Genomic DNA, 123,287 nt, shown 5'->3' with positions numbered 1-123,287 from the left:
CCCGGGAAGTTTTCCTCCCCAGAGGACGCTCTCGCATCTTAGTGCCCCACTTAACAGACCACCTCGCGCCCGCCACGCGTTCCCCTCCGCTCCTCAGGAAAAGAGGACCACAGCTTTGGAGACCTAACTGGACAGGTTGCGAGGAAGGGCGGGGTGCACTTGGCGATCTTGCTGTTTAGGGTTGGGAATCGCAGAAAGTCTCTAGTGGTTGGTTTTGGACGCCCCAGGAACGGGATCAACATTGGACAAGATGAATGAAGGGTCCCGAGGAGCTGCTTAAGGAAATTTCGCTGTTGACAGTTGTTGGGGAAGCCAGGTTTAGCCACCTTCACAGCCCGGAGGCCCGGAGGAGTCTCCGCGCAGAATCCCCTATTAAGGGATAGTTTTTCCACTTTCATAGGCAACAAAGTTCATTTGATTCGCTCGCTGCTCATTTGCTCTTCGGGGTGCAGGGGGGAGGGGTAGATGCTACCTGATAAGGGCATCTTTATGTGTGAGGAAACGTATGTGAAATGACAAGTTCAGATCCTTTGCTACGGAACAACTTTTGGGTTATAGTGGATAGATACACTTTGTTAGGGGCCAGCTTCCATCCAAGAATACTACCCTTTGATAAACATCGTGAAGACTTGTTGTTCTGAAATTGTCATCCCCTGGGCAGCATGAAAATATCCTACGTGAATTTCAACATGTATGACTCAGAATTTTCTCCCGACTTCTAAGCTGGTATTTCACAGCATTCTGACTGAGGTGCCTTGCTTGACATTTTAGCTTCAGTTCTGACCCTGACTTTGGCTAGAAATAAAAATGACAGCAATTCAAATTTCCAAGCCCCTCCATAGCGTTTTCATCCCCAATTCATCGCTTCCTCTCCGTATAAATACTATGCAACTCTGACAGAATAAAGCTTGATGAGGTTCACAGCACGGGCTTCCCCACGTGGGAATTTTCTGTTGCTGCATCATCTCAGATATGAAACTTGATAGCTAAGGATTTGATCCCACGCACAGGCCTCACTAATCAACTGGCTTAGTCTCCCATGATCGGAGGTAGACACTGCCTATTTTAATGTCTATCGCAGCTAAGGTTTTTTAAAAAAGCTGTTTTTGTAAAGTATCATGCCCCTGCACACAATATAGAAGTGGGCATGAGGCATCTTGCTTTGTAATAGCAATAGGGCACACTTTAAAAGTCAACCCGACACTATTTTTTGCCAAAGAGCAGCATTTCTAGAAAGCCCACACAATTAGATATCAAATGAAAGTCAGAAGAAGAGTCCTGATCCAACTTGCCATAACGGGCCCATCACAAACATCTTGCTAAACCACAGAAGATTTCCATCTTGTGGGTGGCTGTCCTCAGATTGCGTAAGAATTAAGGGTTCTTCAGACCGATTTTGAAATTTTGAAATTTTCTTAAAGCAATGGGTACATACTACTATGAGATGAATTAAAAATACACACTGTATATGTAGTGAACAAGAAATAGCATTTTTCTACTCTCTGTTGGTTCAGAAATGTGTTCTTTGTTTTCATATATAGGGGCTACTCAGTTTCTTTTTTGGATGGTATCCTTTATCACTCCATTTCCTTAGAGATTCTACTGATTTTAGGACACATTTTCTTTTCTTAGTCAGTTAACTGGCAAGAGAGCTATCAAAACCTTTCTAATAAGGTAAAAAATATTAATAAAAAGAAATATTTTGATTATAGCCAGTAATGTGGGGTGGGAGATTTCATTTTCTAATACTTGAAAGGGACTCTTCTCCCTAGATAATATTTGAGATTTCTCATACACTGGTATGATAAGGGTATCTTAAGTAACTATATTGAAAGCAAAACGCGCTTCTTCAATGAAGCACATATGATTTTATTAGTAGACTTTGGATTTTATGCCATTCTGTTTCCAGTGAGAAGAGACTTTGCATGAACAATGACATAAAAAGCATTGGTTCCTGGGGGCGTTAGTGTATAGAGCAGGCACCACTAGCTGGACAAAGGCATCAGGCTGTGTGAGTTAACATAAGTTGACATCCCAGTCATTTCACTGTATGGCTTTCCCCTTACCTTTCAGCCTTTTCAAGTCATTTTCAACTTACACTTTCAACTTCTTGATGTTTTGATTTTTATTTTTAAACAAATTATCTGTAAACACGTCTTTGCAGATGAGTGTTGACTCTGGTATGACTAAGAGTAATTCCTAAGCAACCAGGCAGAGAATTTTTGGCTTAGTGGATGCCACAAACCCAAATGTCTGGAGAAATCAAGAGGGCGGCAGTCTAAGCATGGGGCGTGCTTGGGGAGAACAGGCAGAACGCAGCAACAATTGGGGTATACCAGAAAGCCAGAGTTACCTTCTCAGGGGACTACAAATCTAGTATTACCAGACCGTTTGTTTGTTTTGTTTTAGAGAGAAGACAGAAATTCAGTGTGTGTGTGTGTGTGTGTGTGTGTGTGTGTGTGTGTGTGTGTGTATGTGTGTGTGTGTGTGTGTGTGTGTATGTGTGTGTGTGTGTGTGAGTGTGTGTGTGTGTGTGTGTGTGTGTGTGTGTGTGTGTGTACTTTTGACTCATCCATACTGCCTCCCACTCAAGTCTGTACACAGCACTGTGTACAAAGTGTGCATACATGCACAGTTTCAACTGGGGTCTATCTTACAGAGGGTGTAATCTTGGACCAAGAAGGAAAAAAAAAAAAACTAAGTTGAAGAAATTATCGATACAAATTATGAAAATCCATGGAGACAAAAAGGCAAGCCCAATTTCTGTTCAGAGTGCTTATTATGGGCCAGGAGATGATTTCAGCATCTGGGGGCCTTGGCCATTATTTGGACTATTTATTCTTATGTTAAAAAAAAAAAAAAAACCCACTCCCAAACAGTACTTTGACACAATCACCAGAATTTTGCTCAAAAGTATGTAATTTGAGCAGGGCTTAGTGGGAACAGCTGCTTTTCTCCACTCTCTGTCAATTCTAAGGTATGTGGTTAGAAGTATCTGAAGGCTTACTCACCTTTATGTCTGTCTGGGACGATGGCTGGGGCCTCCCTCAGTCAGTTCTGTGGTGTGGCTGTGGCCTCTCCACATGGCTGCTTAGCTTTCTCACAGCGTAGTGGCTGGTCCTAGATTGGACATCCTCAGAGGCCCACATGATAACTGTATGTGGATAGCCTTTTATGACTTTGCCTTTGAGTCATTGGTGCACTTTTGCTGTTACCACAGGCTCATGAAGTCAGGAAAGAGCATAGACCTCACTTTATCTTGATAATGGAATATATTAGTGTGGCCATTGTTGTAAAATCGATTCTACCATGTCTATCCCCACTCACCACGCCTCCCATCAAACACCATCACTCTAAACCCTAAAGTGTGCATACCTACTCAATTTTGACATTACTTCCATCAGGAGACAATGTTCACTTACTGACCATTCCCTCTCCTTCTCATTGTGTCCACCCCACCCCCACCTCCGATCACCAGGAATTGGTGAACTATTGGTAATTTTCTCACTGCCCTGTTTAACCACTCGATTTCCTCTCTGTGTACCTACTCCCCAGTACAAGATTTCTGAACCTTAGCAATCCTGTGTTTGTTTGTTTCTATAGTTACCAATCATTTACGCAGCATAGCCCCAAAGGGACTACCTGTGGATGACAGGGTAACATTTGCTGGCTGGCTTACAGAGGTTTAAAGATAAATAAATAAAGATCAAACTTTGGATTCCCGTGCATCAGCAAAAAAAACAAAAAACAAAACAAAAAACAAAAAAAAACAGGTTTCGTAACTCTTAAAACTATATTGGAGGCTCAGCGTGGTGGCACACGTCTGTCATTCCAGCACCAGAGAGGCTGAAGCAGGAGGATCCCAAGGCTGAAACCAGCTCGGGATACATGATAAAACACTGTATCAAAACAAACCAAAGAATGAACAGCACCTACACCAAGAGACCTGTTAGTTATGGAAACTGACTTTGCCCGTTTTGTGACTTTTCGACCCTCTGGAGAGGGGTCCTCATTTATGTTTGACCAGCTACAATCAAAATGGGGAGGAGAGGAGGGAAGGATTGCTGGGAAGGGTAGCCCGCCTCTGGGAAATCTTCAGGATAAACTGTAGGAGGAATGAACTGGGTAGTTTACACTCATGGAAATGTCCCCTGTGGGGTGCCGGGCAGGTCATTTTTCTAGTCTGTCTTTCACAGCAGGACCCAGGCTGGGTGGGAAACACTCTTTCCTTTTGAACGGGTGTCTCAGAGCCACAGGATTTTGTCTCATTGAATCAGCCCAACTCTCATTTCTCTGATGGATCCCTGTCCTTCCCTGGTGCTTTGCCTCTTTGACACTACGATGACGACCCCACCCCCATCGGAACCATTTAGCAAATGTGAGTGCCCATTGGGAGCCAGGAACCCCGCGGATGAATGCCCAGTTTGTGTGAGTGAGAGAAGAGAGCATCATTGTCGGATGTGCTCTTGATTAGCACAAAAATGGATTCACCCTTCCTAAGGGGATAGACATCACCAGTGAATGGAGCCCGACACAGACACATATGTCATCCTTGGTGGTAGCCTTGCTGGTTGGCCCCTTCAGAAACTGGAGGCTTTCTGTGCAGAGCAGTGTCTTGAGCATCTGGGTAATTGCTGCCAGGGCCCCTCACTGAGGAAGTGCCTGTGAGTGATCTAAAAAATCACAGAAAACAGTAAGCATTCTTTGTGGTTAACGACATGCTTCTTTTTAAGCTCACACCAGCCAACTGCAACAAAGCAACATTGGCAAGGCACACTGGAGGCGCGCAAGCCTGACAAAGCTCAGCTGCAGCATCGTTAAGAGATATTTATAAATCTTGGGAGGATGCCCCCCCCCCCAATCACCAGATGAGGAAGGGACCTTTCCGAGCTTCTTGCTCTGGGCCTGAGGAACAGGGACACATGTCCCACTGTTCAAATCCAAGATGATGGTCCTCAGCTGGAAGCTGTGTACTTCTCCTGGCAAGAACAGAAGGTTTCCTAATTAGCCTGGGGAAACAAGCCGACCTCACAGCCAAGGAAACAACGCACCTAGATTGACAAACAGAGTTCAAGGCTGTGGGCTACCACAGGCAGCTTTGGGGGATCTTGGATGGAGAGGCCAGGGTCCACTTCAAAGAAAAATGAATGGTGGTTGATTGATGCAGAGTTTGTAAAAGGGTGTATTAAAGTTTCTCACAAGAGAGATGAATTCATTACACACTGCTTTGTTTCTGGAAATGTTTGATCCATGAATAATAATAATAATAATAACAACAACAATAATGAAAACTCTGCATACAGATGTCTCACAATGCTTTCCTGTAATATAGAATTAATCACCAGTAAAAAACGTTCAAATAGAAAGAACCTTAAAGTAGGAAAACATAATTTCTTTAGGAAGACTCTTCCAAATTCATATCGAGAGAGAGAGAGAGAGAGAGAGAGAGAGAGAGAGAGAGAGAGTGTGTGTGTGTGTGTGTGTGTGTGTGTGTTTAACTGCCTTGTTCCATGCCTGGGAGAAATAAATCACAGAGCATGTAACATGACTAAAGAAAGTAACACATAAAGCATAATTTCTTTGGAATCCAGAATTTTCTGTTTTGTTTTTTGACACAGGGTCTCTCTATGTAGCCCCGGCCATCATGTAGACCCACTCTGTAGACCAGGCTGGGCTTGCACTCAGAGATCCGCTTGCCTCTGCCTCTCAAGTCCTGGGATTAAAGACGTGTGCCACACACTCGACTTCAAATTTGTATCCTTTTTTAGCTTGTTAAATTCTATAATAAAATAATCTGTTTGGAGGACAGCATACAGCAAGCATACAGCAAAGACTGTTGCAGAAATAATTGCAGGGAGCCTGGCTCAATGAACATGCTGCTGTCAAGCCTGATGACCTGAAGTCAATGTCTGGAACCCACATGGTGGCAAGAAATAACTCCCAAAAGTTGTGCTCTGGCCTCCACATGTCACATGTGCACACACACCTCTTCTCTTCCCAATAACAATGTAGCAAATGTATGACTTTATTGACTGTGGTCCTGGGATCATCAACTGGAGTGCAATATAAATAAATAATTTATTAAGAAGGTATTGTTTGCTTGTGTGTTCACCCAGTATGCCCAAAAGCTACTGCTTCTCACTGCGTTTGCAGGTTTAAATGTTAGTGGCTTGTGTGTTTAATCATTGTCTTTTATGAGTTCAGAGTTTGATAACTTCCTTTCAAACTTCCTGCCGCACATCCTTCTCTCCCCATTTTGTAGGGGAGGAAAGTAGGGCCTTAAGTAATTGTCAAGTGACTTTTTGGAGGTCATATAGATCTAGAGCCTATAGTTATTTCCTCTGAATCCTGGTTTGCTGTCATTTATTCTTTCATAAAAAAGTCTCTATAAAAACACATTCCAGTTTCTTTTTCTAAATAGTAAAAATATATGTGCTGTGAAGTATGTCTCTTACTATACTTATTCCATTTTAAATGTCACAGACGTGCATTTCTGTGATAGGATTTTGTATGCCCTTCGTTGTGATAAGTCTTTTGATTGCTATCCATATAACTTTCAAATGGCCCATGTGAGGCCAATATCTTATATATGAACCCTGGGTTCCTGGTTACACATCTTAGAAATCATCTGTGGTTTCCATACAGCAGAGGATATTGGACTGCTCACTCTTCCATTCAGGCAATATTGATTGACAGTTCTAGATGCTGGAGGGGGGTGGTGCACATCATAGAACCATATGGCATCAGGGGTCTTATGAGCCAGTGGTTTTCAGAAACAAATAATTATAAAAAAATATCAGAAAGTGAGAAATATTGGGCAGAGAATTCAAATGGAGGGGTGTGTAAAGGTGTGGCTGTGCGTCTGACTTGTACCATGATGCCAACAAACCCAAACAGGAGGAAAACAAGCACCCTGAGTTTTAAGCAGTGTTCTTAATTCAAAATATCACATAGTGGGAAGAAGGTGGTCTTGCATGTGAATAAAGAACTCAGAGGACCTTGAATGTAGGAAACTATTTACCTGGAGAAAATGTAAAGAATTTGCTCTTCGTGCAGATGGGAGGTGGGAGGAAGAGACTGGGAGGAGAGGAGGGAGGGGAAATTGCAGCCAGGATATTAACTAAATAAACAAACAAAGAAATAAATAAATTTGTTAAAATATATTGAAATTAAAAACAAAACAAACAAAGACAATCATGCTATAGAAGCTATTTGCAACACACACACACACACACACACACACACACACACACACACACAAAGGTATCTGAACCACTTGGGCTCTCTCTCCATCTCTGCTCTGAGGTGTGTGTTAAATACTGAGGCCACTAAATGCACACACACACACACACACACACACACACACACACACATACACACACACAGAGAGACAGAGAGAGAGAGAGAGAGACAGAGAGACAGAGAGAGAGAGAGAGAGAGAGAGAGAGAGAGAGAGAGAGAGAGAGAAAGAGAGAATGATGAGGAAGCTTGTCAGGGATCTTCCAAGCTCTAGAGATGGTATTTCTGTAAGAGCTTCTCTCTTAACCCTGGGTGTGAAGGTTTATGTTTAATATTTGTTCCAGCTGATCACATGAAATTAGAGAGTTAACAACCCTTGAGAAGTTACATCAATGTGTTTGAGGAAGATTTTCACCTTTTTATACGACATTTTTATAAGAAAACAGGAATCTCAGTATCTTAGAAGAGTTCTGAATCTCTGCTTTTATAAGTCTTTTTCTGAGCAAGGAGGAATGTATGGGAGGGTATGGATGGAGGAAAGGGGAGGGGAAAGTGCTGTAGAATATTATTTTAAGATGTGTTATATTTGTTTATGCTGTGGAACATTTGTTTAATGATGCAAAGATGTGTTGCATTCTTTTATGTTGCATTTGTTTAACTCTGTGAAGCTGTGTTACTTTGCCTGTCTAAAACACTTGATGGTCTAATAATGAGCTGAATGGCCAATAGCAAGGCAGGAGAAAAGATAGGCAGGGCTGGCAGGCAAAGAGAATAAATAGAAGGAGAAATCTGGGAGGAAAGGAAGAAAGAGCAAGATATCAAGAAGCACCAAAAAAGGGGCCAGCCACCTAGCCACACAGCCAGCCATGTAGTAAGAGTGAAAGTAAGATAGACAGAAGTAAGAAAAGGAAAAATTCCAGAGTCAAAAGGTAGGCAGGCTAATTTAAGAAAAGCTAATAAGAAACAAGCCAAGCTAAAGCCAGACATTTATAATTAAGAATAAGCCTTCTTATGTGATTTATTTGGGAGCTGGGTGGTGGGCTCCCAAAAAGACCAAATAGTGAAAACAACTAACAACAGAGAAGTGATATCATTACATTATAATAACAGAAATAACTAAAAATCTCTGCAAATGTCATACACTGAAACTCAATTAACACAAGTGTCTTAGAGTTTCTACTGCTGTGAAGAGATACCATGACCACAGCAACCCTTATAAAGGAAAACATTTAACTGGATTGGCTCTCTTACAGTTTCAGAGGTTCAGTCCATTATCATCATGACAGGGTGGCAGCATGCCAGCAGATGTGGTGCTGGAGTAGAGGCTGGGAGTGCTACATCTTGCAGGCAACAGGAAGTCAGCTGAAACACTGGGTGGTATCCTGAGCATAGGAAACCTAAAACCTGCTCCCACAGTGACACACTTCCTCCAACAAAGACATACCTCATAATAGTGCCACTCCCTATGGGATTATAGGGGTCAATTACTTTCAAACAATCACAATAAGGGAACTGGTGGCCAATGCCATCATACAGGCGCTGGGTGCAATGGTGGTCCAGAACAGAAAAAGATTCATTTATGGCAGATTAAAGAACTGTGATAAAGCTGGCAGATAATTGAGAACCAGAAAGGATATTGTCTAGTTCCACATCAAAAATGAAGTGCTTTGATTTTCTTTTGAAATATCCCCCAGTGACTGGGGACGTCGTCAATTGGTCAAGTACCTGCTGACTCAAAACGAGGACTTGAGTTTATTCCTTGGAATCCATATAAAAAAGTCAGGCATGGTGTCTAGCTTGCAACCCCTGCTCTGGGGAAGTGGAAACAGGGAGATTCCCAAGGCTTGCTGGCCAGTCAACCTCACCTAGTCTATGAGCATAGGCCCCAATGTGAGATCTTGTTTCAGAAAGTGAGGTGGGCACTCCTGAAGATTGACACTTGAGGCTTTCCTCTGGCCTCCACACACACATGCACACACTTACAAAGGCACTCCCATCACAAAATTCAAGGCCTAGGTACCCACAACAGATAAAGATAACATATGGATACAGTGAAGCCATGTTTCAGATTCCTGAGGTAATTCTAGTATGAAGGCAAGTCTGCTAACTGTTGATTTTCTGTGGTCAGGCTCTATGATAGAAATTATGGAAATCAACTTGCAGTCATTTGGAAGATTCCAGGCAGAAAAGTTCATATAAAGCCATTTCACAGTGACCATTGGATGGGCTAATACCGGCTTGGCCGTTTAACACTATGTTTTAAAATGGTAACACAAGGCTGTTGTTCTTAGCATGGGAACACTGATGAGATGTATTTAATGGCTCTGTCTATAGTTCTAAGCATTTCGTCAAATTCACATGCTGCTGCAAGAGCAATGATTTTTATCCTTTGAATAGAAGCATGTTTGAAAACATGCTCAGCGAGGAGTCTTTCTTTCCTTCCCACAGACGTTTTTCTAACTACACACTTTTTGCTGGCCTGTACCAGTTGCTGTATTTCTAAGCAACAGCAATATCTACCCACACACAGTGTGAAATGTATGGTATGTGTTGCCACAGGCTACCTCATTTCTTTCATTATTAATTGGCGGTCTCAGGTCTATAATTTCACCAAGAGAAGGGTTCTGGCTAGAAACTTTGGATTAATGCTTTCTTTTGTATTTGGAAATATCCTCTAGTGTTTCTCATTACATAAATAGATACCATTCCCCTCCCTCCTCCATTCTGCAAGATTGCTAATAAGCCGTGAAAATGCCCTCAAGTTATAGTTGCGCAGGGAGAAGAAGAAGAGGTACAGGAGTGGTGGATAATTAGTATCTTATTAGGGCATGGATGGAACATTGTAGATTGACGACTGTGTCCTCACTGCCAAACCTCCCTGAGGTACCAAGGAACAATTCCATGCTCTTGGCAGGACCTCAAGAAAGATGGCTGAGTGCAGCTAAGAGCAGGGGGTCTTTTAGACTGACTGTGAGCCTCAGCAATGCTAGCTGCTTATTTCTTGTGTGGCCTTGGCAAACTCTTACCCCCCCTCTAAGTGGCAGTTTCCTTCCGTGCAGAAGGTAGATCATGTTCTTTAGCCCCTGGGTTTTGTGAGGATTAAGCAGCATATGCATTAAAGCTCTTAGCAGAGTATGTTACACACAGAGCTCTATAAGTGAGATACATGACTGTAATGAAGTCGTGAACTGTGGAAACCGAAGACCACATGGAGACAAGTATCCCAGGTTTTCAGCTTGGGAAAAGGGTATTCACTAAATACACAGATAGGGGGGCTTGGGTAGTAAATCATGAGGATGTCTTAGGACAAACTTCAAGCAGTTGGGTGGTGATTGTTCAAACTCTTAATGACTAGAGGCCAGCTTATTTCCATAAGCATAATTTATAGCCAGCAACTGTATTTTCCTTTGTATTTGATTTGTTGTTCTTGTAGTTTAGGGTCTTAAACAAATGGTGTATCTGAATGATATAGTACAGCATTTTGCAGGGCTTCTCATTACATCATAGAAGATGGATTAAAATATCAAATTCATTATAGTAATAAATATTTAATATCCATACCAAAACAGGATATCAAAGTGGCCATCTTAGGTTTCAGATGAGGGCTTAAAAACAGTGGTACACTAAAATAATGCAAGGAAACCAAAGGCTAAACATTTGTTGAAAATACAAGTGGAGATCAACAATTTAGTTGAATAAAGCTAACTGTATAATGTACAGTTTTGTAAAATTGTACTAAATTGGGTTCATGTAATAAAGAGTTAATTCAGTAGGTCACATTTCAGTTCACTATAATGTGGCTGGTAAACACAGAGAGGTTGTATTAGTTGGTCATCTGAGCTGTTCATATCAAAGGATGCAATATTGACACTGTACTGTGTCCCAGGCTGACCACACCAAAAGGCCCTTTCTAGGAACAGCATTTTCCAAAGACATGTGGATAAATGAGGGTATTTGAAAGGTAACTGAAACTTCTAGAAATTTGGATGCCCAACGACAGACAAATAGTTGGCAGTGTTTTCATTGGAGAAAGAATGATTCAAGGACATGATCATTATCATGTAGTGGACAGACTTCCTCCAAAAGTGTGGGTGAAACGTCACCTGTTATGCTCCAGAAAAATAAACATACAGTTGGCACACCTTTGAGGTAGAAGAATGCTCTCTAGCTTAGTAGCATCAGTGTATTTCTGTGGATCAGAGGCACTAAATAGGAGTGGGTGGACTCGTGAGACTGTAAGATCATGAACTTGATACTACAAGTGTTCAGTACTGTATGGCCATCACTTAGAGACAACTTATGAAGACCTGCAGAGACAGAAGGATTGATTAGGCAATGGTGTGCTTGCCTCACAAGCGTGAGGACCAGAGTTTGGATCTCCAGAACCAAGTAAAAGAGCTGGGGAGGTGGAAACTTGGAGGGGGGTTGCGGCAAGCCGATTGAGTCTCATTGGAGAGTTTCAGGGGTGGATGGTACCTGAGGAAGAATATCCAAGCACTCCCAGACATGTACACACACGTGGCAGGAATGCATTTGAGAGAAAGCCTGCTAAGTGCCAGCCAGGATTAGGTTTCCCTAAGAAATAGCTTCCAGCGACAGCCTGATGCTGAAGAGAACTTCACTCCACACACACGCTTTCCGATAATCCAAGAGGTGAATAGAGGAAGATTTAACTTTGTATAACCTTTTAAATGACAGATTTCCTTATTTCTGTGGATAGTTATGTATGGGGCTGGTACAGTGCCATGACAGTATGTCATCTCTAGCCATTTCATAAACTTCAGTATATTTAAATATGTATAATGGTGTGTTCATCTTTAAATCTGGAGAACATACAAATAAGAACATTTGTCTTTCAAAGCAGTATTTGGATGGCTTCAAGAGCAAAGTCAAACATGAATTTGTTAAGATTCTGAGGCCTGCTCCCCTCCCCCCCCAAATTTTTTTGACATTTCTTTAAATTTTTTATAAATATTTTATTGTATAATTACTTTAATTTTACATATCAGCCACAGATTCCCCTGTCCTCCCTCCTCCCACCCTCAGCCTTCCCCCCCAATCCACCCCTCATTCCCACTTCCTCCAAGGCAAGGTCTCCCCTGACCTTTCTTGAAGCACTTTCTGGCCCCTGGCCTGCCCACCACAATATTGAGATAGGCTATTCAAACTGAGCATGATTTATTCCCAACCTGTCTCCTTGCCAGCCTTCCCTGTCTTAGTAAATGGCAGCTTTTTGCTAGCTCCAGTTAAAAATTAGGAGCAATCTTTCTTCTCTGTCCTCTACCCATGATCTAAACCCCATCTTCACATCCTACTGTCCTTCCTATGAGAATTTCAAATCTGCTCAGTTCTCCTCAGCTGAATCCAGTGGGATTACTGAGACATTTCTGGATCTCCTGGCCACCATTCTTGTCTTCTCGTCATTCTCCACACAGAAACCACAGTAATCTGCGAATACTTTAAACATAGGCACACACACACACACACACACACACACACGCACACGCACACGCACACACACATTCACACACACACACACAAACACACTTGCATGACAGGAAGCAAGAGGGAAAAGGGAGATTAGGGATGGAGGCAGGAAAGGGGGAAAGGAACCTTGAAAGAAAGAATAAGCCTGTTTCTCTAAAGATTATTTTTTCACTCCTTGGATAAAATGGATATGGGCTCTTAAGTGAAATCATCATATATATATATATATATATATATATATATATATATATATATATATTACAAATCAGAAGATGACTTAGGATGAAGGTAAAATAATTTTCATTGAATGATTAAAACTGAGATTTTATTTCTGCCAAAGCACATCATTGGGAATGAAGAGTGAAACAATTAACATTATTGAATATTTCTCATAATTGTATAGATTATTTCCATGAAAGCTGAAATGAAGTGATTGGCTATTACTGACCGTGTGGTGTGTGTGTGTGTGTGTGTGTGTGTGTGTGTGTGTGTGTCTGTGTGTGTGTCAGAGTGAAGTACCGACAGGAAAGCACACTCCTTGAGAGCCCTTTAACGAAGTGGAAGAGTTGATATTTTGGACTTCAGATAGACATTTAATGACTCTTACGAGACCCAGAGAGAAGTCTGTCTGACATTGTTTCCTAATCACATTGAAATTCCAGTTTGGTTTCTTAGTGAAGAGATTCCTTCAAAAGTTACTGAAATGGAAAGACTTTTGTTTATTATCTGCTGGTACAGCTTTAGACAGCCTCCCGATTGTTTAGGATCAAGGGTACTTCTTTGATACTGTCAATGTTATAGTTAATGTCATGAACAGAAATGTGCGATGGAATGAACGTCTGAGAAGCAGAAACAGGAGAGAAGCTTCAGGCACCTGTTGAAGAAGAAGATGATGACAGATGGAGTCTTTTTTTTTTTTTTCTCAAGATCTCTGTGCAGCTGTGCTTACATCCAGTTTCCCCAAGCTGATGCAAAGTCTATTCATATCTTTTATTACACCCACCAGAGTTTTTGCTTCATCCTGTTTCACACAGCATCCATCAAAGCTCTATTCTATAGCAGAGATTTCATTTCAGAAAGGAGGAAAGAGACGAACAATGAGTGAGAAGCGACTGAACATCTGTGTGATCATGTTTCTGAACAAGAGACCTTAGCGATCCTGTCAGTTGGCAAAGCTAGCTTTTGGGTACATTATCTTACTTTGGAAATGACAGCCAGTCCCTCATGTCAACTCCCTGCCAACTGCTGTTGAGGGTACCTTACTTTATTATTGTCCCACAGCATTTTGAAACCGCAATTATACACTTCATTTTTTTTTTAAGTGTAATGCATTCCAGGGGGAAATACTCTGTGAGAACATGCTTTAGGAGGTGAACTTTCCATGATACAGCCAAACAGTATCATCATCGTTGAGGTTTATTAACTCACTTTTGAGGGTTCCGGGTGATATTTTATTGGAAAAATTTAAACAAGGTCAGTATATAATCTGTGAAATAGTCCACAGTCAGAACAATGACAGTCCGTACAGACGCCAGGCTGGGGGGTCTGTGTTAGAATCAATGAAGACCCACCCAAAGCAAGCAAACAAGTGAGTAGCAGCAATTCATGTTTGTTCTGCAGAACATTAGGACTGACTGAGCACAGCCAAGCTTGGCTTCTGTTGGCATTATTAATGACATCTGCATGTTTTTATTCCTAAATTCTTTTTTTTTTTTTTTTTTGGTTTTTCGAGACAGGGTTTCTCTGTGTAGCTTTGCGCCTTTCCTGGAACTCACTCTGTAGCCCAGGCTGGCCTCGAACTCACAGAGATCCGCCTGGCTCTGCCTCCCGAGTGCTGGGATTAAAGGCGTGCGCCACCACCGCCCGGCTATTCCTAAATTCTTAAAGTTTCCGTGAAGTTATGGTTTCCTCTATCCTCTCTGGCTCCCTTGTGTTATGAGATCCACTTTTAATGAATTAAAAAAAAAGTGTGTGTGTGTGTGTGTGTGTGCGCGCGCACGTGCGCGTAGTATGGATGTGTATGTGTATGAGTTGGTGTATAGGCCAGAAGTTGACATCAGGTGTCTTTTCTTGATTATTTTTTAAGTGTTGTTCAGAGTCTCTCTCTCTCTCTGAATTGATTCAGCTTATTGATTCTGCTAGGCTGGCTGGTCAATGAACTTCAGGGATCTGCTTATCTCTGCCCACCCATCCTGCCGAGATAGTGGAGTTAAAGGGACATGCTTTTTACAGGAATGCTAGGGATCTGAACTCCGTACCTCACGTTTGTGCAGCAGGCACTTACTAATTGAGCCAATTGCTTCTAATTAATCTCAATTGGAACTTTTATGTGTCACTATTTTATGTTATATTTACAATAAATTCACTTATTGCATAGGTGATAAGTTTTATAATGGCTTCAACATGCTACCATGACAAATGCCTGTGCACTGTGAGCCACATTCCTATTCTTATTTGAAATCCCAGACTGTCATGCACTGCAGGAGGAGGACTGAGTCACGACCTTCTTCTTGCCTGTACAATGCACACGTGTATGGTTCCATTTGTTATGTAGAACAGGGAGTGGTCAGGGCATCATTTGGCTTAATCATCTAGGTAGAAATAAGATACAGTGGAAATGAACTGGGAAGTTTAATATCGTAATTATGATACAGTATCATTTTGTTAATTTCAATGTCTAGGTCACTTTATTAATATTTGAATTCTCCATTGGTTAATGTTTTAGTGTTCCAGTTTCATTTTCTTCTCCCTAGAGGATAGTGAAACAATACTACCCCTTTGATTAGCCCACTGAACAACAATTTGTTCTTTTCTCAAACTGTCAGGAAACAAATTCATTAAACCTTTTTTTTTTTTTTTTTAAAGCTTAACCAATCTAACTCTCAGCACTGATCTTTGCTCTCCTTTTCTTTTTCCTTTGTTTTTCCTAGTAAGAAAGTTTGAAGGATGTGAAATTTGAGACAAGTTTTCACCCTCTTTCCTCCCCTTCCCCTCCCTTAACTAATTGCACTTGAAGATTTTCCAATGGGCCGTTTTTTGCTGTGCGACGCTAACACCATCACACCATAAAGGCTGTGCTTGGTGGTTGTCCACACACTTCCTCGTGGCCCACCAAGTTCAGTTTTTCCTCTACAGCGAAGAGACAAACTAGATACACCCTTTCCTTATTTCCTATTTAAAATGTCCTCATTGTGTTAAGTAGTTGCCTTGTAATTTCTCTCTCTTTTTCTCCCTAAATCATAAGCTCAGTCTCCCAAGATACTTTTCATATAAGGGCTGAGGGATCATGACAGTGTTTCAGAATGTCCCAGAAAGCTGGGCTCCACAGTTGATCATGTGAATCCAAATCCATTCCAACATCTTCCACACCAGACCTTAACGATGTAATTGAGAGCATGTATTAATCGATTGGATCTCCTTTGCATGGTTCCATTGACAATATAATTGACTATTTTAAATGTAGAAATATGTAATTGGATTAAGAGGATTAGTTGTCCATTTCTTGGCAGTTGCCTCGGGCTCGAGACAATTTTGCAACTTCTAGAAAGTTATCACTTGTTACAAGAATGTAAGCAGAGGAATGAAGATTCTGAGTGGCAGTGATCACTTCCTGCAGCGATGGTCAATGAAAACTGCATAGAGGAAAAGAAAAACCACATGAAGGAAAGAGAGAGCTTCAGTGGGTGATGTTAATGAAGAGAGTATCTCAGTTCCATTCACAGAGATGGGAAAGAAGAATGTAAACAAGGCAAAAAGATGAGGAAAGGTTAAATATTTAAAGGAAATAATACACAGGGAGCATATAGTAATATTAAACATCTCAACTATGGAAGTTCAGGTTAAGCTGAGTTTCAAGGAACAACGAGCCTAGAATGTAGATTTTAGTGTATTGTAGCACATGCATCAGATAAAATACAATATTATGCAAAATGACATGCTGGGAGAAATACAATGACATTTCAAAGAAAACCTTAACAGAGCTATGGAATCAATGAAGTCTAAAATGAGTTGTTGACATGAAATAAAACAAGGTGGATTATTTTTTCAAATTCTGACTTGATGGGAGCCAAAGTGTTTGTATAGGAAGGAGTCATAGGGGAAAAGTTCAAGAAGATGCGGAGCTTTGAATTCGGTCAGCTAGAGGAGTGAAAAGTCATTGAAGACAATCTGGAAAACATATACAAGGGGTCCAGGGTGGGAGTACAATGTTGGGATTCACTGCATTTGAAATGACAGCAAGACTTGTCAGTGAAATGGGCTTTGGTGATACTGACTAAAGATGACACTCTGAAGTCATTAATTAGGGCACAGGAGGACGCAATAGGGCCAGAGAACAACAGGTGTAGACTAGACCTCTAACAGTGGAGCTGTTAATATCCTTCTGGGGCAGTGTGTGCGTGCGTGCGTGCGTGCGTGTGTGTGTGTGTGTGTGTGTGTGTGTGTGTGCATGTGTGTGTGCATGAGTGTGTGTCTGTGTCTTTGTCTGTGTGTGTGTGTCTGTGTCTGTGTGTCTGTCTGTGTGTGTCTGTGTGTATTTTTTTGCCTTACTTCCAAGACTCATTCCCAACCTTGGGCTGGAGGAGAATTCAGTCCCTCATCACTAACTATGAAGGTATTTGTGAATCTTTCATTGGTTCCCTTTCTATGGTTGAAAGTTGTAAGTACTACCCTTCTACCACATGATCACTGAGAAGTTTGGCTGTGAATAATCTCTTCTAGTGACTTGTAGGCATTTACTAAATCTGGCTTTTCGTGGTTAGACATTTTATAGGAAGATTGGACAGCTGCTTTTCTATTGTTGACTCAAGTCTCTATATGCATGATATATTATTTTTCAACTGCTGCCATTTACTTTCTAATTATTTCTGTCTTTATTTTTAAGAAACTATGTACCTACCTCTATGAGAGATACTAATTTGCAATTCTTTATAATGCCTCACATCAGTATCAGCATGATCTAGAGATTTAAAAGTGTGACTTGGAAAGTGTTCTCTTCTTTTATTTTCTAGATAAGTTCAGGAGGGATTGGTATTAACTTTTCCTTAAAGTATTTGATAAAATTTTAAGTGAAATCATCATGGCCTAGAATTTTCTTTGTAGGAAGGCATTTTACCTATGAGACCACTTTGACTTTCTGTGTTCTTCTAAATGACTTTTGTTGACTTTTGTCTTCTTATTTTTTGTCTAAATGGTTCCATATTTTCCCACTAAGAAGTGCATGATGTCATAAACTTTGAATGTTTGCACAATATGATTTGACCTTTGACCTTTTCCCTAAATTTCATTTACATTCATTTTTTAAATCTCATCTGTTCTATGTGTTTCTTTAGATTTAGTATATTTTATGATTTAGCAGAGTTGGTATTTTCTAGGATAGAAAGAAGGTAAAAAAAGAGCCCTCAATTTCATGGCTGAAATTCTCACTAAATGACAGAAAACATATAGGGTGAGGGTGGAGAAATGTTGACATCTTGTAAAGATACCATTGGTTGGGAGGCCTGAAGACATGTAGATCTTCAGTCATTGATGATCTAAACTAAATACATAAACACTAATACCCTTTGGATAGCTAAGGTACAAAGATGTCTCCAAACAAGCCTAAAAAATGAGAAAACAAGGGGAAAAATCACCATGGTGGTTAGATTATTTTACATATCAATTTAATTTTAATAACATTCAGCCATATTTTAGTTCAGTAATGTTGAGATTATCAACTTCTTTTAGACAATGTTATTTAGATCCTGAACTCCCTAAAGATTCCTGCTGTCTCACCCTGATTTCTGGGCCCACAGATAAAAGCCACCATGCCCACTCCAGACTTTTCTAAACATTAACGGTTGCATAGACCTATAATTCCAACTGCTTGGGAGCTGAAGCAGGAGGATTACAAATTCAAATTCCATCCTGGGCTACAGAACAAATTCAAAGTCAGCCTTGGCATCTTAGTAAAACTCTGTTGCAAAATAAATAAGTAAATAATGTAAAAACAGGCCTGGGGACATAATTCCATAGTAGAGTGCTTGCCTAACATGTGGTACCACAAAATTCATCATACATACATGTACACATAAATAGTCCTTATTGACTTTTTTATGACAGAAGAGTGAAGGGATCCAGAGTAGTAGCTAAGTGAAGCTTCTCTCAATTTCTTTTAGCTAAGTTCTCTGAGAAGCCAGAGAAAAGTAGCTGGTAGGAATTAGTCTCGGTGAGCAGAAATAAGATGAATGGAAACTTGGCAAGCAAGTTGGATATTTTATGCAACTATGGGTTTGGGAAACATTTGCAAGATCAGGATAATTATTCTGTGCTTTGAACTGATTATGTTTTGTACTGTATTCATTTTGTATAAAATGAATTGTATGGCTAATGTAATGAAATATGACCTGAGTGTAAAGGCACAGTTGATCCCAATTCCTTCCTTCCATAGGTGTTGGGATCTCACTGAAGGATTCAAATCTATATGATGGAAACCAGTAGACATATAGGTGTCATCACAGGATATGTTATTTAAATTGCTTTCACTTTTATAACCTAGTTCTCAGAATAAATGGCCAGCCCTCATTTTTAGCACATACTGGTAATGTTTTATGTAAAAGTTAATGCAATGAGTTTCTAGAGGCAGGGAAAAGAAAAAAAACACACATTCCATCAGTGGTCACCACAGTGAAGAAGAATACAGACTGTGGACTCAGGCTACAGCATCTGAATGTTGCTGTTCCCATTTCCAACTGCATTATCCGGTATACATTGCCTCAGTGTTGTTTGCAAATGGAAAAATGGTTTCATCTCATCGATTTGACATATGGTGAATGAGTGAGTACATGTACCACACTGCACCAGTGCCTGGGGCATAAGATACATATAGGTTGTAATTGTTATTACCAGGGTAGAGATAGGTTAGTTAGACTCTGTGTGCTGTCAGTAATCTGAGGCTGTCTTGTATTAAAAATATCTAGACCTTGGATGTCAAAATCCTACACATTTGATAATTGTGTTAAAGTATACTAAGAACAAAATTGCCAAATGTCACTCAAGTGTTGATCTCTTATATAGTTAAAGACTTTTCTTGTGTGTTCTGAGTCCAGAACAGCAACCAATGCTTCAAACATAATTTAATACTGGTTATAGTAATTATAATTATGTTCTGGTATGTAGATTCTAACACAGTATGATTTTTTTCAAAAATAAAATACATTAGATATTGAAAAACAAACTGTGCATAAAACTTAGTATTTTTGTGACAAAAAATGAACACCTTTATTTTGATCCTTTCCAGTGTAGTAAGTCACATACTACTGAAAAATCTACAACAGAAATATATGCTACCCCCATTTTGCTAGTGCGCAAATAGAGGATCTTGAAATGTGACCTCTAATATCCTACAAAACCATTTACCAGGACAGCTGAGGGTCAGATTCTAGGCACCTGGGTTCAAGCCCATGCTTCCCACACTGCTCTTGTCCTCCTCCCAGAAATGATCCACAAAACTAGAACTTTTTCAGTTGGTCAGTATCATATAATTTAGTGATTTAATTTCTTTGCATATTTTCTCATTGCATTTCACATGCTTATTTCATGTGCTGTTAAAGCTTGTACTGGAATTACCTATGACTCCCTTCAGTGTTCTGACTTCATGAGTGAAGGGATGCTGTGAGCAATAGACAGGTAGAAAGTGCTGATCTTGGGGCTGGTTCCAGCTTTGCTGCTGTCTGTCTCTTGTGGGGACAAGCCATGGCATGGTGCTGGTCTCCCCCTTTTCATTTGTACACCAGAAGAAATCCACGCAATGACCTCAAATAGTCATTCATTAATGACGGTCAGTGAACAGTGTGAAGCTTTACTGCTTTTCCCACAAAGGACCAATTGTATAAACGTTGACCAGTTTCCTAGATAACCAACTCTTGACTTGTAATAATCCAGTCCATTGGAAAGTCCCAGGATTTATAAAACGGGTTTGGATAAAAGGGTTTTACTGTGAACAAACCAAGAATGGACATCGGAACGTCCCCTACATTCTCTTACGTTATTTTCATTCTGCTTTTAGAATATCCTGATCTTTGTTTTGCCCTTTTGCAACAGGACTACTTCACAAATGCAAACAGAGAATTGGAAAAAGACGCGCAGCAGGATTACCACCTAGACTACGCCATGGAAAACAGCACACACACAGTAATTGAGTTTACCAGAGACCTGCACACGTGTGATGCCAACGACAAGAGAATCACGGTAAGAAGGGTGAGCGTGAACACTCTCATGGGTAACGTGTATCTACATATATGAAGCAGTTGATAGAGTACAAGGAGGAGACAGTGAAAACGATCAGTATTGGCAAAGTCACACAACCCTTGGGAATTTTTAATACTCTTCTTTGCAAATTCCCACAGTTTTAAAACCATAAATTTCATTGAAGGCATTTGTATGCAAATTTAACATTTTGAAGCTCTCTTTTAAGTCAGTTGATTTAAAAAAATAAAAGTACATCTTAGCTTTTTCCCTATAAAATTTGAAAATAAATAATAAGGGTCTAAAGAAATGTATTACACAGAAGACAGTCATAATGCTGAATATGAGGGTGTAATTCATCCGATTTGTAGCCGATTTGGCTTTGTAAATTTCTGAAATCCAGATGAATAGTCAGTTGATTATAATCACCTATTGGCATGTTATACGAGGTTTCTTATTTTCAGATTTCACACAAAATTATCTTCATGAATATGCAAATTAAATATTTAGAGGAAATACACTCCTGTGGCGCTTTCCGTGTTTGCTTTTTACCATTTCATTTCTGTATAGACCAATAAAATTGTCCTTTTTATTCAACCCACTAAAGCTTCAAAAAAGAGAATGTAAAAAGTCTGAAGTCATTCTGATTACCCTTCAGCCTAAGGCGTGCAGGAGGAAGAACACGCACAAACAGACCAGCATCACTTTTCATGTAGTGCACAGTACAATGATAATTCAGTTGGAATACTACTGTCGTCATCGGCCACACAAAGAACAGAGCAAAGGGAACATTTAACACAAGTAGCTCTTCTAAATCATTTATTCTCAGAGTTCTTATTCCAAGGAGCTGGCAAAACACCCTTATCTGTAGAAGGATTCAGTCGTTTTTTTGTTTTTTTTTTTTTGTTTTTGTTGTTGTTTTTTTCTATACTCCTGCAAACCTCTCCCATCCCACAGCCCCTCAGGCAGTCTCCCTCGGTGGCTCAGTCAAAGCCAGTTTCACTCACTTCCCCTTGGAAATTCCCAGTATTCCTATACTGAGTACAGCTTTGAGTTATAAAATAAACAAGCCCAGACATAGAACTGCCTTCTTCTGTAAGTCCATAATTGAGTTAGTGCCTAGAGCAAAATCTGTTGTGGGGGGGAAAAACCAGTCTTAGAGTAATTTAATGTTTTTTAAAACAGTATTTTTTTATTTTTAAAATATTTTTAAGTTAGCCTACAAAGTAGTGGACTTCATTATAGCATTTTCATACAAATAGGCCATTATACTTTGTTTTATTTGCTCCCCTCCCCCACTGCCCTCTTCTGTGCCTCCAGATCTTTCTGGCTGGTTCCTTTCTTTCTCATGATAGTTTTTTTTTTCCACTTTCTTGTCTGTCTTTCTCTCTTCTTGGAGATCTCTTCTAGCTCTCTCATGATCCCCATTCTAATTTCAGGACCTACAAACACACACACAGACATAAATTCACTCATACATATGATTTAAACTCTAGGTTCATTTAAAAAAGAAGACATACAGATGCTTTCTGAGTCTGGCTTATTTTGTTTACCACGGTGATTTTCAGTTGGATCCATTTTCCTTAAAATATCACTGTTCCATTGTCTGGATGTACTACATTTTCATTATCCATCCAGCAGTTGATAGACATCTAAGGTGATTTCATCTTCTAACTATTTTGACTAGTAGACTAGAAATGAGCATGGATAGACAAGTGTCTCTGTAGTAGGATATGGAGTCCTTTGGGATATGTCCGGAAGTGGAATAGCTGGATTATATGCTTGTATTTTTCACTTTTTGCAGAAATGCCACATTAATTTCTATAGTGGTTGCACATGACTACGCTTCCAGCAGCAGTGAATTAAGGGTGAATTTTCCCACATAATCACCTGAATTTGTTGTCATTTGTTTTCATGGCAATGGCTATTCTGACTGAGGAAAAGTGGAATCTCAGGACTAAAGGAGGAGAAGAGAGGGGTGAGGAAGAGAATATGGAAAAAGACAACTGGCATTAAGAGCCATTTAAGGGACAATATGGAAACTTACTACTGTAGAAGCTTCTGAAAATATATACATCTATGAAAGAAGTGGAAATGGAGGTACCAAACAGTGGGGGATAAAAGCTCAAGCAGACATTTTATGCCACCAAGTGAAACCTTCATTACCAGGACTGGATCTCATTTAGTTGATTTGTTCCCCAAAGGGTTGCCAAGCAAACCCCAAAGATCTCGAAGCTTAATTTGAAATTTTCTAATGGCAAAGGATTTAAAACACTTGTTTATATTTATTGGTCATTTGTATTTATTTTGAGAATATATTATTCTGTCCAATAGTCCATTTGTTGACTGGATGATTTGGAATTTTGGTAACTAATTTTTGTAGTTCCTTATGTACCATAGGTAATATTCTCCTTTCTGTTGAGCTGTTGGGAAAGACATATTCCATGGTGTAGTCAGGCTGTCTTTTTACCCTGGTGAGTGTTTCTTTTCATGTGCACATACTGTCCGTCCTCCCGTTTCTCAACTCTTGGGATTATTTCCAGTTCTATATAAAAACAGTCCTCACCTATGTCTACTTCTTGAAGTGTTTTACTTGTGTTTTCCCTTAGCAGTTTCAAAGTTTCAGGTGTTACATTAAAGTCTATTTGATCCATTTTGGGTCAATTTTTGTTCAGGGTAAAATATTAGCTTTCTTTCTCTTCATGTGGAAATCCAGTTTCCCCAGAACTGTTTATTGAAGACACTGTATCTTCTTCAAGGTGTGCTTTGTTGAAAAGTAGCTGTCAGTAGCTTCTTGGATTTATTTCTAGACTCTCTATTGTATTCTATTGACCTACATGTCTGCTTCATATTAATTCTGCCAACCCATGAGTATGGAAGATCTTTCCATCTTCTAGTGACTTCTTCATTTTCTTTCTTCAGTGTCTTAATGTTTTGATTGTAGAGCTCTTCCACGTCCTTGTTTAGTGTTATTCCTAGGCATTTTATTGGTTTGAAGTCATGCAAATGATATTTTCCTTAATTTCATACTGAACAAGTTTATTATTGATCTATAGAAAAGCTATTGATTTTTGTAAATGAATTTTATATCTTGCTATTTTACCCCATGTGTTTATCAGGTGTAAGAATTTCCTGGTGGAATCTTTAGGGTCTTTAAGATGTAGGATCATGTCAATAGCAAATTGCAGTAAGTTGACTTTTTTCTCTCTTATTTGTATAATTGTTTCCTTCTCTTTTCTTAGTACTCTAAGAATTCAATCACCATAGTGAATAAAAGTTGAGAAACACCCTTATCTCATTCTTGACTTTAGAGAACATATTCTTAGATTTCCACTATATTCTGGATTTGGTTACAGTTTTGTCATATATGGTCTTTATTTTGTTGAGATAGTTCCTTCTATTCCTGTTCTCTTTAGGACTTTTATCATGAAGGGATACTGAACTTTTTAAAAGGCCTATGCTGAATTTGTTGACATCATTAGGTGATTTCTTTTCTTAAGTCTAAGTGCTGTATTATATTTACTGACGTGTATATTGAGCCAACCTCACAACCCTGAAATGAGATAAAGTTAGTCATGGAGTATGATCTTTTTATTGTGCTCTTGAGTTTGGTTTGCTAGTATTTTAATGAGAATTTTTGCCTGTGTATTCATATTGAAATTGGTTTGGTAGAATTTGGCAAGGAATTCATCTAGTCATAAACTTTTCTTGGTTGTGAGACTTTGTATTACCATTTCAGTCTTGTTGATTGTTACACACCTGTTTAAGTTGTTTATATCCTCTTAGTTTAACTTGGGTAGGTTATGTGGTTGTGACATACTCATGGGTAGACATGAACAAACATCTATTCACCCTGATAAGAAATGAGTAACAAATCAAAGTAAAGATAGTACCAAAGTCAAGCTTGGGATTACTAACAGGAGGATGGGTGAGAGGTTGCTCAGGCAGCTGCATTACTAAAAGCTCGCCTCAGCATGGGTCACAGCTTATGAAAGCTGGAAACCTGGGGCACACTGTACAACTTGCAGGCAGCTGGACAGGCTGGACTCTATCTTCTAAGCAGCTCAACTACTCTCTACTTCTTTCAGGTATATGGGCAGATGGGAACTGAGCCTATTCTAGACAGCTCAGCTTGTCTGAATCTTTTAAATAGCTCAGCTATTTAAAAGTATTATCAGAGCCTCCATTTGTCTGAGTGTGTCTCTAAGAAGTCCTTAGTGCTCATATACACTTGGGGAAGGAGGAGCTAGTATCTGGTCAATTTCAGGGACTTCCTGAAGCTCTTGAATTGTTTACTTTTTGTGTTTAAGGAAGTTACTTCTAGGACAGAATGTTTCACCTCACTTTGTAACATCCTGTAGATTAGTGAGTGTCCCTCAAAGATGGAAGATTTTATTCTAGAGGAAATTTCTACACAACACATGTATATCTAGAAATTTATCATTTCTTCTAAATTTTCCATTTTATTAATATCAGTTTTCAAGGGGTTCTCTACTGAGTTTCTGGATTATATTTTGATAACATTCCCCCTCTTAGTCTCCAATTTTATTAATTTGAATATTCTTGCTTTTTATTTTGATTAGTTTGGCTAGAATTAGATCATTTTAGGGTTCTTTAGGAGAGATTAGAATCAACTCTTTGGACACTTTAAATACCTTTATTCTCATTTCTTCATTCTTATACACTGCTTTAAGTAGAGTTATTTAAACATAACTCAATGGCAAGGAAAGTACCATTATGAGACATAATGTACCTATGTCTGATTACCAGGACAGTACTGTGAGAGTTATCTGGGCCTACCACCACGAAGATCCTGGAGAATCTGGTCCCAAGTACCATGACTCAAATCGAGGCACAAGGAGTTTGCGGTTGCTGAACCCTGAGAAAGCCAATGTGTTGTCTGCAGCCTCCCCATACTTTGATCTGGTAAATCAAGACGTAAGTTTCTTCTTTCCTTATTTCTTTCCTCTTCTTTTTTTAAACAAAGAGATGAGTTAACTGGAAGTTTATAAAAGACTATTTACTCATGTTATTAAATTTAATGCCATGTCAACTGAATGTGACTTTTTATTTTCTTCTCCTTCTTCTTAAGACAGGTCCCCATTCCAAATAAAGGCACAACATACTGGTGCCAAATGTTTAAGATTCCTGCATTCCAGGAAAAGCATCACGTAATAAAGGTATGTGACTTTCATGTGGGCAAAATTTCATTGATGTGAATGAAGAAAAAAAATTTTCTTAAATTGAAAAATAGTAAAAAATATAGAAATGATTTCTAAGTATATGGAAGTTAGTGAGAAAGAAGAAACTATTTTATCTGATCCACACACTGTTTTCAGATACTGAAAGTTCGGGTTACAGTTAGTATTTCAGGTATCTTCCAGTTTTACACATCTAAAATAAGCAGGCAATATTGCTATAGTAGGAATTGCTACTTTAAATAGTGTGTTTACATATTGACAAATCCTAAGCAGGAAAGTGACATTTCCCACTTACATTGTTTGAGAATATCTACTTCATTAAAAATACTAGATGTTGTCATAAAAAAGACAGTTGTGTTTGCTTGAAGATAGGAAAAAAGATAATTAGTGATTGCTACTCAACTGATGAAAATGAAAAATTGGACAAGCTCAAAACATGGATAAGCTCTCAATTGCCCTTGACATGCAGTTCTTTCTCCCCATTCCCTGAGATTGTGTCTCCCAAAACTTTAACATCCAACTGATGAATGAACAGACCTCTGGCTCTGACAATTATTGGCAGTTCCAAAGAGATTGAAAATTAGGCCATAAGCTCTCCAAAACCTCACAGGGCTATTACAGAATAAGAGTTAAATATCACCAACTGAATAATGTGAACCCTTAGAATGCCTGATGTTGCTACCTGTCTGTTGGCACCCAGATTATGTAATGAAATAGTATGGATGTAAGAGAGGAGCCAATGGCTAGATTCTGGCCTCTAGATGACACATAGGTTTGAACTGGTTCTTCCTTTCATTAACATTGTATGCATGGGTAAATTACTGAATAATGCTGTAGCCTCAGTTTTCTCTGCTGTAAACAGTCTCAATCATAACATTCTCCCTACCGAGCTCAGAGCATTTAAGCTGAGGTAAGGAAATTCTCATACCCTCCAGAGTGACTTACATATGTTGATTTCTAATGTATTCATCCAGTTGCCCAGATCTGTCTTTGCTTCTAGGTTGCTTCATAGCTGTGTAGGGTACAGGGAATGTATGAGTTAATAGATAGTCCCAAACATTTACAGGATGTATTTTGCCAACAGTTGTCTTAGCAACCATACAACAGTAAATGCATTGCTTGCCTCTAAAAGAAGCTCTTTTTGACTTCATGCATGTGTAAGCAGAAGGTGGATTTGAATACGTACTTAATGCAGGGCCAAAGCTCTTCACTCATGTCAGTGAAGTCTTTGTCAGAAAATAGAATATTCACGAACACTGTGCACCATTTATAAGTTCTGGCTTAAGAAACAGATGTAAAACTAGGTCCCGAAATGAAAACAAACATTTCACAAAATAGGTCCTTTATTCATCTTAAACCTTGATAGATGGTAAAATCCTTAACTGCTTCCATTCACATACTTTATTCTTATCATCATTAATGCTAAAGACTGAATTGAATGAAATAAAGATAATTGTGTCTGTCTGTGGAATGTCAGTATGGCTTTCATTTGCTTGACACCTCACTGAGAATTCTTAGGTAGCTTTTCTGTCACAAGCCTCTCACAGTAACACAGATAAGAGGGCCTTGAAGTAGGTACTATGAAACCCATTGATGCTTTTACTACATGTTTGTAGCAAGAAAAAACAATTGCATGAAAGACTCTATACATACATATGTATACACACACACAATTGTAGGATTTTCAGTTCTACTAAAACCCAATAGATCTTTACTTTGAGTAAGACAGAGTTTGAAAGAGGGTCACCAAGAAGAAGGAGGTTCCTGTCAAGTTTGTGACTGAGAAGACTTTTAGTGACAGCACTTCAAAATTCTATTAATCAGTTCACAGTATTCCCCACAGGATAGATTTCTGATCTTATCTGACAGCCCCAAAGTAAAGTTCACTTAATATCATGAAGCACAATCATTCAACTAAGACAACATACAAGGAATCAAGCCCTACTGGAAACAGGGTCAAAATATTTGTGCTGTAAAGTTTTTCTACAGACCATATTTCAAAAGATGTTTTATTTTTAATAAATGCTATAATGAAGTTCTAGTAAGCTTCTGAAGTAAAATTCATAGGTCTAGAACTTTCCTAGAGATATCATCTAGTTTCCAGCTTCTTTGTCTTGGAAGAGATGATCTCTAATATATAATCTTCCCACGGAAACAAAGATTCCTGCTTTGTTTGAAAAGCCACAAGTGGGGGTGTTTCCCATTTTTCCTTGCACCTTGCCCAACAATGAAATGTGTTAAAAGGGCTCCGCCATGCTGGAGAGATGGCTCTGCAGGTAAGGGCACTGGCTGGGAAGCCTGACAACCTGAAACACACACAGTCAAAGGAGAGAACCAACTCTCACAAGTTGTTCTTCAAGCTTTATATGTGATTTATGCATTCCTCTGTGGTGCCTGCACATACCTCCTAACACACAAAAAATAAACAAACAAACATGTCTTGGTTAGGGTTACTATTTCTGTAAAGAAACACCATGACCAAAAGCAAAGTAGGGAGAAAAAGGTTTATTTGACTATGCTTCCACATCTGTTCATCATTGGAGGAAGTTGGGACAGGAATTCAAGCAGGGCAGGAACCTAGAGGCAAGCGCTGATGCAGAGGACATGGAGGAATTATTGGCTCGTTCCTCATTCCTTGCTCAGCCTGCTTTCTTATACAACTCAAGACCACCATCCCAGAGGTGTCTCCACCCACAAGGGATTTAGCCCTACTGTATCAATCACTAGTTAAGAAAATACTCTACAAGCCCGACTACAGTCTGATCTTATAAAGGTATTTTCTTAATTGAAATGTCCTCCTCTCAGATGACTTGAGCCTATGTCAAGTTGATAGAAACTATCCAGCACAAAATATAAAAAAAGTTTAGGCCTTGGTCCTTCTCTGATACAAAGTACTTTTTACAGAAGATAGTTTTTGGATTATCAAGTATGTGATTTATACTGAGTTTTTAAAATATTGATTATAGTTTGATTTTTATAAGATAAAAATTTCACTATAATTCAGAGAAAGCTTCTTATTTGTAGCTGAAATGTTGAGGCTATATATTTTATGGCTGTAAACAATAACAAAACTAAACAGATAAATCATATCAGTGGCCCAATCATGAATTAATTTTTATGGGAGTGACTGAAGTTAATAACATTATTTAAATTTAAAACTTTAACTTTAACATGTAAAATGATTTATGATAAGGATTATGAAGTGATAAGGTAAATAATATTGAAAATTACTAAAAATCACACAATAAATAATTTTTCTGGAGCAAGATGGGATTATAACAAAAGTTGTTTGTTCAAATTCTCTTATGACTTCAATATATTGATTTCTATTTGATTATTGAAAAAAAATTGGTTGAACTGTGAATTGAAACTAGGCATAGTGGTATCCCTGTATTACAAGCTCCCAGGAGGCTAAGGCTGGAGGAATGTCCCTTCAAGGCAAGCCTGGGTTATTTATAAAATACTAGGACTTTAAAAATGTGTGTGTTAGATGACAGCATTTCATTATTGCAAGTGACTGTGGAAATTGTAGAAAGTTCTTGGTAATTTTTATTAAACCCACTCTTCTTGCTTGGGAGGATCATTTGTTCACGTCATCTGCTCCCCACTCTGGTAACCCACGCTCCAGTCCATCTTACCACAGTCCAGCATGGGCTGCTTTATGTAGCTTTCTCACATTGTGTCCTTACCTTCAGCTTGGAATTCATTTTAGTAAACGATTTCTTCATGTGATGTGCTCAACAGTGAAAAAAATTGTCATGACAAATAACACTTAGACATGCTGCATTAGAAGCTGGAGTTATTCGTTGGTTTAATACAGTGTCCTTTAAGGGTTTTTACCATCAGGGAATTCTCTTCATAGGTAATCCGCACCTTGAATTTATCTGTTCAAACAGGTCCATCATTTTGTTGTTCTATTACCAATAAAGACTTGGGAGTCAGATATTGGGGTGAAACCTGTTGGATCGAAGAGGTAGTGAGAGGAGCGACCAGCTGACCTACCCCTTTTTTCCCTGAGACCCAGCAAGTGCATCTCTCCACAGGTCCCAGACCAAAAAAGACCTCAAATCTCTAAGTCCCTCCCTACTACTTCCTGTGCATCTCTCTATCCATCTCCCTGGTCCTCTGTACTCTCTATGGCTAATTTTTGTCAACTAGTCCCTGGCTTTGCCTCCTGATCCAAGGTTAATTTTATTAACACACTCTTGGAGTTTCGCAGTGAGATCAAATATCTCACAATAGCATTTAACTAACAAGTATTCATTGATAGCTGGTTCTGTTAGAGAAGAAAGTAGTCGATGTGTAGCTTAGAATAATCATGGTCCCTGCATCTCCTCAGAGCCTGTCTTTACTGATTTCCTATAGGGAGCATCAAGCCTTACTGAACTTGAATCCTTGCAAACCATTTGTTCAACGTGTCTATGGTAAAGGTGTTAGCTATTTCTATATCCCAGTCTTCACTAAATGGAAATTGTTAAAACTAAAAGTTAAACTGGAGTTTGGGCAGTTGATTTTTTTTTCTAAGCACAGCATTGGATACAGAAACTCTTCATCAACCTAACTGTTGTTATTGGGCAATTTATGTTTATGGTTTCTCCTGGAATGACTTTTCACTGAAAACTATATTTACTGGAAGCCTGAGAAAGGACAAGCGCCATGCTAAAAGTTTAACCAGAGCTGAGGTTTAAGATAGTTTTAAGTTGCTTTGACTAATGATAAACTGTTTGCCTTTCTCTACTAATTTCCCCTCCTAGAAATTGGGGGGTAGATATTATTAACAATGTTACTATGACAAATGAATGAATTAAATGGGTTTAATATTTAGAACCATGACCAAACTGACACCTACTCTATCAAATAATACATCATTTGCAACAAATAGCTGCTAGTTTGTTGATCATCTTGTTAGGTGTCTGAGTTGCTGAGAGATTTTCCATTAGCCTTTCTAGATATTCAGGGATTTAAATAAAACCTACATAATTGAGCTGGGAGATAACTTAGTAAAGTGCTTGCTGAGTGGGCGTGAGGAACTGAGTTTGATCTCCAGCACCCAAGTAAAATGCCTGTAGTTTCAGTTCCAGAGAGACCAAGATAGGAGGACCCATGGCGCTTGCTAGACAGTCTAGCTGAATTTGAACTCCAGGTTCAGTGTGAGAGCCATTGAGGAAGACATCTAGTGTTGACCTCTGGCCTCTACATGAACACATGCACCACACAACAACAATGAGCCTCTAGATTATCAGTCACTTCATTTACAGAGAGCACCTTGAAAAATGTGTGCTTTAGAGAATGCACTAAAAAAAATGTTGAGGTAAAAGGAAATACTGTTATCTTCAATAAACCCTTGGAGGGAAATGTTATGCTTTATGTGTGTCCCTGAACAAAGCACAGCTCCTTCCATGCGATTAGACATGCTTCTGGGCTTTTCGGACAACATTGCTGCTAAGCAATGATGGATTGTGGAGAATGCTTCCTAGGAAAACCTGAGCATAACTGCCATTAAATAGGCATGAAGAGTCCTTGAAAGCTGAATACTGTATAATCATAAATAGTTTCTAGAAAGTGGATCTCCCGCCCTAGGCATATAGCATAAATATTTGTCCTCATAGCCTATATTAAATATATGCAGCTGACCAGTTTCCCTATTGCATTCACACTTTTCCTAAAATAAAAGGACATTATTGAATGGAGAACTTCATCATTAAAGCATGTCAAAAAATGCCAAATGTGGTAATAGGTAAACCTTTGGAGTAAATATTAGTAATCGTGAGAATTTCAGCATGACTGGTATAAAACGACTTGTTTTTGTGAGTATCAGAATTAACTTTTTTTCTCACAGTGCATCTCATTCCTGTTTTCCCCCTGAAATGACATCTTAATTGATGTTGGCTTTCTTCCTCCTGGAAACGGTTTTGATCTTGTTATCAGGACTCCTTTTCATGTGTCCACCTCCTGTTTCATTTTCTCCTGTGGGAAACTCGAGGTTTGCTATCAACTTCTGACTCAATGGTTGTTTGTGCTTTTCCCAGTTCGTCTCTAATCATGGAGGATGGTGTTTGCTCACTGCTGTCTCCCTTTCATCCCTGGCTCTTACCATATTCCCGGGAGGCAAATCTTTGGATCTTTAGATGGATCTGTTTAACAAGTTGAGACAAATAAACTTTCACAATAAGCCTCATGTGAAAACACCTTTCACTCCTTTGAAAAACTTTGCAACACTAACTATTCTAGTAAAAGTTAATGCTGTAAATACAAAATTTCAAAAAATCCACATTTTGACAATTTGTGTCACAAAGTTTATTGGTGTAAAATAATTATATCCCTAATATTTAAGTAATCTGACTTTATATAAACACAAGTATATACATATACGTGTGTGTGTGTGTGTGTGTGTGTGTGTGTGTGTGTGTGTGTGTGTGTGTTAAGGAAGAGATGAAAAGACTAGGGTATTTACTATGACTAAACCTAAAACTTTGGATGGAAAGATGTTAGTAGGAACACCAGCCCTACTGATAATGATGTGACTCGAAGTAGCACATTTTAAAGGTTTTTAATACGGGTGCTCAGTTTTAAAGACTTTGCTCTGTATCCTCTATGTCACAGATCTATGTCTATGTCATAGATACATCTGTGTCACAGATACATTAGGGATTTGTCTAGCTACCTGGGTGTTCTTTATGGTCACATAGAGTACAAGTTATTGAGTTCACTCTGAAAGCATGTCTGTTCGTGAGCGTGATTTATTGCTCTGCTGCTAATTAGCTTTCCGACCCTAGAGAAAACACTTAACCTTGCCTGCTCCTCAAATTCCTTCACAGTCAGATAAAGAGATTTGACCAGATGATCTCAATTGGCTCTTTCTGGTTCTAAATGTCTATGACTTGCTGAAAACAAAAGCTGGAGTCTGTGTGGGAGACCAGATGTCCCGTGGTCTGAGTTTCCCATACTCTGGCTTCTCACAACCCTGCAGCAGTCCAGAGTGCAAATGCCTCCCCCTGAAGTTAAAAGACCCTTGTAGGGGTTCCTTTACCATCGATTTTGATGTATCTCAATCCTCTCCTGGGCATTCCACCAGAAGACTCGGAAGTCTAGACACAATTGTGGCAGTTCAGTATGTTAACAGAAAGACTCAATTTGTAAAAAAGAGATAAGGAGACTTCATTCTGTCTGGGCTATCAACCGTTCACCTTTTAATCCTTATACCCACAACTTACTGAACTTGCTGCTATTATTATTCAATGACTATTTCATTTGTATAACAATTTCTTATGAACATATACAGATTTTTACGTTAAACAAAACAATGAAATCATACACGTTTACAGTCTCTATTATGTACTGGCTCAAGCAGAGTCTATGATTCAAATCTTGGCTCCTTAGCCACTAGATGTTGATCCCAGGCAAGTTACTTCACTTCTTTAAGTCTTAGGCTACCATTTACAAACAGGGCTAGTAAAAGAGCTTGTCTCAATTGTTAATTGTCATTATCAAATGAGTGTTTACATGTTTCGCATATATTGGCTTAATAAGGACTAAGTCATGTTACCAATTTAGCATGGTTTTCAAACCTCTTAAATCTTCGGATAAGACAGAGGCAAGGCTTTCCTGAAATGGGCTGGAACGGAGCACAGTGACTGTATCCTGACTCTGCTTTTCATTAGCTAAGTGCCCTTGGGCAAAGTAAACCATCAGAGCTTACCTCTTCAGTCGTAAAGCAGGAAAAGTAATTCTCAGTGAAGATTAAATAGACAAGTGAAACCACCTGTTACATAACAAGCTCGTAACTGCTTGTTTTCTTCCCTCGAAGGGGATTATAGCGATGGATGACGAAAACTGACTTCTAGTATTTTCTCATAGGCTGCAGAGAGGCCAGGCTAGGCAGTAAGTCACTATTGTATTTTGAAAGAAAGATTCCCTAGGAGTTAGATTTCATTGCTTGCTCCCATTACCCTAAGCCAAATGAAATGTAAGCTACTCTCCCCTACTCTTGTCTAAGTAAGGACAAAGTCCAGCTGGTGACTCTCCTCTGGGACATACTTGGACATTCTTAGTGCTCCCATTAGTCTTGCATATGGTGACTTTAAATAATTTTCAACAGACATTGAATACTTATTTTCCTCGGTTTATGTTCTACCACCCAGTCCTACCCCCTATCTAGTGGATCACTTTCAGGTAGTGCCAGAGGTTGGATGAGAACATGATAAAGCATTAGCACATACAATGGAAGTTAATGGCTGTAAAATTGGCAAAAGACTCTATATCATCACTTTTATGGACAGAATACAAAAATATTTATATTGAATTCTAGGTATGGGTGGTCCAGCCAGATTAGTAGATGTTGGTGGCATTGAGATATGAATGACTGCCTTGACCCAAGGAAATATCTGGGTAAAACCTGTGCTTATTTTTGCTACTTAGATATATCATCTCATCAAGATTTCATATTTCTTTACAAGATAAACTCACTTTCTACAACTTTCTGTTGTCAGGCAAGGTCAAAGTAACATAGTCAACACCATACAATGCATATGAAGCAGAGCCAAGATTTGAGCATAGATCCTCGGTGAAAACCTAACAGACCTTTCTCTGTATAGTTTTACTAACTCATGCCTTTTCACTCCACCCCCCCACCACTCCCCCCAACCCCCGCCAACATACACAAGATATTTGTGTTACAACGAAAAAAAGATCCATGTTGGGAATGTCTGATAGCACACATTCAGAGTTTTTTCAGTAGACTTCTCAGAGCTCAGGCTACTTTAGTTCCTGTTATTGACAGCTTTACTGAGACATGTTATACAAAGAACTGTACATGTGTAATGTGCCCTATTGATGACCTTGAATACATGTAAATCCCCCTGACCTTATTTCCAAAGCCAAGGTAAAAGACGTTTTCACCACCTCCCAAAGTTTCCTAATGTTGCCTTTTTTTTTTTTGTTGAAGTAAGAACACTTAACATGAGTTGTGGCATTTAAACAAACTTTGAAGTATACAGAACCATATTGGGCAAGGGTGCTTTTGAGTCCCATATAATGTAAACATATTTCTCAGGCTACATAAGGCAACCCTAACCAGAACCTTCAGAAACTTCAGCTTAAAGATCCTGGGAACTGGCAGATGTTGTGTGGCATCTGAGTATACAGAGGCCTGGAGTTTCAATGTTCCACATTAAAACAAACAAACCAACAAACTGCCAATGATGAATGATACATATAAAGCTTCATGAATGATTTAGGAAATTATTTAAGGTTAGAGTTAAGATGTTTAGACTAAAGATTATGCATATGGCTATAGAAAGGGACAGAATGTTGAATCTGAGATGATGCTAGGGGGAAAGGAATTAGCGATAATTTAAATGAAAAGAAGGTGATGAGCTCTAATCTTCTGAACATATGCTATAGCCTAAAGATCATTGGAAACAAGCCAGCAGCTTTTGGTCAAGTTAAAAATCTTCCTCAGAAATGAAAATAATGATAATCGGCCATTTTATTTCCATCCTGACAGTGGTCTATATAAAGTGACCCGTGAGATGAAATACTAACATTTGTGTTTGGCCTTAAAAACCCCTGTAGTACTGTAAACCAAGAAAAGGACACACTGGGAAGAAAGCTGGAAAAACTAGCATCTCAGAGCTGCCTAAGAACCACTGGGATCCCAGATTCTAATCCTACCCCAACCACTGGCCACCTGAAAACCAATACCATGGTGTCTCTAGGAGATGAAACTCACGTTACCCAAAACACTATAAATCTGTGATGTTGAGAAGTGGTTCTATGTGATTATTAATCCTTAAGAATGTTGGGCCTTCATTCACTAAGTAGTGTAATTGGCAAAGCTAGGCATTTATAAATACATTTGTAAGTGCTTCTTTGCATTTTTTGTAAATTAAGTTGTAATACAAAATTATCTTAAAATTACAAAAATAATGCAGATAATTTTTGTGTTTTCCTAAAACAGATTATATTATAATCTTCAGTGTAAAAAATCATATTAGTATACATCAGACCCAACTGATGCACAAATTATTATAGTTTTTATAGTTGGAACTTTTAACAATTAGTAAAAAAAAAATCATGCATGCAATGAAAACTGACTTTTAATAAGTGAGATATTTGAAATTCAAGTTTGTGTAACTCATGAATTGACTATATTTCACAACTTTGTACTTTACATTCTCAAAGCTGAATTGACACACTATTAAGGTTATTTACTCATCAAAAAGTCAAAATAAAAGCTTAATAATATAACTACTTTAGAAAGGGGAAATTACACCAAATTTAAAAACCTTATGCATGCATCTTGCTCTTTTGAGTCACTATTGTTCTGCTTGGTTCATATCCTTAGGGGACAGTTTAAAAATCATTTAAGTTAGACCTTTATGGATGGTGCCAACTCCTGTGTGAAGGGGTGATTGTTGATATTGTTTGGAAAAGTTCCCCAACTAACCCTGATGCCAACCTACTGTTTGAGAATCACTGTTTTGTACTTATTTAAAATTCCCAGTTGGCACTTATTATTATATTAATATTTTCTAGCACACAGTAAGGTGCTTTTCATAGTAACACTAATAGTACATTTAATAGTAGTAAAATGGAAGGTTGAACACATGTTGAATATCTACTATCAGAATGCTATAGTCTGCTGGTGAAGGAGAACCCAGGTGGCTGCACTTGCTGCTCTTGGAGGGGGCCCAGGTTTTATTTCCAGTATCCACATGGTGGCTCATAATGCCATCTAACTTCAGCTTAGGGGATCCAATGCTTTTGTCTGCCCTCTGTGGGATGGCACACACATGAGATGAAGAATGTATGAACTCAGGCAAGAATAGACATACACAAAGCAGTATTAAAAACAAATCTTATAATGCAACAGTCTATGGTATTGGCATCATTTATTCCTTGGTGCATTGTATGTGTATTTGCAGAAATAGAGAAGCTGGAAACCCAGCTGCATCCTGGAGCCACAGCTGCACTCTATTATAAAACCTGAGCCACTTCAGAGCTCGAGGATGCTTTGTTCATGAAGGAAAAGAGTCTTATGTTCTATTGAAACTGATGCACTGACATTATGTGGAGACAGTAATGTTTATAATGTAATGATATTCTAGAAACAATACTGAAGGTTGCCTAGCAGACTTATAAGAGGTGAATTTCTTTAAATCATTTCATCACTCAAAATCTCACCAAATCTTAGAGAAACTGTTTCATCACTGAAACCAAATTCTCACTGAATCACCGTATCTGTATTTTAAATGTTAAGTAAAAGCAAGACTAAATAAATAACTTTTTTTTGAGACAGGTTTTCTCTGTATAGCCCCTGGCCATCCTAGAACTAGCTTTGTAAACCAGGTTGGCCTTGAACTCAGAACTCAGAGATCTTCCTGCCTCTGCTCCCTAAGAGCTGGGATTAAAGGTGTATACCACTACCACCTGGCAATAGCTTTTAGCATGTTCTTGATATCTATAGTTTCTCAGCTCAAGGAAGCCCTGAAATATATGCAACATTAATAAACAGTACAATCTAGATACATGCTTACTATGCCCAGTACATATCTTAACTACCAGAACCATCGTTTCATCTGACACTTTTAAATTGCAAAGGATAAGTGAGTGCCTATGGAGTGTCTACTTCAGACAGTAGTCAGTGCCCTGTCTTTTTATCACATAAAAGTCATGTAACATAATAGCCATCTACATGAAGGAACTCACAGCCCCTATAAGGAGAAAATGTGCATATGCAGAAGTTAAGAGAGCCCATACATACAACTAACTTGTAGACCTTTGTGCCCAACTTCATGGTAGAAGAAGTAAAAGAAGAAGAGCAGTAGAGTTTGAATACTACAAACAGACATTTCCTGTCCTGCCTGCCAATTCCCAAATAACTACTCAGAGGCGTATATTACTCATAAATGCTCAGCTGATAGCTCAGGCTTATTACTAACTAGCTCTTACATTTAAATTACCCATTTTTATTGATCTATATATTGCCACGTAGCTCATGACTTTACTCGTCCTCTAACATCTTGCTTTTTTGGGCAACTGACTCATATCTCTCTGATTTTGCTGTTCTTCCCCAGTCCTGAGTTTGATTGTCCTGCCTAACTTTATCCTGCCTTGCTATGAGCCAGTCAGCTTTATTATTAACCAATGAGAGTAGTACATATTCACAGCATCCAGAAGGATTATCCCATAGTAGGGTACAGTTCCATGTCCTATGGAAACACTAATTTGGAGATGATACGAAGGAGACAGATTTCAAGTGGGAAGAAGTGGTGGTGTACTGAGGATGACTGGAAGCAAGCTCTCTGGGACAGACTTGGTATTAACATAAAACCATAAGTTTCGAGGCTCACTGAGAGCTCTGTCCATCCTCACATAGAAACCCACAAAAGAGACAATGTCACTTCATTCCACAAGTGGGAAACTATAGCCCAACAAGTTAAGTAACTTGCCTGTGGCTGATCATTCTCCTCTTGGCATCCTTCTCCTTGAGGAAGACTGTCAGTTGTAAAAGTAACCATGAACAGCACTCTAGTTACTTTAGCCTTAAATGGGACTACTGTATCTGTAGAAAACAGCACCTATTGACTAAAACCTAAGGCCTTTGCTTTGTCTTTAGCATTCTGAAACATTACACATCAGTATGGAGGAAGCTCCATTTGGTTCCACATGTGGCAAAAAGCACTGATGCTATAACCAGCATCTGCTTGTACCAGAGCCAAGGCGCAAGCAGCTGCTGGCTCAGTTTCAGATCCTTAGTCTAAATATGTCAAATTTGAATGCACAGTGACTTCTTGTCAGGGAAACCACATTTTTTTTTAAATCATCGAATGCCCTAACCGTGCAAGACAAAATTGTGAAATATTGTAAGGGGCTGCATACTGTAGCCTTTCATACCTAAATGGAGTTACAGATTTTTGTCTTGAATGATATCATTGTGTGGGGTTCACAACTTCATTTAGTGTTAAAACTTGGGCAAATTGCATCATACTTTCTGTAATAGATATCAAGGCTACCTCATAATTACATGCACATGCGTATAACTATCAGAAGTGAAGCTGTGACTGTTCCTAAGATTTGGGTAATAGCCCTTCAGTTCTCATGGAAACGAAGGGATCTTCCTTGGGGGCTACAACTTGAGTTCATTGGAGTAATGTCTGTCCCCATCTCAATGTTGTTCACCCTTTATTACAGTTCAAATGTGTACCATACCTGTGGGCTTCTGTGGAGAAGATGTTTGTATAATTCAGCTTTCTACTTTATTGACATGCAGACCTAAAATGATATCAAGATTATTTCCTTATTGTCCAACATTTAAGAAAAATATTGCTTTAACCAGACATGCTGGTGTACATCTATAACTTCAGCACTCTGGAGGCTGAGGCGGGAGGATCATGAGTTTGAGAGCAGCCCTTGATATTGTAGCAAACCTCTGCCTCAAAAAAGAAAAAGAAAATTTGTCATGTGCTGTGGATGATTGATAAATAAAGTGCTGATTGGTTAGTAGCCAAGCAGGAAGTATAGGCAGGACAAGGAGAGAGGAGAATTCTGGGAAGTGGAAAGCTGAGGCAGAGAGATGCTGCCAGCCGCCATGATGAGAAGCAGATGTTAAGATAATGGTAAGCCACAAGCCACGTGGCAACTTATAGATTAATAGAAATGGGTTAATTTAAGATATAAAAACAGTTAGCAAGAAGCCTGACATGGCCATACAGTGTATAAGTAATACAAGTCTCTGTGTGTTTACTTGGTTGGGTCTGAGCAGCTGTGGGACTGGCAGGTGAGAGAGATTTGTCCTGACCGTGGGCCAGACAGGACCAGGAAAACTCTAGCTACAGTCATGTTAAAGCCACCTATCTGAACTCTATATTTGATTCTCTTAAATATTAAACCCTCCATATATTTTTTTTTCATTTCATGCATGTGTAACTATTTGGTATATATACACATGTGCATGTATGTTTCTGTGTGTGTGTGCACATTTGTGTGTCGGAGTGTGTGTGTGTGTGTGTGTGTGTGTGTGTGTGTGTGTGTGTGTGCCCGCCCTTGGTATATGGAAGCTTGAGGTTGACGTCAGGAATCTTCTTTGGTCATTCTCCCTCCTTGTCCTTTTGAGTTGTAACATCAGCCTTCAAGCTAACCCCATACAGTTATCTCTCAAGCCAGTATATTTTAGGGATGCCCTGCCTTTGCCTTCTTATGCTGGAATTACAGACGAATCCCATCCCTACCTGCGTTTACATGGATTCGGTCATCTTGCTTTTGCATCAAGTACTTCAACTGCTAAACCATATTCCCATCTTTTCATCTTTTTTCTATAATCACTTCCACCATAAAACTAGTTATTATATCCACAGTAGTTGATTTCTGACCCATAACTTTGAGGTAAAATTCATCCCTTTGGGGGGAAGTTCAACACAAGTTCCTCATCATGACAGTGGCTACAACAGCCCGTGAGGGAAAAATGCCACTGTGCTTTTCCTTTAACGGTCACGATCATGGTGTTAGTGTGCATACCCGTACATAAATGAAAATGCTTAAAAAGGGCCGAGTTTTAGAGAACACACACTTATGATTGCTCATTGTATCCCTAAACACTGTTTTACTTAACCGCCAGGAATTGTTCAAAAAAACAAAGCAAGGCTCAGAAATGACAGGCATCTTTTCTGAAGTCACAGAGATGGAGGCAGGAAGGATAGGAAGGCTGTCAGAGTCTAATACTCAGGTCTCCTATATTCATACTTTTATTCATAGGTAATATGAGCATAATGAACACCAAGAACTGAATCTGTTTAATTTTATTTAGTTTAGCTGAGGTTGAAGGGCCTTGACTTGCAGCTCACAGGGATGGCTTAAAATGCTTGCCCTACCCTTCACCTTCAGTAACTTCTCTGAGTCTTGGTTTCTGTATTGGCAAAACAGATATGATACCTGTTTACAAGATGCTTTGGAACTTATTTGAAAATCTTTAGAGAGCACTCAAGGTTGATGGATGCAACACTGTCAACTTACTGTCACCTTTCTTCCTCTGACAGTGTAAACTAGTGGTCTGCTTTTGTCAACATTTTATCTCATGGTTGTTCAAAATGAAGTCTAGCGAGAGAAAGAAAAAAACAAAACAAAACTTCCTCAACCTGTTAATTAAACTAGGATTTAAATTTAAGTCATACATTGCTGTTACTTGCTCATCTGTGTCTCTTTTTTAACATGTGAAATTGAAAAGAATTTCCAGATGATATACATATATATGTAGTACTTATAGTGTTTTCTACTGGGTCATCTTTTAATAACCTATAATTAAAGAATTTTCAGAGCTTTTGAAAAATCTCTAATTGCTTGGACGTAATTATCCAATAATTCAAAGCAGTTGGAAATTCACTTTGATTTCATTGACTGTTTCATGACATTTCTGAGTAGATAATTGAAATGTATTTGTTTACAGCTGACTGGATTCCATGAGATGTATTTTTATCTTGGAATTCAATATTTTGACTATCTTTACTTTTCATTTCTCCATTCTAGACACTTAAGAGATGACTGCCAACACACTTTGTTGGGTAAGCTCTCTCCTGGGATAGGTTAGGTTTGTAAGATTTACAACCAAACTAAACTTACAAGGTCAGAGAATTAAGTTCATCTTTGTTAACGATAAACAGGGAACGGCAGTTCTCTGAGAAATGTTTTCCACTTATATAGCTATTAAAATTTTCCGACAGTTTGCTGATGTGGTCACATATTTCCAAATACTATTTATTGAGGTGCTAAAAGTTAGCATTTATGAAATAATTTATATCTTCAGCTTGAGTTAGTAATGGGAAATCTTCGCCATGTCACACTGTGTTCTCCCGCACTGGCCTTTGAAGGTCTTGAAAAGAAGTCAAAGCAACCTTATTCTGATCACTCCCCACTGGGAGGATGAAGGAGCATGTCCTCAGCTCTTAAGATAGTACTCTATTTTCCAGCCTGAGAATACTCTCTGCGTGGGCTTGCTTCATTTCCAATGCAATGATAGTTGTTTTTATTTTAATTCCTCAAATATTTTCCTGTTTATGTTTTAATTTCATTAATTTAATACAAAAAGCTTGCAAACAAAAAATAACACATCAAAATTAACCAAATCCAAAATCTATATACTTGTTAAAACAAGTAAGAGTGAGAAGCATTTAAAAAAAATAGTGAGGCCTTTCTCCTTTTTCCACTTCCAGGAGGAAGTTGACCAATGATAACATGTGTGTGTATTCTTTATAATTTTATACTTAAAGAAATACAATATTATATTCCCTTTTTTGTAAAGTTACTTTGAAATTCAAATAAAATTACCACACTATTTATTTATTTGTTTATTTATTTATTTATTTATTTACTTTATTTTATGTGCGTTGGTGTTTTCCTGCACATATGTCTGTGTAGAGGTGTCATATCTCCTGGAACTGGAGTTACAGACAGTTGTGAGCTGTCACGTGGGTGCCAGAAACTGAACCTAGGTCATCTGGAAGAATAGCCAGTGCTCTTAACTGTTGAGCCGTTTCTCTAGCCCTCACACTTTTTTTTTTTTTACAGGTTAAAATATAACAGCCTTTACTTCCTATTTTATTCCTCTGTTCTTTTTAAGTCGTGTTTCTGCAGCCATCTCTCCCTGACGAACATTCAAAATGACCTGAGGTTTTTTTGCTGTTGTAAGCATAACCTTAAGCATTGATGGTTTCATTTCTGTAGGTTAGATTACAAGATGCACTGGGTCAAGGGTAGGTGTAGACATTATGCATTTAAATATACTTACCAGGTCAGGTTCTAACACATCTCTCACATTACCAGCAGGATGTGAGACTCTCTTCTCTGTTGTTCAAATCTTCGGTGGTCTTTTAATAAAAAGCCCAGAGCCGGATATCAGGGTGAAAGCTGAAAAATCAGAGAAGTACAGCAAGCCACAGCCACCACCTCTCACCTCACCAACTCCATGAATCTTCTGATTGAAATCCTCCGAGTCCTCACCCGAAATGGTCTCAGCTGAACTGCTTTAGTTCCTATTTCCTCATGCCTTATATACCTTTCTCCACCCTACCATCACTTCCTGGGATTAAAGGCATGTGTGCTTTCCAGTACTGGGATTAAAGGTGTGTGCCACCACTGCCTGGCTCTGTTTCCAGTGTGGCCTTGAACTCACAGAGATCCAGATGGATCTCTGCATCCTGAGTGATAGGATTAAGGGTGTGTGTGCCACCACTGTCTGGCCTCTGTGTCTAATCTGATCCTCAAGCAAGCTTTATTGGAGTACACAATACATCACCACATCCTCTTATCACTGTGTATGTTGGTCATTGCCAACTGATGGCTAAAAACATGGTTGGTTGTAAGGGATGTTTGGAAAATCTTGTTATCCTTCTGTCGGAAGCTCAAGTTCTGAGGGGCTCCAACTTTCTTTTCTCAGACTTGGGATTTAGAAGTTTAGAAGGACATGGCCAAAGGCATAGAGGAAAAGGTAGTCTTGGGAGTATTTGAAGGGTTTGTAAAAGGACCGGAAAGATAATCCATGGTAGGTCATAAAATAAAGTCTGTATTTTGGGGTTGGGGTGAGAGAGAGGTTTGTGTGTGTGTGTTTTTTTCCCCACCTCTTCCCCTCTCTGTACATGTATGAGTGTGCTGCATGTAAATGTGTGGGTATGTGTCCCTATGCATACATACAGAGGACAAAGCAGGTCATTGGAGGTCTTCTTCTATAATTCTCTGTCTTATTGCCTTGAGACAGGGTCTCGGAGCCAGACACCTAATCTTTTTGGGGAGCTGTCAGTATCTGCCTGTCGCTGCCTTCCAATGCTGGTCTCTGAAATGAGTTTTTCTGGAGCAAAAACCAAGCACATGTGTATGTGAGCACATGTGTACAAGCATGAGACTGTGGAGGAAGAGTTCAGCAAGCAGAATCCATTGGTTTTCCACCTGATTTTTTGAGAAAGGGTCTTTCACTGAACCTGGAGCTCAATGACTTGTCCAGACTGCCAGGCCAGCAAGACTGGGACTCCTCCTGCCGGCCTTCCAAGTGTTGGGATGATGGGTACGGCATGTTCTGTTGCACCCAGTTTTTCCTTGGGTAGTGAGTGTCAAACTGGGATCCTCATATTTAGTAGTCAAGCATGTTCCCTACTGGGTCATTTCCCTAGCCAGAACTACTGTGGTTGGACTGGAGAGATGGAGTGATGTGCTGTAGACTTTAGAGTTCGGATCTCTAGAGCTAGGAGTTCAGCCAGAGGTATCAGGACGGGGCGGGGATGAGAAGGAAGGAAGCAGCCTTGAGGACCAGGAGAGATGCCCAGGAGAGCTGTTGCAGAGGAGGAGGTTGGTGTGTCACTTCATTCAATGTTAGGCGATAGGGTTGTAATAAACATCTAAAATGAAGTCATGGTTCGAAAGGGAGAGGGGAAAGTAAGTTCTTTCTTAGAATGACGACTACAACTCAATTCATCAGCTCCCCAGATCTCTTCCTCCTCTGCTAAGAAAAGAGACAGACCACATTTCTAAGACTGTAAACCTTCTCTTTGAGCACCTAAGGAGACTCTGAGTTACAAAGTTTAAATGGACTGTGGCTTTTATCTGCCTGGGAAAATACCCGAATATAGAATAAATCACCCATTTTATTATGTTTCATTTGTAACTGGATCCAGTTTTCAATGCAATTTCTATGGCTCACAATCTAAGGATGTTTAAATTCTGGCAAAGCCATGGCATTTGCTTTATTTAAAAAGGAGGCAATATGTTTAGGGGGAAAAAAGATGAGCTCTATTGAGACTAATGAACTCAAGTTTGTGCTTGAGACTCATAGTGATGAGTGGATTTATCACTGGAAGTACCTGGAGAGAATGCAGAAATTTGCTGGATTCAGTGGGGGTGATGAGGGGTAAAATAAACATTACAAAGTGTGAATTCACTTCGGGGAATTGCTATGTGAGGAATGCAAAAATACTTTCTCTATGCACTAGTTTATTAAATATAATGCAAGCAAACAACTGCAAATTCTAATAAGACATTTGCCATGCTCTCAGAACATCGACATCTATGGGAAAAGACTAACATATTCACATACCTGGAAGGCAGCAGGAGCCCTAAATGCTTTAAGGCAAATTCAGTGTGGGCCTGTTTATGAAGACAGACAGACTTCCTAGAGTGGGAATTACCTATGTAGAGAGGAGAGTCACCCACAGGCAGTGACATCAGTGTTTAACCCAGTCACGATCTCAGACGACTGGGGTTGTTATTTTCTCCTTTTGATGCAATTGTCCTATGGATGGTGACATATTTAATGAGTATCTTCTGTTTAAACACATAAAGTCATAACAACAAAAATCTGTCACCTTATCAACTTTTATAAAATCCAAAAGACCATGTTCCCTTTTCCCTCGTGTGTGTGTGTGTGTGTGTGTGTGTGTGTGTGTGTGTGTGTGTGTAGGTATGGAGGTTAGACATCCACATCGGGTGTTCTCCTCAATTGCTCTCCACGTAATTTTTTGAGGCAAAGAATCTTTCAGTGAACCCAGAGTTTGTCGTGTTTGGGATAGACTGGCTGGCCAGCAGGCACCTGGGATCTTCTTTTCGTCACATCCCCACAGCTGGGGGTAGAGACGCACACTCGTGCGTGCAGCTTTTACCTGCATGCCAGCATTCAAACTCAGGTCACCATGCTCATCCAGCAGGCGCTTTGCCCACTGAACCACCTCGCCACTCCTAGACTGTCTGTCTCAATTCTAGGAATGATGAACCACAGATTAATAAAAAGGACAATATGACCTTTCTAATTAAAAATATTTCCCCTTTTCAGCCAAAAAGAATTATTCCATAAACTAAAGTGACTTTTTGAAATAATGCTGGAATATAAAATTGTTTTGGGTCTCACTCTAATGCCTTTCCTGACCTCAGTCCTCGCTCTGTTCTTCCCCAGCAGCCTAGACAGGTAAGAGCAGCTGACAAGCTGTATCACCCTCAAAAGGAGACTGAAACCAGTAAACTCCAAGGGCAAATTCAGGCTCAGAACTTGTGTCAATGTGTTCACATTACTTAACTGGTCCTCAGTTTCTTTGTTTATAAAATGAAAATAGTAAATATGAATCTCGACATTGCATAAAGATTACATGAAATTAAATGAGGTAATGCAGGTAATATATGTGGAGTGGTGTGTGTGTGTGTGTGTGTGTGTGTGTGTGTGTGTGTGTGTACAAATGCACAAATGGCAGTCATCATCGTAGCATCTGTCTTAACCTGGGACGACTGTCATGCCATCTTTGATCTTCAGCACTGGGCACAGGTTCCAGGAGCTTAGTAAATCTTTGTGAAATCAATGACTTAAATCTAGACTGTGTGGAGTAAGTGATGGTGAGTTCTAACAATGTTCAGCACATCTGTTTTCTCTCTAGAATGAATGAACTTTAAAGGGGTGACCTATATCTGAGGAGTCTGTGTTTAACTGAAAGCCTGGCCAGAGGAGCCGTGTTGCACTGCTTACAGACACTTCACAGATGAAACCAAAGTTCAGGAAAGCAAAGTAATAGTCAATGAGCCAATTGGTTATCAGGTCTAAAGCAAGTTTATTTTGAATCTCAGAGAAAAACAACTTCAGTGTCCTGCTTTCGTTACTGATAAAACAGAATTTACTTTGAAAGCCTTTAAAAGAGTAAGGAATTCTGGGGTTTGAGGATAAAATCCAGCACAGAATTCTGCATGAAGCAATGTTCCTAATTTGTACTGGGTGCAATTAGATCTAATCTATAGATTATGTCTGAAGGAATAAAAACTGCCATTGTATTATTTCCCTATTCTCAGAAGATAAAACAAGACACCTCAGTTATTGAATTCCCCCAGCAAATAAATTCATTGTTAAATTATGATGAATAAATACTAAAATAGTATATTTTATTTAAAACTTCCAAAATTATTATAATGCATTATATTTAATATAGGAATCAAAATTTCAGGATGAAAAGTGATATATATATAGTATTACAAGGAATATATATTTATATATACATATTTTTTAAATATATACAGTAGAATGAAGTTAAAACAAGACTTAAAACATGAAGGATTTAATTGATACATTCAACTTGGTTTTGTTTATAAGTTAGATTGGACTAAATGAAAATCTTTTTCCACTTCTAATTTGGAGCTATGACATTTTTATCATGAGAATCATATGTTAAGTTCTGTTCCATCATGATTGGCATTAAGACCCTGAAATCATACATTTAAAAAATAATAAAATAGAATAAAGATATACCCCCAACAACAACAAAGATGGAGCCCAACAGGCTGATCTTCAAAGGAGACCTGGAAGTGAATGATAGCTCAGAAATTAGAAAATATGCAATGTAGCATCCAGGAGACATGCTGGCCTCCTCTCAATGTGGGATAAAGATGTCAAGGAAGTTTTGACACCAGGTTTGAATAAGAAAACTGTCTTGGATATTATAAGAGACAAAAGCCTCAGGGGCCATATCTGAGTCTTCAAAAGGAATATATACATTGTTTGACAAGCCTATCTCCAAATCTACTGTAATTAATTACTATTCTAAATATAAATTTTAAATAAAAATTATAAAATGAGATTAATTGTGTTATATTAACTTAGTATTTGGAAAGTAAATATTTATAACATTTAAGTTAGAAAGTTTAGCTGATATATAAAAACATGAAAATTGTGCATAGATGAAGACTATGTAATGACTCAGTGCATATGTACATGTTGAATAATATTGAAATCAGGATACATATTCCTGTATCCTCAAAATTGCTCATTTTTTTATGCTGAAGACATTTGAAATCTTTTCTTTTAAGTTCTTGAGAAATATGATGCATATTATTTTCTGTAGTCCTTCTGGGCCATAGCACACCACAACCTGCTTCTATCAAACTGTAAATTAGTATGTGGAGAATTTGGTGAATAGACATAAATATTTTTGAAGGTTTATACAGACTCTTCCTAATTAACTATGGTAGCCCACAATAAATATAATTTTCAAAGAAATAAGTTATGGAGAGAAACATGAGCGTTAATCCTGGGTTGATGCTTTTGTGTCCACTCTCTACTGTAGGAGATTTCTAATTCAGCATGTCTTTATGACCACCTTACAAGATAGGAAATGGAGACTCATAATGTTAAGTAACTTGCCATAGGCATTTTGTGACAAAATCGGAATTTTAAACGTGTACTATGAATTAACATTTTCTTCACAGCAAAACCAATCAAATTGTTAAAGTAAATAGCAAAGTGCCCTGAATTCTACTGCCCAAGCTCTTCACAAAACGTCACTAATATCTTCTTGTATTTTTCCAAAAAATTATCTTTCTATATATCTATATCTATATGAAAACCTGTCTGTTTTGGTATTATTTGCTCTTTACACACACAGCGCGCGCGCGAGCGCGCGCTGTGCGTGTGTGTGTGTGTGTGTGTGTGTGTGTGTGTGTGTGTGTGTGTGTGATTTCAAATCATAAGGATTTTGGTTAAAGAAATAAGAAAATAAAATTTAAACAATGGACTAAAGTTGAATTAAAAAAACAGATCTAAGTGTTTCTAGTGTGGTAGATAAATGAACATGTTATTTTGTTCTCGTTTGCATATACTTAATCATAACTCAGTTGTGACCTCTTTTTCTCTGTAACCGGAGATGCGGTTACATAAACATTGAGTTCGTGTACTTTGTCTGCTTTCACTATTGTGTCGTTGACTTGTCATTATTTTATAGTAAGGATCTCACCCTCCCTTTGGCACAGATTTGCAAATACATTCTCCATTATTTTACTTATCTTTGCTCAGCGGAGCGCTGCTCCCAATTCTTTCTTCTGCTACATTTAGTTTTCTTCTCCAGGATGGGGAGTGGGATACATAAATAAAGTTGGTATATGCATGCATGCCATTGCATAGCTATGACTTCCTTGTCACTCTGTGATATGTAGTTATGGAAAAGGATCCCTGTTTCTACAGCGTTCAAGCACCATATACCAAGTTGATCCATGTCTGTCTATCTGGGTAGATCTGTCATAAGTCTAGCTATATTCATTCCTTTGACTTATTGCTGCACCAAAGACCATATATTGTTTAAAATAAAATTCTTTGAATGTTCTCTAAACCATTTTTATTATAGCGTGAAAGATTCAAACCACATATATATGAACTGTATACACAGTTAGCTCTGTAAGTTCTCAGCATTTGAAATGTTATTTATGTCATAGCATGTTTGAAGCATACAAAACAATACATCTTTCAAAAACTATGCACACTTATAAGGGCTTAAGCAATATCATGTCAGAGAATATCTAGCATGTTCTTTGTGTATATGTGTCTCTTTGTGTGTTGTACATACTTGTTAGTATGGATGGGTGTACATGTGTGTGCAGGAGTTTGTCTCCATGATGTGTTTTGTGAACTCTCTTGCACATTTGTGTACACTACACACACACACACACACACGCACACGCACACGCACACGAGGTTTTGCAAACCTCTGTTCCATTGGCAGCATGAGAAAAACAGTGAGTTGCTCCTCTAAGGGAGGAAAAAGCTTGTGAAATAAGTGCATTCAGTGAAAGAAATGTAACTACCTACTAAGTTGGACTGAACTCAGAACAGTTTTTACTAGTATTTACTGTAAGCTATGTGTTGAAGGCACTTCTCATTCAGTTTTTATAATATATGAAAATTGGATTTGGATTTCTGCTTGTAAAAAAGAAAACTGAGTTTTGCCAAGGTAAAGAAAGGGGCATCAGATCACAAACCCCGTGAGTGGCAGACCTAGGATTCAAAACGCAGACTCTGGTATCAGGCTGTGAACACAGTACTGCATCCTGAGGTAAACTAAGAGAAACAAGACAAATATGAGCCAGATTCAGAGGAGATATCCAAAGAAACAAAATAGGTCCCAAGAAGGAGTTAGATGTTAGTAAGTAAGTTGAATAAAGGAGACTGATGGGATGAGGGGGAAGTGAAGGAATGGGTTATTGTGGCAAGAATAGATGTGTGTAAGAAGAAATTTGGGGGCTCAATGCCTGGGAATTTGTGTTAATAGGACTGTGTGGATAACGTGCAGCTAGTTAAGGAAAGAAGGCCATGAATGTCAGAAAAGAATGCTCCTCTGATCAGCTGCCATATATGGCTCAGATTGCCAGTGTGCAAAATGCTGTCTTGGGGAGACTGGCTAGTACCTGGAGTGCTGTCAGAGGGCAGGTGTCCAAACATCTGCCTTAGATTGCTTATGCTGCTATAACAAAATACTTCAGACCTTGGAATTTATAAAGAACAGAAGTTTGATTATCATTCTGGCCTTTGAGAAGTCCAAAATAAAGGCACTAATGTGAAGATCTGAAAGGTTGGCCCCTGGTGGGTCCAAACATGAATGATAAAGAGGGGGACCTCCTGTCTCCCTAGATTTGGTCAGTGTTATACACATGAGTTGAGCTATCACACCAAACTTCTAAGACATGTACTGTCAATATAGCAAAGTTCTATTTGAGAACCAGATATTGGCACTGTTAACTGCTGAGGGCTGCTCCCTGCTTTCACAGGAGATCCTTGCTCTATGTGTGTGCATGGAAAGTGTGGGCTAGGATAACTGATTGGAGAGAAACATGAAAGACCTTCTGAAGATGTCTCTCAGCATGTTCTCAATATTCAATGTTTTATTTAATAAGGTTATTTGGATTCCCTTCAGATATAAATGGCTATCAGTTGCAATGTGTTACCTTTCTGAAGGGAACTTGCATGTTCATCAAGTGAAACAGCTTAAATACTAAAGCCTGTGTGAGAACTCAGGAGCCAGTAGGCAAAAGATAAAGGTCTATACACTAGAGGCTGTAGCCAGAATGTTTCTCAGTCCCACCTGGCCCAACAGTCTGGACAAATCTCTTCCACCCTCGGTTCCTCAGACGTTTATAATCAATCAGAAGCTTATATTAATTATAACCTGTATGGCCTAAGGCTTCAGATTCTGGCTAGCTAGCTCTTTCATCTTAAATTAACCCATTCTTATTAATCTATATGTTGCCATACGGCCGTGGCATTACTGGTCTGTTGGCATCTTGTTGCTCCTTCGGCAGAGGCTGATGTCTCTCGAGTCCACCTTTCTTCTATCTGTATCTCTGCTTGAATTTCCTGCCTTGCTGTAAGCTTTCTTGCCATAGGCCAAAACAGCTTTATTTATTATCCAATGGAAGTCACACATATTCACAGCATACAGAAAGACATCCCACAGCAAGAGACTGTGTTTTATTCTTTCTCTCTCTCTTACAGCTTTTACAGGGAATTCACTGAAATAACTGATAACTTTCCCAGATCTAGTTAAAATAGTAAATAAGAACAACTTTAGGTGCCAATATTTCTAAGATAAGAAAAAAGACAACTTCAAGGTGGTGTATGCAGGACACAAGGATGTGGTGATATTGTGTTCCCCAATATATTGTGCACTCTAATAAACTTATCTGGGGTCAGAGGACAGAACAGCCACCAGACAGACATAGAGGCCAGAAAATGTTGGCACACACACATTTAATCTTAGCATTCCGAAGGCAGAGATCCATCCAGATCTCTGTGAGTTCAAAGCCACACTGGAAACAGCTAGGCATGGTGACACATGCCTTTAATCCCAGGAAGTGATGGCAGAAAGCAGAAAGGTATATAAGTTGCGAGGAACAGGAACTAGAGCCTTGTTAAGCTTTCAGCAGCAGTTCAGCTGAGCTCCATTTGGATAAGGGCACAGAGGCTTTCAGTTTGAGGAAACAGAATCAGCTGAGGAATTGTAAAGGTGAGGTGGCTGTGGCTTATTCTGTTTCTTTGATCATTCAGCATTCACCCCAATACTCTGGGTTTGTTTTTATTAATAAGACCTTTTAAGATTCATCTTACACACAGAAGAATTGGTGATCTGTATTCATGTTTTGAGAGCTTTGGATTGCCAGTGTCAAAAAACAAACAAAAAACAAAGTAAAACAACAACAAAGTGAACCAGCTTGGGAGGAAAAGGAATATATCAGCTTAGGAGGAAAGGTGACTAAACCTCCAAATGGCAGAGAAGGAACTGAATTAATAAACCTTAGATAGTAAAGCTTCCCTGGGTCCATCTCTTCTCTATGTTCCAACTTTGTGGTACCCACTGCACTGGGGCTTCTTCCCCTGTGCAGAAGCACATCACTTGTGGTATCTGCTGACCTCATACTGACCATCTTTTAAGAGGAGCAGATTGTTTCTTATAGTTAAAAAAACAAACAAACAAAAAAAAAAAAACCAAGGACATATAGATCTGAGCTGGTAGGTTGTGATATGTATAAGATGGTAATTCTCATGAGAATTCTGGACTGCAGTAAGGGGTGAATGATTTCCCAGAATTCTCCTCTCCCTACTTTTGTCTCTTTATTCTTTTTTTTCCCCATGTCTACCCCAGTTTGACCTCTTCTTATTGTCACCTCCTTTAGCTGCCAAGTTCATTCTTGTTGGGCCTTAGAAGCCACATCAAGTCATGCTTTGCTTTGATCCCTGACTTGCTTTCATAGTGGAATACTTGTGGTATGAAGACTCCATTCCATACACAATCTGGTTGAATACATTATTATGCTCATGTCATCCATTTCAGAGATGAGGGCAAGGCCAGGGCAGGTGAGGGTAGACATTTCTCCTACCATCTTGATGTGAGCATGTCAATGAGATCACGCAGAGACCAACCAACAGTACTAGCTCTGCTGGGGACCTCAGAGGTAGCACCACTTTAAGAGCCAGCTCACCTCTGGATGCCCTTTGTCAGAGCGAGAGAGTTTATGGACTTTCCCATGCACACTAACTTGGGGCTGGTTGGGGAGAGGGATACATGAAGGGAGCGCCAGGAACCAGAAAAGGTGATAGGAGTTTACAAAAATTCCAGCTCATCCCAGATTCCTCCCATCGCCTCTCCCCTTGGTTTTAAACTTTAATTTATTGAATCGCAAGTTGTTTTTGGACAGCTTCATTCCACTCCTCTACTCATGTTCCAGCAAGCAAGGAACCACATCTTAGGCAGATAACTTGGAAGAATGAGAAAATGGAAATCGCTCCAAAGAACTCTAGTCACCAGTGCTCTGTGGTTAGGCTTAGCCCAGTCCCATAGGACAAGAAAGGGACTTCTCCCTTTTTTACTGCCACATCAAAACTAAGGCAAAATACACAAAGGTTTAGCTTTAGATAAAGGTAGTATTAGTCACAAGGGACACGTGTATCCTTGTGCTCTCTGTGTTCCAAACAATTGCAGGGGCAGTCACGGCCTCTATATAAACGTACAGACCTGAAAATTGTTAATTTATGGTACAAAATTTAGAACAGGTGATGTATCAGCTCTCTGGGATGCTAGAATAAATAGTTGCAAGCAGGCCATCTTGAAACCACAAAGACATTCTATCCTAGGTCAAGGTGGGGGCAGGGCTAGAGTGCTTTCTTCTCTTTCCCCCTTCCCTCTCCAACCCCTTTATGTTCCAAAGGATTTTGATTCTTCCAAACTACTTTTCCTTTTCTCTCACAGTCAGTACCTAGGTCTGCATCAAGTTTCCTTTCTGTTTTATAAGTAGTTTACTTCTCAAAAAATCCTTATTTTATTTTTTTTAGGTTGTACCTTCAATTTGTAATGTATAGATGGAATCATAATCAATTTCTCCTTGAAGCTTTGGCAGGTTCACTGCAGACATGTTGCCTTTTGTTCTCTTTAAGAAAAGAATATATTAAAAGGTCAAGGGACAGGGGAAGTAAGAAGATCAGTAGACCCCAGCATAAGACTTCTGGCCTGATACAGCTTCTCTGATGGGAGCTTTGGGTGGTGCCTCTTGTTAGTTGTGCCCCAAAGAACCTCCTGGCATTAACCTGTGATGCCATTCTCTCCTACCAGCTGTCTCCAGCTAGGCTTACTGTAGCCTTTCATCTCTATCCCACTGGCAGCGGCTTGTAGCATTGGTGGCTTTCCAACACACCTTCCCGCCACAGCATGTTCTCATCGGAAGAGACTTTGGACTCGGAGCGGTCTGGTTTCTCATCTTTATCTCCCACTCCATAACTACAGTATCTGTGGCTTGTTGCCTACTCTCTCAGAATCTCAGTTTTCTCGTTGATAAGGTGCAGACCGTTAGCATAAAGCTATGCAGTTAATATGAAGTGTGTAGACCAGATACAGAAACAAAGAGTGATCCTGTGGTTGGCACACGGGAGTTGCTGGATAAAGGAGAGATATTATTGTTATTCCAAGAAGGTATTGTAATCAAGAAGCTTGATTTTTGTTTCAATGCTTCCTGTAACAATGAAGATTTGCTCCTAAAAGATTTTTTAAGTGGTATTTAGAGCTCCCTAAACTCAACCATCACCCTGTATCACATACTCTTAGCCCCCTCTCACTAGGCCTTGGTGGAGCTGTCTTGGTGACAGCCAACTCTTCCCTGTCCTTGTGGCCCCTTCTGAGTTCCATTTTGCCGAATTCTATGCAGACTCCAGGCTCTGCTTGAACTTTTCCAAGGCATGTAACAGAAACCTCACATGGATTTGAATATACGGCTGTTGAGATCCTTATTTTGTCTTTGCGGGTGGACCAAAGCATCCAAATAAGTCTATAGTATGACAAGACAGTTCAGACTAGATATGGAAACAAAAGTTTGGTAGAAGTTCTGTAAGTTCTGAATTAGACTTCTGGGAAATCATGGCTAATTTTGTATCATGCTTAAACCATAACTGTCATTTTCAAGCAAATGAAAAAATAGTCTATGGCTTCAGGACTTGAGGCCTTTAAAGATAAGCCATGTGCTAACCTGTTGCCATAAATGTGGGCCGTAAGTGGGTAAGTGGTAATACCAAACAGAATCTAATTTAAAAGGTTGACTCTAGTAGCAGCTTACTTCAAATCTCTACCCACTACATCCCATGCCCTTTTCGCTGTTCGGATCTTCCTACCAAATGGAGAAAATCTACAGAAATAACAGGTGCAATGCCCTAGAAGAAAAAGGCTGAAGATGCTTCATCTGCATCTGCATTCTGAATTGGAGAGCAAAGGTTTCTGGATGCAGTGCCTGCACGTGAGGACTGAGAGCTAAAGCAAGAGTGTTGCTGAGCTCTGAGGATGCCAGAACACCTAGAGCATCGCAGGGCCCTCTAGAGCTGATGCCCACACCCTCAGCCCAAGCTCCTGTTTCATGAGTGTGGGGATCTCTGGAAGGGTGACCTGATGACTTGTTCTGGTTGGGTTCGCATGTTCCTGGATGAAATGGACACAAGTATCTTGAAGGACACAAGTGCTATGAAGAAGACTTACAAAGAAGCCGATGGGAAGGAGCATGTTCACCATCAGTGCCAATTGTCCTTTCCATTTAACTGGCTTCAGATTCCCCTTCACAACTCAAGAAATGTCATAGTAGTCCGTCACTAATAGTTGGGGTTTTTGACTCCCAAATTCCAGCCTCCCATGTTGTTGTTAGAATGCAACCTTTATCATTAAAATAAAAGTATCCATTATTGAGCCCCCATTTCATGCCCAGCCCATGTCTATATAGAAATTATCAAGATATCATCTGTTACTTCTGGTAAGGTAAGGATAATATTTTGAGGTGGAGAAGAAGGAGACAGAGAGTTTGTACCAGTAGCCCTGGTATATATTTTCTCTGTGAGGGGAAACATATGAAGGAATAATAGCAATACAAAGTGAGGAGCCTGGGAGACAGTAAGTTTTATTCCAGAATAGATAACGGAAAGAGACACGAGCTAAACATGATGAAAAGGGAAAACTGGTGAAGACCGGCAACTTTTGAAATACATGATTGTCTCATCTTTGTTGTTATCATCCATCCATCTAGCATCATCACCGTCACCGCCATCTTCAGGACAAAGCTTACTTGGATCTCAGTGCCCTTTATATAACAGAGAGGGATATTCCTTTGAAGGCCGAACAACCATTGATGTTGTTTTCCTGCTCGCTCTGGGATGTTGTAAGGTGCTGCCGTTTGTGACACCCTCCCTCTTATTTGTATGTGTGTAGGTTGAACCAGTGATAGAGAGGGGCCATGAGGGCCTGGTCCACCACATCCTGCTCTACCAGTGTAGCAGCACCTTCAATGACAGTGTTCTGGACTATGGCCACGAGTGCTACCACCCAAATATGCCTGACGCCTTCTTGACCTGTGAAACTGTGATTTTTGCCTGGGCCATTGGCGGAGAGGTAATGTTGATGATGATGAACAATTCATAGCCAGTTATTTGACTGTGCTTCTCCTGAATGTATGATTGTGGTAGAAAAACACCACTGTCACACAAAAATACATAAAGATTTACTTGTATTTATACTTTTATAGGAAAGGATTCTTCCCTTAAATGACTATATTTCATCTGTGCTTGATGAACAGTATTGTTCCAAACCTGAAGTGTCTTGTGGGAATGGTTGGGTTTGAGAACCAGAACTCTTAAGGACTTCCACGGGTTACTATTTCATGAAGTTTTTTTTTTTTTCCATATTTAGGGCTTTACCTATCCACCTCATGTTGGATTATCCCTGGGCACGCCACTGGATCCTCAGTATGTGCTTTTAGAAGTCCATTATGATAATCCCACGCATAAGAAAGGTAAGTTCTTTCTTTGTTTTAACTGCCAGTTTTTCAAATGTCATGTGACTGTTGTCTGTAACATAGTTGAAGTGAAATATGGAACTCTGTATTAGAAAGTGTTAACCTGTACAGTTGCCATCCAAATGAGGGTGCTTTTTGAAGCCAAACAGGAATTCTGCCATTCAGAATTACACACTAGGACAGTAGCCATGGCCCAGAGGCGTCTAGACAAACGGGCATATATGGTCACAAATCCTAAGAATACATTCTCATATTTCCCACCAGGCAGTAGGAAAATGGAAGTTCCTTTTGTGATATAAATTAGTTCCAATTATATGTGGTGCTTAAAATAATTTTCCCTCCCTCCCTCTGTTCCTCTCTCCCCCTTTCCCTCTCATATGCAGACAAGAGATCCATTTTTAAGTGTCTTCCTCAATTGCCCTCCACCTCATTTTTTGAGACAGGATGTTTGAGACAGGTTTAAATGATAATGGCACCCATAGGCTCATTTCAATACGTGGTCCCCAGGTGGTGGAATTGTTTGGAAAGGATTAGGAGTTGTTGCGTGTTGGAGGAGGTGTGTCACTGGAGGTGGGTGGACTTAGGAGCTTTAGAAGCCCACGCCAGTCATTCCCAGTTAGCTCTTTTTCTCATGGTTGTTGTCTCAACATGCAAACTCTCAGCTGTTGCTCTCCAGTGCCGTGCCTGCCTGTCCCCATGCTCTCTACTGTAATAGTCATGGACGAACCCTCTGAAACACTTAGTAGAGTCCATGTGAGTTCTCCAATGAAGGCAATCTTAATTATTTTAATCCACAATGTTTCCGCAAACACGAACATCAACTATGTGCTTTGTTCTGTGCTTAAAGATTAATATGAGTGAAAAAGATACTCTCTCACTCATAGAAGTTATAGTCTTTGCTGTGTATATGGTGCACGCCTGTAATCCCAACACTTGGGACCTGGGAGAAAAGGATCAGCGGTTTGAAGCCAGTTTGGTCTACATAGTGAGACCCGGACTCAAAACGAAACAAAATGACACAAACCAAAGTTACAGTCTGGTAGGAAAGGGAAACAATTAAAATAACGTTATATGTTTCCGCCAGTTGATACAAAAGGGATGTATCTGACAGTATGACAGTATTTCTTTGTTGACCCCATTAAGTCAGATGGATGTGGTGGAAGTCTGTAAAGTTTTCCTTGTAAAAACAGATTCTTCATAGATATACGTCGAGGTACTTCTGGGAAAGGTTTCAATTAATCAAATTAATTACAGGTTTATAGTATCTGGGTCACATGTTCTCCCTCCCTTCAGTGACATGTCATGGCAAAGAATGTGTTATTTTTCTTTTAACCCCACAATGCCCACCACATAACTGTTCGCGTATCAACCCTTAACCATCTGATGAGTTTGTTATGGATGAAGAGAATGTTAATAGACTGTATAGAGTTAACTTTTAGTAGTTTTCTCTATCCATAGATGATTTCTAAGACGAATGGTTTATAACTGTAAGAGTAAAATGTCACCCCCAAACAATAAGAAATAAAATTTCTATGGTATTCAATTTTATAATGAATGACTTGAACATTTTTTGTTCTGCCATTGTGTTAGATAATTGTGAAACATCTCCACCAGATCACTCAAATATATCCTCCATAGCATGTTGTGTGGGTCTGCAATGATCATAGACAATCTGGTGACTTCTCTTCACAAAGCTAACTTTTGTCTTCCAGTCATTACTGCCTGTATTCCTTTTCCTCATTTTAATTTTAATTTCCATTAAATAAACCCATTAATGGCCCATTTCAGATGAATGTGAAAGCTCTTTTAAAAGTGTTCCAATTCACTCTTTGTTACTTGCTGTTGTTACAGGCTTAATAGACAGTTCTGGGCTGAGGTTTTTCCATACCACTGATATTAGGAAATATGACGCAGGAGTGATTGAGGCTGGCCTCTGGGTGAGCCTCTTCCATACAATTCCTCCAGGGATGCCCGAGTTCCGTTCTGAGGGTCACTGCACTCTGGAGTGCCTGGAGGAGGTAAGCTGTGTCACAACTCTCGAGCTGCCATCTCCAGATTAGCACATGGTCTTAGATATTGTGTTGTCCAAGTTTCCTTGCATGTTTATGATGCGTTCACGAACAGCATCTTGTAAAGATGTTGGTGTAATTCCAGTAGGACCTTTGACTGTCTCTGTTAACTCTCAAGGGCTGGAAGAGAATGATGGGGGCGGCAGAAATGCTGAGGTGTCTTCTCCTTTCTTGGCTACTTTGGTTCCTACTTCCTTTGGGCATTTGATGACTTTTCTTCATTTGTCTAGTTTCTTTTTCTTTTTACCATTTTACCTGTTATTTCTGTACTTTTCCATTGTTCGCTTTGGCTTTTCTCTTTTCCTCTGCTTTGTAGTTTTCTTCTTTTAATAAGAACAAGCAATGTGAAATAGACGGTGCCGAAATGGAAACCGGAAACTGTAGGCATTTCATGACCACTCTCATTAACAGTTTTTCTCTTGAATCACAGTATTTCAATATGGATCATGTAATTTCTGAAATACAAGATTCTGTGATTGTTCACTGGCAAAGTGGAATGATTATGTTGTGCTGAGTCATTTAGACCCTGATTCAAATCACCATGACAACACGTATCAGCCGTAGAACCTGGGTGAATCATTTAATCCCACTGGGGATGATGTCCTTTTCTATCTGGGAAAGTAGGGACAGGTTCTCCTTTTGAGAGTTTGCGTTTTCCCGTTATTGACCTGCTGCTGTGGTCTTTTCACGGGACCACTGTTTGACTCTTCACCTCCCAAGGGAAGTGAAGAGAAAGCCAAGCTCACCGGGGCCTGGTACCTTTCCCTTCGTTCTCCTGGCAAATGATGAGCACAAAGACAACAGTCAACTATCCAAATTCAAAGTGTTTGGCAGCTCAGGCTTTTACTTGAATTGCTTCACTTTTTTTTTTTTTTTTTTTTTTTTGTCAATTATACTTCAAGTATGCCTGAACTGTCTGAGCATGCCTTTGATGGGCTAATCGGGTCCTCCTCGCTGTCCCACAGGCCCTGGGAGCTGAGAAGCCAAGTGGAATCCACGTGTTTGCGGTTCTTCTCCACGCTCACCTGGCAGGCAGAGGCATCAGGCTGCGTCATTTTCGAAATGGGGAGGAAATGCAGTCGCTGGCTTACGATGATGATTTCGACTTCAATTTCCAGGAGTTTCAGTATCTGAAGGAAGAACAAACAATCTTACCAGTACGCATGCGTGGTCTTTTTTCAGGGACTGTTGTGTCTTGAAGTTTATCTCCCAGGATGCAGTAGGGATCCTGCTAGCCAAGAGAATTGCTCATCAAGTTCATAGTCTAAAAGCCACCCACTGTGGGTGTTGCATACATCAGAGGGAATGCGTTTGATCTGCTTCCCAAACTGGAAACTCACTTTTCCTACCATCCCCTGGAGGCAATGCAAGTTCTTGATTAAAGAAAGAAAGAAAAAACAAAACAAAACAACGGAAGAGCACATGTTCAGATCACTGAATAGTGATTCTTTGGGTTGCAATTATGATAATGGTGAAATTGCATGTTATGATATGTTCTCTTGAAAAAGGAACACATTTTACTACTTTCCTTTTTGTGAAAAATGAACCTAGGATAATTCTTTCACCAGAAGAGCAGGGCTGGAGAAATGGCTCAATTGTTAAGAGTCTTGCTGTGCAATCATGAGGACTTGCCTTCAAGTCCTCAGCAACCTTGTAGAAACTGGAAGTAGCCTTGCATGCCTATGACTGGCATGTTGGGGGACAGAGCTGGGAGTTGGAGGACAGATGCACACATGTCACACACACAAACCCAAGCAAAGGTGTTAGACACAGTTAATTACTCTTTGCTTTATGAGACAACTTGTAGCAGCTCTTGGGGCTAGGGTGTAAGAAGAGAATTGTATGTCTTGCAATAGTGAAACTTTTCATTTTTCTTTAATTTTATGAAGCATTGTCTCCCTTCAAATATTGTCCTTTGCCCATCAGGCTCAGTAGTCACACAATTTCCTATCCTTAAATAGACTACTAAAAATTAAATATTTACACAATTTGTGAAATGACAGTGGCATATGAGTTTTCTCTAGGTGAGTGAGGCTTGCAGTAGAATGTTTTAGATGGAGTGAACTGTCAGGAAAAAGACAAAATGTTGGAAGAAAGTGTGAAAAAAGAACTAACTAATGAAGAGAAAGGGGGCCTATTTTTTTTTAATGATCACACTTTACTCATAGCTCTGACTCATTATTCCTTTTAGAAATTTTTATACACTTTGACAAACATAAGATATTTTGAGAAAGAGTGGTTTATTGTGATTCTTTCTATACTACTAGTGCATCACTTTCTAATGGGTGTGCTGTGATTAGGGCCATATGCAAGCTGAGATATTGATCTTCAGGTGCAGGGAGGAAAACCCGGGACTAGTGCCAGGGATGCTAGACTCCAGCCTGTGAAGAGTTGTTCTGTGCACTCAATAGGATGCTTCTTTTTCTCCTTCTCCTGGGCCCTGAGAATCAAACTCAGGCTGTTACTAGCCTGAACTAGTATCCATTGAAACATCTCACTGGCCCTTTAAATCTGCTCTCAAAAGTTAAATTCTTATGCAATTTGTGAAATGACACCAGCAGAAATATCTTATCTACATGGTGGAAAGCTATAAAAATATCATCATTCTTCATGTCTGCTGTAACATTCAAAAAGTTGGAAAGCACTAAAACAATTAATTACTATTAATTTATAAGGAAATAAGAACATAACTAAAGATGTTTAAGGATGATCATGGATGCCTAAGTAATCACAGTAGGATCTTGACTAATGTTTCATTAAATAATTCATCTCTACTAAAGAATGAATACTAATTACGTCATTAAATCTTCTCATAAGAGCCATGCAAAGTGCTGATTTTAATCACTATGCTCGGATGAACAAACTGTGTCTGGAATTGTTCAGTTTCTTACCTAGGTATCCTAGGTGCCAGACTATTGTAGAGTCTGATGTGAACTTAGAGAGCCCTCTTATTTGCTTGCTTGCTGATTACATTAACACACTGGAGTTAAGCAAATCCAAGTCTTCTGAGTCCAACTGCCTGATGCTTTCCCTCATACAATAACTATAAACTGCTGGTCTAATGATGTCTTAGATAAACCAAATGACCTCAAACTCTAACCTGAAGCCTCTTGGTTTTGTTTTAGGGAGATAACCTGATCACTGAATGTCGGTACAACACCAAGGACAGATCTGGGATGACTTGGGTAAAAAAATATTATTCTTAAAGTTCATTTAAAGAGAAGAAGAAATAACCTTTGCTTTTAAAGACCAAAACTAAAAGGCAAAGTCCGTTCCTATATTGAAACAAAACTCTGAAAGTCTTCAGCATGAAGCTTCACAGAGGTGAAGCAAGAGCTGTGTTGGTGTTTTATCAGACTTCAAAACCCTGATGGAACTGCAGTAATGACTATGCTTGTAATTTATTGGTGCTTCAGGAAATCTACCCTTCCTTATCTTTGTCCTCACTAGATAGACAAGGAATTAGCTTGTCTCTACATTACTTGGGTCTGCCTGGGTGTTTACTTAGTTAAATCCACTTCAAAAGGAAGAATGAAGTACATGAACTCAGAGCTTCTGACCCAAAGGGAAATCTGGTCCCAACAGAATTACTGGGGACTTCTGCCAAACTCTGAAGAAATAGATATTTTATGCCTTGCTTAGTCTCTGCTAGGAACAAAAATAGAAGTCATCTCCCACCAGCCTATTTCATTAAGAGAACACAATCTTTACTCTAAAACTATATACAAGGCATGAAGTAGGCCAATATTCACTTTTGGCAAAATATTGACAGATTGCCTCCTGTTTTATATGTAAATCTGTTATAACTGGTTAGAGTTTTGATACATAAAGCTGAAAAGTCAGAAAATATATCCTACCAATTAAGAGGTTGAAGGAAAAAGATACAATTTATCTAGAAGAGGCAGAGAAAAAACCCCTAAAACTTAAGACTATCATGGGGGGGAGAAAAAGGCAGTAGCCAGGAATAGGAGGGAACTGCCTTACTTAGATCAAAGTTAGCTATGGCCAAATCTGTAGCTAATAGTAAATGAAATGTTTAAAATATTTCTTTACATTTGTAAAGAATGTAGGGACATTTTTTATCACTGTCTTTATTGGGTGTTGTGATGAAATTTCATTCTGTCTTATTGTAAAAGAATGAAAACAGAATTATAAATATCAAGCAGGAAAAGGTGAAAGAGTAAAATACATCCAAACCTCCCCAAGTTTATATTTTAAAGTAATTGCAGTTTAACATCAAAGAGTAATATTGAAGTTAAATAATTGAAAATAAGAAGTTATATAGAAATAAAATCCAACATTAGATATGGTTCATCTTGTAGATAAAAATATAAGTATTTGTGTGAGACAATAAATATCAGCTAGAGAATTTAAGAGACACTGTGGTGGGAGGCCAGCTCCCACCTTTTAAAGGGTTCCTATGAGGAGGAGAGAGGGATAAGAAACTTTTATATAGAAAGATAGCAGAGAGGAGAAAGACAGAAATACAAGATAGCTTTGGGAGGACCTGGATCAAAATCCAATGGTCCCTCTTCAAAAGGGCTTTTTATAAGAATGCCAAGGGGCAGGGCAAAAGACCTCCCCCTTGCTAGATCAAAGCACACTGCACAGCCAAGTGTAGACCCTTCTAAACACCTGGTAACCACCCCTGTGGTTAAATCATCCTCTTATGCAGACCTGCTGGGTAAAGCAAGCTCAGATTCTCCGACCTTGAGTAATTTCTCACTAGGAAACCTCTGTGGGTCTCTACAGCTCTCCCTTCTTAATCTATTAAAGAGCCCCTTGGTCTCCTCAGATAGACTATGTCTGTCTTAGGTTGTCTTTCTTCCCTAATCAGCCTTACTTGTCATGGAGATATGCTTTCCATCAAGTGTACTCTGCCTTAGGTTGTCAGCTAGAAAGAAGAATATTACTCATCCCTGATTACCAGCCTCTGGCAGGGGGAAGTACAGAGCTTAATTGAGCTCTGAGTCAGGTCCCTACTAAGAGCATGCAAATAGTTGGAACAACCACAGTAATCCCTAAAGCTGCCACACTGCCCAATAAAAGAGTAGAGAATGACCAAGACGGAATGTCCTTTTTGAATGGGTCTAAGATGTCTATATCAGCCTTAGCTGTGCCAAGCCCTTTTTTAAATCAATAAATTCTCAATGCAAGCACATCAAATAAATCAATAAACTCCTGATGCAACTGCACCAAACTTAAAGATTCCCTTAGCTTCACCAAACCATGGTTCATCAATATCAACAGATTAACATAATTCTAGTATGACTATTACTATACATATTTACAACTAGCATGACTATTACTATACATATTTACAATTCTTACAAACTTATATTAAAAACAAACTCTATAGGACTATTTACATTTTTACAAACTTTAGCAAACATCTAAAAGAGATCTCTTAACAGAACTATTTACACTTTCTTCCAACAAGACAAAGAGTATATGAATCGTGAGCCACCATAATTAAAATTGTAGGTGAACTCAAAACTGTTTCATTTCTGAAGTTCAAAGTTCAAAAAGTCAGTTCTAATAACAGTCTTGTAGTTCCCCTGAAAGTTTCAAATCAGAGCCTAATTTGTCAGCAACTCTAGAGTCTTTGAATCCAGCTCCCTTGACTCTAGTTTTCAGTGAGTGCCACTGCTAGGGGGCTGTAACACTCAGGATGCCACTGCTCTTCTCCACCATCCCCAGCCACCTTTTCCATCCAGCCCTCCCAGCCATTCTGGAGCCAGTGGAAGTGTGTCCAGTGGTAGATGGTCATCTGGCCAAGGCTCAGTCCCTTTACCCAAATTCATTGCAGTTCCCCTGAATGTAACAAATCAACTAAGTTCAAACAAATGTTGCTGATTCTTCACTCCCAGCTACAGAGGCATTTTCAGTTAACTTTCCATAGGAGAGCTGCCCTAAGGCAAAAGTGAAATTACAATACTGAGCTGCCTTTCTGCTCAGCTAGTAAGAGTCAAGAACTGTCTCTTAAACTATGCATTGATTTGCCACTAGCAATCAGAAGCTGTGTGGCTCTGGGCTCTGTTTCATTCCAGCTTTTACAAGTCTCAGTCCTCGAATACCAAATAGTGACAAAACCTTTGTCCCAAACTCCTTCTCAGAAGTCTGGGGGACCCCCTTCATCTCCTACTTTCCCCAGACTGCAGGATGGAACATTAATGTCAGGAATACCAGTTTGGCTGCTCTTACTCCAAATCCTCTGGGGGAGTGTCATCAGCGCTGACTGACATTCTTCTGTTCCATGCACTGCACCAAGTGCTCAGGCAGCCATCAAGTTTTATTTGGTGACTGAGGGTACAATTCCCCACTCTTAATTTTTTGAAGCTGTGTCTTAAGACTGACACAAGCTCAATGATGCCTTGTCCTTGATAGACTTTTTTTTTTAATTATTTTTTTATTTTAAGATTTATTTATTATGTACACAGTGTTCTGTCTGCATGTATCCCTGCAGGCCAGAAGAGGGCACCAGATCTCATTATAGATGGTTGTGAGCCAGCATGTGGGTGCTGAGAATTGAACTCATGACCTCTGGAAGAACAGCCAGTGTCCTTAACCTCTGAGCCATCTCTCCAGCCCCTTGATAGACTTTTATTAGCCCTATGTTTCCCTCTTTTGCATCTCAGGCTCAACCCAGGTTCTTTATTTGCCCTTAAACTTTTTCCACACCCAAAGCAACTTCCTGGTGTCCCAACAGCTCTCCCTTGCTGTGAGCCCTGATTTCTAAAGAGGGTCTCAAAGCAGCCTGACAAGTGACATTAGCATTTTAACTGCCTCCTGACAGGCAAGCTTTGGTCATCCATTTCTGGTCCCCAGGAGGTAAGATTTCTAAGCTTTCTAACAAAGCTTGTGAAAAAAGTAACAATTGGGGCTGTACCAGCAGCAAGCTGTTTTTAACTCCTTAAACTGTTTAAAATGAATAGGACCATGCGTTCGCATGATATTTCCCTGGGTGTCTTGCTGCTCAATTACAGGGAACATTTGAAAGCCTTGCACCTCTCCCCTCTGCTAGCTGCCTCCCAAATACTGTCTTGAAGAGGAGACACAGTGCTAGCAATGAGGATTTGCCATGTTCTGGGAGGTTTTTGTGCCAGGACAATTATGGGTGACCTTTCCATTCTGACAGATGACCCCCTAGGTGAGTCTAATCCACCCCTACAGAAGAAAACGAGACCTGGGAAGGAGAAACTTGAAGTGCATCCAGTATTTGAGAAAGAGAAATTACTAAGTTTTTCAAGCACTTTAGTTCCTCCCTTGTCGTATCCCAAGACTTCTGTTCCTTAAACTCTGCTTGATGGCCAAGAGGGAAGTGACTCTGATTGAACAGTGTTGTAAAAGTGTTCTCATCTAGTGGCAGTTCCAGCAGAGCAGAAGGTTTTCTTCTGTCCATGTCTGCCTCAGGGAAAATTCCCCCCTGCTGCTCAGGGATTAGATCTAAGCTGTCCTGAATTAATGCCAACAGGCCAACAGCTTCCACAGGAATCTTTTCCAGCCAATGTTCCTCATAATATTTTTGTATTTTGGCTCCAATTCTCTCCCAGGAGTCTGTGTCCAGAGTCCCATAGTTGGAAAACCAAGGACAGTTTCTCTATGAACTCCAGGAACCTATGTACTTGTTACAATTCTGCCTTAACTCCCCTAGTTTTCAAACTTTCTACAAACAAATATACAAGCATCTGCTTACTATTTCTCTGCCCTGTCGCAGCTTTTCTTTCTCAGACTTCTAAGTCTGTGGTGGCTGGATGTTGTTCCTGGATGCTATTTTGAGGTCCAGCACTAGGGAAATTCTACTCTTACCCTAAGTTCCTTCCTACATAATATTCCTATACCTAAACCCTATATTTTTACCTAATTTGATAGATAAAAATTAAGAGAGAGAGAAAGAGAGAGAGAGAGAGAGAGAGAGAGAGAGAGAGAGAGAGAGAGAAACAGAGAGAGATACTTGCTGTAGCCTAATTTTTTTTATAGACAGTTTTAGCTCACAAAGAATAAAATACCACAGCCTTAACTTTAATACAAAACCAGACATGTCCGACTTCTTCCTGTGATATTTCTGTACTCTCACTTACTTCTTCTGCCCCCAAGTCCCTAGTTCTGGTGCAAAGACTTCCCCCTTGCTAGATCAAAGCACACCACACAGCCAAGTATAGACCCTTCCAAATACCTGGTAAGCAGGCTCATGGTCAAATCATCCCCTTATGCAGCCCTGCTGGGTAAAGCAAGCTCAAGTTCTCAGACTCTGAGTAAGTTCTCACTAGGAAACCTCTGTGAGTCTCTACACACTGTTTTTATATATAGGATGCTCAAAATATACTACACATTTATATAAAAGATTCCTACTGAACCCAGTATTGTGTATAATTTATTATACAGCAATGAAAAAAAATCAATAAAACCAAAAAGGAAAAACTAAGTAAAATGTAGAAAAACCTACATATAGTGGTCTATAAATGTATGTGATTCCAGTGAAAGAAATTTAGGGAAATTTCATGATTTGGGGAGTTTGGTATGCTAATTAATAAACCTTTGCCTAGTCACCACTAAGAGCTTCTCTTTCTTCATTTTTGCAAAAGTGTTTGCTGTTTTAGTTTTTACATGCATCCAAAATATACTTGGAGGATCAAAGGGTCAAGAATAGGAAAGACGGCTAACAAGAGTCAGATGGGAAGTGAGCTAAATCAAACCTTATTTTACAGCTGTGGCAACTAATCCAGGGTGGTTTGGGTCCACAGTTAGAATTCCAGCAACAAACCTATGCATCCTTCATCTGGAAATGTGCTTGTAGATAAGTCAGGGCATTCGGATAAATGAGGCATTGTGGGTGTTTTTATTTAATGCTGACCTGATCGACTGCTTATAATGAGAAAAATAAATTTGTCTTTTTATAACTTTCCCCTTTCTGTTATTTGGATCATTTCTATAAATCAGTTTTAAAATTTATTAATTCTCCCCTAGGTCGGAGCAATCATGCTGTTGAATTCATCTTATGGACTTTCAGCTCTTAAACATCCATTTTTTTGGGTTTTCTCTTTCTTTTGCCACTCCTGAGCTCTTCCTACATTTTGATCATATTTGCCTTTAATTGCTTGACTTCTGCAGCCTTTGTTAATCCACATCTGTATCCTCTCACAGTCTGTGACTAGTGACATTTTTTTTTTCTTGAGTAAAAATAACAGTTCACTGTTTCCTTAATAATTTTTGTTTGAAAACTGGGCAGTGAAAATTGTTGAAGCAACTCTAGATTCCTCAGATACAGTGGAATATTACCTGCTTATAGTTAAAAGGTGTTGCCCATTGCCACCATAGCACATAGCTACTGATATTTATAGACCTAAAAATAATATAGAAAATTCAGGTCAGCTGAGAAAACACTCCAAAAGTCCATGGGAGGGAGAGGCAAGAGGCTGAGGAATTCAAAAACAGCTTGAGCTCCATGAGACTCTCTCTCACCCTCATAACCCTGAATAATTCCAACAAAGTGATTTGTAACATGCAAACATCATCAGGAACCTCTGAAATGTCTACTGTGGCACAAATTTATATCAGATCAATAGAACTCTTCAGGACTTTAATAGATTATCTAAGAAAGGCACTCCTTTTTTTGTTTTGTTTTGTTTGTGTTAGAAAGGCACCCTTTAAAGAGATAGAAATAATATTAATTTTTAATGTTTCAATATTTTTTTAAAGTTAAGAGTCCTTTAAGTTAATAATTTTCAAAAGAGGCAGAGGCAAAAGGATTGTAAGTTCAAGGCCAACCCTAGTAACTTAGTGAGACCCAGTATTGAAGCATTTTAACGAGAGGCTCAGGCTAGAGCTTAGTGGTAGTGGTTTGTCCACCAACTCTGAGACTTGGACTTGACCCTCAGGACCACAAGAAATAATAATAAACTGTTACTTACAAATGATAAAGACCAAATGTATTTCAGAACTGGGGATCTGCATGACACTGTTGGCATTGTGTTCTGTGTGTGAGAGCTGGGGGAAACTTTGCAAAATAAAACATCTCTATTTTCAGGGAGGATTAAGCACCAGAAACGAAATGTGTCTCTCCTACCTTCTTTATTATCCAAGAATTAACCTGACCCGGTGCGCCAGCATCCCGGACATCATGGAACAGCTGCAGTTCATCGGTGTGAAGGAGATCTACAGACCCGTCACGTGAGTGGCAGTGAATTATAGACTTCCAAGAGTGGGTCTCATCTCCATACTGAGACATTATGGGCTATTTTATGTGCTGCTCTTTTTAATTGCTTGTAACTCAGGAGACCAAGTAAGCGTCTTGGTTGCTATGTCCAAGTTCCTCCAAAACACCCTTGGGATCACTGATGGCTGGGAAGACCTAAAGGATCCAGCCATTAGTTGTACTCCTGGATAAAGTTATTACCAGGAAAGGATACAAAGGGAAATCAACAAATGAAAAGGCAGAGTTCAGAGCACTCAAGCTCCCAGAGGTCTCTCCAGGTAGCCACACAGAATACCCATCTAATTGTGATAATGTCCCTACAGAAGTCTCCTAGCAAAGCTCCATAGAGCGGCTGTGCCTGGGCTTTTTTCTGGAGATGCTCCTGTAGGGCTGTCTGCCTAATGCATGCCCAATTTGCAGACTTGCCAATAGAAAGCAGGTGTTCAGCACAAAGCATATTGATTATAGTGCTGAGCCTTTTGATCATTTAGAGGAAGTTTTATATCAATCTAGGAAATTGTCAACTATTTAAGTTGCTAACCAAAAGTGAACCGTGTGGTCAGACTTTAGACACGGTCTTCCTGCATGACTTGGGTTGACTTCCAATTTTCGATCCTCCTGCCTCTGCCTCCCAGGTGCTAGGATTCTGGTTATGTGCCTCCATGTTCAGGTAAGAAGCAGGCATTTATGAAGAGCAGTTTCAGACCTGCTTTGTAAACACTGTATGATTGCATATCATAGAAACTAGTATAATTAGATACAACGATTTTTTTCTTCTCCTCTTAGGGTTATAGTCTAGAGTTTGGGGGGGGCGGCAGTTAATAGACAAACAGATGGGCATTAAATAGTAGTGGTTGTTATAAAACAGTGAAAATAATGAAGGAAGTGAGTAACTGTTGCCAGAAGAAGACTCAAAACCTTTCTGGGAAGTAACATTTGAGCAGGGACCTATAGACTGAAAAGTCAACGATGGAAAGATAGGCAAAGATGTTGTATGCAGAGAAAAGAGAGTGATGTGTGCATATATCATGAGCCATCTGGGTTTGAGAATGAACAAGAGGATGCCTTTGGCTGGGGCAGAGAGGAGATTGGCAGAGACAGAGGATGTTGTATCAGAAGTAGACTGGGCCACAGAGGCCATTATGAGTAGTATGAAAAGAAGTCACTGTAGGATAGTGGGAAAGTCAATTTGGTGAGGGTAAGAAGGAAGGACCACAGGAGAATAAGATGGGGAAAGGGTACTGATCAGGAAATTACTGTGATTGTCCACTGAAAGCCAAGGGCACCTTTGGACCTAGGCGTGACATCATGCTAAGGATGCATTATGGGAGATGCTGAAAAAGAGTTTATGTTCTCAGGAACAGTGGCACAAAGCATAAGGATGGTTGGCAGAAATTTATAGATGATGTAATGTGTCTTAACAGGAAGATCTTTCTGATAATTAAGACTTTACAAAATGAAGAAGACTGATGTAATTGGACAAACATATACACAGATTTTTGAGAGTGCTTTTAAGAATAGGATAAAAAAAAAGCCATTTAATGAAGACATGATAAAATGTGGATAGTCAAAGAAAACATATAATAATTTATGTTCCAAATAACCCAAGAATTAGAAATTGTAAACTAAATGCTTTCTTGTTCATCGTGTGTATATATGCTTTCCTCCGCTCCTTTCTAAGCCCTGCTGTGACCACGAGTGCAGAAGGCATCATCTAGTCATCACTAAATACTGATCACAAAACACTTATGTGAACTGAGCAGCAGTTACTAAGTCTGTTCACATCCATGAGTTAGTTTAACCTTCTTGCACATAATCCCAGTTGGGAGAGCAGGGCGTGGGACTTCAGTTCTGTAGGAGAGAAAACAGAAACTAAGATTAGGAAACTGCTTGACACTGCACAGTATATCATAAATGGGAAAATTAGGGTTCACAATCCAATATCCTCTTCACAACCTATACGTGGAAGAATTTTCCGGATGTTCAAACCTTTCGAAATGAAAGTATGATGTGATTAGATAAAAGTACATAGGGTTAATAAACTATTAACAGACATCAAAACAATACATAAAATGTAATTCTAAAAAACACTAGGACAGGGCACAATGAGGAGACTCAGTGGGAAAAGGCACTTGTTCCCAGGCAAGTGAGGACCTAAGTTCAACCCCTGAAAACATAAGGGTATGATTTGTTTGAATATTTGGATGGTTGGATTTCGGCACATATGTGTGTGTATTTCTTTGTATGTGTTCATACATGCATGTTTGTGTATTGCAATGCTGGAGATCAAACTCGGAGCTTGGCACATGGCAGGCAAGTGATGTACCATTGAGTTATACCTCTAGCTTCCCAAATATTCCTATCATACTGCTCCTTACCTCAAGTAGATTTTCCTCTTTAGAATATATTCTACACCACAAACAGGAAATTTCCTAATTGCGTGATTATTAGCAAAAATGTAAAAAACAAATGGCTTTATGTTTACAAATGAATAGATGTACCTTGCTTCATCCTTTATGATCACCATGGACTGGGCATCTCTACAGATTCCTTTCACTGCCTGATGGGCTTTGCCAGTGTCCTTAATTTCTATCTTCCTGGGAAATGCTACATTTGTGCCTTTGTCACTTGGAATGACAGGAAGAATTACTTTCCAAAACTAGGTTAACTGTGGGCTGTCATTACCCAGAAAAACAGTATTTTGTTTTCTTGTATTATAGCTGTATAATTTTTCTAATCTATTTAGAATTTTCCCCAGATGTTTTCTTCTTTTTTATTTAAGGAAGTATTTTCTTTTTAAGAGGCAAGGGCTGAGATACAGTGTTTTCCAGACTGGCCACATACCCATGACAGTTCTCCTGTCTCAGTTTTTCAAGTTATGGAATTATAGAGATGAACCTCCAAAACTGGCTTCAAATATTTTCTTTCAACGTTGACACTTCTCAGTATTCATCTACCACACTTTCTTTATTATAATTTATTTTGTCTTTATTTCCTTTGCTCTGTAGTCTGCCTCTCATCTTATTGTATTGCTTTATTACCTTGAACTTGAGATTTTAATCATTAAATTAAATTCATTAAATCCATATTATTAAACTCACATAATTAAACTCCAAGAGGAAACAATTTCTATAACTTTCTCCAGTTTCATTCGTTCCTACTTTCTTCTGAGATCAGTTTTCCTGTATTTTTAAAGTTTTTTTATTGTGTTTAATTATGTGTATGGGGGTGGGTATGTGCACATGAGCGTTTGTGCTCACAGAGGCCACAGGTGTCAGATGCCCTGGAGCTGGAACTATAGGCAGCTCCCTACCGGTGCTTAGGTGCTGGGAATTGAACTTGGGTCCTTTTGGAAGAGCAATAAATGCTCTTGACCACTTAGAAATCTCTACAACCCCCTTTTATTCATATTTTATAAGTATTTCATAAGTTTTACCATGTGATTGTCTTTAGCCTTGTGGTTTCATGGGTCCCATCTCATTTCTTGCTTATTCTGAGGGCTTCTGTCCAAAACCTCATCACACATATTTGAACCTAGGCTTTTTTCTCGCCACACCACAGCTGGAGGATTAGATGAGTCATTTTCTGCACACATATTTTGAGAGGAAAGGGCTGTAGGGTGGGACTGGATGCTCTCTGGTTGAATGTGTGTATTGTCCCTGCCTCAGATTTATTGCTGCTGTTAGGAGTCACCTTCTCTCTGGTGGGCTGAGTCACTTTCGTGGAGGAATGTGTCAGCTTTGGAAGGGGATGTCCAGTCTCTTGCCACCCTGGAGACTGCCTTCTGTCTATGAGACTCCCTCTAGCTATGTTCCTTCCAGTCCTTCACCTGGGTTGTGCTTTACTGAGACAGATTTCCCATTGTCCTTCATTAACAATCAGAAGGTTACGACATCATCATATATTTTGTTTTGTTTTCTTCTTGATGATATGCTTCCAGCTGCTGTGTTCACCTTTTATGTCAATTGCTTGGGGCATAATTTAAAATTAAGTGTACCTATCTTTAATGAGATCTTCACAAGATTTCATCAATGTCACACCTATCCTACCCTATCAGAACATAAAGAGGCAGGGCAATCCCACCTCCTCCATAAAGTTCCAGGAAGCTGAAAATCTGCTATATGTCACTATATGTTAATTTTTTTCTTTCCTGAATTTTATATAAGTGTGGCTGTAGCCTGTGCTTCTGTGTCTGGCTCCTTTATTAATAATGATGCTGGGATTCACTTGTATTTGTGGCTGTTTCACTCAATGCCTTTTTCTCGCTGAGCAATATTCCCCTGGGTGGGTCCACTTCCTATAGGCTCATCACTGTGGAAATACAGTTTCAGTGAGATGCAAACATTCAGACCACAGCAAAGGGTGCCAGGACCAACCCTGACATTTCTAGTAAGTCCCTCCATTGTTTGGTATTTTGCATTCCCAGAACACTCTACAGTTAATCTTCAGAATGACAGAAAGAAACTTCCCTTAAGTCATCTGTGAGTGTGTCTGTGTGATTCCTTTTTACTTTTATACACGTTTCATATATTATCAAACTGAGTCACTTATTACTGAATGGTAAGAGCTCTTTATATTGTGGATATTCATCTCCTGTTAGATACTGAGCCATGGATAATTTCTCTCAATCTATAGCTTGATTTTCATTGTTTTACTGTTGGCTGAGGTTCCTTCTGTCATTTTGTCTTTGTTTTGACTTTTGAAATCCCCTCTAAGAAATCTTTGAAAACTATACATTGTGAATATTTTCCCCTCTGGAACTTTAGAGTTGAACTTTTACGTTTAGATTGATGATTCATTTTGAATATATTTTTCTTGTAGCACAAGGCAAATCCAAAGCTTGATATGTTTTCCAAATACATATCAAGAACCGTTCGGTGAAAGAACACTGCCTTTAAATTTTCTTTATATTATTATTAATATGTATGTGTGTGTGTGTGGTGTGGTGTGGTGTGTGTGGTATGTGTGTACACGTGTATATGTGTGGTGTGTGTGTGTGTGTGTACGTATATGTATGTGTGGTGTGTGTGTGTGTGTGTATGTATATGTATGTGTGGTGTGTGTGTGTGTGTGTGTGTGTTTAGGACAACTTGCAGGAGTCAGCTATTACCTTCCACCATGTGTTCCCCAGGGATAGAATTCAGATTGTAGGTGGCATCTACCTGCTGAGCCATCTTGCAGGCCTGAAAATTGCCTTTTTACTATGAAATCTGGAATTTTTGTTGCAGAGTTATTTGACCGTATGCTGACTCTGGCCTGGACTCTGTTCATGGCTATGTACCTAGGTTTACTTTGGTACACACTTGATTTTTGTAGTCTTGGAGGAAGACTAAATAGCAAAACACAGTCTGTAAAGTCCCACTTCTTGTTACCTTTTCCCAAATTAATTTGATAGTCTACGCTCATTATATTTTCACATTTAAGATTAAGAAAATTTATCGATTTCTTAAAGACAAATACCCAAACAAAAACCTAAAATAACATGACTGGAAACGCTACAGAAAGCTCAGGACATGCAGAAGGAACCCATTAGCCACCAAATAAAAACTAGACAGCCCCAATTAGCAATATAACAGCCCCTGTTTCCATCCCTGGACAAGAAGTTTAAAAACAGTCAAGACCAAAGGAGATTTATATGGGTGATATGGAGTCCCTGTATCAACTAGAAAGAACTGACATGTTAACCATAGTCAGTCTACTCCATGAACATAGTATGTGTCACTCATTAAAACATTTTCTTCTTCTCTTCTTATAGTTTTTAGTATAGATGTTTTCACCTGTTTTATTAATAATATTTATCTTTTATGTTTTAATACCTTTTGTGTGTTAATTTTGTAATGTGTTTCTTGGCAATTTCCAGATCTTGGACTTTCTCCAGTTTGTCTTTAGATTAGGGTTCATCTTTACATACTTGTTCATGTGCTTAGTCATTTTTGACTGTATGTATTTTGTGTTGATGATCACTATACTGTTCCTAATTCTTTAATATCCCTGTCAGTGTGACTCTAGAATAAAGGTTTAGGGCCACAGATCTTTACTATTAAGGCCTGATTCACTCTCTGGTCTCTGAGATGGATCTCCGAGATGTCACTGAATGCCTGTGTCATCAGCAAAGACTCTCCGCTCTGGCTATTTGGAACTTGAATGTGTATCAGCCAAGTGAGCGCTCAGAATTGTAGTTGTTTTTTTTTTTTAGTAGTTCCCAGTTACTCTTTGCCTAACCTTGTGCCATTTTATCTTAAATCTGTTTGACTCATTAGTCAAGCGCGTATTTAGTTACCCTTCCTACAGACTTAAAGAGCTCTCTGTCTGTGATATATTCCTCTGTAGCACTCTACTTTGAAACTTGCAGAACTTTGGACTCCCTTAATTCTGACTCTTGTCTCATTAATTCATTGAGATTGTCATTTTATGGCTCGGAAATTCTCCTTTTAGGCATTGTGACCCAGGGCGTGCTCACAGGCAGAACTCTGGGGTGAACACAGTGTTCAGATATGACCTGTGTTCATTTCCTTTGGGGTTATAGTTTTTTCCTGCCTGTTTTCTACTCTCCTAACCCAGACATTCTGTACAGCTTTGTTAATGAATGTTGGCATTTATCACAGTAAGTTGGTGTCTGTTACTCCTCATGGCCGGGAATAAAAGTCCATTAAAGAGCATGTTGTTTGTTTTTACTAATTTTTGACCATATGTTTATTTGTGTGATAGAGGTTGAATCTGTAAAGCTATTCACTCTGCTGTATGGACCTGGCCCTGCATCTTGGCTGAAATTACCTAATTTCTTTCCGTCTCCCCACACCTCTTCCTGTTCCCAAGAATGACTCTAGCAGCAAGACCTTTGAAACAGCTGTGGGGTTCCAGGCAGATACTAGGTCTAACAACTACAAGTCCTTTTCTTCCATCTGGTTTTACATTATACAGAGTGGGAGAGCCATGTCTAAAGTCATTACATGTGAAATGATTCATTGGATGAACTGAATTTACAAATAAAATTGCATGCTTTTTGCAAAGAAAATTGAAATACACTGTGCTACTGTGGGTAGTAGTACGTTTTGCTGTGTTATAAGAAAAATGTATCTCGGAGTTTAAATTCGATTTGCAAAGAAAAATTATCCATCAGTATTAAAGCATAATATTAACACAATTTGTTCAAATCAGCTACAGTGATTATTTATAATATCATTTTAATTATACGTGTGTCTGCGTAGACACACCGGAAATATGCTGCTTTAGTTTCTATAACATTCTCAATTCCTCCAACTGAACCCTAGTCCCAATAATAGCAGGGGTACTAGTTATTTTAGTTTATTTATTTAAGTTAGTTTAATTTATTTATTTAATCCTGCCACTATTTCTGATGGAAAGCTTAGTCCTTTCAAACAAATAATTAGCACACTTGCTTTTGCGTTGCTTCTTGTCCTCCTCTCTCAGTTCTCCAGGGAGTAATCTGAGCTGTGTTGTTAGAAAACTTGGAAGGTTTTTTGGTTAGAGGTGACAAAAGGGACATTTATTACGAAGGGTGGAAAGAGACAAAGTATGAAGCAGAGAGGCTCAGAGGAGGCTGGTCCTGAATTTTCAGGTTCCCAGTCCTCAAGCACTGTCTCCGGATACATGGGCCATTCAGGTGCCTCTCGTCTCCCTGGCTGCCCTACCAACACACGTAGTTACAGCTTTCACTTCTTTTGCTGTGAATTCTCCATAAATATTAACTTACTGGCTTATTATAGTATCAAAGCTTTCAGAGTCAGCTCTGCAGAATGCTTACAGTGTTCACTTTGGCCAGCAAAGCTGCACAAAGGTCACATTGACCACCGTATTAATCACACTGAACCCCTTAGTAAAAGTCCAGGCGACCCCTGGTGGTGTTTCAGGAGATTGCAGGTAAATACTTGCCATCCAACCCCTGAACCGCCTCCATTTCCCTTTACAAAGTTGGTTCTTTCTCTCTTTCTTTCTTTCCCTCTTTCTTCCCTTCTTTCTTTCTTTCTTTCTTTCTTTCTTTCTTTCTTTCTTTCTTTCTTTCTTTCTTTCTTTCTTTCTTTCTTTCTTTCTTTCTTTCTTTCTTCCTTCCTTCCTTCCTTTCTTCCTTCCTTCCTTCCTTCCTTCCTTTCTTTTTTTTTCAGTATAGATATCTCGTCTCTGTAAAGGTAAATGTTATTTTAAGATTGAATATCAAACTATCCTACATATAAAAAACTAGCAGCAAATTTTAAATGGCAGAATATGCAAATTTAACAGGCTTCTTTCTAGTCAAGGTTTGCTCTACGGCAATTCTGGGTCATATCTATAAGTCACCACAATTTGGTTAGAAAATGCTATAGATTTTAGAACACTGCACAACACATTTGACGTAATGTGATGCTGACTACTCCTATTACAGTACTCAACATTAAAGATTGTGTGAAATAATATATTTAAGACTCCACAAAGTTATATTGACTTGAACTAGAGGGAGAGATTAGGGCTGAAGGACAGAAGCCTACTAAAATAGTACCCACTTTTCTTATTTTCTCAGTTCTTAGAACAGATGAAAAATAATTTTCAACTTTGTCATGAAAATATTACTTTTATAACTTCTCGCCCCTCAGATTTATAGTTTGTGAATCTTGTTTAAAAAGATAACATCCAGGGTGCCTAAGCAGGCTGCCCAGGTTAGAGAGAGGTAGAAACAAGCCAATGAACAGATGTGAGGACCCAGCATTTAAACTGTGGATTCAGCAGCTGGGCATGATTATTTGTGACTACCAGCAATCCCTAAATCATCATTTGGGGCTGTTACAGGCTATCGGTCACTCATGATAATCTTGTGTAACAACTACAAATTAGCTAATGTCAAGTTTTGGACATGTAAATAGTTAGACCTTTCTTTTTTAGAAATCAATAATATGCAGCATTGGGGGGAACAGTCTCCTGAATATCCTTTCAAGCTGACTAAGACACATTTGTGTTATCTCTTCTTTCTTTGGCATTTAAAATCATGTGTCTTATTTTAAAAGGGTGCCCATGGAAGCAGAGTATATTAGGTGTGAAGCATAATTTTTCAGTAAATTATTTTTTTTAAGACAGAGTTACATGTAGCCAAGGCTACTCTTGAACTCACTGGGTAGCAAAAGTTGACTTTGAACTTTTCATCCCCCTCTCTGTCTCCTGAGTGCTAGGGTTATAGGCAGATGCCACCACGTACAGCTTCAGTGTAATCTTAAGCCACCGATTCAGTTCTAAACCTTTAGTGTTTATCCTCTCAAGCAACCAGAGCAGGACACTCTGGGGGTGGCTTTTCCGCTGGACACTCTGAAGTTTACATCTGTTACAGTAACTTTCAAGAACCTGCAGTGTTCTTTACCATATCATCGGTAGCATCGTCCAGTTAAGACATTAATACTTACCAGTTATGCTATAATGTTAACTGGAATTTTCAAACCCTGGGAAAGAGTTCCGAAGCAAAATTATCTGTCTAAAAGTTATGCTTTGATGGACGGCCCCACACCTGTGTTCATATGCACAGCCCTAACTGGACTTGGTCGGTTACAAAAAAAGAAAAGGAAAAGACATAAAATTGGGAGGGAATGTGTTGGGGGCATAGGGGTGACCATATATTTATATAGTCATATTTTGTTGTATATATGTATGAAATTCTCAAGAACAAAGAGAATTTGAACGAAGAGAATCTCTCTGAAAACAAAACAAACCACGCAGCAACAAAATTTGATCAGTGTATGGAACTGAAAAGTGTAAATAAAGGTTAACTATGATTTCACCTAAAGCAATAAAAGTAGTAATAACCACTTGTATCTAAAGAAGATGACTCATTCCTTTAAGAGCCTCCTTACTTGTTAGCTGGAGAGATCATTCAGCAGTGAAGAGCACTTGTTCTTACAGAGAATCCAGGGTTAGTTCTCAGCACACAAATGGCAGTTCACTACCATCTATAACTGACCAAGTTCAAAGAATCTGATTTCTTCTTCGGGTCTCCCTTAGCACGAGGCATGCATGGGGGACATATACATATAGGCAGCCAAAACACTCATACACATAAAAATAAATAAATGTCAAAGGGAAGAAAGACAAAGACTCCTTATTTGGAGATTTCCAGTAACAACTAATGAGTCCATAAATACCTTATATGGAATTATTTTTATATTTAAAAAAATGAGTATGCATGAAGTCTATGTTAGAACATTGAAATTTACAGGAAATATGAAATGTACTATACTGTAATGTGATGTATTAAAAGTAATTGTGATTATTTAATTTCAGGACATGGCCTTTCATTATCAAAAGCCCGAAGCAATATAAAAACCTTTCTTTCATGGATGCAATGAACAAATTTAAATGGACTAAAAAAGAAGGTCTATCCTTCAATAAGCTTGTCCTTAGCCTACCCGTGAACGTGAGATGTTCCAAGACAGACAACGCAGAGTGGTCGGTAAGCCCCGCTTTTCATCTTCTAGGAACCTGGTTGTCACAGGTTGTCACACCTGAATCCCAAAGAGAAATTCTAAGCTTCAGGTAGCCATCTATCCATCAGTGGTCTGAGTGTCCTTTCATGTTTGGTCATGGAACTTGTTTAGTGATCATTGGAATTGGCGGACAACCAACCTCTGATTGCTGAGAACTCCCTTTGAAGAGAGATTTTTTTTTCTGGAACTTTAGTTGTGATGAAGTGAAACAGATGGGGCAGCTGTGAAACCTTGGGGACCTGCTTGTAGCTCTTTCCAAGTAGTGTCTAGTCCTTTTACCCCTCCCTCCCGTCCAGGGCTAAAGTTTCTGCCTCTTCTGATGCTTGGCTTCTTCAGTAAGTACAGTCTATCCCCTAATCTCCACCAGAAGTGGAGGTGAATAGGCAAGTGTCTTAGTTACTTTTTTTATTGCTGTGATAAGATGCCACTGCTATAGCAACTTATAGAACAAAGAGTTTATTGGGGGCCTTCAGTTCCTGAGGGTGAGCCAATGACCATCGTGCTGGGGAACCTGGCAGCAGGCAGTCAGGCATGGTGCTGGAGCAGTAGCTGAGAGTTTACATTCTTATCCAAGAAGGGAGGGGGAGAGAGAGAGAGAGAGAGAGAGAGAGAGAGAGAGAGAGAGAGAGAAACAGAGGGACAGAGGGATAAAGAGAAAAGACACACAGAGGGAGGACACAAAGAGAGGCAGAGAGAAGCAGAAAAAGAGAAAGAGCTAACTGAGAATAGCACAGGCTTTTGAAACCTCAAATCCCACTCCCAGTGACACACATTCTCCAACAAAACCACACCTCCTGATCCTTCCCAAGCAGTTCTACCAGCTGGGGACCAAGTACTCAAACATAGGAGCCTATGGGAGAAATAGACAGAGAGAGAGAGAGAGAGAGAGAGAGAGAGAGAGAGACAGAGACAGAGACAGAGAGACAGAGAGAGACAAAGAGGGAGAGAGACAAAGAGGGAGAGAGAGATAACTAGGAATGGCATGGGCTTTTGAAACCTCAAAGCCTATTCCCATTGATACATACGCCAACAAAACCACACCTTCTAGCCCTTCCCAAACAGCTCCTCCAATGGGGGACCAAGTATTCCAATATATAAGCTGTGGGGGCCATTCTCATTCAAGCCCCTGAAGCCAGCTAAGCCACAGCCCTGCTCTTATACAGCTACTCACAGGAACTGCCTTTTTCTTTTTCAGATTCAAGGGATGACAGCATTACCTCCCGATATCAAAAGGCCTTATAAAGCAGAACCTTTGGTGTGTGGGACATCAGCTTCCTCTCCTCCACATGGCGTTTTGTCTCTCAGGTTGCTCGTGTACTCTCTGCTTCTTGGAAGCATGCTGAGCACCCAGGGCTTGTGACTGCTATACTTGGTGACACTAGAGTCTGGAATCTGAGACTGTCCCTTAAAGTCAGGTTAAAGACTGTCTGTGTTCATGTTGGGCCTGAAGAGATGGATGTGAAGATCACAGAAACTTTAATTTCACACACACCCTCTATTTTCCTCCCCAGTGTTCCCGAGCTATGTCACTGGGGTTCTCAAGAGTTTCCTTATAAAAATTCATGTTCTGTGCCTATGATTAGTAAAATAAAATGGACCTGACTTAGCTACTTTGAAAGTTGGACAAGCAGAAAGAAAAGAATGTTTAATTGTTTTCTATATTCTGTGTTACTCAGTATCCATTGTTCAGCCTGACATCCCTCCTCCTTTTCACAAACAACATCGCAGGAATTACTTTCCGCTCCATCTTCCTTCATAGGAGTAACTTGCAAGTGTGAGCATAGCCCTATTCTCTCTGACATTGCCCAGTCCCTGTGTTTTCTATGACCTCTGACCTCAATGCTTTTGGGTGGTACCTCTTGTGTTTCCTCGCTCGTCTGAGTCTGTTGATACCCAAACCCAGATCTAAGTATTTCCCTGTCTCCACAGTACTGTTCAGCTGATTTTTTTTTTATTAAGCTCTGTCACTCTCTTAAGAGAAAGAGATTTTGATAAATGCAGAGATGGCGGTAGCTGATTGTAGGCTAAGAAAAAAATGCAGATGGCTGCAAAGGGCCTTGCTGTGAAGGGTCCTAGATGAGATGAAATTCCAAAGCAGAGCGGACAGTGTGAGCAGGCAGGAAGCCATGGGTCTGTAATGTTCCTCACCCCTGGGTATTTCACACTGCCTCAATCCGAATCATATTTCTATGACAGATTTATTTTTATATTAGTTAATAAACTGACTTCCAATACAAAATTTCCACCAACTGAAGATCTTATTATTCTTTTGGTTCTCTTTGGATTAGCTAGTTAAATCTTGTTTTATGTCCTATCTTTATTCATATGGTCTATGTTTGGATCATATTAAAAAACTTAATGGAATTAAAGTTTTTGTATAGTATCTTATGTGGCCCTTGAGAGAATTAAGTGATTGTATACTAATGTCAATAAAATCAGCTGAGAAACTGTATTTTTTCCACTCTAAGCCCTTTCTGTCTTGCAAACATAAACTATATTGTAATTTGAATAAATATTATGTTTTAGAGTGTTTGCTTCTTGATTCAAAGAATTTTTCCATTTTGGCAATATTGAGATGTTCTGTGGCTAATATGACTTATTTTTATTTGTGTGAATGTTTCATATCAGAGTGGGTTTTTTTTTTCCATTCAGTTATTGGCATAAGAAATATGATCACCTCAGATAACCCCTATTTGAAATTTTAGGCGTAATTTTACTTCAGAATTTCTGGATCTGAGGTATCAAAACCAAATGATTTCCATTATAAACGAAGCAGCACTACATTTACTGTCATTGTTCTCTGTAAGAAACACGAGCACACCCAACCATAAAAGAGTGAAGAGCTCTGGAAGCTGGCATGTGAGGAGCCCACCCAGGAGACCTTTTTCCGCCAGCATTGCTGGCCACAAAGTTGGCATTATTGTTCTGCTAGGGTCTTTTATGACTACTCATGGCTTTGAGCAATCACATATATGCTGGTAATAGGAGAGATTATGGAGTGAGAGTTCTGCACAGAGCTCATTACATCTTAAGTTGTTTGATCTGATATGAAGTAGACCTTCTTATACTGCCTGCACTTTTTCTTTATGGTCTTTGTGATGCTGCCTTGGATGAAGTCAACACAACATTAGCTGCTTCCTAAGGCTATCGGGCTGAGAAGCCTAACATTTGAGGGAAAATGGAATCCAAACAAATAAGATGACCTCTGCTTTGATCCTCAGCTGCAGGGCATGTAAGGGAGATGTGTATGATGAAATTCAGAATTCACCGTGGTTGGGGGGACCTTGGGTATTCACACTTTTCTGAAAGGGTCCAGGCAACTTCCTAGCACTGATAAGACCAATGTACTCAGCAGAGGCAAATATATTGAGCAGCTTTGACCTGACCCTGATTCTAATGGCTGTAGACACCAGTGAAAGGACATTTGGAAGTGGAAATAATCATGTTGTACAGTTTGCTTTAATCAAACTCACTACTCAGCACGAAGACCATTTCTGGTTTTCTGTATGATGAGTATCATTAAATTTCTTATAAGAAAAATTCTCATACCTCTGAGTATGTCTCTACAACTGATCCAATATATGAGGAATTAGGGAAATAATCACATGCATTTCCATGAATGCTGATGAATATTGAAAATTGTCTTTAACTTTTCTTCCAATTTTCTGACATCTACCTATTTATCTTCTATTTACAGGGAGAATACATAAGCATACATTAAGCATAATGAAAGGATAACAATTAAGGAGCTAGAAGGAAGAGTGTGGGGATTCATTGTATTATTCTTGCAATGATTTTTGTTTGAAAATATTTCAGAATGAGAAGTTACAAATGCAAAGGAGAGAATAAAGCAGCTAATGTTGACTTGATTCAAGGCACAGACACTCAAGTGGGCCCTCTGCCCTATATCGTAGCCCTATATTTGGGAGTGACGAAGAAAGAGGTTGTACAGTTTGCTAAATCAGACTCATAACTGATCACAAAGGCTGTGTCGGGGCTTTGTCCCCTGATGCACAAGGGAGAAGGAAAGATGATTTCTGACTTTCAGTTTTCCTGGTTGTCACTAAATAAGTCTGTTACCCGTTTCCAAGTTCACATAGGGAGGTGGGACAAATAATCAAGAGAGAGGAAGAGTCCCAAGAGCAAAGATGAAGGAAGAATTACGCCTAAGGATCATTACAAAGAAAACACAGCAAAGGCTTCCCTTTGCTTGTAAACCTAATGTGTGGCAGTGCCTATCTACTGGGGAAAAACAGAAAATGTGGTGATACTTGGCTAGGTAATACCACTTCTAACTTTCAGATGTGCATGCCTCTACTATATGTCCAGGAAGGTATATATTTGTGTGTATCCGTATGTAGATGTTGATAGAAATGTGAAGGAACACTAAAATCCAGAACAAATTCAAAATATTACCAGTTTAGTTGCAAAAAGTTTACTTTTTATTTAATAGTTTAGTGGGCATGGCCCATTTTTGTGATTTCCTGTCCTTCTTGTGCAGAGGTAAGGCCCTAGAATCCTGTGGTTTTATCATCCTTAGCACCCAAGGGTACTCTGCATCCGAGCTGATATTGGAGAAAGGCTACCAAGAAGGGACATAAGTCACTCCATTTGCACTTTATTCATTAAAATTAGTCATGCAGCCTCATTGGAATGTGAAGACAGGTGAAGAATATGGTCTCTGGTACTTTGACAATGATGATGCCCGATGGAAAGACTCCATGGATGCAGTATACATGTTGGCAAAATTAATTTTTATCTAGTCTGGTAATTCTAAGATTTTTGAGTTCTAGAAATAACTACCAGAGTATATCAACTGCACATTTCACAAAATAGTAGCCAAGAGAAGTAATAGTTATTGTTAATTGCATTAAGTGCCTACTTAGATATAGATGCTCAATGAGTGTTGCATTTAAAACAATGCACAAAATCAGGCATTGTCAGTACCATGATGAGAAGCAGAATTTCATGGTGAAGCTCATAACTGAGTAAATCAAAACTTACCATGAACAGCCCATTTCTGAAAATGGATAGATTCAGAACAGATGTGAGTCCTTTAAATTAAATAAACACAGCTTTAGGAACAGCCTACTTCATCATCTGGGACAATTAATTTTTCCAAAGATGATTTCAACTATTCAATTGATTGATATAGTTTTCATCTTCACCCCACACCCTGCAAAGATCTTGATTGGCAGTCTAAATCTAACAGAGTCAAATTGATCCATTATGAGCAGAAAATTCTCAATCAAACAGACTCATGGAAGAATCTGTTACTGCTCAGGTGACAGCTATGCTCTATGGAAAATAAGAAGGGTGAAAATTGCTGCGAAGTACAACACACTGATTATAGAATTCCTGAATATCTAACTGTGCCTTTGAAATTCAAGAGAATTTGTCTAGTATGAAAAGTCTCCCAGACTCACTGGCCACTGTGTCAATGGTGGTAAGACAACATTTGTAAAGGAACACTCTCTAGGATACAACTTTAGCCGAGCATATCTGCTTTTCTATAGCAAATGTTTAGAGGTCCCTGGTTCTTTGCCACTCTGTTTTATCAATTGTTAAATAACCTATTGTTTATTAATTGTGAGTGGTGTGATTTACAGAAATGAAGAAAAGACTTTACCTTCTAATAAAGAATGTCACAGGGATACCAACATATAGGGATTTAAAGTCTGCTCCAAAGCACAGAACTCTTGCCTTGTGCTATAATCTATCCAAAAACTTATGGCTGGGAACTCATGGGCCCAAAGGGAGAACCTACTATTATTACTCTGTTAAATTGGCATAGTGTCAAACTGCCTTCTAACATCTATCCCTATGTTCATCAATTAGTACAGTGCTAACCCTCAGTTTTTTTTGCAGTGGATGGTAGTTAATACATTGTTTCACAGCTGGTAACAGTGCTGAGAATAAGCGACCAATGGAATCCTCAGCCCTAAAATTGACATCTACATCATATCTTCTCTCCCCAAAGTTCAAGAAATATTCAGGAAGAGAGGGCAGAAATATTATAAGAGCCAGAGTTTGGAGAGGACCCCTGTAAAATACTGTCTTCTAGACGTGACAGAGCCATTGCACTCACAACAACTCCTTTTGCCTGTCCATGAAGATTCTTGTATGGATCGAAGAGTAACTCAAGATGCCCCCTCCATCCATAGTTGAATAGTTATTGCCATTGATGGCTGCTAGGGAGGGAGAGGCAATTTTCTTCAGGGCTGTGGCCCATTGTAGGCTGCATATAATTGGATTCAGTGGGATAAAAGAAGGAAACGGAGCATGAGGAAGAGGATTGAAGCAGACAAAGTTGAATCACTGTAAGATGAATCTTAAAAGGTCTTATTAATTTAAAAAAACTCAGGATCCTGAAAGATCAGAGAGATAGAACAAGCCACAGCTAACCTCACTTCACCAACTTCTTAGCCGATCCTGTTTTCTCAAACTGGAAGCCTCTGAGTCCTCACCCAAATGGATCTCAGCTGAACTGCTGCTAAAAGCCTAAAAGCTTAAAAGCCTCTCGTTCCTGGTCCTCACACCTTTAAACTTTTCTGCTTCCTGCCATCACTTCCTGGGATTAAAGGCATGTGTCTTTCCCAAGCAAGACGTGAGATCTCAAGTCCTAGGATTTAAAGTGTGTGCCACCATGCCTGGCTCTGTTTCCAGTGTGGCCTTGAAGTCATAGAGATCCAGATTGATCTCTGACTCCCGAGTGATAGGATTAAAGGTGTGTGTGCCACCATTTTCTAGCCTCTATGTCTATCTAGTGGTTGTTCTGTTCTCTGACCCCAGATAAGTTTATTAGGGTGCACAATATATTGGAGGACACAATATCACCACAAATCACTGAGAAGAATTGGAGGGAGAGTGTCCGGAGGCAGGCGGTATGATCTAAATACATTGTGTATATATACATGTCTGAAATTAACAAAGAATATTTTAAGAAGAATACACATTAGCAATTATATGGTATGAATGGGGTATCAAGAAATTTGATAAATATGGCTAAACATGTAGAGAATACACTGATTTCATTCACTGATTAATGTTAGTTCCCAAGAGAAAGTTGTATTTTAAAATTATGCATCATTTCCCAACAGTGGAAGAGGAATACCAGGAAACAGATCACTGGAGATCTATTTTAAGCAACTCCTTCACCTGTTCTTCCTTTTGATATTTGTCAGCCTTCTATCACTTAGAGCAAAATGTTTCCAGTGGTTCATCTGATAGTGAGCAGCTGAGTCCACTTACCACAAGGAAGCCCTGCTGTAGCCATTGGTAGACATGACTTGGTTAGAATTCTACCAATTGTCTTTTGATTAACCATGCCCAGAGGACTTTGTGGCCTCTGCTTAAGATTTATTTAGTGAAATCATTTGGGTCCTACTTTCTCCAATATTTGCAACAGAGTAGATGTAATAAAAATACAAATAGACACCGGGAAGGATATTCTACAGACAGAAGGAACAAGTGTGAACTAAACCAATTTCTCCAGTAACTCATTACTCATTGCCACCAAAGTAACATATACGTGTAGAATATTTCAGAATCCACAAAGTGATTTTTCATTGTTTCTCATTTAAAACTGCTCTTCTAAATGGGTGTTTATATCAGACAAACACAGCATATGCATGTTGAACTGTAGTGATCAAGGGAGAGAGAGACTGAAGTCCCAATCCCTTTTCAATGTACGGGTAAAGAAGCTAAGTGAAAATTGCAGAGCCAATGATCATCACAAATATCAAATCCAAGGGAATTTGACCATGGCTTTCAGGGAAGTATTTAATGACTGGCTCTGTGCATCTTAGGTCTCATGCACCTGAGAAGAGAAGATGTACCACCCTTTGCTCTCTTTGTCCTCTTGTAAGGAGTCCAATCTCATTAACAATACTAAAACTTGAGAGTTAAATAGAACCAGTATACCTTTCGTCTTTTGTATGATTTATTTTTATGGTGGTTGCTTTACATTTTTCTCTTTTATTGCTCTGTGAGCTTTTTTTCTTGCATATTTGATTTATGTCTGTAGGCAACTTGGACTTCTTCATAAGTTGCCTTCAATCATTAGGGTATGCCTAGAAAAACAGACATTTCCAAATCATCTTCCTTAGTAAAATGATTGTCTAATAACTACAAATAGGGAAAGATACCAGGCAAACAGGATGAGGGGAGAGTGTTTACATCAAAGGAAGATCAGAGGTGGAAGGTAAGTCCCTACTGCTGAAGACATCATACACTTCAGATGCAGGGTCCAGACACCCCTCAGTTGGAAAACTCCTCCCTGAGGATTAGCTCTCATGGTACCAGAAGATGCCATTCAAGCTTCCAAAGGAAGGAAGCACCCAACAGTCCTACCTAGCTATGATGCCCATGAACCACAACAAGGATCAGCATGGTTCGAAAACACTAAAGATGCAGTCATGCCACACATACCTTGGCAGAAACCAACAGCTCTCTAATCGGACATAAGACTTTCTCAACAAGAGCAAAACAAAGTCTGGTACTGGAAGCCTAGTCAACTATCCAGGGCTGGTGAAGTCATGGAGAATCAACAACCACCACTTCACTAAACCAGTATAATCCACAACTGCATTTTAAATATTCAGCACACACACACACACACACACACACACACACACACACACACACACACGAGGACACACACACACACACACACACACAGAGGCACATACATATACGTTCACACACAACTCATAAAACCTCAAAGTCAGTAACTATAATATACAAACGAAATACCAGTAAAGTTTAAAAAAAAAAATCCAAACAAAGCAACACGAGACAAAAAAAAAAAGTCTCAAAAATTGAGTTCATTTTGTGTTGGCCATCTACTGTGTGGGGCCTGTCTTTAAGTGTGGTTTGTATACCCAGTGAGACTCCATTGGAGAAATTAATTTTTCCTTTGCAAGAGGTTGTTAATTAGGGATAGTTTCTTGTTTGGGGATGGGAGCTCATGTCTCTTCCCCCTTCTCTGCACAGCGACACCATCTGGTTTGGACACATGCAAGCCCTGTGCATGCTGCCATAGCCTCTGAGTTCACGTGTGCACCAGTCCTGTTGTGTCTCAGACACTGTTTTATTGCTATCATCCATCCCTTCTGGCTCTTACAATATTTCTGCCTCCTCTCCGCATAGCTCCCTGGGTCCTGGGGGGAAGGGGGAAGTTGAAGAAGGCATCCCATTAGGACTGAGTACTCAAATTATTTCACTTTACATTGTCCAGTTGTGGGTCTCTGTATCAGTTCCCATATACAGCAGGAGGAATCTTCTCTGAGGATGGCTGAGTGAGATCCTGATTTGTGGGTGTAGCAGGATGTTGTTAGGAGTCATTCTATTGCTACACTCCTTTAGCAGAACAGTAATATTTGGTTTTCCTCTAGGACCATGATCTATCTAGTCTCAGACCCTTGGCCACCCTAGCAGTGTCAAGCATGTATCCCATCTAATGACGTGAGCCTTAATCATCTAAACAGATAGTGGTTGGTTGTGTGTACAACTTTATGCCACTATTGCACTAGCACATCATCCAGGAAGGTCATCACTATAGATTGAAGGTTTGTAGCAGGGTTGGTGTCTACGTTTCTCCTCTGGCAAGGTGCAGGAAGCCGGGGAGTGCCTCTTTCGCTGGTCTCGGGGCTAAGCTAGGGAGCTGAGACCGGACTAGCTGCTCCCTTTTTCGGGAATGGAACCGTGTAGGTGTTCCCTGGTTATATGGAACTTTGTAGGCGGGTTTAGGTACCCGCTAGCCGGGGAGGAGGCTGAGGGCAGGAGCCACCCAGGCCTTTGGAATTTGCCCCACGTTGGGCACCAGATATTGGTGAAATTATTAAGGCCACTCCACGTAGTTAAAAGGAGATTTATTTAATGGCGTAACTTACAAATTAAGGGATAGGTAGGTCGCGGGGTCTGGGGAAGGTGTATCACAGTCCAGCGGTGTTCTCTGGAGCTCTGCTTGGTCCACCTCCACCATCCAGGGTCCCGGCACTGAGAGAGCGCCCGCTGATCCAGATCTCAGGTCCCCAGGCGCCTCCCTTGGCCCCGCCTTGTAGGCGTGACAGTTGCCGAAGTCTCAATGGGGGTTGGAACTTCCAGATCAAAGCTGGAATGGCTACCCACTACAATAATCTTGAGGCCCCTTGCTCATAGAATCCCTCTTCCTTCTCTTTGACTGGATTCCTGGAGCTCAGCCTGGTGCTTGATTGTGGATCTCTGCATCTGCTTCCATCAGTTACTGGATGAAGGCTCTATGATGACAGTTAGGGTATTCACCAATCTGATTACCAGGGTAGGCCAACTCAGGCACCCTCTCCACTATTGCTAGTAGTCTAAACTGGAGTCATCCATGTGGATTCCTGGAAACTTCCCTAGCACCAGGTTTCTTCCTATCCCCATGATGTCTCCCTCTATCAAGATATCTCTTTCATTGCTCTCCCACTCCGTCCCTGTCCCAGCTTGACCAGCCCATTCCCTTATGTTCTCATCCACCATCCCCTACTCTCTATTGCTCCTCCCTCACTTCCAGTTTACTCAGGAGATCTCATCTATTTCCCCTTCCCAGGGTGATCCATGTGTCCCTCCTAGGGTCCTCCTTGTTAGCTAGCTTCTCTGGAGCTGTGGGTTGTAGTCTGGTTATCCTTTGCTTTACATCTATTATCCACTTATGAATGAGTACATACCATGTTTGTCCTTCTGAGTCTGGGTTACCTCACTCAGGATGATAGTTTCTAGTTACATCCATTTGCCTGCAAATTTCATGATGTCATTGGTTTTCACTGCTGAGTAGTACTCCATTATATATATGTGCCACATTTTCTTTATCCATCCTTCAGTGGAGGGGCATCTAGGTTATTTCTAGGTTCTGGATATTATGAACAAAGCTGCTGTGAACATAGTTGAGCAAGTATCCTTGTGGTATGATAGAGCATCCCTTGGGGATATGCCCAAGAGTGGTATCATTGGGTCTTGAGATAGATTGATTCCCAATTTTCTGAGAAACCACCATACTGATTTACAAAGTGGCTGTACAAGTTTGCACTCCCACCAACATCCTCTCCAATATAAGCTGTCATCAGTGTTTTTGATCTTAGCCATTCTGACAGGTGTAAGATGGTATCTCAGAGTCATTTTGATTTGCATCTCCCTGATGACTAAGGATGTTGAACAATTCCTTAAATGTCTTGATTTTTATTTCTTTATATACTTTAGATATTAACCCTCTATCAGATTTGTAATTTGTAAAAATCTTCTCCCATTCTTTAACCAGTTATTTTGTCCAAATTATGGTGTTCTTTGTCATACAAAAGCTTTAAATTTATGAGGTCCTATTTATTAGTTGTTCTTGGTGTTTGTGTTATTAGTACCCTATTCACGAAATCTTTTCCTGTGTCAATGAGTTCGAGCCTATTTTCCACTTTCTCTTCTATTATATCTGATGTATCTGTCCTTACATTGAGATCCTTGATCCATTTGGAGTTGAGTTTTGTGGAAGGTAATAATTATGAATCTCTTTGTGTTCTTTTATATGAAGCCATCCAGTCTGAACAGCACCATATGCTGAAGATGCTCTCCTTTGTCCATTGTGTATTTCTAGATTCTTTGTCATTAATCAGTCATCCATAGGTGTGTGGACTCACATCTGCGTCTTCAATTAAAATCCATTGATTAACATGTCAGTTTTTTATTCAATACCGTGATGTTTTTATTACTATAGCTCTGTGGTTCAACTTGAGATCAGGGATTTTGGTATCTCCAGCAGTTCTTTTATTATTCTGAATTGTTTTTGCTATCCTGGTTTTTGTCTTCAGTTTTTGTTGTTGTTGTTGTTGTTGTTGTTGTTGTTGTTGTTGTTGCTTGTGTGTGTATGTGTGTGTGTGTGTATGTGTGTGTGTGTGTGTGTGTGTGTGTGTGTGTGTGTGTATGTTTCCATATGAAGCTAGAAATCCTTTCATTTTCTGTGAAGAATTGCACTGGATTTTGATGGGGATTGCACCAAATCTGTAGATTGCTTTTGGTAGAATGGTCATTTTCACGATATTAATTTTATGGATCCATGAGCATGGAAAATCTTTTCATCTTCTGATACATTCTTCAATTTTATTTCTTTAATGTCTTAAAGCTTTTTATATACCATCTTTCATTTGCTTGGTTAAAGTTATGCCAAGATATTTTTTGAGGCTATTGTGAAGGATATTGTTTCCCTGATTTCTTTCTTGGTCTGTTTGTCACTTGTATATAGGAAGGCTACTAATTTTTGTGTGTTAATTTTGTATCTACTTTGCTGAAAGTGATTATCAGCTGCACAAGTTTCCTGGTGGAGTTTTTAGGGTCATTTATGTATAAAATTATATCACTTATAAATAGAGATACTACTTTGGCTTCTCCCTTTCCTATTTGCATTCCCTTGATCTTGAATTGTTTGATTTCTCCAGCTAAAATTTTAAGTACTATACAGATAAGTTATGGAGAGAGTGGACATCCTTGTCTTCTTCCTCATTTTAGTGTAAATGCTTCTAATTTCTGTTTAGATGTTGGCTGTGGGCTTGCTGTAAACTGCCTTTAGTATATTGAGGTAAGTCCCTTGTATCCCTAATCTATCCAGGACTTTTATCATGGAATTAAAGGTGTGCACCATTAAACATCAGGTTTTCAACAACAAACATCTTCTTCATGGTTAGGTAGATGAATTATGGTTGATGGATTTTCACTTTTATTAAGAGAACAAAGAGGCACAGGACACACGTGACCATGGGAAATCAACACTGTTACACGGAGTGGCATCTGCCCATGACGGTGGTGAAGATTCCAAAGTTAAAATGGGAACAATTTCTCATTTTAACTTGAAACGTTTGGTCATTACAACCGGAACGTTCTCTAGAAGTAACAGATCTTTGTGATTAGTTGAGAAAATAAGACAAAACTAAAAGTTGCAAGGTTTAAAAAGTATCTTCTTTGAAGAAATATTCTGTTTTCAAAATGAGGGTTCTGAGGAAAAAAATAAAAAACTGAGCGCTGGCTCCCTGCTACCACGCAGCTGTAATTGAGGACGAGGCGCCATCGTGTGGCTTTGACAAAAATGACTCTCTTAACCAATGGTCACGTTTGTATTCTTGCTGTTAGAACTCTTGAGTGAGCTCAAAAATGTGTTCTTCTGTTTCAGCTCCGTCCCAGTACAAGAGACAGGTGCAAGAGCTTTCTTTTGCAACACCTGGAACTTTCTGGAACGATCCAGGATGGCTCTAAGCTAGTGAGAATTTAGGTTCCTTTTGCGTGAACGGTGAGCACGGTGCCCTCTTGTGGTAGACCTGTTGCTTTGCAAAGAGAATGACAAATGTGTGGAATCAATCCTGACTTTAGTAAGGTTAAGACTGTATCACAGGGTGGTAGGCTACAGTGGAAGAAGGAGCAAGAATTTCTAGTGTGCGATTGCAAAATAGGGCGACTTAAGATTCACATCTTCACATGTACATCTTTCAAAATAAGAAAAGATTCGAGATGTTCCACTATAAATTATAAAATAATATTTGAGATTGATACACTTAATCTGACTTAATACAGGTGTTACATGACTCAAAACTCACATGATACCACACTATGTGTGGTTTACATATTTTATATATCACCTAAAATATATATATATATGTATATATAATATAAAAAGAAGGGCATAAATACTGTTTTATGGTTGAGTGAGTATTTGAGGATTGGTGGAATCCTAAACGACATACACGAGGGTTAATAATGTCTGCTTGACCGGATCTCAGATTACCGAAGAGACAAGCATCCGAATACGTTTGTGAGGATTAACTAGAGTGGGTGAACTGAAGTGGGAAGACCCAACCTCAATGTGTGTGCCAACATCGTACGAGGCTAGAGTCCAGGGGTTCACATAAAGGGGGAAGCCAGATGAACACCAGCGTTTATCTCTCTCTGCTTCCTGACCTGGAATGCAACATGACCAACTTCCTCAGTCTCTTGCCTGTCATGATGACCTGGAGCTTCAAACTGTGAGACAAAATAATTCTTTTCCTTCATAGGTTGCTTTTATAAGATATTTTGTCCCAGAAATATACAAACCAACACAACATACTAATTCTATTTAATTTTAATATCTGTCTATTTATTTATTTCATCTGTCAAACTGGCAATGTAGCCAAGTCTGAACTTGATCCTCTTATGTCCAACCTCTGCCCTCCCCTTCACGGTGCTGTGATTAGCACCTTGTGTATGCCGCCATGCCTAGTTTACTGAAATTTTCTATTTCCTGTCTTAGTTGGGGTTTCTATTGCTGTGACCACGACAACTCTTATAAAGGAAAACAAATTAGTTGAAACTGGCTTACAGTTTCAGAGGTTTCGCCCATTATCATCATGGCAGGAAGCATGACAGTGTGCAGGCAGACATGGTGCTGGAGAAGGAGCCAGGAGTTGGACACCCTGATCTTCAGGCAGCAGGATGGAAGACTGTGTGCCACAGTGGGCGTAGCTTGAGCATATAAGACTTCAAAGCCTGCCCCCACAGTGGCACACTTCCTTAAATAAGGCCACACCTACTCCAACAAGGCCACTCCTCCTGATAGTGCCACTTCCTATGGGCCTATGGGGGTCATTTTATTCAACCATTACATTTCCTGATATTATTTCATAAGACAAACAAGAAATTTCATCTTATTATAGGCTTTTAAAAGAAATTTTGTGTAAACCTGTACTGGCTAGTTTTATGACAACTTGACAAGCTAAAGAAGTTGACAAGCTAAAGTCATTTAAGAGGAGGGAACCTCAATTGAGACAATGCCTCCATAAGATCAGGCTGCAGGCAAACCTATAGAGCATTTTCTTAATTAGTGATTGATGGGGGAGGGGCCAGCTCATTGTGGATAGTGCCACCCTGGGCTGGTGGTCCTAGATTCTATAAGAAAGCAGGCTGGGTAGACCATGGGGCAAGCCAGTAAGCAGCACACCTCCATGGTCTCTGCATCAGCTCCTGCTTCCACATTCCTGCCCTGTTTGAGTTCCTGTTCAATGATGAACAGTATCGTGGAAGTGTAAGCCAAATAAACCCTTTTCTCCCCTACTTGCTTTTTGGTCACGGTGTTTCATCACAACAATAGAAACCCCAACTAAGACAAAACCATTGGCTTTGAACCTGAGTATGTTTCCTTCAAGCGTCTTTGGGAAATTAGTGGAATCACTTGAAAATTATGACATGCTAAGTGGCTCTAATCTGAGAAGAAAGCATTAACAAAACCTCTCAAATGTATTATTATCAGTGCCCATTTGCAAAGTGTGCTGTTAAATATAATTCTTCCATCTTAACCAGACCTTAGCAGATATCTGGGTGAAGGAAAACTCACTGGGATCATCATTTGTTAATTAATAAGTAGAAACTCCACATTATGTTATCTGTCCTCTTCAGTTCAGATATGGCTCCTCTCATGACATAGGTAGGTGGAAACCATGTGAATTGCTTTTTTAAAAAAATGTTTTAGTGTATTTGGAGAATGTGTTATTAAGATAAAGCCCTCATTTACTAGGGATGAGTTGAGTAATAAAAGCAACCAAGCCCTGGCTGAATATGTATTTCTCAGTCTGATTTTCAAAAAGTAGATTTGTCTAAAACCACATTTTTATTTCATTTTCCTCAAAAGAAATACAATTTTATGGTCAGATTTTTTGGTGTATTTTTTTAAACTTTCTAAAATAAAGGAAGGATTGATAAAAGTTTAATTTGGCTTAAGTTACTTACATAGTATGGCCTTCTGAGGACTGCTCCTGTTTTCAGAATAGTTACAGGAAGTAGAACCGTGGGACCACAGGCATCCAGATACATAAGACTTCTTCTTCATGTCATGACCTTTGTTTCATTTCTCAAGGTCTTATATAATAAACCTGGAACCAGATATTGGCGTAAATGCTGAAAGATCAGAGAGACAAAGGAACAAGCCACTTCTGTGTCTTACCTCTAGGACTCCTCAGCCTGAAACAACTTTTAGTTCCTGTCTCCTCACGCCTTATATACCTCTCTCTGCCCAGACATCACTTCCTTCTTAGTGCTAGGATTAAAGGCCTGTGTGCTTCCCACAATGTTGGTAGCAAAAGGCATGAGATCTCAAGTTGCTGGGATTAAAGGCATGTAATTCCCGGGTGCTGGGATTAGAGGTGTGTGCTACCACTGCCTGGCTCTGTTTCTCTCCTAAACTGAGTCAATCTCATGTAGTCCTGGGTAGCTTTAAACTCACAGAGATCCAGATGGATCTCTGCCTCCTGAGTGCTAGGATTAAAGGTGTGTGCCACCACTGCTTGGACTCTGTTTAATCTAGTGGCTTGTTCTGTTCTCTGATCTTCAGGCAAATTTTATTACGGTACACAATATATCACCACAATGACCTGCTATGACATGATCTTGGTGAAGATCTCAGCATGAAGTAGGTTTCATTCATTGTCAGCTACTCTAGAGGCTGCTCATCCTATAGCTTTCTGGGGCTGCTTAGGACTGGGGCATTAGCATTGATGACTGGATTCTACAGTATTCCATTCCCTTAGGATTTTGCTCCCTCATCCTGGAACTTGCAGAATGAATTTAGAATTAATTTGTTCATTTTTACAAGAGGTGCCTATTCCATAACACAAGGCCAAAAAAAGAGTAATTCTTCACAGACTTTCCTCTTCGGCTGTGACGTGAAGGGTTTCGGACATCGATTGTCCCCTACACTCATCTGCTTTTTAGCATCTCTTTCCAGGATCCTTTCCACTCAGAGTGCCCATCACTCTTTTCTGTGCTCAGCATAGTCTCGGGAGATAGAAAACTGCAGAGTGAGGGGAAGAAACTCACAGTCTGCTTCTCCAAATTTAGATTGATATAAAAAAAATCTTCAAGAGAAACTATGAGTGACAGCAGGTAACGATATACCACTGTGGCAGTTGTGGATACAAATGAGGGCAGCCTCAGAGTTAGAGCTCTTCCCTAAGCCACAGAGGCATACACACAAAAAGCCAAATGTAGAAAGTCTATAGTGTCAAAGGCTAGGTGGATGATTGAAAATAATAGTAAAGATTGTAACAGCATAATATAACATAATTATAGCAAGATGGTGGAACTTCTCAAGGTGTCCCCATTACACCAGGTAGCAGCACTGAAGGGGGGTGAAGTCACTGTTATTTTATAGATGAGAATCTGATGTTTAAGAAGATTAAATGCAATATTTAAACAGGATAAATCTAACAATTTTTTGGAAGGGGGTGTGGCTTGAGACAGAGTTTCTCTGTGTAGCCCTGGCTGTCCTGGAGCTCACTCTGTAGACCAGGCTGGCCTCGAACTCACAGAGGTCTGCCTGCTTCTGCCTCCCGAATGCTGGGATTAAGGGTATGCACCACCATTGCCCAGAAATTCTAACAAGTTTTCTTAAATTTATTATTTTATGTGCACTGGTGTTTTGCCATGGGTATTGGGTCCCCTGGAACTAGAATTACAGACAATTGTGAGCTGCCTTGTGGGTGCTGGGAGTTGAACCGCGGTCCTTTGGAAGAGCGGTCAGTGCTCTTAACCATTGAGCTATCTCTCCATCATGGTGATGCACGACTTTAATCCCAGCACCTGGGAGGCAAATTTCTGAGTTTGAGGCCAGCCTGGTCTATAGAGTGAGTTCCAGGACAGGTAGGGCTGTTACACAGAGAAACCCTGTCTCAAAAAAACAAAACCAAAAAAAGATTAAATACTTCTGTGTGTTACTTACAGTTCCTATTTGTCATTTAACAATGACAACATGATCATGAAAATGAATCACTGAGCTATTTATCCACAAACCTTGATTCATCACTGGATGTGGCCTCTTGATGCAACTCAAACCTATTAAACAGAATGGCTAACATTGCTGTCAGCTGAGTGTTTATGATATAATAATATACAATATAGTAAATATGTACACTAGCACATGATGTTTACTATTATGAGACAGTATTATGATCCATACTTCAGGGTATATACTGCACTTTCCAGTGATTGGCATCACCCTATCTATACCAGAATCATCCACAGACATGAGTATTGTTGCATTATATCACTAATATAGCTCTGGTGTTACTTGGTGATGGCAGTTTTTCAGGTCCACTATAGTCTTAGGAGACTATCATTATGCATCTGGGCCTTGTTGAAACATTGTGGAACAAGACAGTGTTTTCTCTTTATCCCCCACTAACATATAAAAGCTACACAGTGAGGGGTTAAACTCAATTCAGCTGGGTTTTATGTCCCTACTCTTGACTCTCTGGTAGAAGGCCTGTGTGCCTGGACTCCAAGGGCCCATCACTGTGCCCTCTCCAGGGTGCTTTTGCCCACAGCATGACCCATTATGCCAAGGAGATTGCACCCTGAGAAATGCTTGGCCCTGAAACACAGAAAAGATTTTTGTTTGTTTTAATTGCAGATACTCTAAGTATAAATAATTAAAGTAATAGAAATTGTAACTATTTGAACATGTACTGAATATTTATAGTATGCCAGGAATTTTACTAAATGTTTTAACATATTGCACATAATTTAGAGCTCACAAAAAGTAACTGGTGGAGTAAGCTATTATTGACCTAATTTTGGGGGGGTGACAAAATGAAAGCTCAGTGGTCAGTAAGTTTCCCAGGGGAGGAACTGCTTGTGTGTCACCAACCTCTGTGCAGCAGACGTAGTTTTAGTCCAGGACGATAGCTGTGTGTCTTTGAACTTTGAGACCATTGGGTAGAAGAAACCATGCGATCAGTTTGGGGGAGTGTCCCCTGATAAGTGCTGTCTTAGTTTCTTTTCTGTTGCGGTGATAAAATATTCCGACAAAAGCCACTGCATAGGGAAAAGTTCACAGTTCAAGGTTGTGGTCCATCCACACGCACAGAACTTGAAGCAACTCGTCACATTGCATTCCCAGTCAGAACGCAGAGAGCAATGGCCCATGTTCATGCTCAGCTCTTTTTCTCCATTTTATACAGTCCAGAAATCTCTCCCAGGGAGTGTCCCTGACTGCGGTTGAGGTGGCTCTTCTCACAACCAAGGCAACCCCCCTTCTGCCATACTCAGAGGCCCCTCTCTCAGGTGATTCTCACCTTGTCCAGTGGATGATTAACAGTAACTATCACAAGTGTCATTCTGTTACTCTTTCCCATCAAGAATAAGACCATCACCACAATGTAAAGCCAAATTTGAAGCACATATTTAATTAAATACTGGCCAGGTGGATGGGCTCTGGCCAGATCCATGCCCAGGTTCCCAGGGACTGACCCAGAATCAAGTATGGCAGGGGCTTAAGAAGAAAAACCCATAATTCATTGTGTTTCCCATCAGGTCCAATCAGAGGCAAGCATATATCCTGACATATTTCCTGCTTACGTACCTCCCGCCCACATGTGATCAAGCCTATCCAGGGCAGGTGGGTCAAACAAATTTGTTTAGGGGAGTGAAAACACGTTGTCATAATAAAACATTGTGTTATTCGCTCATTGTCAAATGGTTTATTTAGAATATTTAATTCCTCCTCAGGAAGTAGTCTGAATTTTCACAAGTCATAAAACAAAGACTTGTCAGGCCTGCGCAGGAAGACTGTCATAGGTCTGCCCAGTGTGTCAGGGCCCAGTGGGCAGGCACTACTAAGATGAACAGATATGTAGTAGAGAAATGGGAGAGAAGGAGAAATGGAGTAGTTTGTTCACTATAGAGGGAAACAGAATTGAAGAAGCAGTAGCAGTGAGGAACAGGCTGATATGGGTAACTTATGCTAACACTTGAGGCCATACTGACATCCAGGCCTGAGTTGCAGCTGAGGGTCATGTCTGTGTCCATGGCCCTACCACAGTCAGGGGCTGTGATAATATCCACGGCCCATGTTACCACTGAAGCCATGAGGATGCCCATGGTCTGAGGCCATGGTGTCCACTGGTACCATACTGATCTGATTGGCCTCAGCTGGTGTGGATGTCCATGGCCCGTGTTGGCCCTGGTGGCCTGGGCACCAGAGAACTGGCCTAGCTTCTCACTGGCCTCGGCAGGAGAGCTCTCCTCCCCTACCCACCTCCCCCCTGCAGGAGAATTGGTCCCAGTGGTGTGGGTGTGGAAGAGCTAGCTAAGGGAGAACTGTCCCCCTCGTGGCCACTGCAATGGGAAAGCTGGTCCTGACCCTTGCCTGAGGAGGGTGGTCCTGGTGGAGGTCCAGACTGACCAACTCAGCTATGACCCAGGCCTCCATCCGAGGCTTTCAGTTGGCCCACCCTAACATCTACCCAATCTATAATCTGGCGGAGCATGTGAAGGGACTCGTCGTGCAGAACCATAGCTGCAGGATCTCCATGACTCAGGGCAACAGCAGGATACCTGAGAGGAGTTTCGGTGAGGGTCCAGTACTGATGGTGCACCAGAAGCCAGAGGCCTTGAACCAGACCAGCAACTCATTGCAATGAACAAGCAAATCTGTTCTGGAAAGGAGCTATACCAAAGCTCCCAAGGCAACAAAAGAATAAATATATGATGCAGAGGCAGAAAGATGGAGGAGTGAAATGTTTTTCTTTTCTTTTCTTTTCTTTAGGGAGGCTATGAGGGTGGAGGGAGGACATGGAGGGACTGGGAAATGAGTGGGGTTGGAATGCATGATGTGAAATTCCCAAAGAATCAATAAAAAAAATATGTTAAAAAACATACTTGGAAAAAAAACCCTTCTATTGAAGATGTGAATAAGACTACAGAGCAAATAGGAATAAGCTGTCATGATCCCCTGCTTCCCACAGCACCCACCACCAAGCACTGCTCTTTCGTTCTGGCCCAGCATTCTGCTTCTGAGGATGTAGAATCTAGTTTCGAAGGATTCAGAGAGACAGTGAAAACTAGATAAAGGCACATGGATGTGGCTCTGAGGATGACAGGTCACACCTTTTCTCTGGTTTTCCTGTCTGTCTGTCAAGAATAGGAACAGGAAGTAATCTTTCACAGCTGCTGCACTTTCCTGACACAGCATCAGCTGTTCCATTATCATGGCTATTTCTAGTATACTAAGAGTATAATATGATAAAATGATAGGATAAAAGATTGTTTTCTTTTTTTTTCTTTTTTTTTGGTTTTTCGAGACAGGGTTTCTCTGTGTAGCTTTGCGCCTTTCCTGGAACTCACTTGGTAGCCCAGGCTGGCCTCAAACTCACAGAGATCTGCCTGGCTCTGCCTCCCGAGTGCTGGGGTTAAAGGTGTGTGCCACCACCGCCCGGCCAAGAGATTGTTTTCTTATTTCACAGAGCTATAGGGAAAAATCAGTCACTGGTCATATTGCTATAGCTCAGATCTGGAGTGTTCCCAAAGGACCATTGTTCAAGGCTTGGTTCTTAAAGTGGCACTGCTGGAAAGTAGCAGTGGCCTTAATCAGGTGGGGGTCCGGTGAGAGGTATTGCCATAGAGCAGGAATGTAGCACTTCCTTTGGACACAGTAGGACCCAAACATTTCTTGTTTTCATGTTCTGGCTATGGGATGAGCAATTTTGCTTGGTTACACACTTCCACAGTATACTACCTTGCCATAAACCCAAAAGAAAGATCCACCCATCATACATCAGGATCTCTAAAATTATGAGCCAAAATTGACCTCTATCTTCATTCCTTATTAATAATCAACTCAGGTATTTTGATATCATGATGGAAAACTGATGAATAGAAGAAATTGGTGCCTATAAGTGAGGCCATCGACTGTAACTACATGTCTGGCAATATGTAGATTCCTTTGAAATAAAGTTATGGAGGGAAATAAGAAAAACTGGAAGGAGCAGGTTAGAAAAAGTCCAGAATGCTGTTAGAAATGTGGGCAGTAAAGGTTCTGTTGATTAATCTTCAAATGGGAATGAAGGCTTGAGAGCATGATGGGAAAGAACATGGCTGTGTTTTGTCTGAGACTTCATTGGAGGCTCCAGAGGGCAACAATGTGTTGGTGTGGCAGAGTTCTAGACAGTGCAGCTGCAGCACGGATGTTACCACCTGCCTTTAGCCAAAGTTACAGCGAGAAGAGGAAGCCCACATAAACGTGCACTCAAGGAGCACGTAGTTGCCAGCTCCGGTAAAGGCTCTCAAGTGCTTGGCAAAACATACATGCTGTGGATATTGTTCTGTATAAATAAAACACTGATTGGCCAGTGGCCAGGCAGGAAGTATAGGTGGGACAAGGAGAGAGGAGAATTCTGGGAAGTGGAACACTGAGTGAGGGAGACACCGCCAGCTGCTGCCATGACAAGCAGCATGTGAAGATGCTGGTAAGCCACGAGTCATGTGGCAAGGTATAGATTTATAGAAATGGGTTAATTTAAGATATAAGAACAGTTAGCAAGAAGCCTGCCACGGCCATACAATTTTTTAAATAATATAAGCGTCTGTGTGTTTATTTTATAAGTGGGCTGTCGGACTGCCGGGGTTTGGCAGGACCCGGAGGAAAAATCTCCAGCTACACATACAAATATTAAGAAAGGGTAGACGTTAAGGCTCCCCCAGTTTTATTCCCATATGATAGAATGACCAAGTGTTGCCAATAAACAGGTCATTCGGAAACAATACTGTAAGAATTCTGTCCAAAGGCATTTGCGTAAGTACATTTTAGGTATAAATGAGTAGTTCATGTATTAATAGTCTACTGATGTATTCAAATGGAAAAAAGATCTTTTGACCAGTAGTTTTTCATACAGAACTAGTTTCACCACTGAGTACTACGTAAACATCAGATAGATGGTGACCAAGTGTCCTGGAGGGTCAGAACACTGTTTAGATGGTGACATGACTCCCTTTCTGACTCAGCTCTTTCACCTGCAGTGAAATGTCATGTTTAGGGGGAAGTACATATACCCAGTGTTCTCAGACACTGTAGCTTTGGAAAGCCAACACACCAGGCCTTTGTCTTGTTTTTTTTTAACCTTAAAAATTGTGTACTCATCTTGGCCCCAAATTCGACATCTCTGCCAGCCCTTCTGATGTTCAAGGAATGTTATGGAAGATGAGGCGGAAGGGCTAGGGGACCAAGATGGGGAGGGAAGCATTGGGGCACTGTGCTCTGGATACAGCATGGATGTGACACTTGCAAGCACACGCAGCTTCCCCTGCTGCATGGGGCCTGAGAAAAGAAATGAGGGGACATTAAAGTAGGAAGAGGAAGAAGAAAGGCATGGACTAGAGTAGGAGGAAGAGGACAGAGGGTAGTGGGAAGTGAATGTAATCCTAATGCATTGTATGCAAGTGTGAGTTGACAAAAAAATAATATCCTTAATTGTACACACACACACACACACACACACACACACACACACACACACACACCAACTGTGTACCATAAGGAAAGCAACAGCCTCTCCTGACCTCCTTCCTCTTTTCCAAATAAGCAATCCACAAGGAAAGAGTGTGAGTGTGCTCGTGTGTGTTGCAGGTGTGTGGGTGTGTACCTGTGCGGGTGTGCACTCAAATAAAAGCTATTCCCACTAATCTTCAAAAGGAAAACCTTGACATTTCACCTAGAGGAGCTTTCAGAAATACCAAAGTGGTATCCTATCCTGGAATTATAATTTCAATTGAGCTCTGAAAATCCACAGAGGTTCTGTGTTTGCAGCCCCCACACTGTTCCACATGGTCTCCAACGAACCACTAAGCACAGGCAGTTGGACCCTAATTTTGGAATAGTTTTTTTTTAAAAAAAAAAAAAAAAAAAAAGGCTGAGTAAGGACAGAAGACGGTCAGCTGTGTTTACCCACAGTGAGCCAATAAGCAAGAGGTGGGGACCAGTATCCACTGTGGTCCTGTGCCAGCTGCAGTGGGGTAAAGGAGTAACTCACTGACACAGGAAGAAGACAGGCCAGTATTTGCTCTTGATACCTGGCTGCGAAAACAATTTACGCAAATCACACAGGGCCGAGGAAACGAGGCCAACAGCCCGAGCTGGAGCCTGGGAGGGAGGGAGACCGTCTCAAGTCAGGGAGGGAGAGTTTTTCACATCCTGTTCAGTTTGAGGCTGGAGTTATTTTCTGCAGTAAGTCTATGGAAAATACTGGAAGGTTTGGGCAGGCAGTCTGAAAACAAAACAAAACAAAAAAAAAAATTGTGCTGCTTGTAACTGGACGTCTGCCTCCTCACCAGCATCTGTGGAAGAGAAGCAGCCCACGGTCACTCCCTGTGCTTAAATGCCCATTTGGAATGATTGATTCTTAAAGGTCACCCAGATCGCCTGCCAGAACATTTTTAGAGGAGGAATCCAGCTTTCTGTTTTGACGCGAGTCAGATGCGTATGTGGCACCTGAGGAATAACGGGGAGACCGGGAAGAATCAGCGTCTCACTTGGCTCCATCGCTGTCAACATGGAAACACGAGGCTAGGAGCCTTATTTGACCTAGATACTTTCAACTCCATCAAAATACCCCAAGACATTTTAATAATATTTTCTTTACCACAGTCTCAAATTTTAATATTGATTTCCTCCCCACTCCTATTCTTTCCCGTCCCTCTCCTTCTAGTTCTAATTCCTTTCTCAAACCTGTGGTGGTATTGTGTTCCCCAAAATATTATGCACTCTAATAAACTTATCTGGGGTCAGAGAACAGAACAGCCACTAGATATAGAGGCCAGAAAATGGTGGCACACACACCTTTAATCCTAGCATTCCAGAGGCAGAGATCCACCTGGATCTCTGTGAGTTCAAGGCCACATTGGAAACAGTCAGGCATGGTAATAAGAGCCTTTAATCCCAGGAAGTGATGGCGGGAAGCAGAAAGGTATATAAGACGTGAAAACTAGGAACTAGGCTGGTTAAGCTTTTAGGCTTTTGAGCAACAGTTCAGCTGAGATCCATCCTGGATGAGGACTCAGAGGCTTCCTCCAGTCTGAGGAAACAGGATCAGCTGAGGAATTAGCGAGGTGAGGTGGCTATGGCTTGTTCTGCTTCTCTGATCTTCCAGCATTCACCCCAATAACTGGCCTCAGGTTTGATTTTATTAATAAGACCCTTTAAGATTCATGCTACACAAACCCTTTCTAGATTCTCACTCTCCAGGTGGGCACTAGGCAGCTGATGGGCATAGACAAGGAGTAACAAACAGCCTCAGTGCTGGTGTGCTTAGACTCATAGGAAATAATTACTAGGAACACAACCATGCAAAGGCCATGGAAGGGCTCATGTACAAAATGCCATGTATTGTGGGCAATGATCCACAAACCTTCAAAGGTATACTGTAAATGCTACAATTATAAAATTGATTTTCCTATCAGTCTATCTACCTGACTACCAGGTTTTACTTTATTGTTTTTTTTTTTATTCCTAAAATCCTTATTTGTTCTTATAAAGCTCATTTGACAATTCAGTTCAATTGATTTGTCTTGAAGGCTGATTACACGTTAGGTGAGCACTAGGATTTGGGGGGTTACAAAACTGAATTGGAAAGTCCCCTGACTTAGAGGATTTAACTTTTTTTTTATATTTATTTGTTTATTTGGGGAAGGACATTCATGTGTGTGCATGAAGAGGTCAGAGGATAATTTGTGGAAGTCAGTTCTCTTCTTCGACCATGTAATTCTCGGGGTGGAATTCAGGCACCGTGGGACTTGAATGGCAAGTGTCCTTGTTCAGTAGGAATCTCACCAGTGAGACAGAGCTCTGAATCAACATTATAATTCAGGCGGTAAGTTCCAGAAGTTCGTAGGAGGGTACTACGGAAACTGGGAGCATGAAAAACTTGTGTATTCCACGGATGGACTTTCTGGGAGATGGTTGATGATTAGAGGAGATCACTGAGTGGAGGGGTGAGGTCTGTGCTAACGTTTGAAAATAGCTAAGTAAAACTTCACAAGTAACAATGTTCACTTCAGATTTTCTGATTTTCAGGCACACTATACTATAGTAAGACATTACAGGTGTAAGTTGCAGCACACTTGATTAACAGTTCCCATTTTGTGTTCTCAGGTTTTAGGTTGTCCCGACAATTTTGGCCACACTCCTCAGTCCTCTCTCCTTTCTTTAGCCTTCTCTTATATTACCCCGTGCCTCCCTTTTCCTTGTGACCTTATGTTGTCTTAAACTTCACTCACTTCTCAGTCCACTTTTCAAGTCCATAGACCCTATGAATCGGCACCATCCGACACAGTGGTGTCTGCTGAGGTCTTGGCATAGATTAGAACTTTGAAAATTTCATCAGTTTTTCTATCCCACAAAACATTCATTGTTCTACTATTAATTTCAAATATCGTAATTATTCAATACTTATGGACGTCACCAGAGTCAATTTCGGTTTTAATAATGTTCCCCAACGAAAGTCCCTATGCCTCATGACCTTTGACCTCTTGTTATTCTAGGTGTTCACTTCTTGTTATTTTTTTCAACTTGTCCCCATCACATAGTACCAATGTGATTACTATACACCCTTCCAGTATGTCTTATACCAACCAGTCCTTCTAGGGAGATTGTACAGTCAGGATGTCCCTGCCGAACTCCCAATGTTTCAAACCAGAGTGGCCCACAAAGGATTAACTGAGTCTTTGTGGCTAACGTCATCTAGGCTCTCAACACTACTTTGAACTACAAGATATCTAATAGCCAATCATGGTATCGCATCTGTAGAATCCTAGCACTTGAAGACTAACTTGGAAGGATCATGTATCATGAGTTCCAGGACAGCCTGGGTAATACTGTAGGTCTGTGAGAGGAGAGAGAGATATAGATAGATAGATAGATAGATAGATAGATAGATAGATAGATAGATAGACAGATAATTGACCAGGCACAGGTTAAACACTAAGCAAGATAGTCAATAGCGGAGATGTAATGGTTGGTGGATTACGGTCTATGTTTGATAGTTTGTAACAGTTAAATTGTGGAGTTACAGCTATGGATTTCTCTGGGGCTTTTGTTCCTTAGATTCCCCAAATAGTTTGAGCTAAAGAAAGTCAGTTGTGTACAAATTCTGAGAAACAAATTAAATACATTTTTAAGGAGTCTGCTTTTTCTGACCTTTTTCTTAAATTGTCTCTTTGAAGGTAGAGAGCACATTGGCTTTTGAGAAAAGGTATGTTCTTGGAACAACTGTATAAAACTAAAAATAGTGGTAATTGAACCTAAGAATGCCTAAGGCGGGAAAGCCAAACTGTAGATTCTGGTTACTATGTTTAACTGAAACCGCCTTCATAGGGCAGAGAACAAAATGCTAATCCAATTGGTATAATTGAAAACGCAGCTGTCTTTTATGATGCAGAAGTTATTTCTCTTAAAGCGACCCATTTCATTTCCATAATTTTTCTTAGTTCTCAGAAATTCAATTCAATTGGCTTCAAGTACTGGACATTATTGTTGAACATCTAAATTTAGTTTTATAATCATGAAGTAAAAGTCATAACGTACTATTGCAGACTGTGGTTTAATCATTTGCACTTTTTTTTTTTTTTTTTAAGAATCCAGGTTTCTTCCCAGTGTCTAAATGTCATTCTCTTCATAGGGTGCTAAAAGCTTCATAGGGTGAGGAAGTCATGTGACACCTGAAAGCAACTAATGATCTGTCTAAATCCAATGGTGTGCTGTTTTGGAATTCACTATTTGGATACTAAGGCGACAATGACATGTTTTATATTTCCCTTGGACAACATCTGTGCAGCCATTGTTGTAAAGATAAATACCTGAAGGTATTTTTAAGATCTCTCATCTGAACTTAGTCTTTCATAAGTGACATTTGATAAGTATTTATCTTCAAATACCCAAGTAATCCATCCGTTGACATATATTTTGCAGGGTGGTAGCAGAATGGTTGATTCTAGCTTGTTTTTTGAAGAGCTTCTGAGCCTGCTCAAACACGTTTATTTGTTTGTTTGTTTGTTTGTTTGTTTGTTTTGTGTGTGCGCGCGCGCGCGCGCGCGCGGTAGCAAGAAGGTTCCAGGGATTCATGGAAATGGAGCATGATATTTGATCGAGAATTTCAAAATATTTTACACATTCTTTTGATGATGGGCTTGTCATCTGGATGATTGACAGAAGCCCTTTTTACTAACCCGTCAGTCTTTATCCATGCTTTAATGTACCCCCCATCAACACTGTATAATATTTACACGTTGGATAATGCTTTCAAGTTGATGGTAAACACAGTATCAATTCACATGTATCACTGGTGGAGCCCCGTGAGAAACTCTGGGCTTCGGTGATTTATTAAGGCACACTGAAGCTGAAAACTTCTGGTAAAGTATAACAAATACTGTAACATATCCAAAGTGACAACTGAGGGGGGTGTGGAAACTTAAAAGTGTTCATACCCAGAATGAGCGCATTAGGAAAAGTCTCCAAGTGATGTGGATATATTGTAAAAAGAAAAAAAATAATTGTTTCCTTGAGCAATTTCAGTGTTAGTGATAGAACATATTTTTTAAAAATATTTTGTAGCTGCTCTTTGCTCATGGAACACACCTATTAGAATATCCTTTCTTCTGTGATCTCAAATTAGTAGTAACTCATCTAAGCAGACAGAATTCTTATCTGATTCTTCATTTCTGTGAAAGAGGAAAATGACACACCCAATTACCCATATTTATTAAAATATTGACATAGTTCATTAAATATGTTTTAATTAAGGGCATAGAAGATGTCAGAAAAATTCCCAAGGTTAAGGGTATGGAGGTCCTGCTTTAAAAAGAGCTATGTGTGTAATGTCTGGCACACAGGTTATAAACTGGTATCAGAAGGCATATAATATAATTAACAGAAATGTCTATATAGTTTTAAAATGTTGATATGGTTGAATTAGGAATACCTTTCCTCCCATATCTGTATATTTAAGGTTTTCATGAAAACTTAGCATTGGGAGGAGTTTAGCCTGGGTGGAAGATGCTGTCATTAGTTCTCATCTCTTCTACCCATTTCATTCATTTTTGTCTGATGGTAATGCAAAGGAAAGAAAGTAAGGCAGGCGTTGCTGGACCTGACAGTTCCCTGCATGAAAGTGTCGGTGGAGACTGCAGTAGGGAGAATTTGAAGATTACCCCAAAACTCTTCACTCTCAGTGTTACATTCCCAACATTATGCTCCAATATGTTGCTACATTATTTTATATTGTGTCATGTTTTATGTTATACAGCAAAGAGAAGTTATGTAGGTGTCCTCATTTAACCACACAACCCTCTTTGTGAAAGCAGTTGTTTGTGACTGGGAACAAAACAAGAAGTCATATTTGTAGCATAAGAATTATTCAACATAACCCTGCGAATGATTTGACATCACTGGTTGAAGATGGAGAGGCTAAGCTGAGGAGTTCCCTGGAAGCTGGAAAGGACACATGGCTGACTTCCAGCAAGAAGACAGTAAACTTGGTCCTCCAAATGCAAGACACTGAGATCAGACCAGTCTAAATGTGACTGAGAACAATTTTCTCCTAAACCCTAACCTTGCCAGCATCTAGCTTCCAGTCTCCTGAGCAGAGAAAGCTTGCCTGGGAAATCGGAGCTGGAGAATTGTGAGAATAGGTGGTATCGCTTTAAGACACAAAGTAACTTCCACCAACTGTCCTAGAAAGGACTATCCAAGTAGGGAAATCACCAGTCAATTACCAGGTGACCACAAACATGCAAGTATCTTTAAGGAAAATAGTGAACATTTAAAAATGAAATCAGATTGTAAAAGAAATGGGTGAATTTAGCTTATGGCTAGACTTCTTGAGCACTTCATTCACTTAGACTGGGCCAAACAGCACTTAACAGTATATATACTGCATGCTAGGCATTGGGTATATCTTGAAGATGCTGATGAAACTGACCTAGATTCAATGACTGGCAGATAGGAAACAATCAATACATGTTGAATTGAGTTGAATTTTATTAAATGTTTTTAAGAAGCCTCAGTCTTGTGTATTAACATTTTTAAGCTCTATAGAGAATAAACATCCATATCTTCATAGTCTTCTCACCCCACATGATCATGATCTGATGCAATTACTTTCTCATTTTCCTCGTGTGTTTCCTATGTACAAGCACTTACCTTATTTACTTCTGAACACAAACATATTAATGATCATTGCTTCACAATTTAAATATCGTATAGTGTGTCCTTAGAAACTTACAGACAGCAATTTCAGTGTCCACTATTAAATTAATGGACTGGCACGACCGGGCGCTTCCATCTGCAGGCCATTCTTCTTCTTGAAATCTACAGCAGATGTTTGGCATAAACTTCATCCACTGACTTCCACCATGATCTGCTGGCCAGGAATGGTGCTCGTCAGGAGACGATCCTAATGTTACCCTTGACCTATTTATTTCTCAGACTCTTCACAAGACCTGTCTTGGACATCACTTCAACATTTTATATATACATATACATATATATATATACATATATGTATGTATATATATGTGTGTGTGTTACAGTGATATATATATATTTATATATATCATAGATAGAATATATATATATATATATATATATATATATATTCCTGTTACAGTGAGCAAATCTAGAGATTATAGACTGCCCATGCATTCCATTTTTGAGTCATAAATTTTCCTTTGAGCATTTTTTTCCTGGCAAAATCTAATAGTCATATCCTTTTTAAAATTCTGGGGCAGGGGTGAGGCGTGTTCATTGCTCCTAAACTTCATGACCTGTTTGCCTTCCTCTAGCGTCTCTTAAGTTGCTTTTGTACCAATGTTTTCATCAGAGTGTTTTGAGATGAATGGGATTCCTTAAAAGGGCAAAAGGAAAACTTTTATTCCTAAATTTTTCCTAGAATTATAGCTAGAAGAGGATATAATGGGATTTTTAGATATCAGCCACAACCTTGCCATTAAAATATCACTATAAGTGGGTTGAAAAGTACTAATAATTAGCAATAAGTCTTAACGTTTACATAGAACACTTATAATTAATTGTAGTAATTAGGTATAAAGATTTTACAAACTGACAATACTACTTAAAATTAGTGATTTGGAATATCCATGTATATATGTCTAGCTCTTGAGCTAATTGACATTTCATCATTCATCCAGATGCTTGAAAAAAATAAAGCAACGGCAGTTATCCCCATCTATTTAATGCATAAAATGTAATGACATATTTTTTGTTAAAGTAATTTGAAAATTGTGAGGTGTTTCATAACCCTGAAATATTATCATTATAAGCAACATAATTATCATGAGGAATTACCACATTTATATAAGAATGTTCATCCCTACAGTTCTCAAGAAATCTTAGGGAAAACAGGGCCAAAGTCATACTTTTATATACTATTCTCAGAACTCTGTTTAAAAAAAACTGTTTAGAGAATGTGATTTAACATAAACCTATGTTTTCTCAAATTAACACAAATCAAATTATCTAAATATTTTACTATCACTAATCAATTGAACAAACTCTTTGGTTACTTCTTGCTCCCACTTTCAATCCAGGTTCCAGGTTCTGCTAGGCTGATAAAACCAAACTCTTGTCTCAACCTCTGAATATCATATTATAAAAAGATGAATGAACAACAACAAAAAACAAACAAAAAAACCTTAGCCAGCCAGGCAGTGTTGGCACATGCCTTTAATCTCAGCACTTGGGAGGCAGAGACAGGCAGATCTCTGTGAGTTCGAGGCCAGCCTGGTCTACAGAGTGAGTTCCAAGACAGCCAGGACTACACAGAGAAACCCTGTCTCAAAAAAACAAAACAAAACAAAAAAACAGAAACAAACAAACAAAATAAACAAGTGTATGTTGCCAACTGAATGTGTTAGAAGTCACCATTCTCTTTTCAGGCTCACAAAGTCAGGTAATGACTACAAATACAACTCAGAGAGACATATAAGAACTAACATCCTGGGGGTTGGGGATTTAGCTCAGTGGTAGAGCGCTTGCCTAGCAAGCGCAAGGCCCTGGGTTCGGTCCTCAGCTCTGGGAAAAAAAAAAAAAGAACTAACATCCTGTATGTATAGGAACTGTCCATGTTGTTTTTCCCACATTCTGCCTTTCAAAAGAATCAGTTACATGGAAAAAGTAACCAGGCTTTCAAAAATCGGGGAAACGTTTCAAAGCATGTCAAGCCTAAGCCTGTAGCAATCTCTTCTTTGACATCACACGGCTATAGATGTCCCAGCATGTCTACCTCAGTCGTGATCAGCAAGAGTGATGTGGACCACATGCTGCAGAAGTGTGCATTCCAGATGGCAGTGAGCCTTTCTCGTGACATACCCTTCAAGTGCAGACTGAACCACAGAAAGATGGTAAGAAATCCAAAGGAGAGTTTTGTATTTATACCATGACAAGAAGGAAAGTCTGTTAGCTCGGTATGATAAAAATCAGATGTCATCTTTTTTTTCTATTCGCACAATTTAGAGTTTCCATTGGCATCCGTGACAAAGAAGATTTGACCAGATAATGGTTATGGAGAAGACTTGTATTGCTGGAGCTAAGACCTGCCAAGAAGATTACCCAGCAAGCCTCTCAGTCTGAGCCTGCTCCCAGCAGTCTCTTGTGTACACTAGAGGAGCAAGTTTGCAGTCACTACATGCACAGGAGGAACGCAGGACTCACATCACTGACGTTTAGGCTTTTAATCTGCTGAAATCTGCTCCTGTGGCCAGCAAGAAATCCAAAAGTAACCCTCCTCTGTTCCTTCACAGGGCTCCCTGCAAGAGCTGGACAAAATTTTTTGGCTTACCTACTGTTATGATCAGGACTCTTGGTCTACCAGCATCTTTTCCTCTTGTGTAGAATTCTGTATACTAGTACAACCTAAAGCTATGTCTAGATTCAGAAGACAGTTGTTACTATCGCTGCCTTGTCTAGCTTAACTGGCACAATTTCAATAAGAGTTTAGAAATTTCCTTCTAAACTAAAGAAAATCCACTATTTTCCTTACACTTGATTATTCCATTTGTTCATGACCTTCTCCAGAGTTTTTGATATTTGTTCACATCCCTTCAGTCTTGAACTCAATCTAGGTGCTGTAATGAGTCTTCACTTTCTCTATAAGGCCTTTATTTTGCCTCCAGGGCACACTATATACCTTTCAGACTACTGAATCTCTGAGAGTGAAGAAGATTCTGGGAGATACCAGTAACTGCACAGGGGCGGGTGTGACAACACACCATGATTGCTTGACATGTGAAGAGGGAAGCCGTTGTACAGGAAGGCAGCTTTTCTTGTACTTCTGGTGAGAGAACGAAGTCCAGAGATCACATTAACAATGACTATTTTGAGAGACCCTCAGTTCTACCCCCAATGCCATCCTCCCAAATGGAGAAAAAAAATCATTTAATTGGCAGAGAAGTAGCTATGAGAGGGGTAAGGAGTTGGGGATAGCAACCTTTTCAGAAACTTCTCCTCCACTGCCACAAGGTGGCATGAAGAATCCATTTAGCTTGGTTGTCCTGCACCAAACAGGAGCTAATGGGAAATAATGGGCAAGCTGCCCCTGAGGAGGTAATCAGGAGAAGAGAAGCAGTGGGCTGAGGAGCAGGGCAAGAAGCTGTCGTGTTTACAAGCAACGAATTATGGGAGGTGGCTGTAGTGCTTTCCTTAGAGACGAATCCCCCTCTCTCTTCACACTTGTCATCTTTCTTTTAATCTTTACCAATCCTGCCATCTCTTTCTGAGCTTGCCTCAGAGACTAGTTTTCTCTTCAGGAGTAATTTCACCCCACCTCAGCACCTGCTCTCTCGGCCATGAGATGTTTATTAAGAGCTCGTGACTAAGCTTCTCCAGTACTAAAATCTATGCTCAGCGATCCATCCAGTCTAATTGCCACTGCTCAGCACCGTACACCTAACCCGAATCCCTCCCTTCTTGAGTTGGAAGAATATGGACCAGTGGAGTGGTATCAAAAGGGTATTCCGCTAGTTTCGGCTTCTTGGAAGAACATGACTGTTGGTGTTTCAACATTTTCCATCCGGCCTGTCAACACAGGTTGCCAGAGCTGGGCAATGTTGGTGGAAAACAACCTGGAAAACCCCCTGCAGGGTACTGTTTCACCTTTTCCCAAAGAAACGTCTGGGCATGAAAGGAAAGCCTTGCTGCTGTTCCTGAGAGTCACATTCTTTGGAGACATTGTTTTTTTTCTACCAGTTTACATATCTAAGATTTAGCAGTCCAAAAGGGCACTTAGAAAACTTTCTTTTCCTAGTAAACATTGTCCCCTCCCAGGACAAGCTCTGCTCTGTAAGATGGTCATTAATCAGCAATGCACTTTCAGAAGCACCTCGTGAGTAATTGGGTAAAAGGGCTTCCTCATACATTAATATGTGTCTCTCTCAGTTCAACACCAGTTTCTGGTTCCTCCTCGGTGCTGGGGCTGTTGATGCCTGGACAGAGTCTACAGAGCTTCTATTCTCTATGAAGATGAGTCAGTATCCCCATGACTGAAGCTGCAAGTTCATCCACACCCAAAGAAAAGTAGACAACGTTCCCCCTGGTACTTTAAAGAGAATGTGGATTGCTTTTGGAAAAGGTCTTGACAGGAAGCAGAAATACAAATAATCATAGCTGTTCAGCACAAGTTGTGACTCTGTTTCAAGGAGAGGAGCCTTGACCCCAGGTTTTGCTATGGTAACAATGATAAAAGCCAATGTTCATTGGGGTTATAGGTGTTGTACATGGTTTGTAATCTCTCCAGTGGCTCCATGAATTATCTTATGTTATCTCCATTTTATAGCTAAAATAACTATGGCACAAAAATGTTAAACAAGTTGCCTAAAATTATATAGCTACTGAGTGGCTGAGCAGGGATTTGTAAAAAGGGAGATCAGTTTACAGAGCCCAGACCATTCTTTTAAGCATAACATGATACAAGTTCTGATTTTCCAATCTAAATAAAAACAATTGTTCAGGTAAAAATGAAACCAACTCATTACTTCAGCACCTTATCTTTAGGGGCCTTCTATTTGGAAACTACATAGATTTGGAATATAATTCTAAACTGGAAAGAAAAAAAAATAGCTTGAGCAGCTAAACCGACCCAAATCAAGGCTTTAAGGCATAGTTGGCCCTCAGTATTGATATATCTCCTGTTACTACTTGCATATAATGTGTATTTGTTGTTACTGCAACACATACCTTATCCATTGTCACTGAAAACACAGTTTCCAAACCCAAAGCATTCAAATTTGCTGTCATTGACATCAACCTTTAGAGTAAGAATGAAACAGGAAAAAAAGGGTCCATCTTAATATACTCTAGAGTCATCATAGCCTGGTCACAATGCTCATTTAGTGACAAAGAAACATACGTATAATATCATCACACTATACCCCATAAAAATGTGCAAGTATTTCTCCTTAATTTCAAAAGGCCTATCAAACTTTATTTGGCTATTATTTGAGATGAAAACATAAAATGCTATGTAAAAGGGAAGATGAAGTTTGGTTCAAATTAGTTAATGCTTTCTGATAACCAAAATTATACTATTTGTACTTTTCAAAAAAAGCAAGGCTTCTGAAGGGAAGGTCCTAAATCACAAACCCATGGCCAGATAGGGAAGAGGTTTCCTAAACACAGAACTCTGTCGATCAGGAAGGCCCTCAAAGCAGGCCCAGTTTCGGAGGTAGGTACATTGAAGAGCACTATTTCTTTCTGTAGAATTTCAAAGTGTCTTATTTTATCAGAACAGAAAAAATAACAGTATTATGTATGACTCATATATTAGGAGTTGATGGCAGAAAACTTATTGGTGTTGTTGTTGCAGTTATGACTCGGCCTAGGTCTGTCTTGCAAATACCCAGTGAATTTTTAAATTATGAACCGGGGCCCCGCAAGATGGCTCCATGGATGCAGATGCCTGTTATTTAATTCTGATGACCTGAGTTCAGTCTCCAGGGCTCACATGGTGGAACCGGAGAACTTACTCCTACAAATTATTTACCTACTTTAATGCATGAGCATGCATGCACAACACACACACACACACACACAAATAAACAAATAAATACATGAAAAAATGAAAAGTTAAAAAACTGCTTTAAAGCCTATGACATAAACCCATTGATAACTTTCCCTTTGTTCTATTAAAAATAATCTCCCTTCCATAGAATTGATGGTTTTAGTACTTTATCTGCTATGTGATACAAAACAAATAGAGAATGAAGGAGAAAAAGAGAGAGACACCCAGGTGCAGCCAGCCAGGCAGCCACCAGCCAGCCTTACAAGTAATAAGACATTAAGAATGAAAGAAAGGTAAAAAGCTCTGAGGCAAATTGTAGATAAAGATAAACAGGTAAAGGTAAGTTATAAGGACTAGTGGGACAAGCATAAAATAAGGTCAAACATTCATAACTAATAATAAGTAATGATTTGGGAGCCAGTTGGTGGCTCAAAAGAAAGCCAGAAGACTCACTACCAAAGGTAAGAGAAAAGGGCAGGACATTGTCAGGGTTTAAATCTTCAATGCCTTTCCTCCCCACTCAGCACTCGCGTGTTGAAGACGCACTCCTCAAGCAGTAGTGGGCTCTGAGAATAGACTAATCCACACTAGAACTCACAAGTGATTGGTGGTAGAAATAAAGAGGGGGGACTAATTGGAATAAGTAAATGACAGAAGGCAAGCCCTTCAAATATGTCCAATCCTCAGCCTTTTCCTCTCTCCCCTGTTCTTTGCTTCCTGGATGAACCTGATAAGCAGGGTTGCCAACCATGTGCTCCCTCCCAGATGCTCTGCATCACCATGAGTCCAGAAACATTGGAACCAAGTGACTATAATACTAGAACTTCTGAAAGGGTGACCAAAAAAACCCGTTCCTTCTTGAACTTGATTTCTCACCATTGTTTTTGTCACCATGAGAGGGAGGTGACTGATACAGATCTCAAGGAACTCTGGATCTTATAAAAGAGATAGACATAAAACCAATGAATAATGTATGGAATGCTATGCAGGAAAGATGGGATGCTCATGTGTGAGGGAAACAAAGTGCTCTTGGGCAGAAAAGAGTCAGGAAAGGAGGAAATGGTGGTTGGGAGGGTGGTCCCAGCAACTAAGCTCTCTAGTTCTAGAGTCAGGCTTGGACATCAAGTCTATTCTGACTTCAGCGAGCCTTGGGCAAGTTCTTATCTTCTGTGCATCCTTTCTGTGGGAGTAAGAACAAACAGCTCTGCCCCAACTGCTTGGGTTGCTTAGAGGATTTACATGAGATCAAGTACGGAAAATAGTGGTTCAGTGCCAGCTGCCTTCACTAAATGTTAGTCAAAAGAAAACAGGTGGGTTGGAGGATGCTCCTGGAGATGAGGAGAAGCCTGGGTTGGTAGAACAGCAGCGGGTTGCCAAGATATCATTTGTCGGAAACATAAAGTAATAAAAACAACAGTAAATCAGTAAGTTACCAACGCACCAACTACTTTGATGTGCTAAGTGATTGAGATGAATTATCCCAAAGCCTTGCACACACTCAAAGATTTCATCTGCAATTGTGCAGTTTCAGAAATGAAGATTCAAAGTGAGTCAAAAGACAAAAACAAAACAACATCAACAACTCCTCTCTACCCCCTAAAACTAACTATGGGGCAGGAATCAGAATGTGGCTCCTCTTACTCTAAAATGTAAGGCTTTTTGCTAAAACACACTCCCTTACTCTGACCCCATATTCTCTCTCTCAGACAACCCAAGGGCTTTGCTTTTCTTTCTCTTTTCATTTGCATGTGTCCTTGTGTATGCATGTGCATGGATGGGGAAACTGAGACCAACAGTGGGAATCTCCCTCAACCAGTTCCCATCTATATTCTTCGAGGCAGGGTCTCCCAGATGAATACATCGTTAAAAGACAAGACTAGTCCAGGGAATCAGCTTGCTCCAGGCATCCACTGTCTCTGTCATTTGAGTGCTGGACCTACAGGCAGCCCACCACACTCATGGGCATTTACAGGGATTACTGGAATCAGACTGCTTGGTCCTCAGGTTCTGCAGCAAGTCCTTAATCCACTGAGGCACTCCTCTACTCAAAGGCCTTTTCTTATGTCAACGTCAATAAAGTACTACTTTTAATCATCCTTGACCTCACTGAGAATCTGAATGCACCCTCCGGTTGGCTGTCAAATGTTTTTCATTATGACCGTACCACCCTGTGGGAAAACTCTTAGCTCTTGGATTTTCAGACGAAAGTCAAGGGTCAGCTACAAAGCTACGGATTGTTGTCTATGCAATACTAACTAACATCATTGTATAATGTTGTAATGGTTTTAGTGACAGAAGCCTTGGGGCCCGACCAAACTATAGCAACTGCAAAACATTAAGTCACATAGATTATATCTTTAAAATGGCTCACAGGAAGACAAATGCTAATTGGACTGTTAAAATTCAGAGGAACAACAAGGGTATACTTAATCTCCAAATTAATACAATGAAGTCACTACTTTCTTCAACAAGGCCTCCTATGATTCCATCAAAGTAACCAAAGCATTAATGACTTTAAGAAAGAACATATGGATTACAAGCGTTCAATATTTTATATTTCTGTGATGGCAGAATTTTATTCATCTGAGAATATTAGTGACAAATAAGGATTTCTAAGTCTCACTTATGGAAATTGCCATGGCTAATTAACTCTGGTTTTTCTCTGATCCAGGGGCATGAGTATGCCCTTAATATCCATGAAATGGTGGTGGGAAGAATTGTTAACTTGCAAACAGGGTCTAGTTCTGCTATTGTTGTTGATGTTTTCTTCACTTGGGTAGTGAGTTATCCAAGTAGGTAGAGAAATGTACTGGTTTTCTTCATTGGCACTAAAACATCCTTCCTCTATCCTCCTTTTTATTTCTTCTTTGTTCCTTTTTAGTACTTAGGATTGGATGCAGGGTCTTGTGAATGCCATCCCAGTGTGCTACCTCACAACTGTATCCCCATCCATCTCTTTATTTTTTAAATTGTGAGACAGGGCCTAAGTTGACCAACTGGGCCTTGAACTCACTATAGCCCTTGAACTTGTAATCTTCCTTCCTCAGTCTCATGAGTAGCTTTGGTGGCTTGCCTGTCTATCAGGTCTGGCTCTCCGTTTTTCTTTGAACCCCTGTTCCTGTACTACTTACTAGTCCCCCCGAAATCCCTCCTTGTATTACCCACCTCTTTTTCACAGTAGTCCTCAATGTTTCTACATATGTCTCAATATTTCTGAAGTAAAAGGTATGACAAGTCTGCTGGTAGACTCTTGCTTTGGCTTCCCCAGGAAGGTGATACTATCAGCACAAATTTAATGGGGTGGTATTAAAGCTCTCACAAATCATCTTCCCACATAATTCTTCCATCTTAACTCCCTACTTAACTCCCAATCAGCATACTAAACTCCAACCTTAGCAAACTCCGGGTTCTTTAGATTCTCAATGCCTGTCCATATTCCTGTCTTTACCTATGTTGGGACACCTCCCACACATGCACTCCATCTAGGCCTGGTAGATCTAATCTACCAGTGAGGACTCAACAGAAACTCTCTTCTCTAGCAAAAATGCTCCTGGTAACTCACTCCCCAACCTGACTAAATTGTCTCTCACTCTATTGCTCCTTAAGCATCTTCCCAAAATTGTATTTGTAGTATTGTATGATATGTCTTTCTTTACCCATCTGTCTTTTCTGTGAAGGAAGAAAGTCATGTCTTCTAGCCTTGGATCATCTGTCTGTCACACAGTGCCCCAGAAGTTGTAGATGCCATTCTTTTTTTCTTAAATGCATGACTGAGGATGGTGGAAGATCTTTCTAGAAAGAGCCACATTTGAGTCTGAAGTATGAGGCTTTTGGTGAAGTTACCTTCTGAATGTATGGACTGCGGATTGATTCTTCACTACCTGCTGTGTATTACAATCACAATCCATCCACATACAGGATCGTTATAAAATATCAATGAATTAGCCATTCAATAATTCTTGGGCTCTGTTGACACAGCTGGCCTTGGCCGATGTTATTAATTTTGCGCCAGTCGGTTTGAAAACAGTCAAAACAGCGATCGCAACAACCCTACGTGAACGGGTCCAAGTTTAATAGTGAAAACAGGATCTTCCTGAGTTACCCTTGAGGGAAACCTGAGACTGCAACTGGGAAAGGTACGATTAAAAAAAAAACCAAAACACCCCAATTCTGCTCTCATTTACTGCAGAGGAATGCTGCCTGTCAGAAAGTGGGAGCACACCCTGGCTGTTTCCTAAGGGCTCTACACACAGTGCTTCCCGTCTTCCCTCACAGTGTCCTCTGTACTCCCACCGAGGCAAGTCAAAGGGAGCAGGGGGCTATCCTCTCTGAGGCAGGGATGCCAAGGGAGGAAGGACAAGAGCTAGAAACCAGAGAGAGTTACAGCTTTGGGTCCCAGAGGAACAACACATGCCTTTCCCCCTTCTCTCTTTCCTGCTTCTACTTTCCTAGTCTCTCAGTTTCAGTTCACTGGTAGCTCGGGGAACTAGGGCCAAAAGCGAAGGTGTGACTGGGTGAAGGACTGAGGAACCGGACTGCTTGAGCTCACCGCCTTCACCTAAGCGGCGGCAACTTCACTCACCGCCAAAGTCCAGATCACTGCAGATATCACCCCGCAGGCACACCCTTCCGTGGTCCCCTCCAAGCCGGGGCACCAGCAGGAACCTGTGATTAGCTGCCCGATGTCACCTCATCAAAGAGCAAAGAAAGAGGCTGGCAGCAGGCACTCACCAGAGGGAAATCCAACCAGGGATCCTACATGAGACCAAAGGCCTGTTTTCCAGAGCAGGGTGGACATGGGGACAGAGACTTTGCTCTTTGAGGCGGCTTTGGAGTCACCCTCTGGTAAACATGTTTCCTGTCCAAGTTCTCTGCACACAAACTATGCTGCCACCCACAATTCTCCCTCTACCACCCAGTAGAAACCCCCAGGTGGGTGACTTTCCCTCATACCAAACATGAAGAGGAGGCCCGTGGGGATGCCCATGACCTCCCAGTATTGGGCCCCGGGGACTGCAGGGCTGGTTTCCCATCACCGCAGAGCTGTGCTGGAAGGTTCTGCACTGAGTTTGAACTGGTATATTTGAAACAACATCTTCTTCTTTTTTTTTTTTTTCAAATAAAATATTTATGGCAGGAAATCGGCTTAGACATTCCTGAAACCAGCAAGGGTTTAGGAACACACTGTCCTACCTTCCCCTGACATGTAACAGGAGTCAGCGTTTGAAGGAAGACCCTTTACATTTAACCTGAGCCCTTGGAGGAATGCAAACACCCATTTGGAGCCAGGCCTGTGGTAAAGGATTACCATATGTGAGCCACACAAGGAAATTCCTCTTGGAAGCCAGAATTTATACTGCCCAGTGAGCTATGAATAGAAAGTTTGTGCCTGGTTATGAATATGGATAAAATACATCACTCATGGTCCAGGGAATGGCAAGCCAAATTGAAAACACATATTTTGGATCACAGAATATTTTCAAAAATATATTTCAAAGAAAATAAACAGATCGTGTGTTCATTTACCGCTTGAAGTACTTGCGCAGGAGAGAGACATTAATAGTCTCTCTTTACAAATCATTTGCTCTTCCTTGTACTTCTTAGGCCAGAGGCAGACCCTCTGGGAAAGAGCAGGGTCTCTTAGAGTGCAGCCTAAGTGGTTTTACCGGCAGCCATCCCACCCTCTTCCTGTGAAAGACAAGGAGCTGAGTCTTTGAGTGTGTTCAGAGAGGACTTTGTGGCTTGGGAAGATATGTTCTGCGCATTTATATTTGGCTGTGTTTGGTTTTCCCCATCAATCCAGGAGGATTCTGCTGGCTTCTGCATTTCATGCTTTTGGTCTTTCTCCTTGCTAGATAATTCATACACATCATAACTACATCTATGCTGTTAAACATCAAGGCGAAAACTGGAAGTCTTCCATCTTATATCATTCAGGGGCTTGGCCTGCCACAGAGGAAGATGGGACTTTGCACCCATTCTGTTTTGACAGTTAACATGTCATTGTAGTCCCTCCCTCCCACTTCATGAGCTCGGTTCTCCTTTGTTATCATTATCTTCCCAAGGACTCATTCACTCACATCTCTCCCAAATGTGCCCTCTCTAGGTGGGGTAGCTTGCCATTCTGCCCCTATCACTTTCCCTTTCATGTCAACTAAACTTCCCTGCTGTCCTTCTCATTGCCACGAGACACTGGCATCAGTAGAGATGGCTCATTCATTTGATATACAATAGGCAGTCTGTAGCCAAGCCCCAGTAACAAATTCCATGTAATATGGACACTCAGTTTCTGTCTGCTCCCCTACTTACTACTCATCCTGAGAAACTTTCCACGCAGCGCTTAGCTCAAGTAACATCAGCCATAGAATGCTCTGTGGTAGTGGATTGTCCCCTGCATGAATGTGTGACCTAAATAATAATCTAGAATTTAACCAGAACTCAGTGGCATCATCTCACACAAAATGCTGCTGAAGTTTATGTTCATCATGTCTGTTTTGTCCTTAGAAATTCTGTAAAAGAAGTCCACTGAGTATCTTCATTGAGGAGCCATGAAGTGGGAGATGTGTGGCTGTGACAAGGGGACTTTGAGTGCTCAGTTCTTAGAGTTGCTTCACAAATGTCTTCTCTACCCATTGTTCTCTGGCTTCAATTATCTCCACCCGTGACCCATCCTGGACAAAACCATCTGCGGTTTTAGTGCTTTAATCCCAGGAAGGAATCTGTCTTGTTTGGGCCAAGCTCTGGCTCAGCCACAACAGAAGGTGTCAAGTGATGACCAGAGTTCTGAGAACAATTGGACAGGGTGAAAAAATCCATGGCAGCTCTGAAGAAAACAAACGTTTGCTCATGACTACATGATCTACTTATTAGCTTCCTGTCACATCTATAATTACCACACTCTATATTACCAGTTGTTAATTATTATGAATTAACACATAAACATATATTTGTATATGTGTATGTATGTGAATATATGTCTAACTAGAAAGATACATTCATTGTTTTATAAATGAATTATTGCATATGCTAATCATGTTATTTTATAGTGCCATGAACTATATTTTACATAAGTATTAGCAGCTGTTCTTCTGCACATCAGATGTCTCTTTATTGACTTGTGCCAGTTTCATTCATTACAGATAGACAGTATCTTCTAGCTTCTTCTGAGTAGGATGTGGCTAGTAGATACTCATAGAGACCATTTGAAAGCAGTCACACCAGTGCTAAGTGTGATGTGTAATGATGACTGCTCATATCTTTGAAATGGAAGCTGTGTCCCCTGTAATTGTGACAGATCACTGCCCAAGGGGCTATCTGTTTATTTTCTGTCTCCCTACTAGAAAGTAAGATTGATGTGAACAGAAGTTTGTTACTGCCAAATTCCAAATTCCGGGAACAGCATCTTTAATGTAGTGGACACTTAATAAATATTGGTTGAATGAATGAACCCTTAAAGATTAAAAAGAGGAAAGGAAGGGGGAAAAAATCTTTGAGGAGGAAGTAATTTACTCCTTGATATCCGTGTGTTCATGTTTGGTCTACAGCAAACAAAGTGCTTTTCTCTCTGCTGGCCCAGATCTACTCTTTCTCGACATTAGTCTGTGACTGTGTCACCCAGACTTTAATGAATGGTTGACCTACTTGGTACAATATTATTTTTTTGATAATGTGGTATTTTTGGAAGTCATTCATACCTGATAATATTTCTTATCCCTGACACTGATGTGGTAACTAAAAAAATACACCCCAAATATATGCCCTTGTTGCTGAGAAATTTGCCAGTGTTTGAACAGGAATCAAAGGAGGATGTTTTGATAGATTTAGGAGAGACAGCAAAATAAACTGTCCGTGTTCCTCTCTCAGCTCTGCCATCTTCTCTTACATATAACAACTGTGAACATGTGCATATATATGTACATATCCATTCAGTGTGATAAATAGGCATATAACCATGGAAAACTATG

The 123,287-nt window shown here is 39.9% G+C and overlaps 1 protein-coding gene across 1 annotated transcript; it reads left to right on the top strand.

The window, feature by feature from the left end:
• Positions 1–4,341: 4,341 nt before the first annotated feature.
• Positions 4,342–81,949, top strand: Moxd1 (monooxygenase DBH like 1). The gene is made up of 12 exons (XM_059272991.1): positions 4,342–4,428; positions 20,806–20,952; positions 25,720–25,887; positions 26,046–26,129; positions 56,156–56,335; positions 56,633–56,735; positions 58,590–58,756; positions 59,773–59,964; positions 61,933–61,992; positions 68,835–68,977; positions 79,260–79,428; positions 80,658–81,949. The coding sequence occupies exons 1-12, from the start codon at positions 4,342–4,344 to the stop codon at positions 80,820–80,822; spliced, it is 1,665 nt and encodes a 554-aa protein (XP_059128974.1). The 3' UTR covers positions 80,823–81,949.
• Positions 81,950–123,287: the final 41,338 nt, after the last annotated feature.

Source organism: Peromyscus eremicus, chromosome 8b (genome assembly GCF_949786415.1).
Source record: "Peromyscus eremicus chromosome 8b, PerEre_H2_v1, whole genome shotgun sequence".
NCBI lineage: Eukaryota > Metazoa > Chordata > Mammalia > Rodentia > Cricetidae > Peromyscus > Peromyscus eremicus.
This window is presented reverse-complemented; position numbering and strand designations above follow the sequence as displayed.

Bases quoted from the DNA above. Each gene is read 5' to 3' on its own strand.
- Moxd1 (XM_059272991.1), top strand. From the start codon at position 4,342: ATGACGACCCCACCCCCATCGGAACCATTTAGCAAATGTGAGTGCCCA. The intron at 4,429-20,805 runs GTGAGTGAGAGA...CTTTTGCAACAG, and splicing joins CGGATGAATGCCCAGTTTGT to GACTACTTCACAAATGCAAA. The intron at 56,736-58,589 runs GTAAGTTCTTTC...CTGTTGTTACAG, and splicing joins TAATCCCACGCATAAGAAAG to GCTTAATAGACAGTTCTGGG.